At 50.1% G+C, this 137457-nt stretch overlaps 6 protein-coding genes and 2 non-coding genes across 20 annotated transcripts; 3 read left to right on the forward strand and 5 right to left on the reverse strand.

Moving 5' to 3' along the window:
• Positions 1-2772: 2772 nt before the first annotated feature.
• On the reverse strand, positions 2773-18483 carry Hrob (homologous recombination factor with OB-fold). Of its 2 annotated transcripts, none has more exons than XM_052759002.1 (10): positions 18284-18483; positions 16960-17010; positions 11993-13051; positions 9987-10070; positions 8250-8390; positions 7659-7767; positions 7439-7524; positions 6992-7117; positions 5475-5589; positions 2773-3337 (listed from the first exon to the last, which is right to left on the reverse strand). In XM_052759002.1, exons 1-10 carry the CDS (start codon positions 18284-18286, stop codon positions 3249-3251), a joined length of 1863 nt encoding a protein of 620 aa, XP_052614962.1. In that variant the 5' UTR covers positions 18287-18483; the 3' UTR covers positions 2773-3248. The 2 variants fall into 2 exon arrangements, with proteins under 2 accessions (XP_052614962.1, XP_052614961.1); XM_052759001.1 differs by having other exon boundaries at positions 7659-7770.
• A 14867-nt stretch (positions 18484-33350) lies between these two features.
• On the reverse strand, positions 33351-33422 carry Trnaa-cgc (transfer RNA alanine (anticodon CGC)). Its single transcript has one exon. It is a non-coding gene; the product is annotated as a tRNA-Ala (tRNA).
• A 4058-nt stretch (positions 33423-37480) lies between these two features.
• On the reverse strand, positions 37481-37609 carry LOC128123567 (small nucleolar RNA SNORA33). Its single transcript, XR_008222742.1, has one exon. It is a non-coding gene; the product is annotated as a small nucleolar RNA SNORA33 (small nucleolar RNA).
• Positions 37610-38512: 903 nt separating this feature from the next.
• Hdac5 (histone deacetylase 5) lies at positions 38513-76342 on the forward strand. Of its 8 annotated transcripts, XM_052755700.1 has the most exons (28): positions 38513-38646; positions 44865-45075; positions 52204-52275; positions 56638-56754; positions 63373-63632; positions 63728-63872; positions 64048-64162; positions 64672-64802; positions 64957-65103; positions 65195-65322; positions 65641-65772; positions 65963-66185; positions 67879-68090; positions 68330-68608; positions 69247-69412; positions 70109-70242; positions 70560-70680; positions 71039-71088; positions 71249-71356; positions 71726-71781; positions 71909-71996; positions 73001-73120; positions 73363-73460; positions 73622-73740; positions 74136-74269; positions 74532-74616; positions 74742-74907; positions 74994-76342. In XM_052755700.1, exons 5-28 carry the CDS (start codon positions 63402-63404, stop codon positions 75031-75033), a joined length of 3228 nt encoding a protein of 1075 aa, XP_052611660.1. In that variant the 5' UTR covers positions 38513-38646; positions 44865-45075; positions 52204-52275; positions 56638-56754; positions 63373-63401; the 3' UTR covers positions 75034-76342. The 8 variants fall into 8 exon arrangements, with proteins under 8 accessions (XP_052611660.1, XP_052611656.1, XP_052611657.1 ...); XM_052755696.1 differs by lacking the exon at positions 56638-56754 and having other exon boundaries at positions 51987-52275; XM_052755697.1 differs by lacking the exon at positions 56638-56754 and having other exon boundaries at positions 52201-52275.
• Positions 76343-76674: 332 nt separating this feature from the next.
• On the reverse strand, positions 76675-81185 carry G6pc3 (glucose-6-phosphatase catalytic subunit 3). 2 transcript variants are annotated; one of them, XM_052755705.1, is made up of 7 exons: positions 81084-81185; positions 80575-80829; positions 78635-78741; positions 78171-78261; positions 77883-78001; positions 77552-77693; positions 76675-77341 (listed from the first exon to the last, which is right to left on the reverse strand). In XM_052755705.1, the coding sequence occupies exons 2-7, from the start codon at positions 80790-80792 to the stop codon at positions 76978-76980; spliced, it is 1041 nt and encodes a 346-aa protein (XP_052611665.1). In that variant the 5' UTR covers positions 80793-80829; positions 81084-81185; the 3' UTR covers positions 76675-76977. The 2 variants fall into 2 exon arrangements, with proteins under 2 accessions (XP_052611665.1, XP_052611664.1); XM_052755704.1 differs by lacking the exon at positions 81084-81185 and having other exon boundaries at positions 80575-80922.
• Positions 81186-85717: 4532 nt separating this feature from the next.
• Positions 85718-110776, forward strand: Lsm12 (LSM12 homolog). Of its 2 annotated transcripts, none has more exons than XM_052757995.1 (5): positions 85718-85939; positions 87702-87835; positions 106819-106928; positions 108327-108453; positions 110082-110776. In XM_052757995.1, exons 1-5 carry the CDS (start codon positions 85816-85818, stop codon positions 110172-110174), a joined length of 588 nt encoding a protein of 195 aa, XP_052613955.1. In that variant the 5' UTR covers positions 85718-85815; the 3' UTR covers positions 110175-110776. The 2 variants fall into 2 exon arrangements, with proteins under 2 accessions (XP_052613955.1, XP_052613956.1); XM_052757996.1 differs by having other exon boundaries at positions 108327-108441.
• An 11339-nt stretch (positions 110777-122115) lies between these two features.
• On the forward strand, positions 122116-125788 carry Tmem101 (transmembrane protein 101). Of its 2 annotated transcripts, none has more exons than XM_052756384.1 (4): positions 122116-122306; positions 122599-122779; positions 123819-123965; positions 124744-125788. In XM_052756384.1, the coding sequence occupies exons 1-4, from the start codon at positions 122170-122172 to the stop codon at positions 125050-125052; spliced, it is 774 nt and encodes a 257-aa protein (XP_052612344.1). In that variant the 5' UTR covers positions 122116-122169; the 3' UTR covers positions 125053-125788. The 2 variants fall into 2 exon arrangements, with proteins under 2 accessions (XP_052612344.1, XP_052612345.1); XM_052756385.1 differs by having other exon boundaries at positions 122277-122368.
• Positions 125789-128857: 3069 nt separating this feature from the next.
• On the reverse strand, positions 128858-132902 carry Nags (N-acetylglutamate synthase). 2 transcript variants are annotated; one of them, XM_052756852.1, is made up of 7 exons: positions 132360-132901; positions 131583-131857; positions 131275-131488; positions 130794-130974; positions 130338-130509; positions 130053-130235; positions 128858-129399 (listed from the first exon to the last, which is right to left on the reverse strand). In XM_052756852.1, the coding sequence occupies exons 1-7, from the start codon at positions 132762-132764 to the stop codon at positions 129246-129248; spliced, it is 1584 nt and encodes a 527-aa protein (XP_052612812.1). In that variant the 5' UTR covers positions 132765-132901; the 3' UTR covers positions 128858-129245. The 2 variants fall into 2 exon arrangements, with proteins under 2 accessions (XP_052612812.1, XP_052612813.1); XM_052756853.1 differs by lacking the exon at positions 130053-130235 and having other exon boundaries at positions 132360-132902.
• Positions 132903-137457: the final 4555 nt, after the last annotated feature.

Consider the following 137457-nt stretch of genomic DNA (forward strand, 5'->3'; position numbering starts at 1 on the left):
GCCATACAGTATTTTAATTGCCCTGCTGACGGCCTGGCTGAGCACCCACAGCTGAGTTCCCAGGGTTGGGAGTCTGGTAAAGCAAGGAGGGGCCAAGAGGGGCCCAAGTGGTGGGTGTCCCTTGACTCCCTAAGGCATACAACAGTCATAGCCTAACCTCTGCCCTGCCCTCTTGCCTCACAGGCCTGAAAGTGCTGACTATAGCTTTGTCCCTCAGAGACACCAGTGTGTAGGTTTTTTTTTTTTTTTTTTTTTTTTTTTGGTTTTTCGAGACAGGGTTTCTCTGTGTAGCTTTGCGCCTTTCCTGGAACTCGCTTTGGAGACCAGGCTGGCCTCGAACTCACAGAGATCCACCTGGCTCTGCCTCCCAAGTGCTGGGATTAAAGGCGTGCGCCACCACCGCCCGGCTGGTGTGTAGGTTTTAACATTAGCTTCCGAGGCAGAGAAAGGAGGCCTGCCTGGGGGTCCACAGGAGGCCAGATGTTGAACTGGAGGGAACAGTGCCAAGGGATTTGATTTCAGTCTGCCTCCTGGGACTTTAGTCTGGGGAACAAGGAAGCACCCAAGAAACTAAGATCTAAAACAGTTTGAGCTTAGTTGAGACTGGGCAGGGGGAACCAGGGCTTGGAGGTGTCCCAATGAAAACACAAAATAGTCTGGTTGATACCCCCACCTAGATGGCCTGGCCCAGGTCTAAGCTAGAGGCAGAGTGAGCATTAGCAGCAGGCACAAGAGGAGAATGTCTAAGTGCAAGGCACTGGGAACCAGCCCTGGCTGCCCTGGCCTACAGCACAAACGCCTTTTGGACCAAGGCTCCCTGCAGTCAGCAGCTCCCAGCTGCTTACACTCCCTAACCCTGGTGTGGCTGCACACCATTTGACTGCCTTTCAAACGGTACAGAGTAGAGGGAGGGCACACTGTACAGAGGAGAATCCCACCAGACCACTTCCTCAGTTAGTGACCTAGGCTCACAGACAGATACCCTGGTAAGATGGGAGAAGCTGGGCCTGATGGTACAAGACTGCGGTCCTAGCTACTGGGAGGCTGGGGCAGGACTGCCAAGATTAAAGCCGGACCAGGTAACTCAGTGAGCGCCTGCCTCAGAATAAAAAGATAAAAACGACAACGACAAAAACAACAACAAAAAAAAGGAGGGCCTGGGATGGAGCAGAGGTTGAGCACCTGCAAGTGCAAGGCCCTAGGTTCAATTCCCACCACTGCCAACAAAAACCAAGCAAGAATGGTATCTTACTAACAGATTCCCACAGAGACATTGTACAAGATGCTTGACTGTCAGCTGGAGGGATGGCTCAGCAGAGTCCCAGCGCCTACATCAGGGTTTCTACACTATCTTCTGGACTCTGTAGGCATTCACATGCAAATGGCATGTGTGCATGTGTACACACACACACATACACACAAATAAGAATACTAAAAATAGGGGTTGGTGCTGTGGGGAGTTCTGTATGTCAAATATGTTGCTCTGATTGGTTAGTAAATAAACACTGATTGGCCAGTAGCCAGGCAGGAATGATAGGCGGGACAAGCAGAGAAGAGAATTCTGGGAAGTGGAAGGCTGAGTCAGAGAGACACTGCCAGCCGCCACCATGAAAAGCAGCATGTGAAGATGCCGGTAAGCCTCGACCCACGTGGCAAGGTATAGATTTATAGAAATGGATTAGTTTAAGATATAAGAACAGTTAGCAAGAAGCCTGCCACGGCCATACAGTTTGTAAGCAATATAAGTCTCTGTGTTTACTTGGTTGGGTCTGAGCGGCTATGGGACTGGCGGATGACAGAGATTTGTCCTGACTGTGGGCCAGGCAGGAAATCTCTAGCTACAGGTTGGGGATTTAGATGAGTGGTAGAGCGCTTGCCTAGTAAACGCAAGGCCCTGGGTTCAGTCCTCAGCTCCGGAGGGTGGGGGTGGGGTGGGAGAGGGAATACTAAAAATAAATCTAAGCTGGGCATAGTGTACATGGGAGGCAGAGGCAGGTGGATCTCTGTGAGTTCAAGACCAGCCTGGTCTACAGATCTAGTTCCAGGACATCCAGGACCACACAGAGACCCTGTCCTGAAAAACCAACAAATAAATAAATAACCTTTTAAAAAAAAAAAAGCCTGACTGATACTTCTCATACTTCTCAGCATCATTGAGGTCATTCAAACCAAGAGAAGCCTGAGAAGCTACCAAAACCAAGAGGAGCCTAGAGATCCTGAAGCAGGTTCAGAGAGAGACAGAGAGAGAGGGAGGGAGAACAGGAGGGAGGGATGGAATGAGGGAGGGAGGGAGAAGGAGGGGAGAGAGGGGGTAAGGGACAGAAGGAGGAACCCAGCAAACCGGAGAAATAGCTAATGATAACATAGCAATATTGGTTCATTGAGATCAACGGAGCAGGCAGGTGAATCTCTCTGAGTTCGAGGTCAGCCTGGTCACAACCACTAGTAACTCTAGTCCCAAAGGATCTAAGCCCTCTTCTGGCCTCCAAGGGCACTAAGCATATAGTTGGCACATAGACATATATGCAGGCAAAACACCCATACACATGCAATGAAATTAAAAAAAGAAAAAGAGAGGCAGAGAGGGAAGGAGGGAGGGGGGAGAAATTGTATGTGAGTACACACACACACACACACACACACACACACACACACACACAGCACACACAGTCAATGCTCTTTGCTCTGTCTGCCTTGCTGTCCACCTGCCGGCGCTTGACTGCCCCAGCCAGCAGAGAATGGAGGAGTAGGTGTGTCAAGGAAGGTGGCAGATGAGGAGGGGCTACTTTATTTCAGAACCAGGTACAAGAGCCTGTACTCCACCATCCCCCTCGAGGGCTCATTGGCTATAGCCTTAGGTCACCTTTGCTGTGGTTGTGGCTCCTCTGGGCTCCTCGGCTGTCAGGGGACCGAGAAACAAAGAGAAAAGGAAACCAGGTCCAACATCTCTGAAGTTAAGATGAGGTGGGAGGGTCACACTTTTCCTGTCGGCCGGAGGACAATGCTCTACAGGGCTCCCAAGCCAGAGAGGCTGGAGAGCTAGCCTTGCTCCGATGTCCAGTATGCCCATACCAGAGGAAGTTGTCAGGCCACAGCGCACACTGTCTGGTCTGTCACTTGGGGGTTTCAGGGTGGCCATGAGGAGGCATCAGACCATGAGCTTGTCCAGTCTCCAGCTGCACTGGCTTCCTCTCCCCAGGATGTGACCAGATGCACCTAGAGCTTGTCTGGGGGCAGAGACTACCAGCTCAAGGTGCATGTCCTGTCTCGAGGCAGCCCCAACTGGGATCACAGAAGAAGTCCTCGGGGAGCTCACTCAGAAGTCCATCCAGGTCATCTGCAGAGGGAAGTGGATGTGAGGAGACTCTGACAACCACAGAGTTCCACAGAACTCCGATCTGAAGCCTCTGCCCTTTAGGAGAACCTTGACCTGGCTACAGGAGAAAGGTGGCTCCTCTGGGGCAGAAGGCCCATGCCCGTGGGTCTGAGACTGCCATGATGGGCCTTTCCTTGTCTCCCCACAAACATATGCACAGCAAAAGGCAGGACACATCCCTGGGACATTCTAGCAGGAATGGGGGATTCCTCACGCTTCAGTGGCTTCTTTCCTGTCTGTCCAGTGAGGAGCAGGAAGGATCCTGAGGTTTCCTATTGCAACTTTCTTATTAGACGAGGGGTATGATTTAGGAATGGCAGTTTATCAACCTAGGCTCTCAGCTGACGGTGGGAGGGAGCACCCCAATCCAGAGTGCCTGGGTGGACACAAAGAATGAAAGGCACAGCGGAGCACACCTTTAATTCCAGCACTCCAGAGGCAGAGGCAGGCAGATCTCTGAGTTCAAGACCAGTCTGGTCTACATAGCAATTCACAGAGAAACTTTGTCTTGGGGGTGGGGAGAGGAGAGGGGACCATTCCAGGGCTGGCAAGATGGCCAGCAGGTAATTCCAGGACCTATAGAGCAGAGGAGGACTGATTCCCACAAGTTGTCCTCTGACCTTCACGACGTCACAGCATGCCTGGCTTCCCGATAGATAAAATGAAAAGGAAGAGAAAGAAAACGTTCCTGACCAAAGCTGTCTGGTGCTTATGGGAAGCTGGAGATGCTGCTGACGCTGGTAATCCTGAAGTTACATTCACTGCATGCTCATTCTGCCTCAACAACCCTTCTCAAGGCGGCTCAGGGTGGCTGCTGGAATAAAACCCACTTTACTGAGAGACAGGCTCTAAAGAGATGCGGCAACTTGCCCAAAATGAGCTTACTCCTGCTCTACCTGTCGCTATTTCCAGGACTGCATGCCCCCGCACCCCCCCAAGGCAGACTGTAAACTACACCCAGGAGTCCGGCTCCAGGTCTGGCCAGAGCACTCAGTAGCTGCTGCTGGGAGGAAAAGGAGAAGGGAGATTGGGAGCATTCGAAGTTTAATTAAGGTGATGAGCACTGTATTCAGGGCAGGCGGGGCTGTTATTTGCTTACAGCAAGGAAAAAGTTGCCCAATGGGCTGGGCATGGCAGTGCTTGCCTTTAATGCCAGCACTTGGAGGCTAAGGTAAAGGACTGCTGTAAGTTTGAGGCCAGCTAGGACCACATAGAAAACTCTTGTCTCAAAAACCCGAAGTTGCCCTGTGGGCGCTGTGCTGTGAAGGGGGGGATCCGGGTGAAGGCTGGGCTCTCAGGAGACAGCAGGGACTGAGTATCTGTCTTCAGCCCTGTAGAGTGGTACAATACGACATGAGTGCCCTGATACACAGCCAGCTCTCCTCACTTGCTCCGGGACCACCAGGAGCTTCTTCAGACAGCAGTGGGGTCAGCAGCAGACTCAGTGACAAGGAGAGAGCGCAGGACTCCAGACAACACAAGACGACTCCAGCATGAGGGGCCGAGTCTCCCGTGTGGGATCTAAACAAATGGGCTTTGTGGTTTACATATTGGTATACTGGGAATGTGGCTGGGGTGAGACCTCTACCCATAATCCTACTGCCTTCCGGCCAGGCAGGATTGAATTTCTGAAACCGAAAGCTAAGGAAGTGACTGGGACATGAGGGCTCCACCTGAGGGTAGCTCCAGTTGAGCCTCTCAGGTTTGTGTCCCTGGCCACATGGATATGTGACTCCCTGGCATTCCTTCTGGAGCCTCTGAGAGGGAGGTCTGCCTCCATGATCTGCTCATGAGGACCTGAAGTAGGACACAAACTGGGCCATGTACTCAGGGGTTGGTGACGTTCCCTTCGGCAGCTGAAGGTCCTGCCAGCAAACGGGGGAAGCAATGGACCACTTTGTGTGCTTCATACGGCTTCTACCCCACTGTCACAAGAGTGTAACAGCTCTGAACCAGGCCGCAGGCTTGCTGATATCCTCTGACCGCTGGAAAACGCTGCACCAGCCCACAGATGCACAGCGGGAAGTGTGAGGGGCAGCTGCGCAGAAGCGCTCTTGCTGAGTGAGGCCAGAGGATGACGAGGGGGTATGTGCCTTACCTGCCTCTGGGAGCTCTTCCTCAGGAGACACTGCTGAGTTCTGGGCTGTTCTGAGGCCCGGTGTGGGCTCTGCAGCCACATCAGGCTGGAGGTTTCCATGGAAGCTTCCTAGATCCTGAGGACAGTGGATCTGGTTACAAGTGCTCAATGTCCCCAAAACCCCTGGGGTGGGGTTGCCTCTACCCAGATGACCTCAAAGGGAAGGCCTCTCAGAACAAAGATGCGATAAGGGAATGGGGTGGGGGCCGGGATCACCCAGGCCCAAGCTGAGGGAGAGAGATCAAACACCAAACACCTAAAACAGCAGACAACTAAAGCAAAACAGACCTCTAGGCTGATCTTTCCAAATTCTATCAGTGTCTAATGTTTTAGGGATTCTGTATAACCACCACAGAAGGTACAGAAGCCATTTGCCAGTGTGTTGAGGAGTTAGCCTGAGATTAAAAATAAGCTATTATCAAGGCTAGAGAAAATGCTCAGCATTTAAGAGCACACGTTGCTCTTCTAGAGGACCCAGGTTCAATTCCCAGCACCTACACGGTGGTTCACAATCATCTGTAACTCCAGTTCCAGGAGTTCTTCCAGCTTCCACAGGCACCAAGAACACGTAGTACACATAAATATATACAGGCAAACACAACACTCACACATAAAATAAACCAAATAAATCTTTAAAAAAAGAAACAATCAAACAGAAAAACCCTGCACATAACAAAAGGAAAGGCCAAATTTGAAAGAGAAATGAAGGTTCTAGAGGTGGGGTGACTATGAGGGCATAGAAAAGGGTCCACAGAAGAGGAGGAAATGTTAGCAGAAAACCAGAGATGAGGGTCCGCAGTGCCTGGAGGTCATCACGTCAAACACTTGTTCCATAGATAGTGCAAAGCCAGGGAAGGGACAGGGCTTGCCCAAGGTCATAGCAGACATTCTTAGCAGAACTTGGACAAGACCCAGGTCTCCTGCCTTCCTCCAGGCCAGGATCCTAAGGGTGAAGTCAGCAGGATCCAGCCTGGGCAGACCTGCCTGGAGCTGTCTTCAACTCCCACAGACACCAAAGGTTTGCCTCAGTTCCTAAAGGGTGTGCTCCTGCGCGTGCCCAGCAGAGGCAGAGACCAGGAGGGAAGTAAAAGGTCAGCTCACCTGACAGGCCATTTGTACCCTGTTCTCTGTGCGGGCCACCTGGGGCAGAGTCGACCCTCTCTCCTTTTCTGCCACCACCCCCAGGTTCCCTCGCCTGGTTCTCAGGTGACTCCTGACTTCTCAGATGATCAAGTCTGCCCTTAGACATTCAGGGATCACCCGGAAGCCAGCTGCTCTCTAGGTACTGTTACTCAGCCTGATGGCAGGCGGCTGGAACAGTGGCAGCGGCTACTCCTGTTCCCGAAGGCAGGCACCTCTTCACCTCAGTGGAACTGCCCCTTCACACCTTTGCCTCCAGGGATCCAGAAAGGAAGAAATGAAAGAAACCAGGCAGGAAAGCTCTGCCAGTCACCGTCTGTCTATCCTGACCCACTTACCTTGGGCGAGGGCTGAGGTGCCTTGAGGAAGTCCCCATCCCCAGAATCTAGACTGTAAATATGGACCAGGTTGTTGGGTGTCACGTTGAGGTAATGGTTTCTGAGTGAAGGAGAGAACACTCCAATCTGGAATTAGGAAGGGGAGTCAGTGTCGGGGGCAGGGGGCTACTGGACGACCACCAGGAACCAGGTTTCCTTTGGCTTCCTGCCCTCTGCACCAAGCTCACACTCACTCCCGCCTTGGCCTTGGTGCTAACAGAACCACTTACCACCCCCACCACAACTCTCCACCCCCATTTATCCTGATGATAGCCAGAGGCTTGCTCTCAGTTCCAGCAAACCAGGGCCTCGCTTCTCCTGGGTTGGCAATGGAGGGAAGTCAGGCAGCCAGGCGCAAGGACCCCTGGGGCTCCTCCCTGCAGCAGGTCCCTTCTGGAGCTCCCCTACCTGCTTCAGCAACAGCACCGAGCCAGGCTTCAGCTCACTCTGGTGGGTCTCCAGAAGCACCCTGTGAACTGTCCCAAGCATCTCTCCTGCAAAACCCACATGGCCTCCGTCTCAGGGTCAAGGGCACAGCAAAGGGTCTGAGCTCTGGCTGGGAAGGGGGCTGCTCATCTCTTGACCTCAACGGAGGTCATTCATAAGACACCCAGGACTCGCTCCTTACCTGTGGGGTCCTTAAAAACCACGCTGGCATCCACTGTGCTCCGAGTCAGGGACTTGATCATCACTGCCATGTTGGGGACCTTGTTCCGGGGCAGCTGCTTGAGGGCTGCCTGCTTCCAAGGAGACACATTCACTGAGCTGGCCATGCCTGCAGGTAACTCCCCATGGCAACCAGGGGATGTTAACAGCTTTCCTTTAGGGCAGGTCAAGGCAGGTGGTAGGGCACACTTCTGCTCCCTGTAGAGGCCCAAGCCGGCAGGTCCTTCTTTCTCTCTGAGGTGTCTTTCCTTTTGCATCGGTTTTTGCGGCTCACTCCATCATGGCAGGCCACAAGTAGAGATTTACTGACACATGTACCAACATGCATCTGTATATGAGAGACCACCACTCAGGGTGGCAGTGTGCTTAATCCCTATCTCTCAATCTGGTATGCAGAGGATGCACAACACTGTGCTCAGCACTGTGGAGGACAGTGTAAATATACAGCCAAAGGGACTTCAAGCTGCCTTCTGGGGACAGGACTAGGCTAAGAGGGGCAGACAGCCTCTGCCTGAGGTGGAGCAGGCAGCAGTCTCCGTTCCTAGACCCTTACCTTGCGCAGCACCATGACAATACTGTAGGTAGAGAGGAAGCAGGTGGGGTCTCGCTCATCCAGGCCCAGAGCAGATTTCATGGTGAGCCAGGGCCCTCGCCCAAAATCTTCTTCCACCGATCCCTGGGGACTAGCAACATTCTGGTACCACAGAGCAGAGGGGAGCCTGAATTAGTGCATCTACCTTGAGAAAGATCCTTGGCTGAGGCAGAGCAGGGAGAGAAACAGTGAGTTCCTGGGGTGGGGGTGGGGTGGGGGGATGCCTCTTAATTCCCATAAGGAACAGAAAGTGGCATGTGACCTGGCTGCACCCCGCATCCGTCACTAAGCAGCCAGAACAGAATTACAATGAAGCAAAGGCTATCCATCTTACGTTTTTAAAGGTTTATTTATTTTACGGGTATGTATATGGCCTGAGAGTATGCGTGCACACACGTGCACGCTGGTGCTCACAAAGGCCAGAAGAGGACGCTGGATTGTCTGCAGCTGGAGTCACAGGCAGGCATGAGCTACCTGGTGTGGGTGCTGGTGTGGGTGCTGGGAGCAGAGCAAAGGTTCAGTGCAGAAGCACCAAGGCTCTGAACTGCTAAGCATGCCTCAAGCCCCAGACATCTCTCTTACAACTTCCCGGAAGTCTTAGGAGTACAGACTCTGTGTGTATATTCATAGGCTTATAGAGCATCTTGGTTATTTTGATTCTAGTCTTTTTTTTTTTTTTTTTTTTGGTTTTTGGTTTTTCGAGACAGAGTTTCTCTGTGTAGCTTTGCGCCTTTCCTGGAACTCACTTGGTAGCCCAGGCTGGCCTCGAACTCACATGCCTGGCTCTGCCTCCCTAGTGCTGGGACTAAAAGCATGTGCCACCGCTGCCCGGCCCAGTCATATTTTATTGTCCCAAGTTTTGTTTTTAGCTCTCTTGGAATTTACTCTGTAGACCAGGCTGGCCTCAAACTTGGAAACCACCTGCCCCTGCCTCCCAAGCACCACCACTACCTGGCTCTGTTTTTAGTAGATGCCCCTGTTTTTTTGTTTTTGTTTTTGTTTTTTTCAAGACAGGTTTCTCTGTGTAACAAGTAACAACCATGGCTGTCCTGAAACTTTGTAGACCAGGCTGGCCCCAAACTCAGAGATCTGCCTGCTTCAGCCTCCCAAGTGCTGGGATTAAAGGTGTGCACCACCATTCCCAGGATGCCCCTGGTTTTAACCATTAGTTGTCTTATATCAACAATGGCTTTGAATCCAGATGACTACCACCAGGTTTGGATCTGAAGTGGACAGGCAGCCTCGGGGAGCTGCAGCAGCACAAGGCAACACTGAGAGGATGAAAAGCAGAGGTGGGTCTGAAGATAGAGTAAGTCCGTCAGAGCCCCAGGAGGAGGGAAGCTGGGCCTACCTACTGAAAGGAAACCTCCTGGAGACAAGATGAGGGCGGATCTTCCCCAGCTCAGCTCCCAGAAACCCGAGAGGGTTCCCAAGATACCATCTCATACGATTATTACACTCTCCTCCCTAGGGAAGGAGGCAGCCAGGTGGGCCGACAGTTAGTTCTCAGATGGAAGAGAAGGCTGAGTCATGGCAGCAGCACAGGCCTCACTCTGGGTCTGTAAACTGCTGCCTCCCCCAGCTGCTTTGTCCACCTGCCCTTCGGTACAGGCTTAGCAGCATCAACTGAGGCATGCAAGGGTGCCCCTCACTTTCGAATGTCGCCCCACAAGTGGAGATTTACATAGAAGAAGTTACCTCAGTCTGGAGTTTAGCCAGAGCACCATGAGTCGGAGTCTGGGGTGTGGAAACCATGATCTCCTCCAAATTCTTCCCGCTATGCTAAGAGGGGAAGAGAAGGCGAGAGCAAGCTCAGCAGCTGTTATTTACAAGCACAGCATCTTGTCTGGGTTACATAATGAGTTCAGGAAGCCATCAAGGACAATTAGCACATACTACATCGCTCTGAACGCGGTCTCAGGAGCCTCATTGGTAGCTTTAAAAAGACACTTTGGGGATCAGTTTGGGAATGTAAGGAAACTGGAGCTGGTCCAGAAGCAAGGCCTGGCGCTGCCTGAAGGGGGCAGTGACCCAGAGGGGTCTGTGATGAGTTACTGAGCAGCCTTCCCAGAGGCCTTTTCAGGAAAGAGCAGACCACCCTGCTGGGTTTCTCTTGAAGGGCCAGGAAGAACAAGGGACAAGAGGGATTGTGTCAATCCCCATCAGAAAGACACCCACTGCAGCCAGAGCAAAGCTTCCATGCCCGGTTACCCGGCTCTAACTCGAATCTCGACTGAGGGATGCACCACCCCTTACATATAAACTCTGCAGGGCTGCTTCACTTCCAACCCCGGCTTCCTCAGGCTGGCCCCCAACACCAGCCACAGTGAAGTGATTTGTGATCTCTAGAGCACCTGCTCTTCAGCCTGTCTTCCCATCTCTGGACCAACCCCCAGGCACAGTCCCCGCCCTCCCCTTTATCCTCCTGATCATCTACCCAAAGCCAGCGAGCAAGGCCAAGGCAGAGCCAAGGAAAGACCCTTGGTGCAGGATCACTCACCCACCTTCTTCCTCCACCACACCGCAGGTTTATTCTCAGCCCTAAATCAATTGCCCAGGATCTACCTCTGGGCTAACAGAGTGAGAAAAGAGTCCTGTCCAGGGCTAGCAAACAACAGATTCGCAAGCACTATTTCCCAGGTGGATTTGGAAGCACTCTTCCTGCCCACTTTTTTTTCTTTCTTTTAAGGAAAAGTTTAGTTTGGCTTACAGGGGACACTTGATCATGGCAGGGAAGTCACAGTGACAAGAGCCTGAGGCAGCTAGTCACACTACTCACCACCAGGAAGCAGGGGGTGATAAATGCCAGTGCGCAGGCTACTTTCCTTTGTTCAGTCCAGGACCCCAGCCCAGGGGCTCCCCACCTCAATGAATCTAATTCAGGAAACCCCTTATAGTCAAGCCATTCCCACCCGGCAGTGGGGGGGGGGGGGGGGGGCGGGCTGGAACTCAGGGCCTTGTGTCTGCTAGGTAAGTGCTCTACCTCTGAGTCACTCCTTCTTCCCTCCCCACTTCTGACTTTCACAGCTTTGCAAACCTCATTTTTCACATACATATGTGTGTGTGTGCCTGTGCACATATGTGGAGGCCAGAGGACCACCTCAGATATACTCCTAGGGAGACCTGAGGCTGCATTTACCTTGTTTTTCACTTTTTACAATTATTTATTATTTTATTGTATGGCTGTTTTGCTTGCATATATGTGTGTGCCTGGTGCTCATAGAGGTCAGAAAAGGGTGTCAGCTCCCCTGGGATTGGAGTTACAGACAGGACAGCTGTGAACCACCATGAGGAGGCTGGGAATTGAACCCAGGTCCTCTGTAAGAACAACCAGTGCTCCTAACCTCTGAGCCATCTCTCCAGCCCTTACTTTGTTTTTTGAGGCAGGGTCTTTCCCTGTCTTAGAGCTTCTCCAGTAAGCTAGGCTGCTTGGTCAGTGAACCCCAGGAAACTTTTCATTTCCTCGCCAAGAGGGAGGGTTACAGGCATGTGTCTCCATGCCGGTTCTGTGTTGTTTTTCATGTGGGTTCTGCAGCTCATGCTCGAACGGTGTGCAGTGCACCAGATGAGCCATCTCTCCAGGCCCCGCAAACGCTTCCTCCCCCTTCCTCTTGCCTGTCCTCTGGCAGTGAAGACAGTCTAAGACTGGACCACTGTTTCCTTCCTCCCCTGGATCCCAGTGTCCTGGAAAACTGGTCACTCACCTGATGAGGTAGAAGTCCTGCTGGGCCAGGGAAGCGGCGGGTTTTAGCTCGAACGGAGGAGCAGGAGGGCTGCTGGGGTGTCCGGTTGGTAGCAGTGACAAGTTGAACCAGGTGGTTGGTGACTACAGGTGTCTGCAGAGCTGGCTGAGGAACTCTTGGGGTGCTGACAGGAGAGTCAACCGAAGACACTGGGGCTCGGGATGGCAAGGGTCCCCGAGGAAACGCTGCAGAGCTGCAGTGAGGACGTCCAAGTCCAGGAAAACGGGGTGTGCCCTTTGACCAAGCTCTGGGAGACTGAAATGGCTGACCAGGCGAATGATTCTGTGGGCTGTTTTGAATGGGTCTCCCAGCTACTTGGTGAGGCTGAGGTGCAGGAACAGGGGAGTCTCTTTGATGGGAAGTGGAAACTGCTGAGGCAGATGGGAGAGGAAGGCTGCCTGCGGCTCGAGGTCTCAAGGAAGGCCCTGGATTCCTACAGCGGATAATGGGCCCCTTCTGGAAAGATCCACTCAGGTCGGCCACTCTGGCCTTTTTCGCCAGTACTGGCTCCTCATGGTGCTGAGAAGGTAGGATATGGGTGGCTCCACCATCAACTCCAAGTTCTGGCTCCAAGCCATCTCCCTCCAGCTCCATGCTTGCCAAGGCCTTGTCAAAGTCATCTTGGTCGGGTGCCTCAAAGCCACCAAAGCCCTGCTGATGGCTCCCAAAGATAAGGGCCGAGTGTGCGGCTGAGGACCGGGGTCCCGGTGACTCCTGGAGCACTTTCCTTAGAGTTGTTCTCTGCTGATTGCCCATGCTGCTGCTAGAGGCCGAGACAGGTCTTAGGGACACCGCTCCTGAACAAAGTGGATCCCTGACAGTCTGGGGTATGCTGGGAGTAGGGAGACAGAGTCCTGGGCCTGGCCGGCTCGAAGAAGTGGGGTGTGGTGGCAACGGTCTTGAGGATCGTGCCTGCAGAGTCTCCTGTGGTCTGGAAGAAGCAGGTGTCGGGTGCCCGGCATTCCCAGGTGGTACACCAGTGAAGTGGTTCTCTGCATTCTCCACAGCAGATAAGAAGTCCTATAAAGAAACAGAGAAAGCAGGCCTTTTGTCAGGGTTTTGCTTGGTTGGTTTTTTTCGAGACAGGGTTTCTCTCTCTGTGTAGTTTTGGTGCCTGTCCTAGATCTCACTCTGTAGCCCAGGATGGCCTTGAACTCACAGAGTTCACAGAGATCCACCTGGCTCTGCCTCCCAGAGTGCTGGGATCAAAGCCGTGCGCCACCACCGCCCGGCTGTTTGTTTTTGAGACAGTATCTCACATAGCTCAGACTGGCCTTGTAGAACTTGCTATGTAGCTGAGGATGATCTTGAACTCAAGACTCTCTGTCTCCACCTACCCAAGTGAAGGTATTATAGGACAGTGCTACCACATTTGGCAGGGTCTTTGCGTCTGGAAATTTAAAACTGCTTCCAAAAAATAAATAAAAATAGAAAGTCCTCCTTTTACTGTTTAAGCATATAGTACGTGTGTGTGCAGACACACACAAGCAAGAACCCGAGACACGAAAGACAACGATGGCATTTCTCACTGCCTATGATCTTCCAGTGGGCCATCAGGCTTCTGTCAGAAGCGTTCTAAGGCTATAGTTCCAGGTAGTTACTCTTCAGTCTCCAGGAGGAGGCTTACTGGGAAAGCAACAGGAAAAGTAGGCACCCCACAAGGTCACATACTTGTGTGAAGGAGACTGGCTAATGCTCAGTCAGGGCAGTGGAGAGCTACCCGGTTAGCCTGCAGCCTGTCCTTAGTACATTCCCTGCCTCCACCATGCACACTCACACCCACAGTCTTCAGTAAGACAGAGAGCCCCTGGATTCAGCCAAACAGACACAAGTTAAATATAGCTTCTCAGGCAAGTTAAATTAAGTATGGATTGCATTTGGGAAGCAAGGTGAGATTGCCACCTTCAAGAGCAACAGACCTGTTCTGAGGGTGTTTTGAGTCAGAACTGCTGATTAAGTGACAGGAAGGTGCTATCCACCCCCAGCCCCTGCTGCTGCTCTGATTGTCTGGGCTAGAGAGAGGTTTTTACCGCTTTAGATGTTCATCAAGAGTGCCACACTCCAGCCACACCATCTTAGGACCACAGTGACAACAATGATCAGAATGGCAGGATCCTGGTGGTCCCCTTTCTTCCCACAGAGCTGACACTCAGCTGTAACATCATTTGCCTTGGGAAGTGAGAAAGGGACCGGTCTGCCATTTTCAAGGAACGAAAATGTGAACAGTCAGAATCATTCCCCCTAATTCCATTATGACCCTGGCGGCTCTACCGCAGGTGACGACCCAGGAGGGTCATTTCACAGTTCCCCTTCAGCCTCTAATGACATCTCCAACACTGAAGTTAAAGACAGGGACACACCTTGACAAAGCTGGCAGTGTTGGGTGTGATGGTCCACTCTTATAATCCCAGCAATGGAGACTGGAGACGGGAGGATCAGGAGCTCAATGTCCCCCTCAGCGACACAGCAATTTGGGGTCAGCCCAAGCTAACTGAGACTGTCTCATTAAAAACAAAACAGAATGCCGGGCGGTGGTGGCGCGCGCCTTTAATCCCAGCACTCGGGTGGCAGAGGCAGGTGGATCTCTGAGTTTGAGGCCAGTCTGGTCTACAGAGTGAGTTCTAGGACAGCTAGGGCCACACAGTGAGACCCTATCTCAAAAAAAAAAAAAGAAAGAAAGAAAAGAAAAAGGAACTGAATAAGTTTCATACAACAAAAACAACAAACACTTGTAACTTCATTGGGTGTCAGGTGCCAGGCAGGTATTTGCTAGAATCCTCAGTGAATTCTTACAATGGCCTTGTGAGTAGGTATTATGATTATCATATGGATAATCCTCATCTTATGGATGCAGACACTGAGACTTGTTGAGGCTGGAAGAGATGGCTCAGTGGTTAAGAGCACTTACTACTCTTCCAGAGGACCTGAGTTCAGATCTCAGCACTTGTGTTCAGTGGTTCCAACTATCTGTTACTCCAGCTCCAGGGGATCCAAAGCCCTCTTCTGGCTTCCATGGGCATCTACATGAACATGTAGCATACACAGAAAGAGAGAGAGAGAGACAGAGACAGAGACAGACAGAGACAGAGAGATACATAATACATATATACAATTAAAAAAAAAAAAAAGAAAAAGAAGAACCTGAGACTTGGACTGGTCAAGAGCTACAGCTCGAACGCACTTGGGCCCTTATCCCTGCATCATTTGTTTAGGAGACGACTGAGAACCAAAAGGTAGCTCCTGCTGCATGCAACAGTGTGAGCTTTTACCCCCAGCATGCAACCAGGAAGGAGAGGCAGGCAGATCAAGGTAGAAATGTCCAGGTCCTAGTCCTAGATGAAACTATATCCACTGGTTCTGAGCATGAAGACAGTTTACGGAGACTAGTCTGGTTGTCTCGGATTGCACTTTAAAATACCTCTGTAGCCAGGCAGTGTCACATGCCTATAATCCCAGCACTCAAGAGGTTGAGGCAGGATGGTTTCAAATTCAAGTCTTTAGCACACAGAGACCCTGTCTCCAAACAAACAAACAAATAGCAAACCCAGAAATACCTCTTCAGGAAGGGCTGGGGATGGGGCTGGATGGTTTGATCACTAGTACCATGAAAGACTCCTGTTGGAAATGGCCCAAGAAGGCCAGAGAACAAAGAAATTTGCCCTGGTTCACATGGCCAGTAAGTGACTGATGCAAATTCCCCTGCCAGAACTCTCATTTAATTGGCATGGGGTAAAGCTTACACAAGAAGTCCAATATGCTGACTTTGTATCTCATTTAATTTCTTATCTTCTGAGAAGGCTATGTAAGGTAAGACAATGTCCTTCATAGTAGAGAAGAGAGACAGGGGAGGCTAGAAAATAAAGCAATCTGCCATGGTTCACATGCCAGCTGGTGCCCTCAGGTCTCAAGTCATCCAGCTAACTGTGCTGCCTCCTCCCCGACTCTGGCTCTCTATAAACTCTTCCCACTTCAGGTATGCTATTATAAAAGTGAGTGAAATCACCCTCAAGACAGATCCCAGAAAGGTCCTTATAATTAAAGACATGACAGTTACAATTAGGGAGCTAATTGGTTTTTTGTTTTCTTTTCTTGAGACAGGATCTCATGTGGCCCAGAATAGCTTTGAATGCTCTATGCCGCAGAGATGACCTTGAACTTCTGATCTGTTTGCCTCCATCTCTCAAATGCTGGAATTACTCGTTCACTGGTTTTCTTCAGAGCTTGGGGACTGAGGCCAGGGCTTCAAGATGAGCAGGCACCTGCACCCACTTGCCTACACTCCCAGCCCTTTTGTTTTGTTTTCTTTGGTTTTTTTTTTTTCTAGACAGAGTCTCTCTACAGGACCCTGCCTGTCCTGGAACTCACTATGTAGACCAGGCTGGCCTCAAACTCACAGAGATCCTCTTGCCTCTGGCTCCCAAGTGCTAGGATTAAGGCATGCACTACCACACCTGGTTTGTTTTGTTTTTAAGGCAGTTAAATATAGCCCAGTGGTAGTGGCAAAAGCTTTAATCCCAGCATTTGGGAGACAAAGGCAGAGGCATATGATCTCTGTGAGTTGAGGCCAGCCTGGTCTACAGAGCGAGATCCAGGACAACCAGAGCTACACATAGAAACCCTGTCTCGAAAACCAAACAAACGAACAAAAATCCCCAACAAGTTAAATATGTTGTTGTTGCTTAGACAGTCTGCATAGAGCCGAGGCTGGCCTTGGGTTCATGATCTTCCTGCTTCAGCCTCTTGAGTACTGAAACTATGAGCATATAGCACCAGTTTGGTGGTTGCTTATAGTTATTTACATCCCCCAGCCTCTCCCAGATAAAAAGACAAGAGACATATCCACTGACGGGATGGCTCCCAATGTTCTGAACCTGGGTGTTTCCATTGCAGGGCTTCTTTGCAACCTCTGATCACCAACATTTCCCTACCTCATCTTCAAACTCCTCTTCCACAGCAAACAGCTTCCGAAAACTACAGGTCTGAAACGGAAAACAAAGCAATTCAGGCTGGAGGAGAAACATTGCAAGAACATCCTGTGCTCTTCATCTTTCCCCCGCAGCTCTAACAAGGCTATCAAGTGTACTGTTTTTCTGGGTTTTTCTTTTTTTTCTTCGTTTGTTTGTTTTTGGTTTGGCTAGTACTGGAGGAGGAAAGAGAGAAGAAATTCGATTGATTTAGGTAAAGACTTAAAAAAATACTTTTGTGTAAAAAAATATAATCATCTATTTGAATTACTCTTAGAAAGGAGGGATGGGAAAAGAGAGAAGACCGCCCAGGGAAGCAAAGACAGATCTTCAGGGTCGGCACTGGGCACAGGCCACTGAGGTTTTTGTTTTCAGACAGAGGGTCTCAACTAGCCCAAGCTGGCCTTGAATCCATTATGTTGATGAAAGTAATTTTCAACTCTTATAAACATACTTATTTAGTGGGGGGCACCACTGTGTGGGTGTAGAGATCAGAAGACAATTTGCGGGAGTCAGTTCCCTCCTCCCTGTGATCTAGGGATGGAACTCAGGCCATCAGAGGAAATTACTCTTTCCTGCTTAGCCATCTCCCCAGGCCCTGACCTTGAACTTGATCCTTTCTTTTCCAAAGGGATGGGATCACATGCCTGCACCACCTCTGGAAGTCAGGCCTGAGGATTTTGCAACAACATCCCAGGTTTGTCCAACACAAGAAACTACCATAAATCCTAGCATGGAGCCCTGGTTTCTCAGAATCAAGCCAGTGGTTTCTTTCTACACAAGTCCAAAGGCCAAAAGCTAAGTTCCCAAGAGGGTGGGATGTCCCAGTCTTTCTGGCCAGAAGGTTCAGACGAATGTCAAACCCATAGCCAGGGATTTGGTGGAACGGAGGGAGGATGCAAGATGTCCAAGGATCACGAAGGTAGCGGGGGTGGGGGTGGGGGGGGTGGGGCGGGAGAAATGATTCCAAAAGGCAGTGACGTTTGACGACACAGGGACTGATGACTATTTCTCCAAAGAGAGAAAGAAAGTAATTAGAGGAGAAGGAAGGAGGTGTGTGCTTGAGTGTCCGTAGGTCTGTCTGTCGGGGGAGGGTCCTTTCACAAGGTCTCCTGCGCGTGCGTGCCCTTCCGGACTAGAACCCAGGTCTGCAGACTACACCCAGCCCCTCCCAGACAGACCCCATCCTAGCAGATTCACCGAGCACCGAGCCCAAACTTGGAGTCTGGCTGCCCCGCAGGTGGGACCCCCCACCCCCACCCCCGAGACGGCGAGGGCGCGGCATTACCATAGCGACGGCCCAGCTCGGGCGGGTGGCTTGGCCCGGCCGTATCAGACTCAAGGGGTTCACCTCCAAGTCGACCCAGATGTATGTGGCTGACCGTACACCCGAAGCAGGGTCTGAGAGAAGCGCCTTTAAGACCACGCCGAAGCTGAGAGAGGGTCGCCAAGCGATTAAGGGTGTGCGCCCGGGGCGGCATTCGAAGCCGCCGCCATAACAGTGGCCCCGCCCTCTTAAAGGAGAGGCCCCATTTTTTGTCCTGCCGACACAAAGACGTTCTCCCTCCGGCCTTCCGCCTCAGTCTTAAAGGGAAAACTATGGGCTCTCGGTCGCCCCCAAGCGGTCTCTCGAGTCCAGTTGGCTGCCGCGTTGAATTGAGAACGAGGTTGGCTGGCGAGAATCTTGGACAACCAATCTTATTCCCCACTTCTCTTACGCTGAGCACACTAGTGACAGGTGATTTGAGAGTGACTTCATTCTCACCAGAACCCAGCCGACTGTGCAGCCCAGGAGCTCAAACTCACTTTGTAGCTAAAAATAACCTTAACTCCTGATTGTCCTTCCTCTATTTCCCCGTCGTTGGGATTACAGGCACTTGCTGGTTTTATGTGGTCCTGGGGATGGAACCCAGGGCCTCACACTTGCTAGGCAAACGCCTTACTACAGAGCCACACCCCCAGTACTGATGGAACATTTTAGGGAGAGGCTAGCAAGTTACAGCGAGGAGGTTGTGTGTGATTCTAGAGTTGGCAAGGATCCTTCCTGTCTCCCCTCCAAAGTACCTCCATACCCAGTGTTTTCATTTTCCTAACATTGCATCTCAGCTAACAGGAAAGGCAGGGTCTTCTTTCTTTTAGAAAAGGACATTAGTTGGGCATGGAGGTGCATGCATGTAATCTCAGCACTCAGGAAGTTGAGTGAGACGTGAGTTTTCTTGGCCAGCCTTAGCTATGAGACCTTGTCAAGGAAGGAAGGGATGCAAGAAGTGAGGGAGGGGGAGAAGAGAGAGAATCAAGAGGTATGCTAAACTTGTTGTTGTTGTTGTTTGTTTGTTTCTCCAGACAGGGTTTCTCTGTGTAGCCCTGGGTGTCCTGGAACTGGCTCTGTAGACCAGAGAGCCGCCTGCCTCTGCCTCTGAGTGCTGGGATTAAAGGCAAGCGCCACCATGCCCGGTGTATGCTCAACTCTTTTAATAACTGGGTTTGAGAATAGTGGAAACTCAGACCAAAAAGGAATTAATAAGTTCAGAAATGGCAAAATCGGGTGCTGGGGCTTAGGCTGGAAGACCCACCCCAGAGATGCTAGATGGAGTGGGATGAATAGTTGAGTGCAGTGGAAAGGGTTTCCACAATCTCACTTAACCTGTAATGATAACAGTCAAAATTCCTGGAGTGCTATTTATGTTCCAGGTACTGTTTTAGATCAAGGTCTTGGCCAAGCTCACATAGCTAAGAGGAGGTGGAGTTGAGAGACTGTGACCCTAGTAGCAGACTTCAGCATCTACAACTTAACTGCTATGTCATTTTGCTTCTTAGAATTCCAGGGAACTGAGTTTGTAACTCGAGGCTTCAGGGAAGACAATCCCCTGTAATTATGTGCAAAACATCATGCGCTTGCTCACATGTGCCTTGTTCTGAGGAAGAATCCATCTCTTTCGTCATATTTCTATGGGTCAGAAGGCTATTGTGCGCTGAGGAACAGGACACACCCTCTCCCTTGACCTTCAGCCATCTCTAGATGCCTTATATGCTGAGGCCAGGCCTTACCTTACAGTTCCTGCGAGGTCTATTGCAATAACCCCAGGGTAGTCCCCTTGATAACAAGGTTTTGTGTCTATTTTTCTGGCTTCTCTGCAGACTATGTGTGTGTTGTGAATGGAACCCAGAGCCTTGCACGGTCTAGAACAGTGATTTACAATTGAACTACACTCCCAGGCCTATCTTCTTGTTTTGTTTTGTTTTGAGACAAGGTTTCTCTATGTAGCTTTGGAGCCTGTCCTGGATCTCGCTCTGTAGATCAGGCTGGCCTTGAACTCATAGAGATCTACCTCCCTCTACCTCCCAAGTGCTGAGATTAAAGGTGTGTGCTACCACCGCCCGGCACTCAGGCCTATCTTTTTGTTTGTTTGTTTGTTTGTTTTGTTTTGTTTTCAAGACAGGGTTTCTCTGTGTAGCTTTACTTCTTTCCTGGATCTCGCTCTGTAGAACAGGCTGGCCTCGAACTCACAAAGATCCGCCTGCCTCTGCCTCCCGAGTGCTGGAATTAAAGGCGTGCGGCTCAGGCCTATCTTTAACATAGAAAGAACATCCAGATTTTTTTGCTGTAGAAATTCTTTAGGGCTGGGCATATGGCTCAGTGTTGAGTATTTGCATCGCATGTACAAGGCCCAAAATTGTTAATCCCTCTTCATTCACCAGAGGACGGCGCATAAGATTCTCAATGTCGGGCTGGAGAGATGGCTTAGAGGTTAAGAGCACCGACTGCTCTTCCAGAGGTCCTGAGTTCAATTCCCAGCACCCACATGGTGGCTCACAACCATCTGTAATGAGATCTGGCGCCCTCTTCTGTATACATAATAAATAAATAAATCTTAAAAAAAAAAAAAAAGATTCTCAATGTCTCAGTGCTCTGGGACCTGCTTCCTGTCTTTTCCTGTCTCTACCAATCAGCACCCACCCCCGCTAGACCATGCCCATGAGCTCAATGAGCTCATTGCTGCCTCCTTCAAGAAGCCACCCCCAGGATTCGCTTACAAGAAAGGGTTTCTCTGTGTAACCCTGGCTGTCTTGGAATTTGTTCTGTAGACCAGGCTAGCCTCAAACTCACAGAGATCACCTGCCTCTGCCTCCCACGTGCTGGGGTTAAAGGCAGTCAGTCACCACTACCACTCGGCTTCAAATAAGCCATTCCCTCACCACACCCCAGACAAGGTTTCTCTGTGTTAACAGCCTTAGCTGTCCTGGAACTTGCTTTGTTGATCAGGCTGGCCTCGAACTCACAGAGATCCCCTGTCTCTGTCTCCCGAGTATTGCGATTAAAGGCACGGAAGTCATCTTTAACCGCCCAGAGAGACCCATGTTTTCTTGTCCTCACCTCCGCGCATTCCGGACCCACTCCCATTGTAACTGATGGCTACTGTGTGTCCTGTGTTCTCTGTGGGGTCTCCTCCACTCCTTGATGGACTGGGTGCTTCTTTTGGTCAGGTCTGGTTGTTTTCTTTTGGGAGGAGGGGAGAGTTGAAACAGGATCCTAAAATCTGGCCTAGGCTGACCTTGAATTTGCAGCAATCCACCTGCCTCAGCCTCCCCAAGTGCTCGGATTATGTGTGTGTGCCACCATGCCTGGCTTTTGCAGCTTGTTCACCGCTTGTGAACGAGTACTTAGTACGTGGAAGACACTGTACAGCATTTGTTGAATGACGTAATGCCTTTTCCAGAAAAAAAGAACAGATGAGTTGGGCAAGTCCAGGCCCACTTCTACGACTAGCTGCCATTGGTTGTGAAGGAGTTTTACTTAAGAACAAAGGAAAAACATACATATAAACACACACACACACACACACACACACACACACACACACACACACACACACACGGTAAGGAGTGGGGGTTGAAGACCGCTTGCTGCATCTGCTGTGGAGTTAGAAAAATGTGTTTTGGCTTCCTGCTAATTGGCATGTAATCTTCAGTGAGTTCCTTTCCCTCTCAGAACCTGTGTTACTTCATCCATGAAAACAGAGTTCTGCATCTTTGCAGGGTTTCTGTGAGATTAAATGAATTGCTCGGAAGCGGCTAACTTCATCATGCCTGGCATGTTGGCAAAGGCTTGGCAAACATGGCTTCCCTTCCCCCCACTTGAGTTTGCAAGCTTGTGTGGGGAATTGTTATGGGAACCACATGGCTTGGGTTTGTATCTATCCCGGCATGTTTGCGGATGCGTTTCACCCTAATTCATGGTTGTTTTTTTTTTTTTTTTGTTTTTTTTTTTATCATGTGAAGAGTTGTATGCGAACCAGTTTGATGTGTTTATCTGCCTTGTTATGGACAGTGGCAGACTGGAGAGGCAGTGTATACATCCAGAGTTTTGTGTTGTGTTGCTGGGTGGGTGTTGCATGTTAAGTGTGTGTGGAATTCGATGTGTGTTGTGGCCCACATATGGGAGCCAGGGGAAGGACTGCTCTGTGTGTGTGTGGCTGTGTGAGAAGATGGTGGATTCAGTTAATGTGCTCTCCATGTATATAGACCAGCTGTGCAAGAGAACTTTTGATGCCCATGGAAATGTACTCTGTAAAAACCCACTGTCGGTTGGAGTTGCCACTAACCCCTCACGGCTCTTGAGCACTTGAAACGGGGCTAGTTTGACTAAGGAACTGAAGATATAATGGTATTTAATTTTCGTTGTTTTCATGGAAATAGCCACAGGGATATTAGTAGACAGAAATCCCAAGCTTGTTCCCCAACGAACCAGGTGATGCACATCGTCTTCCCACTATCACGATGGGGTCTTGACCTTAGCATGTAAGAAGCCCTGCCGGAGCCCCACCTGCCCGCATATGCGTGTGAGCGCGTGTGAATGCGCGTGTGTAAGACGTACAGAGAGGGCTGCAGCCCCCCCACCCCCTTCAAGTCCCCAGCGGAGCAGTGAATCAGCCTGACAATGCGGTGAGTCATTCATGAACCGCTTTGCAGCCGGCCCAGCAGGCGGGAAGCGAACGTCAGCCAGCCTCGCAGCAGCACTACCCCCACCCTCGGGTGGGATCACTCAACCCCACGCACTGCAGATGTTGGGAAGAAATTGACGCGGGCCAATCGAGGCGCCGGAGCGCCTCTCCTCCGCCCCTCCCTTTGACTTGCAATCCATTCATCCCCTAGCCCCTCTTTCCCTCTCCCTTCGGGTGGTATGTGAGTCATCACGAGATCTCTTTTTTTTCGAGGACAGACGCATCTAACTCAATCCTCTGAGCTCCATCCAACACCCACCTCCCCAGACCGAATTCAGTGGGTCCTCGCAGGCTGGGCCAGGAAGGGAAAGGGGACGCTTGAGGGGGCAAGGCTCCCTTTGGCCTTGAAGCCAACCCAGTCAGGGGTGTGCAAATGAGACGGGGGCTTGGAGTGGACTGCAGCTGGATGGTCCTAGGGACCGGCATCTAGCTTACTTAGGAGGATCATCAGGACGAATGTGGCCGGAAGGAATGAGATGCTTGAAGGATGCTGCCTGGAGCACCTGTGGCTGGTGGGAAGTAAGGCATAGGGGACAGAACTAGTTATGTTCCTCTGTTTCCCTGGGAAGTCCCACATAGTGTCTCTCCATTGCCTGACCGTCTTCAGGACCTAGTGGCCTCTCTCCTTTGCACGTCCTCTTCTCTGCATCTTGCAGCCTCCCCCTCTTGGACTGGACATTACCCGGGGTCTCTGGGACTACTGGGTCAATCGAGGCACAGGAGTCGGCCTTAAAAGAGCAGTTCAGTGATAGAGTGCTTGTCTGACAGCGATGAGGCCCAGGTATACATCCCCATGACTAAACGAAAATAAATAGAGCAGGGGCATCTAGCTCAGTGGTAAACAAATAATTAATTAATTAGTTAAAAAAAAAGAAGGGGGAGATGGGGCTGGAGACAGCTTGGCGGTTAAGAGCACCTGCTGCTCTTGGAGAGGACTGGGGTTCGGTTCTCAGCACCCACGTAGTGGCTCACAACTGTCTGTAATTCCAGTTCTATGGGATCCTCTTCTGACCTTCATGGACATTAGGCTTTCATGTGGTACCCATCCATGCATCCATGCAGACAAAACACACAGATAAAATAAATTAAAAAAACAGAACAAATAATATATGCGGTGCAATACATATTATATACATATACATAATACATAGTAGAGAAAGAGATTAGAAAAGTATGTATCTAATTGTCAATTCTTCTTTCAAGAGTGACTATTTTCCTTTGTACCTTCTTGGCTCCCCTTCCCCAGGAGTTTTATCACAATATGAGTTCATGACTTTTTATAGGAAAAAAATCAACTTATTAAGCATTTGAAAAGCCATCTGTGGGGGCGGTAATAAGAATTAACTGTGAAGGGATGTTTTCTGTGGTGATGAAAATGTTCTAAAACTGGATTGTGGTAATGGTTGTGCAATTCGGTGAACTTACTAAAAACTATTAAATTGTATACTTAAAATGGTAAATTTCATGATATGTACATTATACACGAATTTTAATTTTAATTTTTAATTTATTTTTCATAAATACCTGAGTGAGTTTTTAAAATTATGTGCATGTATATGTGTCTGTGTAAGGGTATGTGTAGAGGTTTCCTTGGTGCCAGGGGCATTGGCTCCCTTGGAGCTGGAGTTACAGGTAGTTGTGAGCCACTGAACGTGAGTGCTGGGAACTGGCAGCAACCAGGTGGAAAGCAAAACTTTCCTTTGAAAGGCTCTGCAACATGTATGATTATTCTCATAGCGACTCTAGAAGGTAGATAGCATGTACTCCATTCTACAGACATGGAGATGGAGGCTCAGAGAAGTTTAATAAACAGTGGGTGACAGTTCAAAGGACAGCCCGGGACCACATAAAGTCTGCCCCAAGATTGAAGGGGCTCCCCTCAAGAGCTGAGATCACCATATCTGTTTCTTCCAGCAATTCACAAGGACCTAGGACTCCCCAAACAAATGTCCTCCATTCATAGAATCTGTAAAGTGTTCCTTCATCCTCAAGCAACAGGGCCCTGGCACATCCACGAACACACATGTGCCCAGCAACAGAGAGAAAGAGCAACAGCTAGCATACACTTTACCTGCACCATTGTGTTTAATCTTTCCAACAGTTCCTCAGGGTGGGCACAATTGTTATTATTATTATTTGTTTTTCTTTCTTTTCTTTTCTTTTTTCTTTTTCTTTTTTTTTTTTGGTTTTTCAAGACAGGGTTTCTCTGTGTAACTTTTGGAGCCTGTCCTGGAATATTATTTGCTTTTCTGAGACAGGGTTTCTCTCTGTAGCCCTGGCTGTCTTGGAACTCACTCTGTAGACTAGGCTGGCCTTGAACTCAAAAATCCACCTCTCTCTCTCTCTCTCTCTCTCTCTCTCTCTCTCTCTCTCTCTCTCTCTCTCATGCTAAGATCAAAGGCGTGTGCCACCATGCCTGACTTGGGCATAGTTTACCATTTTTATTTTTGTTTTTTGAAACAGGGTCTCATGCAACTTGAGCTAGCCTCAAACCCTCAATTTTCCTTCCTCTCACAGTGCTGGGATTAAATCATGTGCTATCATGCCTAGTTTCCCACTTTAAAACCATTTAAAATTTTTATTTTTATTTTCTGTATTTGAATGTTTTGCCTGCTTGAATGTATGTGCACTATATGCATGCAGTTCTTATCGATGCCAGAAGAGGGCGCTGATCCTCTAGAACTAGATTTAACAGTTGTGAGCTGCTATGTATCTGAAGGGAATGGAGTCAAGTTGCTCTGGAAGAATAGCAAGAGCTCTTAACTGCTGAGCTATCTCTCTAGTCCCCTCACCTCCCATCCCCTTTATTTTTTTTAGACAGGGTTTCGCTGTGTAGCCCTGACTGTCTTGGAACTCACTCTGTAAACCAAACTGGCCTCACAGATCTGCCTGCTTCTGCCTCCCTGAGTGTTGGGATTAAAGGCATGTGCCACCAGTGCCCGGCTCCTCCTCCCCTTTTTAAAGGGCAACAGATCAAACCCAGGGTCTTTCCAAAGGCTAGGCTCTACCACTGAACTACACTTCAGGCTCATCCTTACCTTTAGAATGGATTAAAGCTATAGAGAGTTCAGTAACTTGCCAGAAACCCCAAACCTAGGGAGTAAAGCTGTAGGCTCTGACTCCTAGGTATTGGAATCTAGAACCTGCTGAAGCACTGGTTTAATTGGTGGACTCCATTCCCTTGTGGAAGACAGCTGAACAAGAAGAGAGTGATTTCAGCACTGGGCATTCCTGTAATTCTAGCCCTTGGAAGGTGGAGGCAGGAGAATTAGACATCGGAGGCCAGCCTCTGATACACAGAGAGTTTGAGGTCAGCCTGGGTTACACCTGACTCTGAGATGTGGGACTTTGCAGGTGTATTAGACTTTTATAATGTCTCTTTGCTCTTCGGTGAAAGTAGACCAGGATATGCTCCCCATTGGGTTATGGAATGCCTGTGTGGAGGGCTGGCTTTGGACAAGGCCAGAGGTAAATCACAGTCTCTTTTCCAGGCTGCCTCTCCAGTTTTAGCCACACTCACTGACTGGGCATTTACCTGCCACCCTGCAAATGATCTTGGCCTCCACAATGTTTGTGGTACCTGGGTTCCCCATCCACTCTTCCTGCTTTGTGGAATCAACCTGGGAGAGGTTTGGTTGTGAGGACAGATAGCCATCCTCAAGTCTGCTTCCTGTTCCAAGGACCTTACAGAAATAAGGACCCCAGACTGATTGGGTTTACTGCAATTAGTAAGTGAGATATATATATATATATTTGACACCTTATCTCTAAACCTTAGAGTTGATTCAGGATTCTAGCAGCACATCGGTTTGGAAGACTGATCTCAATAGCAGACACCTTGGCAAATGATTTGTTGTTGTTGGAGTTTTTGTTTTAATTGTTTTTTTTTTTTTTTTTTTTTTTTTTTTTTTTTTTTTTTTTTGGTTTTTCGAGACAGGGGTTTCTCTGTGTAGCTTTGCGCCTTTCCTGGAACTCACTTGGTAGCCCAGGCTGGCCTCGAACTCACAGAGATCCGCCTGGCTCTGCCTCCCGAGTGCTGGGATTAAAGGCGTGCGCCACCACCGCCCGGCTTGTTTTAATTGTTAAGACTGGGTCTCACTATGTAGCCTAGGCTGGCCTTGAACTTTTAATTCTCTCTGCCATGCTTGGATTGTAAGCATGTACCTACATGAAAGTTGACTAATCACTTTTGTTTCATTTTTATTTATTTGTTTGTTTGTTTATTTTTCAAGACGGGGTTTCTCTGTGAAACAATCCTGGCTGTCCTAGAACTCACTTTGTAGACCAGGCTGGCTTCTAACTCACAGAGATCCGCCTGAGTCTGCCTCCTGAGTGCTGGGATTAAAGGCGTGCGCCACCACCGCCCAGCTATTTTTTTTTTTTTATTTGTTTGTTTGTTTTTCAAGACAGGGTTTCTCTGTGTAGCTTTGGAGCCTGTCCTGGAACTCGCTCTGTAGACCAGGCTGGCCTCGAACTCACAGAGATCTGCCTGGCTCTGCCTCCCGAGTGCTGGGATTAAAGGCTTGAGTCACCACCTTCAGGCTAATTTATTTGTTTGTATGTGTGTGTGCATGCGTGTGCCAGAGTGCACATTTAGAGATCAGAGGCCAAACTGCAGGAATTAGTTCTCTCCTTTCATCATGTGGGACCTGAAGACATCAGACTTGGTGGGGAATGCCTTGACCCAATAAGCCATTTTACTGGAACTATTTTAAATTTTTTCTTTTTCTTTTGTTCCTTTTTTTTTTTTTTTTGCACTTGGGAGGCAGAAGCAGGAGGATCTCTGAGTTCGAGGTCAGCCTGATCTATAAAGGGAGTTCCAGGACAGCCAGAGCTACACACAGAGAATCCCTGTCTCAAAAAAACAAAAACAGCCGGGCGGTGGTGACGCACACCTTTAATCCCAGCACTCGGGAGGCAGAGGCAGGCGGATCTCTGTGAGTTCGAGGACAGCCTGGGCTACCAAGTGAGTTCCAGGAAAGGAGCAAAGCTACACAGAGAAACCCTGTCTCGAAAAACCAAACAAAAATCTCAGTAGATATTTATGAAAGAGTGCAGAATGAGAGAAGCATTGGACAAGTTTGTTTGCTTGATTCTTTTTTGAGGCAGCATTCTAAATAATAACCAAGCTAGCCTTGATTTTACCATTCTCCTGCCTCAGATTCCCAAGTTCTAAGATTACAATCATGGACAGCCACATCTGACTTGGGGCCAATATTTGTGTGTGAAAAGTCCCTACTTCTCTATAGACCCAGCATAGTGGCACATGCCTTTAATCCCAGTATTCAGGAGACAGAGGCAGGAGGATCTCTGTGAGTTTGAGGCCAGCCTGGTCTACATATCAAACTCTATGACATCCAGGACTACATCTAGAGACTGTAGCTTAAGTTTTCCTGCCTGGCCCACAGTCAGAACAAATCTCTCTCACCTGCCAGTCCCACAGCCTCTCAAACCCGACCAAGTAAACACAGAGACTTATATTGGTTTCAAACTGTATGGCCGTGGTAGGCTTCTTGCTAACTGTTCTTACAGCTTAAATTAATCCATTTCCATAAATCTATACCTTGCCACATGGCTCGTGGCTTACTGGCATCTTCACATGCTGTTTCTCATCGTGGCGGCTGGCAGTGTCTCTCTGACTCAGCCTTCCACTTCCCAGCTTTATTCTCCTCCTTGTCCCGCCTACACTTCCTGCCTAGCCAATGGCCAATCAGTGTTTTATTTAATGACTAATCAGCAACACATTTGCCATACAGAACATCCCACAGCAAGAGACCATGTCTCACCCCACCCCCACCCTCATCCCTGCCAACACACACACACACACACACACACACACACACACACACACACACACACACACACAAGTTCATACATCTCCGTGTTGGATATTCAGACCATTGGGTCTAATTTTTCCGTTGTTTTATGAAGTCAAGATTCCAAAATCTCAGGGTGTAATCCTCTAATCAGCGAGGGGAAACTGAGGGAAGAAAGAGAGGGAAAGGGATTTGCTTGAGCTTCTCTAGTCAGCGGTGACCTTTGTTGTGCAGGGGACATGCCATCTTGTTTCCAGAGGATGGCAAGTTCCTCAAGAAAAGGTACTGTTAGACCCTCTGCCTTCTCCCAGCGATCTTGGGGCACACTCTGCCCTGAGACAATACTCTGTAAGAAACTACAGGCGATGTGGGGGACACACCTGCGTTGTTGAATTCATGTGGCTTGGACTGCTAAGCTGTTAGGAGGGACCCTAGATACTCCAGGAACTTCTTGGTCCCCGTTCCAGGTACCAGCAGGGGATGTTTATTTTTAAACAGATTCCCAGTGTGTTGCAGGAGTCCTGGCGCTGGCTTCCCCCGAGGCGGGCGGCAGCGCTGTCATTGTCATTACTGAGTCATGTAGAGACAGTGGCCTGCCCCCAGTCTCCAGATCAGTGAGGTAGGGGGCAGGAGGCCTGGGGAAGGACACAGGTGTCAAGAGCTAGGTAATGCTGTCAGCAGAGAGTGACGCGCGCACGCGCCACTGGTCAGTCCTTCCTATTTTCTTGTTGGTTTTCAGTTCCAGCTCCAGACTAGAGCTGGCTGGAAGAGCTAGAAACATCCTCAGACACCCACATCATCTATCCAACCGTCACGGCCTCTCCTCCCTGCTTTATTTCTGAGTCTCACTCTTGAGTCCAGGCTGGCCTCAAACTCATGATCCCCCTGCCTCAGCTGGGACTATGCCCTTTTATAGACAAAGAGACTGAGGCCCAGCAGGCCCAGTAATTTACCCAAGACTCTGGTCAAGTATGACTGACTGTGTGTTGAGTGTGGGCCTTCACTCTGCCTCAAACCCAGAGGTGAGGGCCCTCGGGATGAGGAGGAAAGGAAAAGGCCTTGGGTTCCATCTTAGCACTATATAAATTTGGGCATAGTGATGCATTTCTGTAATCCCAGCACTCAGTGAGTAGAGGTCAGAGGATCAGAAGTTCGAGGTCATTTCTGGGATATATGAGATATATCTCTAGCACGTGGGAGGAGCGGTCGGGAGAGTCATCTGGAAGCTCATGGGCTAAGTAGCCTGGAATACGGGGCAAAGTGTCAGAAACGAGAGAGATCCTGCTACAGAAACAGGGTGAAAGGCAAAAACCAGTTCCCAGAAAGTGTCTTCTGATCATCAAACACACACCGTGGCGAATACATACCCACACTTACACGTGCATCACAGGCACACACACACTCTAGCCTAACTTTTTCATCAAATGGATGGATGGATAGATAGTCAAACAGATGGTCCCATTCATATTCCATTGGTGGAGCACACCTTTAATCCTAGTACTCGGGAGGCAGAGGCAGGCAGATCTCTGTGAGTTCGAGGCTAGTTTGGTTTACCGAGTAAGTTCTAGTACAGCCAAGGCTACACAGAGAAACCCTGTCTCGTAAAGTCAAAAAACAAAACAAACAACAACAACAAAAAAACCCAGAGAAGAAAAGAAAAGTGAGAGAAAAAAGGGAGAAAGGAAGCGTCCTCACTCTTGTACGACAGAACCAGAGCTTATTTTCCTGGGGAGATGCAACTCACTAGTCTATTCATCCCAGACAGGAGACCTAAGACATATTTAAAGTACGGATATTACCCAAGTCCTACTTGGTAGGCCAATAACATTTTTGTTTTGTTTTGTTTTGTTTTTGTTTTCTGAGACAGGGTTTCTGTGTACAGTTTTGGTGCCTGTCCTGGATCTCGCTCTGTAGACCTCAAACTCAGAGAGATCCCCCTGGCTCTTCCTCCCGAGTGCTGGGATTAAAGGCGTGCGTCACCGCCACCCGGCAAGCCAATACGTTTTATTGGGGTCACTTACGGGAATATGGGTGAGGGGTCACTTACGGGAATATGGGTGAGGGGTCACTTACTGGAGCAGAAAAGGCTCAAAGACAACCGCATCCCCAAAGCCCACCCCAGCATGGGTGACAGTTCCCAAAGCTGGGAAAGAGAGCTCACTGCACAGCTTGTAGGCGGCTTAACAGGTTGGCAAATGTCCTCCCCAGGTGCCTCAGTTGCTCTAAGTCCCAGTTGGGTTTGAGGCAGAGTGAAGGCCCGCACCCAGCACCCAGTCAGCAGTCATACTTGACCAGAGCCTTGGGTGAAGCTCTCCTCCTCTGAGAGTCTTCTCGGCAGCTGGGCTCTGCTTGCTCAGGCAGGGAGGGGCCTACTGAATCTGGTCAGTTTCAGAGGGCTCTTGAAGCTCCTGTGCAGGATAGACTGTTTTGATCTCAGAGGAAACCATTACACAGTGCTCACCTCCCCAAGAAAGAAACCAAGAGGGAGGGAGCAGGGAAGGTCTCCCAGGTCTGAAAGGACTCCTGCAGGTTAACACAGTGAGACCTACACCAGACCTAGGCTTCCTGGGGGTGGTTTTTATTATACCCTGCAGCTCCTAGTCACGAATAATACTGCATCTGTCTTTCCTTTTCAAACAGGGTCTCCTATAGCCCAGGCTCCCACACTCAGAATGTAGCCAAGAAAATGACCTTGGATTTCTGCTGTTCCTGCTCCCACTTCCCATGCTGAGGATCAGACCCAGGGCTTTGTGCGTATTAGGCAAACACGTCACCAACTGAGCCACATCCTGGCCCCTGACATAAACTTTCTTCCAGCTCCAGAGCTTATTGTAAATAGTCCTGGGACAAGACTGGCCTTAAGGAACCTGAGAGGAAGGTATGTCATAAATTTCAAAGCCTCTGATTGTGCTGGACATTGTCATATCTGCCAACATATCTAATTTTGTACTTACTGAGTGTCCGGACTGAAAGAGACCTCAGAGAACAGAAGCCCAAGTCCTGTTTCCCAGATAAGGAGACGAAGACCCTGAGGGGAAGTTACTTCTAACATCTATCTCAACGTGATTCAAAGGGCCTAAGCTCCCTTACCTCTCCGCCCTCTGGAATCCTGAGTGTGGATCTAAAGATTTTCTAAATTTATTTATTTTATGTGCATTTGTGTTTTGCCTGCACGTATGTCTGTGTGAGGGTGCCGGGTCCCCTGGAACTGCAGTTACAGACAGTTGTGAGTTGCCGTGTGGGTGCTGGAATTGAACCCAGGTCCTCTGGAAGAACAGTCAGTGCTCTTAACTGCTGAGCCATCTCTCCACATCTTTAGAGTCCTGGATCTAAAAAAATTTTTTAACCCAAGAAAAATTCTGGGTGAGAGTTTAAAGATGAGGGCATATCGAAGCTGGTGCCCTGTTTGTTTCCAAGTATTACCAACCTTACAGGCTACAGACCCAGGGCATCTGAGGTGTATGGAGAATGTGGGTGCTGTTAGCCTTCAGTTGGGGAGAAAGATGGCTTTACCTCCTGCCCTACGTCATGGCCAGAACATTTTCTTGACTCCCAATAAGGAGAGTAGCAACTGGAGAGCCCCCAGCAGTGACACTTAGCTGCTCCCCATCCTTCTCCCAGCCCCTGTCCAAAGTCCAGTTGTGCCACCACCTGTCAGGCTCTACATTAAGTGTGTGACTTCCACTGAGACATACTTCCTTCTACCAAGAAGCCAAATTCACCATTGGTTCCCACAATCGGAAGTGCCCCCGTCAGCTGCTGGATTCCATTTGCAGGCTCACTCTACCTGGGAAAACTGCGTGGGTGGTTAAAGAGATGCTCACTCCACTCCGATTTCTATGGTGAATGGTCCTGGCAAGAGTTCCTGCCTACACTGGGGGACTTATAACAGCATATGTGGATCTGTTTTCTGTAAGAACCAGAAAAGAAGCATTTCTGTCTCTCCAGAAGGGAGCAGGCATGGAAGGAATGCTGAGTTACTCAGTGTTGACTTACCTGAGATGGGGAGATCTGAAGGCTTCTCTTCAGTATGGCAAATTCTTTTTTAAAAAAACTTATTATTGTTGTTGTTATTTTTTTAGATGGGTTCTCACTATATAGACCAGGTTGGCCTCGAACTCACAGAGCTCTACCTGCCTCTGCCTCCAAAGTGTTGGGATTGAAGTTATGTGCAGCCACACCCATCTTAAAATCTTTTTCCCCCCCCAGACAGGGTTTCTCTGTGTAGTTTTGGTGCCTGTCCTGGATCTCGCTCTGTAGATCAGGTTGGCCTCAAACTCACAGAGATCTGCCTGGCTCTGCCTCCCAAGTGCTGGGATTAAAGGTGTGTGCCACTGCTGCCTGGCTTAAATTTTCTCTCTCTTTTTTTTTTTTTTTTTTTTTTTTCCCGAGACAGGGTTTCTCTGTGTAGTTTTGCGCCTTTCCTGGAACTCACTTTGTAGACCAGGCTGGCCTCAAACTCACAGAGGTCCCCCTGCCTCTGCCTCCCGAGTGCTGAGATTAAAGGCTTGTGCCACCACCGCCCGGCAGAAACTTGTGGAGATGCCGGGGATCGAACCCGGGGCCTCATACATGCGAAGTATGCGCTCTACCACTGAGCTACATCCCCAACCCCTTAAATTATTTTAAGACAGTTTCATGTAGCATAGGCAGCTTTAAGCCTGCTGTGGGAGGCTAAGTTTGAACTTCTGACCCTCCTGTCATCGCCTCTCAAGTGCTAGGATTAGAGGCACACAGCATCATGCTGGCTATCTTTTTACTTTTTTTTTTTGAGCCGGGGCACTGAAGACTGAACCCAGGGCCTTGTATAAAATAAACATGTGTTCTGCCACTGAGCTTACCCCTTGACCTCCCATATGGCAGATTTGTGTGACTTCTGGGGTCATATGGCTGCTGGGAGCCAGAGGTGATGATCTCAGGAGAGCTCTGCTTTCCCCCAGTCCTGGCTCCCTGTGTGTAGAGACTTGGGTTTGAATCTCAGCGTTGCTTCTATGAACCTTTGGCTATTTGACCTCTGTAGTCGTGGTTCTTTCTTGTGTAGAATGAGATGTGACAGGCGAAGCTGTCCCTTGAGATTATGATTGGCCATCCTCTCTCGCACAAGGTCCTCAACCTGTACTGAGTACTGAGGATTGTGTGAGGTGAGATAATGGATGCTAGAAAGGCAAACGGACATAGGATCTTGTGCATGTCCCCTTCTCCAAACAGCCCATAATCAACTTAGGGAAGCCAAACATAAGCAACTGAGAAATCCCAACCCTCTGCCACGAGACATCTTAAGGGTGCTGGAGAGATGGTTCCGTGGTTTAGAACACTGACTGCTCTTGCAGAGGATCCGGGTTCAATTCCTGGCACTCACACAGTGGCTCACAACCATCTTTAGCTCCAGTTCTGAGAGGACCCTCTTCTGATCTCCAAGGGCACCAGCCATCCACATGGTGCTTTTATATACATGCAGGAAAGGGTTTATTTGGCTTATGCTTCCACACCATTGTTGAAGGAAGTCAGGACAAGAACTCAAACGGGGCAGGAACCTGGAGGCAGGAGCTGATGCGGAGGCCTTGGAGGAGTACTGGCTTGCTCTCCATGGCTTACTCAGTCAGCTCTCGTATAGAACCCAGGACTGCCAGCCCAAAGGTGGCACCATCTACAAGGGTCTGGGCCTTCCCCGATGGATCCCTGATTAAGAAAATGTTTGGCCGGGCGGTGGTGGCGCACGCCTTTAATCCCAGCACTCGGGAGGCAGAGGGGCAGGCGGATCTCTGTGAGTTCGAGGCCAGCCTGGTCTCCAAAGCGAGTACCAGGAAAGGCGCAAAGCTACACAGAGAAACCCTGTCTCGAAAAAAAAAAAAGAAAATGTTCTACAGGCTTGGCTGCAGCTGATCTTGCAGGGGCATATTCTCAGTTGAGGCTTCTTCCTTTCCAATGACTCTAGTTTGTGTCAAGTTGACAATAATACCAGTCATAGCAATGGGTTTGGGTTACAGGAAGAAGACTGGAGGATGCCTGACTCAAAGTGATGTGGGATGTCTGCATTGGAGTGACTTTTCTGCTCGGAGTGTATTGTCCAGTCTGAGGACACTATCTTGGTTTTTTTTTTTTATTGGCCATTCAGTTCTTTATTAGACCATCAGGTGTTTTAGACAGACACAGTATCACAGCTTCACAGAGTTAAACAAATGCAATATAAACAAAAGTAACACACCTTAAAATAATATTCTACAACAGAGAAAGAATAAAAGAAAAAAATCCTGCATTGTTACAGGGTTTTACATAATGTTGAATGCTTTCTATATTCTTGGAGGAGGTCTGGCTGTCTGTCATGGATTCTCGCATGAAGTCTGGTTACTGTGTTGTAACTTGGCTTTTTTTTTTTTAAAAATGCCGAATGCCGTTTATTGAAGGAGGGAGGAGGTCTTAAATACAGGCTTGCAGCACAATAGGAGAATACCGGAGGGCAGAAGTTCGCTATTGTCTTTTCTTTCAGTCAACAGAGTTCATCAAGTCTCTCCAGCACCATTCTAGTAGATGTGCAGATTCTGTATTCAAAACCCTTGTTCTTAGTGCTTGGAGGGTGTAGCTCAGTAGCAGAACTTGTGCTTGGTATGTGTAAGGCCCTGGTTTGATACCTAGCATCCTCCCCACAAAGACTTCTAGTAGAGAAGAGGACAGATTTTGAGTCAATAATTCTGCAAAGAGACACATGTTTACAAATTATTATCAGAGTCAATGAAAGCATATATAACAAGGGGATCTAGTTTAATTAAAAGACAAAGAACGGCCTCTTGCAGGAAGTAATATTTAATTGAACTCTGGCAGATGCACTGGAGGCAAAGAGAAGTGGGGAGGGGCATTCCAGAAATTGAAAATGGAAACAAGTTTGTGCAAAGGCTGGGAAGAGCAAAGTACACATTCTTCAAGAACTGGAGAGAGAAAGGTACAGGGCTGGACTCCAGAAAGCTCAGCTTGGGCCGGGAGGCTGGGTGGGCAGGGAGGCTGGGTAGGCAGGGGTCATGTCATGCTCAAGCTTTGGGATGGTATTTTTCCAAGATCCAGAAGAGGACCAGCTGCAGCAAAATCTCCTGGGTTTGTATTAAAAATGAAGATTTCTGGGCCTCTTTCCCACTCTGAACAACAAGCTTTGGGGGTGGGGTGGGGTTCGAGAATGAACATCTCTGAACAAGTTTCTCTGGCGAGTTGTTATACACATTCCTGGACGAGTGACAAGTTTTAGTGACAAAATCCGAATTGTTTTCAAAACTGTTCTTTAGTAGATTTGCATTCTAAATTGTCACTCTGACTTTTGGAGGAGGCTCAGAGGAAGGCAGGGAAGGATTTAGTTGCCAGGAGGCAGCTACAGTATCTCAGGTAAGATGTCATTTGGCTAAGAACAAGGTGTGAGGATGGAGATGGATGGGCGTGGGACATTCATGAGGTACTTCATAAGAAAAACCTTTACCGTTTATTACAAGGTTCCTCTTTTTTTTTTTCCTTTTGGTTTTTCTAGACAGAATTTCTCTGTGTAGCCCTGGCTGTCCTGGAACTTGCTCTGTAAACCAGGCTGGCCTCGAACTCACAGAGATCCATCTGCCTCTACCTCTGTCTCCCGAGTGCTGGGGTTAAAGGCATGCGCTGCTGCCACCCCACCTCCCCCCCCCCCCCACACCCCCAGCTGAGGACCGAACCCAGGGCCTTGAGCTACCACTGAGCTAAATCCCCAACCCCACAGGGTTCTTTATGTATGTCTTTTACTTTAACACATGGTGTTTTCAGATTTCATGGATACAGAAAAAGACAAGAAAAGTAAACGTTTGGTTTATATTTCCTAGGGTCTTTTTGTGTTTTTTTTTTTTTGAGACAAGGTTTCTCTGTATTTTGGAGCCTCTCCTGGAACTTGATTTGTAGTCCAGACTGGCCTCGAACTCACAGAGATCCACCTGCTTCCGCCTCCTGAGTGCTGGGACTAAAGGCTTGCACCACCACCGCCCGGCTTCCCAGAGTTTTATATGCATATAGACTCAGATACATGAACTTCGTTTGCTTCTGCATATACTACTGGTACTGGAACAAATCAGTATTCTTCTTTGGGTCTTGCTTTGCCCCTCTCATATACATTTTTATTTTTGAGATAGGATCTCATGTAGCTCAGGCTGGTACTGAACTCAAATTCACTGGAGTGGAGAATGATTTTTTTTTTTTTTTTTCAAGACAGGGTTTCTCTGTGTAGCCCTGACTGTCCTGGATCTCGCTCTGTAGATCAGGCTGGCCTCGAACTCACAGACATTGCCTGTCTCTGCCTCCCAAGTGCTGGGATTAAAGGCGTGTGTTACCACTGCCTGGCTGAGGGAATGATCTCTCTCTCTCTCTCTCTCTCTCTCTCTCTCTTTCAGAGAAGTTCTCTCTGTAGCCCTGGCTGTCCTGGAACTTGCAGATATCCTCCTGCTTCTACCTCCCAAGAGCAGACTACAGGCTTTCACCAGCACCCTCTGCTTTAAAATGTGTATGTGAATGTATGTGTGTGTGTAATAAATGAACATGTCAGTATAACCATGTTGTTTTGTTTTTGATGCTGTGTATTGAACACAGGCCTCAGATGCTAAGCACATGTTCCACTTCTAAGCTATGCTCCAAGCTGTAGACCTATATAATAATAATTTTTTTTTGCAATATTGTAGCCATTTTTAGGGATCTTAAAGACAGTCACTTGTCCTTAAGGCTTATTACTTGACAACATTATTGCCAGCTCTTTCTAGATTTTTGAAGAAACATTCAGATAAGCAGATTAACTGCTAGCTTTCTATGTAATTTTATATAATTAATTTCTGTATAATTTAGTGTCTGGATGATAGTTCACTGATGGATGTCCCTTAGATTATTTGCAGATATTTGCAGATAGTTAGGTTTCCAACATCTCATATTACTATAAACAATCTCCGTCTACACTCATTTTGAAGTACAATATTTCCTGAGAATATATTTTTGCTAGGGGAATTGCTAGGTCATTGACAAAACTACGTAAGTTTAATAACGCAGTCATGTCGTGTCCCACTGATGTGTAGTGAGGCTGGCACCAAAGTTGAAGACCAGCAGTCTTTCAGGCTCTTGGTTTGATCCTTTGAGGGCCAGGGATAGTTAGTTACAACCTACGCTGGCTTTCTCCAAAGAGGTTACCAAGGTGCAGCGCTGTGCCGGGGTTAGGCCCGGTGGGTTAGAGACCTGTTCAAGCTAAGCTTCCAGCTTTACTGCCCCTGCAGGGTCTTCCACTTCCCAGGCGGCCCCTAGGTTTCCACCCCGGATACCCTCCCCCTAGCACGGGAAGGGCGTGTTAGGGAAACAGCTCAGGCGGGCAAAGATTGCACCATCCACTGTTTGAAAAGGAAGTCGAAAAAGCGCAGAGGACAAAATCGTAGATCCCACACATCCAGGCCCTGCAGCAGCCGCCGGGATCTGGGTTGCACTCATGTCATTACTTGGCGCAGAGATCGGGTACCTCTCCGCCACCTCCGCCCCAGCCTAACCTTCGGCTGGGCATCGGCCCTTTAAGAAGCTGTCACGGTGGCGCTACGGGCCCCGCCCACCTGGGGGGAGGGCCAACTGGGAGGGGAGGGGTTCTCGGCTGAAGCCCGAAGGGGGGGGGGTCTGGGTCTATTTTTAGCTCGGGGTCGGGTCACGTGACGGGAGTGACGTCTCCGAATGTTGTTGTTGGTGGCGGCGGCGAGCGGAGCCGGAGGAGCAGCCGCAAAGATGGAGGAGCCGTCGAGGAGGCGCTGCCGCTGCTGCTGCCGCCGCTGCTGCCGCCGCCGCCCGCGAAGCCGGAGCTCGAGCCGCAGCGGGTGAGCGCGCCGCACCCGCCGGGACCCTCCCTCCCGCGGCTCCGGGACGCCCAGCGGCGCCCGGTCCTCCCGCCGTCGCTGCCCGCGGGCTCCTTGCGCCCCTGTCCTTCCTCCCGGCGCGCGCGCCGAGCCAGCCCGCACCCCCAGGGAGCGTCGCGGGGCCGGGGAGTGTCGCCTCTGGCTCGACGCGCGCGCCTCTCCCCACCCCTCCCTTGCAGGGCTCCTTCTCTGCAGGTAAGGGAGGGGCCGATCTTCCCGCACCCCGCGCCCCCAAATGGCCCGCAGACCAGCCGGGGATGTCTGATTTGTCTCCTCCCTGGCGGCTCATAATCCGTTGCTACAGCGATTTGAGCCTTGCACCTGGATTCTGGCAGACCCTCTTTTCACTGGACACCCCTTTCTTGTTACTCTGAGGTGAGGGGCGCAGCTCACCCACAGGGCTTCTCCAAGTGACGAAGAACATACCCTTGATTTTATGTCCTTGACGTCCATGCAGGTGGAAGGGGACTGCGGGGCCCACCTTCTCTGTGCTATTTATTATTCTCACCCCTTGCCTGTGAGGCGTTACTGCGTTTATTACCACCCTCTTCTGTCTGACACCCTCGAGCTCGGGGTGGGGTGGGGGGGAAGCTGGGAGATGAATTGGTGATCTTCTTTGGCTAGGGTAGATCCTCCCCACCCCACCCTCGTGCCCAGTTTTCGCCTTGGGTTTGTTTCTCTTGGGGCAGGGGTTCTAATAGTGCCTTGTTAACTTGGGGGAGTCGGCTTCCCCACCCCACCCATCCCTGAGGCCCTCAGGAAGATGAGAACTGGCTGGGTGATAAGTAATTAATCTAGGAGCTGGGGGCGGGGAGTAGGGTGTGCTTCATTTCGGGGAGAAGGTGACCACTTGATGTCCCTGTGTTTGGCCTTCTGAGATGAGCTTTGTCCCTGAAGAGGAAGGGTAGCAGCTGCAGTTGCTTTTGGGGGGTGTGGAAGGGACTCAGCACCCTGACAGTGACCACTGTGCTTCCAGGACCTGGAATTAGCTTTGGATCTTGGGGATGGCAATGGAGAGAAGAGGTTTAGGGTTCAATGGGAGGGGAAGATAGAGCCAGATCTTAGGAACAAAAGGAGCCAGGGGGTGGGAGATTGAGGACTTTGGGCCAGAAGACTGGCTAATCGTGTCACTGGGTCCTGTTGGCTCTCCACTTGGGTTCTAAGGGTGTAGGCAGGGAGGATTCTCAGTCTCTGAAGCCCTATACACTGGGAGCCAGGAGCCCATGCAGGCTGTTGAGATGGGTTTATGGATGAGCCATGTTGGGGGCTGGCTGCTTTCATTCCAGTCCTCCCTTTTCTTTCCCTCCTTAAACAACAAAGCTTGGGGAGAACTTGGTTCTCTTCCTCCTTCTTTCTTTTTTTTTTTTTTTTTTTTTTTTTTTTTTTTTTTTTTTTGGTTTTTCGAGACAGGGTTTCTCTGTGTAGCTTTGCGCCTTTCCTGGTACTCGCTTTGGAGACCAGGCTGGCCTCGAACTCACAGAGATCCACCTGGCTCTGCCTCCCGAGTGCTGGGATTAAAGGCGTGCGCCACCACCGCCCGGCTCCTCCTTCTTTCTTAAGTCTGCCTCTTCTCTCTTTCCTCTCACACTGGATCTGGACGAGGTCCTGTCAAAGCTGAGAGCCTGAATTAACTGAATTAAAGGAGTAGGCTCCTAGCCGCTTGCTTGTGATGCACCAGGGGCCAGAGAGGTCCCAGATGCACGTTCCGTGGGGGCAGGCGTGTAGGAAGTCTTTGCTCTGGGCCAGTCCCTCCTCTTCCTCCGTGTCTCCTCCAAGGGGCATGTAATCTAGAGTAGGGGTAATGGTGTCACGTGCACCACCCACCCCAAGCAGCTGCAGAGATAAGAGCTTTGCTTTCCGTTTCTTAGGGGTGCTATCTTAGCAGTGTGCTGAGGTAGGGGGCCTGAGAATGGGGGTCATTGTTGTTTCTGTATGGCAGAGGAGGGGGATCAGCCTTAGGAGCTGGGGGTAATGCGGTTGGTGCCGAAGTACCAGCTGCTCTTTAATAATTAATTCTTCCTACTCACATCCCTTTGAGGAGGGATGTCTGGAACACGGCATCAGGCTCAGCCAGCCTGCTAGAGGACTCACTCTTGTTGGGGGGGGTGGTGTGAGAAAGAGACAGTGGGGGGGTGGCAGTTCTTGGCACTTCGGAGCACTGTCGCTTGCTCATGAATGAAAACCTGATGCAGCCCCAGGAGGGGGCCCATTGTAGCTGACTTTGGCTAATTAACTTTCTCTCCCTTTCTTCTCCCCCTGCCCACCTCACCCCAGCCCCAGCCCTAGCCCTTTCTTGAATGGGAACCCTGTCTGGTAGTGCTGGGGATGGGATATCATCATTCTGTCTGAGGTTTTAGGGCAAACAGACCCTGTCTAAGGCCCTCTGTCTCCACCTCCCCCACCCCCACCTCCCCAGCCCCCCCCCTTTTTTTTCTTCTAGAAATAGCAGCCTCCTCCATCTGGTTTGTGCAGATGCCTGGAGCTGTGTCTGAGCAGACAAACAGAAATGGGCCGATTGCAAAAATGAATTTGTCAGCCTGGTGCCTTTTTTTTCCCCTCCCCTGTTGCCTTCCCCCTTTGCCTAGTTTGGGGCCTGCGTGGCTTCCATCCTCCTGGTCTTCTGTTGGCTCAGCTTGCCGGGAGGCACGAGGCCGTGGAAGCTCGGGGAGGAGGCTCGGAACAGTTGTCTGCCTGTGGCTGGAGCCAGGAGGAGCCGAGATGAGAAACTGCTGGTGCCTTTGGGTGGGATGTCTGGGCTGTGAGCTTTGCCAGACGGAGTGTGGGGACCAGGGAAGCCCGTCTCGGATGCAAAGGATGTGGCTCAAACTGCTCAGCAGGCCCTGTGCTCTGTGACGCAGGGTGTGGCCCCTGACCTGAGAGTGGCCCTGGGCCAGGAGCCCAAGACTTGGACCTGCCTCTCTCAGGCTCAGAGTTGGCATGTTGGGAGTGGGAGGCATGGTAATTCTGGAGGGGAATTTGCAAGGAGCTGTTTGAGGGACCGGCTCTCCGTAGGAAGGCGGAGTGAACTTGTGGCCCTCAGGACAGGTCACCTTTTTGTGTGCGCTCTACCTCCCACCCTCCGCTAGAGTTTTTATTGCTAGTGGACGGAGTAGGACTGCCTCCCTAGGGTTTCTGTCTTCGCCTTAGCAGAGCTTGTAGGTGGAGCTTCTGCCCTTCCCCGCACCCTTCCTTGCCCCAGTACCTGGGATGGAGGTAGAAGGTAGGTTCGGACCCTGGAGTAGTCTGGAAGAAGGAAGAGTTGACTCTCAGGGTGAGGGGAGCAGGGCCTTGTGGGTGCTGGAGTTGTACACTGGGCTGTCACCCATGCGGTGGGTCGTTCGTCAGCCACACAGCTCCTGGCCCCCAGCTACCCGACAGAGGCCTCCTCTGTAGCAGTAGCGGGCCACATCTCTGCTGAAGAGGCAGAGAGCTCAGACTACCCTCTGTGCCTTGCCCTGTCCTAGACAAAAAGCTAAGCCTGTCCCGATAGGGCTGTGAAGGCTCCTTTGTTTCCCAGGAAACCCTGCTGGTGATTCTTGTTCACTTGGAAGACCTATGAACTGGGTCGATGCCCTTTGTAGGTGGATAGGGCCCCTGGGTCCCAAGCTGTGGGGCACAATAGAACATAACTACATCCTGAACCCACTGTGTGAGTTCAAAGAGCTGTTCCCTTCCACAGAGGTGCTAGGTGAGGATAGGGGTTTAAGGGCTGAGCGTCACCACTTTTGGGCCCTTTGGGATCTATTCATCTTGGGTGTCCTGCTTTGGAGGTTTTTCTCATTAAATACATGAGCTGGGCTACTTGGGCTGCTGGCAGTCGTGGGAATTTCTGAACCTGTGTTCCTCAACCCACGGGAAAGGGTGTGAGCAGGACTGGGCGCCAGCCCTGGTGTGGGCTTGGGCTGAGCTGGCCTGCCCACGCGGGCCCTGCCAGGACACCAACAGCCCCACCTGCTGCATTCCTGAACTTGGTCCCAGACCTGTGCAGGTTCTTTGGTCTTCAGTCTCCATCTTTCAGTCCTGAACCTTGATCTGAATATACCTTTCTATAGCCACAGAATCCTGAGTAGCAGGAAGCAGCAGACCCAGGAACCCCGGGTCTTTACGTGTGTGTGTTCCTGCGGCCCTGCCAAGGAAGGCTTGGGGGCTTCTAGGCTCCAACTAGACTTTGCCCTTGGGAATCTTTGATGAGAATGGAGGGTTTACAGAGATTTAATACCACCAGGAGGTGCGGCTGTCTGAGAGAGAGAGAGCTGATTGCCTGCTTGGGACTGGGGAGCAGAGTTAGGGCTTTAATGTTGGCAGCTCTGATCACTTCCTGACACTTGCTCTCCCAGGGCATTGGAGAGCCTGGCTTCTTTTGGAAGCAAATGAATGAGATCATGTCTGGGTGGATCGAGGGCTGTTTAGGGATTGGTCCAGGTGGGTGCTGCCTAGTGTCTAAGGCTTGAAGACTAACTATGGGGCTAGGGTGTGGACTCTGGCAAACCCACGGTCCTTTACTACAGTCTCCATTACTCCATTGACTTTGGTTACCTTTGGGCTTTTTGGTGCCTTTGTATAAACTGGGAAAAGGTGTCCCTTGTTCTGGTAGATTCAGTGTCAGGCCATTGCTTGACAGGCAGTGCACAGACTGGATTTCATAGTTGCTTCCACAGAGCACAACCTGAACCACACACAAAGCCCTGGGTCGGGGCCCAGAAACTTCAGCACACTTACAGCGAGTGCTGGATCTGTTTGACTTTCCTAATTCATGAAACACACTCTTGTGTCCTGACTCATTGTGGGGTTGGGAAGACAAGAGAGCATGTTTCATTTCCCGAGATAGGTGGCAAAGGTGTAGAACCCAGGGAAAGATGCCTGCCAGCCCTGAGAGCCCAGAACTGCTGGGCTGGGGGTCAGTTCCTCTCTGAGCTGTAAAAATGTTTTTTGTTTGCTTTGTTTTTCAAGATAGAGGTTTTTTTTTTGTTTTTTGTTTTTGGTTTTTTTTCGAGACAGGGTTTCTCTGTGTAGCCTTGGAGCCTGTCCTGGATCTCACTTTGTAGACCAGGTTGGACTCACAAAGATTCGCCTGGCTCTGCCTCCCGAGTGCTGGGATTAAAGGTGTGTGCCACTACCACCCAGCTGAATTTTAAACATTTTATTATTATTATTATTTTGTTTTTGTTTTTTTTTGAGACAAGATTTCTTTGTGAACTAGCTCTGTAGACCAGACTGGCCTTGAACTCACAGAGATACGCCTGGCTCTGCCTCCTGAGTGCTGGGATTGAAGGCATGCGCCACCACTGCCCGGCTTATTATTATTATTATTTTTTTTTTTTTTTTGGTTTTTCGAGACAGGGTTTCTCTGTGTAGCTTTGTGCCTTTCCTGGGACTCACTTGGTAGCCCAGGCTGGCCTCGAACTCACAGAGATCCGCCTGGCTCTGCCTCCCGAGTGCTGGGATTAAAGGCGTGCGCCACCACCGCCCGGCTTATTATTTTTTAATTACATTTATTTGTGTGTGTATATGTATGTGTGTGGGTGTGTGTATGGCATAATGAATACATGGAGGTCAGGGGACAACTTTTATGAGTTGATTTTTCCTTCTACCATGTGGGTAGGATTGAACTCTGGTCATCAGGTTTGACAGCAAGCACCTTTATCTTTACTTGCTGAGTCCTCTTACTGGCCCTGGTGGTTTTTTTTTTTTCTTTAGGCAGGATCTCCTGTACCCTTGGCTAGCATTAAACTTACCTAGTCGAGTTTTACCTTGAACTTGTGATCCTCCCAAGTTCTGGGACAAACGGCATATGCCAAGGTACCCAGTAACTCTCCCTGAGCTTCCGCCAGGGATCCTGGTCAGCTCAGCCTTTCCCATTGCCACAGATCGTGGCCAGAAACTTCCTATACATCGTTGTTGACATCTAGTCCCACATTGGGCACCTTCCAGAGTCTGTAAGGGCTCCGTACCTGGCACTGGACACTGATGCCTGCAGAGACTGATGTAGCCATGTCCTGTTCTGTGGGCATCAGTTAGGAAGAGATGCAATAAGAGTCTGGTCCAGTTCTGTTTGTTTCCTGTTCCCTGGGCAGGTGGCTCTCCCTCTCTTCCCAGGTACAAGCTGACCGACCCAAGGTGTCCCTTGGCTCTCAGAGTCCTGAGTTAGGGACCGCTAACCCTGCTCCGTCTCTCCCCAGGGATGCCGTTCTGAGTGCCTGACTGCCTCACCCCGAAGGATGGCCTTGGATGGGCATTAGAGGCATTGCGGCCCGGGGCTCCTGTCCCATCCGTCTGTCTGTTATCGTCTGTCTCTCTTGACATCACCGCAGCTCCACCCCCTCCCGTCCCAGCCCCCAGCGCCAGCTTCCTGCAGGCCCAGAGCCGGCATGAACTCTCCCAACGAGTCGGGTAAGAGCTGGGAGGTTGGAGAGGAGCCTCTTGGGGCAGATGCAATGGGCTGTGTGGGTTTCCGGCCCAGGCCAGCTGACTGCCAGTGTCTGAGCTGTCAGGGAATGAAGGGGTGAAGAGAGGAAAACATCACCCCATTTCCCCCCCCCCAAAAAAAAAAAAAAAGGACAGAGGCCAACTGTGGTATGAGGCAGACCTGGGAATCTATAGTTCTGGGAGGTCCTGGGTCTCCCTCTGCCCCGATGCCTGCCTTCAACACGAGAGCTTTGGGTACTTGAGATGGTGGTGTGAATCTCTCTGGGTAGCCTGGGACAGTGTTGGAAGCATTTTCCTGGAGACAACTGAATGTTCATGCTACTTCTTGTGGTGGTGGCTTCTTCCCTTGCTAGAGTGAGTCTCTTGTTCCATACCCTTTTCCTGGTGGAGGCCTACAGGGCTCTCTCTCTCTATATATATATATACACCCTTAGGCTTGGGTATCCAGTATGGGGAAAGGAGTGGAGTTATGTGTTGGTAGAGGAGTCTTGGTTCTCTGCTGAGTGCAAACAGATCACCCTCTTCCTTTTGGTGGATTTCTAAGTTGGGGTCTTTGACTCACAGTTCCCATTCCTCTCTGCTAGGACCCTTCTCAATGCTCCCAAGAATAGTCTGTGGGTGGGATTCTAGGTAGCTTTCTGTTTGGGTGCGTCCTGACATGTGTCTGTGAGGATGTGTCTAGATGCCTTGAGCTAGACCCTCAAGAGTTTCCCAGGAGGTCACAGGTCAGTGTGGTCAGAGTAATAACTGCCTTTTGTCCTCAGCTATCTCCTTCTGCAGTCTGAGAAGTTCCTGTCCAACCTTAATCCTTCCCAGCACAGCCTGCCCCGTATCGTTTTCTGCAAGCATGGATAGATGAATATTTTCCCTCCTGGAGAAAGGGAAGTTGAGGGCATTGGATAAAGACTGAACTGTACGAGGAAGGGAGGAATCCAGCCCCCAACTTCATTCCCAGCCACCTGCTTATTGTGTGTGTGGTTCCTCCCGGGGTTGCCCTGTCCTTGCCTTCATTCAACTAAGGGTTGCACCAGGCAGGCTCTAGAGCTCTGGCTTCCTGTCTCATCCTCTTCGGCTGGGTCATGAGAGGGATGGAAGGGGCCCGATGACTGTCCCTCGGTTCCTCAGTTCTGCTCTCTGCACGTCAGTTGTGACTGACAATAAAGCTGCTTCCTTTCTCTGAGCCATCTCCATTCCCTGCTTCACACGGGGGTTGGGAGCTGACCCTTGACCCCGGGCACAGAGGCTGCCCAGGGACAGCTGTCGGTGGCTTGGGAAGGACAAGTTCCCAGCTGGAGGGGCTCGTTCGCTTGGAGTAAGAGGTAGATCATAATCCACCAGGGCCAGTGAGTTACTGGACTGTATTCTAGACATTGATGGTTCAGCTTCTCCTCACAGCCGTACTTCCAGAGCTGGCAGGAGGGTGCTGCAGCTGGAGGTGTGCACCAGTTTGGCAACTTCTGAGCTCTGGCAGGGTAGGCATCCTTGGTGACCTGCCTCCTGCCTGGCTTTCCAGCTGCTCCCAGCAGGGGGAGATGCTGTCTTTTCTGTGTATGGGAGGGAGGGAGAAGAAGGGGGCACACAGGATATAGAACTGTATTTTAGGACCGTTGAGAGGCTTCAAAACAGAGGTCTTCGCACGTGGCAAGAGGTGAACTACTGTGGCCCTTCCCACAGTTTTTCCTGCAGTTCCAGGGCTGGCAACTCCAATGGGCTCCAGCTGCCCTCTGCCATGGAGACTGCCGATCTGCACACAGCTTCTCCTCTTTGAGGGGCTCAGCATCTGTTCTCTGAGTTCAGCTGACATCTGGGTTGGGGCTGCTGATGCCCAGGGCCTGGCAGAAGCTGGGAACTACCTGTCTTGGAATTCCACAGAAATAAAACTACAATTTGTAACCAGAGCACATAGGTGTCCGCTTCCCTGTGGACACCTTGCAGAGCCCACCACACACACCCCTCACCCTCCCACCTCCACTTCCAAGAAAGATTTGGAGCCCCAGGATAGGCACCAGACAGTGATGAGTGTGTCTGATCTCTCCCCACATCTTGGCCTGCTTGCTCCTTTCTTCCAGGGCGTACAGCTGCAGGGTAGGTACAGCAGGGTGCTTTCTCTGTGTCCTCTGGCTCCTCTCACCATGAGAACTTTTTGGTTTGACAAGTCCTTGCTTGGCATCACCAACGAGGCTGGCCTGTGGTGGAGCAAGAAGACAGGAAATGGTCCATCCCTGTCATCCCAGCCCACAAGTCAGCATGCAAGTTCCTGCTGAGGGGTGGCAGATGGATTTGAAGTGATAGGCTTCTGGGCCCACCGCTTCGGGCAGTGGGCACTCAGTTTGTGTACCTCGGGGCTGGGCTTCGTGCCAGCACCTGACCTCATCTACCTCTCTGGCCATCTGAGGAGTCCTGCTTCCCTGAAGAGGCCAGTCTGCTCCTTTCTCTTTCGGCAGAAGTGTGGGCAAAGGGTGAGGCATTCTTTTTGTTGTTTTGTTTTGGTTTTTAGTTTTTTTGAGACAGTGTGTCTCTTTGTAGTCCTGGAACTCTCTCTGTAGACCAGGATGGCCTTGAACTCACAGAGATCCACCTGCCCCTGCCTCCCGAGTGTGCTGGGATTAAAGGCATACACCCACCACCACCACCTCGCTTCCTTTTTTTCTTTCTTTCTTCCTTTTTTTTTTTTTTTTTTTTTTTTTTGTGGTGAGGCATTCTTTATTTTTCTGGAACCAGTTCTGTCTGTACAGTCTCCTCCATGGGGTTAAAAACCGATAGAATCCGTCGCAGCTCTGACTTGGCCCCACTGGCTTGGAGGAGCATCTCTGGGACAGAGGACCTTGACTGCCCTGGTCATAATCTGTACTCAGTGCCATTGCTTAGAGAGGGACAAGAATGTGGCCTGCCATATGATCCTGTCTGGGTGTTTGTTGGTGGGGCCCAGGAGGAGGCATCCAGGTTCCTTATCCCCAGTGTGGGAGGGAGATGAGCTTCATGATAACACCTGTCTGCCCAGCACCTCCTAGCACCCTCTACACTTTCTCTCCTTCCCTTTCCCAGGAGGGAGGATGGCTGCCCCCTCCCTCTGGGGTGACCAGAGAAACTGGGGCATGGGTGTGGGGTGGAGCCAGGCACCTTGGCGTCCTGTCTCCCTGCCTCAGGCTCTGTTTCTGAGCCCCTGGGAGGGCAGGCAGCCAGCCAGAGGAGGAGAGAAAGTGGGTCAGTGCTGGCGTGGGCAGGGGTCTGGGGAAAAGACCCTTGGTCCCCCTTCTCTGCTGAGGTGTCTTGACCGATTGGAACCTGTTCTCTCTTTCTCTGCCTTACTTCATCCTTCCAGATGTTGAAGGCTTAGGAATGGATGGTGAGAGGAGGCAGGGTCAACCCAGAGGGGAAGTAGGAGACGCCAAAGTGGGTGTCCACATTTTTCCTGCAGTTAGTTTTAAATGAGAAGATTCAGCTAGTACCTAACCATGGACCTAGCTCATGGTAGTTCCTGGGCCGTACGGATGGGTCCGAGCATGACCGGGCTCAAAGGAAGAAACTAGAGGTAGTAGGCAGAGTTGATGTTTCCGGGGCATCTCACAGCTCAGGGTCTCAGGGCCAGTCTTGGGCTTTTTGACTACACAGAGCAGGACTTCTCTCCCCCTTCAGTCAGGGCTCCATGCCAGTCTTCGGGCCGAAGAGATGAGAGCTGGAAGAGCTCAGAGAGGCAGCCCTGGGCTCTCCTCTCTGCCCCGGCTTTGGAGGATTTGGAGGCCTAGAGTGCAGCCTTAGAGGGACCGGGCAGAGGTACTGCTGCTGGGGAGGGTAGAGCTGGTTCTCTACCCCAAGCTGGCCTTGAGCTTGCTGGTGCTGGCTATGGATGTGTTTCATGGACCGCATACTTAGTGAGTACTCGGTGAGATTTGTGGGATAGGACTTGGGAGCTGGAGCTAGGAACGGGAACGCGAGCAGAAAGGGCTGGCCAGGTTGAGCTTAAATATATATATATGTATATGTATATATATGTGTGTGTGTGTATATGTATATATATGTGTGTGTGTGTATATGTATATATATGTGTGTGTGTGTATATATGTATGTATATATATATTTATTTATTTTGGAGCTGAGGATTGAACCCAGGGCCTTGTGCTTGCTAGGCAAGCGCTCTACCACTGAGCTAAATCCCCAACCCCATAAGAAAGGAATTTTTTGTTGTTGTTGTTGTTGTTGTTTTGTTTTGCTTTTTCGAGACAGGGTTTCTCTATGTAGCTTTGCACCTTTCCTGGAACTCACTCTGTAGTCCAGGCTGGCCTCGAACTCACAGAGATTCGCCTGCCTCTGCCTCCCGAGTGCTGGGACTAAAGGCGTGCACCACCACCGCCCAGCGAGGTTAAATATTAGGAAGACCTTGTTACATTGTCTTCATCTTGGAAGAAGAAAGATGCCTGTCTTCCCTCCCTCCCCCTGGACCTGTCCCCTCACACTTCCTTGGAGGATTTGGGGACTTGCATTAGAGATAGACATTTCTTCTCCCTAATGCATTGAAGTCATGATGCAGTCAGTCATGATGAAGTCAGCTGGCTGCTGTCCCTAAGCCCACACTTGGGAAAGAAGAGAATCCTCTTTACCAAGTTTGCTAGCTTAAACCTGGAGTCCCAGCTGGGTTTAAGGCTGAGTCAGGAGGAGTTTGAGGCTAGCCTCAGCTACAGAGGGAGACCCTGTCTCCAAATTAAAAACAGAAAGTAAAGAAAGGGAGTCCTCTTTGATCTTTTGACGTCAGGCTAATCTAGGGAGTGAAGGCCTTGCCCTCCAGTTGTCATGGCTGCTGCCCTCCCCTGAGCAGGACTCCCTTGCCTCTCTCCTGTGCCTGGGGCAGGTAGGGTGAGCCAGGACAGGGCTAGCCAGCCCTTCTGGTTGTTCCCAGCGTGGGTGGGTGGAGCCCCAGCTGGGAGGGGCTGCTGCCCCCCGGCTTTCTGGGCTCCCTTGTGTCTGCCGCCCTCAATGGTGGAGCTGGTCTTCTGGTCTTCTTGCGAGGACCCAGTTGGCCAGAATGCAGTTGGGGGAAGGGTGGTACACAGGTGATGTTGTCCAGCACCCAGCTCCTGGTTGCAGTTCTGCTGCCTTTTTCTTCTAGAATCTGCCTGGGCTGTAGCTTCAGACCCCTCCCAGTTTGGTTCCTGGTCCCTACCCCTAGCAGCATCTGCATCTCACCATGCCTGGGAAAGCTTGCCTCTACCACCCTCGTGTATGTGTCGTCCGTCCTACCTGAGGGAGGAGGCCCTTGCTCTCCTGGCAGAAGCTCGGGAGGACGGGCTGCTGTGAGCCACAGCCACTGTGTCCTTGCTTAGACAGCTTCTCCCAGGCTCCTGACAGGAGGGTGAGGTCATCCAGTCCGGAGAGAGGACAGGTGTCCCTGGCTCCGTGCCTGGAGTGGGGGGCAAGGAGGGGCCAGGAGGGGTCCAAAATAGCAACTGTGACGTCAGGAAAGGGGAGGAGGGTACAGACCCAGGAATAACCAGTCTATTAAAAGGCTCCAGTAAGGTCAGGGGGCCAAGTGGGATCTCTTTATCAGTAGGAGGCACAACCTGTGGAGAAGGGGCAGGTCCACAGCGGGGAGTGCTGGCAGGTGGCACCAACTTTGGTGGCACAGTGGCCCCGTGGCCCATGAAGGCCCAAAGAGCTGTGGCTGCTCCACCAGGCCAGGATGCTAACAGTTTTATGACTACCCGGAAGGCCTCCAACCCCAAGGCTTCCTATGTGGGTACTGGAGATCCTTGTCCCTGGGCAGACTCCTGTATTCCTTTGCCTGTCAGGTATGGTGGTCAGAACCCCAGACCTCCATCCCTACCATGTGAGCAGCTCTGTGACTGGGGTGACTTTTGTCTTGCTGTACCTCAGTTTCCCCGTGTTGGCCTCTTTCCGGGAGGTCATGGTTAGCGTAAAGGCAATGGTATTTGTGATGCCCTCAGCATAGCACTCACTGGGTATACTGCCAGGAAAACATTGATTGAGCTGAGAATGGGCAGGTGCTGTCCAGCCCCCTGCTTGGGCTGGGCAAAGCCTGCCCAGAAAGTCTCTCTGCTCCCTGGAAAGAAGCCGACTGCCAGAGGTGGCACTCTAGAATGGGAGAAAGCTGCCACCCTACTGCTATTTAGGGTCTCCCTGATAGTAAGAGTGTAGGGAGGCATCCTCTCGGCTCTGTGGGAAGGGAGAAGTCAAACAGACTCCACAGGCTGTTGGGAGGAGGTGTGAGGTTAGGCCAGGTGGTTGGATGTCTGTCACCCCTCCCTAGGCTTTTTGATTCCTTTCCTCGCTCTGCACTAAAGGGGGAAGGTAGTAGGTCCAGGCTGGCTTCTTGGTGACCAGTGCATTGTTTGCCCACAGCAGTAGCCAGAGCTGATCCCAGATGCTGAGTCCCCTGCCTGCACTCTCCTCCGGTCCAGCCACTGGCCACCCAGGTCTGTGGCCTTGGCCCTGAGTGCAGGCCTTCCCAGTCCCCCCTCCCCCTTGACTGGCGCTTCCTCCTGGGGTGGAACGCGCCTCCCCCTCACCCCCCCATGGGGCCTCCGCCAGGCCTGGGCTCCTGGCAGCCAGCCGGCGGCGGCTCCCTGAGCATGCTCCACCTATTTATAGACAGGGCCCTCCCCCAACTGCTATTTCAGTCTCTTGCCAGCTGCCGGCGGCTCATTCGGGGAGGAGGAGCAGGGAGCCAGGCCCAGAGCTGTCACCGGTGGCGCTGGGAGGGAACACGGAGAGCCTGCCTGCCCACTGAGCTCCCCTTCCTGTCCCCTGAGCACCCAGCCATAGCCCAACTCCTGGAACCTCTGGACAGGCCTTGGTCCATGCTCCTGTAGTAGAGAGCAGGCCTACAGCCTCATTAGCCTCCCTGCCTCTGCTGCCTCCAGAGCGCCCAGGCCGGATGAGGCGCCTCCTTGCCTTGTGGGCCCCAGCGGCAGTGGCCTGAGGGAGTCCTTGAGCAGCCTGCTGGCCCCGCTGACCACCTTCCCCTCACCGGCTTCCGCCTCGGGCGGCCCCTCCCTGGCATGCTGCTGGTGCCCAAGGCACAGGGGCTCGTGGAGATGCTGCAAACCATCTATGAGACCGAGTCCTGTTTCTCAGCAGATGGCATGTCAGGCCGGGAACCATCCTTGGAAATCCTGCCACGGACTCCTTTGCACAGCATCCCTGTGGCAGGTAAGTGGCTCTGTGTCCCCACCTGCCCTCAGCTCTTGGGCATCCTTCTACGTGGATTGAGCATCTGCTGTGAGTCTTGCCCCATTGGGGTCTTGCTTCAGCCTTTCTTGAGAGTTTTGTTGAACGTCCGTGGATTGGAAGAGCCGTGCTTCTAGGGCGATCTCCCTTCCCTCCTCCTCCAGGGCTGCCCTTTCACCTTGCCTCCTAGCCAGCCTCTGCTGTCTCCGTCCAGTGCCTCTGCCTTCAGCAGGATCAGCTCAGCGGCTAGGGGCTGGGGCTTCCTAGAGGATTCTGGCCTAGTTGGCACCATGGTCAGAGGGGAGGAAGTGGGTCAGTGACCTGTCTCCAGGCTGCTTGCTCCCCACAATTGAGCAGAAGAAGATGCTGTACCTGGGGTACCTACAGGAATAAGAAATGCCCTAGCTTTTGTGGTTTGGTTTGACCTGGGCAGGATACAGTGACTTTGGCAAGTTTTTGGTCAGGACATTTCTGAGAATGGCCACTTAGGGAGGAGGTTCACTGGGATAGGGTTGAGCAGAGACTAGCTGCCTGGGATGTTGAAGAATTTTGGCTGCCTTAGTTCCCAGCTTCCTCCTATCTCTTCCACTTCCTGAGGATAGAAAAGTGTTACTTTGACTCCGGTGGGCTTGAAGACACCCTAACCTAAGCTTGAGGAGTCCTAGCTCTGCCACCTTCTCTGGGGGAACTTTTTTGATCCTTGCTGGGGCGTGGAGTCCTCCCCACTACCCCAGAGCTGGCCACTCCTTCTCTCACTCCCAGGAACCTGTTGGCAGCATCAGGCCCTTTTGGTACAGCCTCCCCACCAGGCTGGCACCACAAGATGCTTCCTCCAGGGAGGGGCCTGCTGGACCCATGCCCGCTTGGCCCCTCCTGGCAGTGGCTGGCTTGGTACTTATGTGAGAGAGAGAGAGAATATATGTGTCTGTGTGCTAGAGTCCTTGACTCTGAATATGTGGGTGTGGATCTGAAGGGTCCAATTAGAAGGTGGGAGCTGTATGCCTCTCTGGGTACCTGTGATTTGGCGCTCGGCTGTCCAGGCATAAGGTTGCAGTAGGATAGGAGGGAGGTGTCAGGAGAATGTTTTGGGAAGGTTCGGAAACTCCTTGGAACATGATTTGATGTCTGCTTGGACATGGATAATGATGTCCACTTAGTGTCCTCTTATAGGGCATAGTCGTGGAGACCAGCCCTGCAGTGTGCCCACCAGGCTTCTGGGATGGAGCCCAAAAGGCTGGTTCTTGCCCAGGGCTAATTGAGCTACATACAGCCCCTGTCCTCAGCCCCCAAACCTTGGCCTGTGGGTATTAAGGTGGGCTCTTGGGAGGTGAAGGGAAGTCTGCAGAGCATCGTCTAGGGTGGCTCCTAGCTGTCCACCCGTTTTGCACTGAGCCTCCAGTTGGCCCCAGGTTCCCTCTTATTTACTCCTCCTCTTTGAATTAGACCCCCGAAATCCTGAAAGTTTAGGACCATGTTCTTCTAGCCCTGCATGTACCCCAGCCAATCCCTGTCTCCAGATCTCCAACCTGGCCTTCTGCGCCGTGGCGCAGTCCCTGCTGGCAGGAGGGAGGTGTGAGTCACTGGAGCAGCTCCGGGAGAGGGCTAAGAATGTTGCCCCTGAGCAGCTCTGCTGCTGCTGTGTCTGTGACGCTGCTGGGGACAGATATAGGCCTGGAGCTTGGCTGCCTTTTTTTTTTTTGGACTCTGGAATGTAAATAGACGTTTCAAATAGAAACACTTTAACCTTTGGGTTAAGAAAAAAAAAAAATCCACCCTAGATAAACATGGCCATGAGGGCCCAGAGGCCTGGTGTTTCCCTTCTGTCCCCTTTCCCTTCAGACACTCTCTCCTTCTTCCAATTTCTGGAGCAGCCTCTAGACAAGACACAAAATCCCGAGGCTGAAAAAGCCAGTTTCCAGGGGTGCTGTTTTGGATGGTGTTGCTGGTCTCCCCAGTCCAAGGGATTGGAGAAGAGACCCTTCCAAGATGCTGCCTCTCTGTCCCTTGCAGCAGCACGTCCTGGGAATTCTTATTGGGGGGCAGCTTTTGCTCCCCGTGCTGTGTGGTTGGCTGCCAACACCCAGCACCTAGCACAGTGGGTGGTACCTAGATGAATGAGTGTTGCATGAGGGGGCGGAGGCCCAGCCTTCTGGCAGGATGCCTGGGCACTATTCTGGGGCTTGACCTGGTGGCTGAAGAGAGGCAGCTACGGTGGGCACTGAAGGGTAAGGGAGCTCAAGAGGGACACATGCACCCCGCTCTTCTTGCTTAAGGAAGGGACAAGGGGACAGTTTCTGCTTCCACTGCTGGTGACTAGTGGCCTCTCTTGACAGATGGGTGTCTCTGTCTAGTCACCCTGTCCCTGCCCAGCGCACAGTGGGCATTTCCACTTGGCCCTAGCTTGAGGATCCTGGGATCTTCAACTACTCTGTGGGATTCCCAATGACCCAGAGCTGGGCTCTGATTTCCCTGTCCATTTCTGGTTGAGCTGAGTCCTGGACACTGTGAGAAGCAGTGGCAGAGGAGGCTTCTCTACCCACTGAGGGAGGTATGGATCTGGCGTGTGCCAGGAAGGAATGCTCTGGATGTTGGGAAGTCCCATGGGAAACCGGGGCTTTCCCTGGGCTGTTCTTATTTAGGCTCTTGAGGCCATTCCGAGCATGGCTGTGTGTCAGGAATGTGTAGGTGTGGGGATGCCAGGAAGGTAGGAAGGGCAGGACTTGAATGGAACTAATATTGTAATACACGAGGTGACAAGGATGCCTGGGACTTTCCTCACTGGTCTCTTTTAGGAAGGACGTTAATAACCCACATTCCATAATTGAGAAGGATCAGAGGAGTCAAAGAACTTACCCAGAATCACAGAATAAGTAGGAGCTAAGATTTGAACTCAGGTACTGTCTGTGTGGGGCCACTGTAAATCCACCCAAAAGCTTTTACTCACATTTCTCTAAAAAACGGTCCTTTGTCTGGGTGGGTGTGTCCTTGTACCCGATGTCTGTAGCTTAGCATCCAGAGCATGGGCTAGATTGAACTCCAGTCTGTCCCTTCAGTGGGTGCCCATCTGCAGTCTAGAACCTGAACAACCTTATGTGGTAGGCCTGCCTGTGTGTGCTCCTAGGGAGTAGGGCCCATTCTGGCCCCACTCTTGGGGTGTCTAAGGGTAGTCTTTTTTTTTTTTTTTTTTTTCTGTAAATACTTGGAACCGCTTAGCCAATTATCTCTCTCCCTGCAGGCGCTTTGGCGCCAAGGAAGAAGAGGGTTCCGGAACAGAGTAAAACACCCACCGTACAGACAGCCTCTCCTGCCCCCGTGCTCTCCTGCCTCATCATGTTTTTGAGACCCTCAGCTGTCCCTTCCCCTCTGCACAGCTGCCAGACAGGAAATCAGATTAACCGCGTCCACACACAGCTGTAACAGCTGTCAGAGTGTCTGTCCACAGGCAGGACAGGGAAGTTGTGAGACCGTGGTTCTCTGGCTTTGAATTGCAACAGAATTGCCAAGGGGCTGTGTTCAGACGCAGGTTCTGAGTCTGTAGCGGGGGCTCAGGAGGCAATATTTAAACTCTTCCTCTGGTGGTTCTGATGAGGAGGAGTGAGCTAGAGTCTGGGTTTGGGTTCTCTAGAGTCTGAGTTCTCTCTCCTGTGTCGCGGAAGGCCCTGGTGGGAGGAGGGCCGATGCAGAGGGCGGGTGGCTGTTACCCTAGACAGGCAAATACAATTCCCAGCAGCCTGGCAGTCTGGAGAGAGGATGTTTTGAGATGCCAGGAGCAGGTGTCCAAACTTGAGCAGGGTTGGGGGATTATGGCAAGCCGCCAGGTGGACAGGGTGCCTTGCTGGACACTCATGCCTGGGTTGCGCATGGAGAATGGAGGCAGGCCTGCCCTGGGGCCCCTGCCTCCTCCACTCCCTCCAGGTAGGAGCCAACAGTCCCAGCAACAGCTGCAGGCTTTGTGTGGTTACTGTGTCTTTTAATTGCCCGAAGCTTCTGTGCCCAGGTATTTTGGGGGATGGTGGGGAGGTGAGAATCCTCTTTTCTAGATAGCCTCCTAAAATCAGCGTGGACTCCAGGGATACCTTGTGTCCTCCACCTGGATTCCGCATCCCTATCAGGTCTTCCAGAGTCTCAGCATGCCTCCAGTGTTCCCTCCACTTGTCCTCTCTCTTCAACCTCTGGGCTCCGGCGACCTTCATCTAGGTTGCTGGCTCCTTAGGGCTCCTCGTTGCACCTCTCACTGAATTTGGCAGCAGCCTCCAGGCTCTCCCCTTTTTGCTTTGTAGGGAGCGGGGCAGAGAGAGCCAGGAGAGTCTAGATTAAGCACTGGCTCCTCTGCCTCCTTTTCAGGTGACCTTGGACAAGCCTGTTCCCTCTGTGGCCTCACTTTCCTCTTCCTGCAGCCGGGGGCGTTGAGTTGCCGAGCTCCTGGGCCTTTTCCTTACTGACATTCTGAGGGTCTCTGAGGTCAGTTTCATGTTGCTTCTGCCTTGCTGGAGGAAGGGCTGAGGGTCTCCCAGCACCTTGCCCCAGGAGGATAGAGAAATAGCCTTGGGGAGAGGTGTTACCCATAGTGGGGCACCGTGAAGTTAAGGATGGGAGGATTTCAGACTCCTTAGCGTGGGGGTGGGTGGGTTTGAAAGCAGGGACCAGAGCTTGTGTTCATTATTCCAGGTGATGTTTGGGGGGGATTGTTGGGATCCCACTGCTGAGACCTGAGCTGCAAAAAGCAGGCAGTGAAGCCAGGGAAATGGCCTTGAAGTGCTGGAGTTGAGAGGATGCATCTCCCAGAACCTCGTCTTTTTCGTGGCACCTAGCTGCTGGCCATGCTGCAGGTCATAGGAAGGGCTCTGATGGGACAGGACCACAGAGTGACCTTCAGACAACGTGGATGAGAACTAGGGTTCTCCCGTGGCCGGAGGCTGAGCCTAGCATTCATAGAGCCTAAGTGAGCTGTGAAGTTGCCCTTACATAATTCTTAGCCATTTGTGTGCTTTACTTTTTGTTTAAAAATCAAAACAAAACACCAAACACATTTTAATTTACTTATTTTTGTGTATAATTGTTTTGCCTGCTTTGTATGTCTGTGTGCCATGTGCATGCCTGGTGCCTGAGGAGACCAGAAGAGGGCCTTGGATCTCCCAGGACAGGAATTACAGATGGTTGCGAACCACTGTGTGAGCACCAGGAATTGAACCTGGGTCCTCTAGAAAAGCAGCCAGTGAGTGATCCTAACCAATGAGTGATCTCTCCAGTCCTCCTCCTCTGTGTGTGTGTGTGTGTGTGTGTGTGTGTGTGTGTGTGTGTGTGTGTGTGTGAGAGAGAGAGAGAGACACACACACACACACACACACACACACACACACACACACACACCACAGACAGAGATAGCGAGAATGTCTATGTAGTCCAGGCTGACCTTGAACTTACCTTGTTGCTCAGGGATTCTCCTGCCTCAACCTTCTGCCATCATATTTGACTGTTTTTTTTTTTTTTAAATCATTTTATTTCTTAGACAGGGTCTGATTATGTAGTTCTGTTTGACCTTGTCTACTGTGTAGACAAGGCTGGTTTTGAGCTCACAGAGATGTTTTCGATTTTTTTTTTTTCTGGAGCTGAGGACCGAACCCAGGGCCTTGTGCTTGCTAGGCAAGCGCTCTCCACTGAGCTAAATCCCCAACCCTGTTTTCGATTTTTAAAAATAATTTATTTAAATTTATTTTATGTGCATTGGTATGATGGTGTCAGATCCCCTGGAACTGGAGTTTCAGACAGTTGTGGGCTGCCATGTGGGTGCTGGGAATTGAACCTGGGTCCTCTGGAAGAGCAGCCAGTGCTATTAACCGCTGAGCCATCCCTCCGGTCCCTGTTTTTTGATCTTTTGAGACAGGGTCTGGCATTGTAGCTCAGGTTGACCCCACTCCCACCCTGAGTATTAGGATTAGGGGTGTGCCACCACACCTGGCTATCATGTGAACTTTCGAAACATTTATGATGATGATGATGATGATGCTCATTATTATTTTGGTGCTGGTGATCATACATAGAGCCTCATGTATTAGGCAAGCACTTTATCACTGTGGTACATTTTGAGCCCATAGAAACACTGAGTAGTAGTCTGTAGGCTTTGCTAGATTGCCAAAGCCAACACACACACACACACACACACACACACACACACACACACACACACACACACACACACCAGGAGCCATTAATAATAATAATAATAGCCTAGTTCTTCTGAGATCTTCCAAGGCCTGTGCCAAGCTCCGCAGCATTCTCTTGGGCTTGGCAACCTGGGAGGTAGGTGCTCTGCTGCCATTTTGCAGATGCTTGCATGAAGCATGGGGAGGCGCCTAGAGCCTTTGACGAACGAACGAGTGGAGCAGCCTTGAGTCTGGGCCGCCTCCTCCAAAGCCCTCGCTCTTAACCATTACATGATTGTGTTCGCTTGCATGGCTGGACGAGTTGTATAAATTGCTAGGTGAGAGTCATACCCGGCCTGTACATGTGGCAATGCTGTCTGAATTGTGGTAGAACCTGTTGAGCCTCAGCTGGCCTCTCTAGTCACGTAAGAGCACAGAAATAGATCATGAGAAACCGTCCCTAGTGGGGAGGGGTCATCGGCGTCATGGGCGAGTGTGAAGTGTGCTCCCTGCCTCCTTCCAAATTCTCTCAAGGCCAAGACAGGGACAGGAGCCTTTTTTCCATTCTTCAAGGGATAGACCAGGTAATTAGACATTTCAAGAAGCTGCCGGCTGTTGGCAAAGGAGGCTACCTGGATCCTGATGGGGTGCACCGTCTCCTTGGGTGGGCTTCCCGCCTGTGCTGTCTGAAATGATACCCCACACTGGAGCCAGGCTGAGCATACTTGTGCTTAGGAACATCCTGCCCATGCCAGAAGCCAGGCCACCTGGGTTTGGATCCCTTCTTCTCTTCTGCACGGCCATCTCTCTGTGAAGCTTGACTTCCCAAGTCTGTCACCAGGGGCTGAAAACAGATGGCCTCAAAGGACCCTTTCACCCTGTCCCCTCTAGGCAAAGTGACATCACAGAGTCAAGGATTGTCTGCATAGGCCTTGCTTCTTCAATCCTGAGTGCCATATAGCTTAATGCTCCCTTGTCTTAGATCCCCTCCATGCTAAGTGGCTCCTGGAGAAGGATCTTTCAGTGATAGACACTGAGCCTCTTGGGTCTTCTAGGTGGGTCTGAACCCTGGGGTGACCCAGGGTTCCCCCAGTGAGTAGAAAGCACCTTTCCCTGCTGGTCAGGGTTTGTTTCCCAGGAAGCTGACCTGTGATGTCTCCAAGGGAGGGTGGAGCACGGCTTGCTTGCAGAGTGTTCCAAGCAGGAGCAGGGCTTGTCCTGGGGTAGCTAGATCTGTTTGCTTTGAGCCCTAGTTCCCAAAGGTACTGTCCAAACCTGTTTCTTGTGGTCCAGAGCCCCTTATCCACCTACAGACCGTATCTCTTGGCCTGGGACTTGCTGTTTTAACTTGAAATTTCACGGTTTTGTTGTTATTAGTTGAGCTAGGGTTTTGCTCTGTAGCCCAGGCTGGACTAGAACTCACTGCAGTCTTCCTGCCTCAGCTTTCTGAATGCTGGCACGAGCCACCATGGCTGGCTGTGGTTATTATTTTGTTTTTGAGGCGGGATCTCACTGAGCTACTCAGTCTGGCTTTCACCTCACAATCCCTTGGCCTCAGTCTCCTGCGTATCTAGGATTACAGTGTGCAACCTCCAGTTCACCCCACGTTCTTAGGCTAAGGCCATGCTGGCAGTAGGCACAGAGTTGCCCCATTAGTCCCTCCTTCTGAGGGGCCTAGGCATCTTTTGTGCTATAGAACCTCCTGGGCTGATGGGATTCATGGACAGAAGAGGCCCCCTGGATGAGAAGGAAATATCAGTAGGTGTCAGCTCTGCCCAGTTCTACCCTTGAGCTTTGCTGTTCTGTGCCTTCTGAGCCAGAGCTTGGTATGGCTGGACACGGCCAGCACTGCCCACCCCACTGCTTGGGCTGGGGGCTTCTGCATGGAGGCAGCATGGGTCAGTTTGCTCCTAAGGCTGCCACTCCCTGGAGAGAGTCCGGGTTTGAGTTCTTAGGATAGGTGGCTAGTGCCTATCCCTGGAGCCCTGGCACCTCTTGCCACAGGAAGTTCCTGGCATTGACTCTGTTCTGTTCTATGGAGATCAGCATGAGGCCTGGGGTAGGGTGGAGTAGGTGAAATAAGGACCCGGGGTCTTGCTGTCCCCTGTGATCTTGGCCTTTCAGGGGCCTCTTTGCTCGCCTGAGCTCTCACACAGTCATCTTATTGAGTGGAGCATGCCCCTCTGCCCACCCTCTCCTTTTTCCCAAGGTTCTCCAACCTTCCTAGGTCCACCAGGAGGCAACCAAGAGCCTCTTCCTGTCCTGACACACCCACTTCCCCTTCCAAGTGCTTGGCTTGAGTGGCAGCTGCTGTCACCTGCTCTCGTCTTGCCAAGCTGGCAGAGGGCAGAGATCCTTAAGGGGATGCCAGGCCAGCCAGGCAGACTACATTTGGGGACCCCATTCTCTTTCTTCCCTGGCTTCCATCCTGAAAGGAGCCAGGTTGCCACCTGGCAGAGCCTGGTACCGTTGCATGCTGCCACAAATTAACATTCTCTCCTGATTCCTGCTTGCATGGGCGCAAAGCTGTGTGGTAGAGCCCTCTGCCACCTGCATACCAACGGGGCCGTGGTGCCCACTGCAGCACAGAGCCAGGCTTCTCAGCAGTGCTAGCAGTGGGAGGGTCCCCCTTAGGTGAACCCCTCAGCTTTCTGCCGGGCTCCTGCGAAGGAAGACAGCCCTGCCCACCACTGTTCCAACCTGGGTTATCTGTGGGAGCCAGGATCTTTAGACTCTTACTCTTTCCTGGGCCAATGGGCTAGCGTCTACCTCCAACAGCCCTGGCATTGCAAGGAGCAGTAGGTTGAAGCCGGTCCACTTCTTGGTAGAGTGATCAGTGTTAGGACCAAGACAGCTTTGGGTGGGAACTGATAGCCCTCCAGCCAGCTGAGGCTTTGCTGAATGCTGCAGGGGCTGGGTAGACTAGAGACTGGCCACCAGCTCCTTTGCTGCCCTCCTGCTTTTCACCCTGATGTAGAGCGGATCCTCACCAGAAAGGCCCTAGGAGTTCAGGCACCTTTCATCTGGGTGCTGGGGCAGGGCATGGAATAGTGGGAAAGTGAGAGGGTGCGTGCAGTGGGGGTTGGGGGGGGGTTGTGTGTGTCTGTGTGTGTGACTCCACCCTTATGGCCTCATCTGGCCACTCCTGCAGATGTGGCTCTGGCCTGGTGGCCACAGAGTCGTCAGTGTGGCTGACAGAGAAACCACAGAGGAATGTGCTCAGCTTATGTTGGGCGAAGAGGGGGTACTGAGGGACACCCTGCTCAGGCTCTCCCTCCCCGCCCCACCTCCCACTTCTAGTGGGTCTCCCAGGCATATTAGACATAAGGGTGGTATGGCTTGCTCCAGGCCTGGTGATGCCCTTCCGTACTGTGTACCCTGAGGACATATGTGGGGGGCTCTTTTTAGCCCTTCCCACCACATACCCTTCCCACTCTTGATGTAGGGTCAGGTGTAGGGGGTGTGGGAGTGTGAAGAGGCCTGAATACTGGCAGCCATCAGGATATCAGGGTTGTGTCTTCCCTCTGCCTGGGATGCAGTGGGCCACTTGGCTGGGGGAACATCTTCCTAGCCCCGTGTGGCCTCCCTGGGCTAGAGCGAGGAATGTAGGATTTTCCTTTGGAGAAGTGGAGAGGAGATGAGTTGCTGTTATCTTTCGACTTCCTTCTTCCGGGGCAGTGGTATCCTGCCTTCCCCTTCCTGTTAGCTGCAGGCGGCTTTGTGGGGTGTGGGTTGGGCTTGGGGGCTCCCTGCTGGTGTGGTGTTTGCCTGGTTGCCCTGGCAACCATTGGGCAGTGATGTGGAATGACATTCAGTGACCAGAGGACAGCGCACAGGGATCAGGAGGTCAAGACCCAACCTTCCCATGAGCCAGTTGGAACCTTTCCCATCCCGTGGCCCATTGTCCTGTGTACCTCAGAACCACCCAGTGGATCCCTCTAGCACTGTGCCCTTCCCAGGGGATCCTCCCCTGGTTGGAGACTGAGGTCCTCGCCACAGCTCCAGGCCCCGCCCCCCATCACTCTTCCTGTCTGATTCCCTTTCCTTTCCTGTCTCCTCCCTCCCACCTCCTCCCTGCACACTCCCATTCTCCCCCCAGCACAGCTGCTGTTTGGCTCACTCTATATATAGCGGCATTTTCAGGGTAATTACAATAAAACTGTTGAAAAGAGATAATCCAGCAGAGGAAGCCGGGCTGACTTGTCCCTGGCTGGGTGCAGCCCTTACACCCCCTTTTCCCTGAGGCCTTCTGTTCCCACCCTGCCCCCTCCATGCCTGCCCTCCCCCCCCACCTGCCTCACCTGCCCCAGCTGAGATGAGACTGAGAGCATGCTATCTGGAAGGTCTTCGCAGGCCCAATCTCTGCCTCAGTTTCTCTTCAGGTATAGGCTTAGGTGGGGAGCAGGACAAGGGCCAGTGAGTGAAAGTGTGGGATTTAGATTCATCTCGTGGTTCTTCAGCCACCTGGCTGTGTTGGGTCGAGTTACTCAAAGCTCTCTCTGCCTCGGTTTGCTTCTCTGTGAAAGGGGTAATAATAATAGAATCGAACTCCTGTATCACCGTGCAGTTGAAATGAGCCGTGTGTGTAAAATGCCTGGTATTAACTGTCAGTGACAGTATCGGGTGTTGAGCACTGGCACTCTCCAGCTGCTATTCATCACACTCACGTGTAGATATGTTTTTTCCTCGAACCCAAGGCCTTGTGCATGCCAGGCCAACCCTTCCTGCATCCCTGTTGCAAAGTTTCTTACTGAAGTTCGTGACTTCAGCCTCATTTAGAGAAAGCGGAAGGCAGTGTCCGTGGGTGGAGAGCTTTCTGTCATGCAGGGTCTAGTGGACCTGTCTGGCAGTCTCTTGGGCCCTGGAGCCAGGCTGTCAGGGCTGAGAGCAGGCTGGGACTGGACCCACTGACCACTTGTGTGTCTTGTGCCCACAGTGGAAGTGAAGCCGGTGCTGCCAGGAGCCATGCCCAGCTCCATGGGGGGTGGAGGTGGAGGTAGCCCCAGCCCCGTGGAGCTTCGGGGGGCTCTGGCAGGCCCCATGGACCCTGCGTTACGGGAGCAGCAACTGCAGCAAGAGCTCCTGGTGCTCAAGCAGCGGCAGCAGCTTCAGAAGCAGCTCTTGTTCGCCGAGTTTCAGAAGCAGCACGACCACCTGACGAGGCAGCATGAAGTCCAGCTGCAGAAGCACCTCAAGGTGAGCAGGCGGGGCTCGGGGCCCACCAGAGGCGCAGCGCTGCCCAGGCCTGCCCTCACCACCGGCCTCTGCCCTCCCTCCCGTACCCACTGCAGCAGCAGCAGGAGATGCTGGCGGCTAAGAGGCAGCAGGAGCTGGAGCAGCAGAGGCAGCGGGAGCAGCAGCGGCAAGAGGAGCTGGAGAAGCAGCGGCTGGAGCAGCAGCTGCTCATCCTACGCAACAAGGAGAAGAGCAAAGAGAGTAAGGCCGGTGGGCAGTCCCTGGGCCCTACCACGCCGCAGCCCCAGCCCCGGCCGCAGGCGCAGCCCCAGCCCCGGGCGCCCGGCTCAGCCCCAGCCCCAGCCGCAGCCCCAGCCCCGGCCGCAGGCGCAGCCCCAGCCCCGGGCGCCCGGCTCAGCTGCGTCCCGTTCCGTAGGTGCCATCGCCAGCACCGAGGTAAAGCTGAGGCTCCAGGAATTCCTCTTGTCGAAGTCAAAGGAGCCCACGCCAGGCAGCCTCAACCATTCCCTCCCACAGCACCCCAAATGCTGGTAATGGCTCTGGGGGGCAAGGGTTGGCAGAGGGGCCCTGCTCAGGGGCTGTCTGGTTATAGGATGGCTTGGGGCTCCCTGCCTTGTAACCATTTTGGAGTTCTACAGCCTGTTCTCGCAGGGAAGCTCTCCATCCTGTTTCTCTTCCTCCCTTTCCCAGGATCTGCTTTTTTTTCTCCCTCTGTAATGTACAACCCTAGCTCCGTGAGGGGTAGGGGTGGAGGCAGCCACCCCCAGGTGGCCTTTCCATAGCTCTTCTTTGCTATGCTGTGTGTGGTGGTACATGCCTACAGTTGTAGCACTCAGGAGGTAGAGGCAGAAAGAATAGGGGTTCATATTTGTCCTTGGCTACCTAGCAAGTCTGAGGCCAGCCTGGGCTGTATGAGACCCTCTTTCAAAACATCAAAATATAAAGACAAACCAAAATCTTCCAAATCAAACGACTAGCCTATCGGTGGCAGATCCAGGGGGTAGGTGGTAATCTAGATCTGCTTCCACCCCACCCCCAGGGGAGCCCACCATGCTTCTTTGGACCAGAGTTCCCCTCCCCAGAGCGGCCCTCCTGGGACGCCTCCCTCCTACAAACTGCCTTTGCTTGGGCCCTATGACAGCCGTGATGACTTCCCCCTCCGCAAAACAGGTGCGTGAGCCCTGGCTTCCGGGAAAATGGCTTCTAGGGTAGAGGTGGGCACGTGCAGAGGGCCGTGCTGCTGCCCCGAGTTGACCCCTGGCTGGTGGGCTGGGCTTCAGGTTGGTGTGTAGATCAACCTGAGTCCCAGCTACTTCCTCTCCAGCCTCTGAACCCAACTTAAAAGTCCGTTCGAGGCTAAAGCAGAAGGTGGCGGAGAGGAGAAGCAGTCCCCTCCTGCGTCGAAAGGATGGCACTGTTATTAGTACCTTTAAGAAGAGAGCGGTTGAAATCACAGGCACAGGGCCTGGGGGTAAGGCCTCCTCTCCTGTCCTAATGGTGAAGGTCTGGGAGGAGGGGCGGCGGCTCAGAGCAGGCCCAGGTGACAGCCACTTCTCCTGTAGTGTCGTCGTCGGTGTGTAGCAGTGCCTGTAACAGTGCGCCCGGCTCTGGCCCCAGCTCTCCCAACAGTTCCCACAGCACCATCGCTGAAAACGGCTTCACGGGCTCAGTCCCCAACATCCCCACTGAGGTACAGGACTGGCTGAGGCCGGGGACGGGGTAGGGGGCGCAGAGGTGCTCTTTCTTTTGGAAGGAGGAGTTTGGCTCTCTGGTCTAGCTGAGTGCTCAGCCAAGATGCCTCTGTGTACATTCGGAGGGTTCTTGCCTGGATGTGTTGCCTTGAAAAGAGATTTGTCCCCCGGGCCCCTGTCTCTCTGTCACCCCACTTAGGGCTCAGGGTTGGGGGAGTGAGAGACCATTCAGAGCCCTTGGCCGTGGTCCAGGTTGCCCCCTCTCGGCTGTCTCTCTTTGTCTGCTTTCATGCCTGTCTTTGCTGACTTCTCCCCAGATGCTCCCCCAGCACCGGGCCCTCCCTCTGGACAGCTCCCCAAACCAGTTCAGCCTCTACACATCTCCTTCTCTGCCCAACATCTCCCTAGGGCTGCAGGCCACAGTCACTGTTACCAACTCACACCTCACCGTAAGTACAGGACGTGCGTGCGCATTATCCTAGCTAGGGCCTTTACCTTTCCCAAAGCCCTAAGGGAGCTGAGAGGGCATGGCCTGATCTGGTGGCTGGGCAGAGAGTCCGAGAGGGATGCTGGTCTGAGTTGGCACGACGGGCAGTCTCAGTCTGTGCCTTATCTACCATCATTCTCCAACCTCACCAGGCCTCCCCGAAGCTGTCGACACAGCAGGAGGCTGAGAGGCAGGCCCTTCAGTCCCTGCGGCAGGGCGGCACACTGACTGGCAAGTTCATGAGCACATCGTCCATCCCCGGCTGCCTGCTGGGCGTGGCATTGGAGGGCGACACGAGCCCCCATGGGCATGCCTCCCTGCTGCAGCATGTTTTGCTGCTGGAACAGGCCCGGCAACAGAGCACGCTCATAGCTGGTGAGTAGATGAACGGTGTGTCCGAGAAGGGGTGTTCGGCTCCCCTGGGAACTCAAGTCAGGGCTCTCCCTTAGAGAAGAGTAGCCCGGAATCCTCTCTAGCCCTGCCACAAGCGTTAGCAACATCATTGATTTCTTACTCTGAAAGCATCAGGTACCAGGCACTTGTTTGGTAATTCCTGGCGCTTGAAAGAACCTGCCGCTGTCACCAAGTTCATATTCCATGGCAGAGCTGGCCAGCAGGAATAATGCAGACTGTACTCTGTTTATTTAGTTAGGTGGGTTTTTTGGCTGCGGGGGGGCGGGGGGGGGGGGGCAGGGGCAGGGCTCACTGTGTCATTATGTAGCCCAGGTTGGCCTCAAACTAAGGGCAGTCTCTTTCCTCAGCCTCCAGAGTGCTAGGATTACAGACATATCACACTAAGCTCCAAACCCATACACTTGACTTAAAACTTTCACCATATTTAAAATTTTCAAAGGGCTGAGAAGGTGGCTCACTGGGTCCAGTGATTGCCATGCCGGTGTGGGGGCTCAAGTTCAGATCCCCACTTCTCATGGAAAGCCAGGCACAGTAGCGCAAGTTTGTGTTCCTAGCATCCACATGTGAGAGGGAGACAGACAGGAATTCTTGGATGCTCACAGGCCAGCTGGCCTGGTATACACTGCAGGAAACAGTAAGAATGCCCTGTTAAACACGGCAGAAGGCCAGGACTGACGCCCTAGGCTGTCCCTTGACGTCCATATTTGTGCAATGCTGCACGCACACACATGAACGTGTACACGCATATACACCATGCAAGCGCTATTTTACTCTCTCTCTCTCTCTCTTTCTCCTTTTTTTTGAGACATTGTTTCACTATGTAGCCCTGGCTGGCCTCAAACTCACCGTGTAGACCAGGCTGGCCTCTAACTCAGTGATCTACCTGCATTTTGATGGGATTAAAGGTGGGTGCCACCAAGCCCAGCAATATTTTTTTTTCTTAAAGAAATGGGTGGAATTAATCTAATAATATATATTCTTTTCTTTTTCTTTCTTTCTTTTTTTTTTTTTTTTTTTTTTTGAGACAGGGTTTCTCTGTGTAGCCTTGGCTGTCCTGGAACTCATTCTGTAGACCAGGCTGGCCTCGAAGTCACAGAGACCTCTGCCTCCCAAGTGCTGGGATTAAAGGCGTGTGCTACTATCGCCCGGCTTATATATTTAACTTCTGTCTAGAATATTATTATCATTCCAGTCTTTGTTTCCTGTGAGCCTTGGAATCCCATGTATGTTTCGTACTGGTAGCTCATGTCAATTTAGGCCATGTTTCAGAGGCTCACTCATGCCCATAGCAGTGACACTGGACAGCATTAGACAGTCAGTCCTTAGTACCTGCGGCGTTCTTAGGAACTCTGCTAGAAAGACACATGATCTTGGCCCAGAACTTCTCAGCCTGGCGGGGTCTCCAGAGTCTACCGGCAGGGCGATCTTGTTGAAGTTGGTGAGAACTCACCATTGTTCCTGCCTGTGGTGGGCCCACGACTACTTGTGCACACTCAGGCAAACCAAAGGGAGAGAAAAGTGACCCTAGGAAGGCTTGCTGTTACCAGTGGCTCAGAGCTCACTGTTGAGGTATAGGGAGGAGAGAGAATGGGACTCAGCCTCAGGGACAGGATGGCCCCCCAAATAGTGCTTACTCCCCTTTCCACCTCCATAGTGCCACTCCATGGGCAGTCCCCACTGGTGACGGGTGAACGTGTGGCCACCAGCATGAGGACGGTGGGCAAGCTCCCGAGGCACCGACCTCTGAGCCGCACTCAGTCCTCCCCACTGCCGCAGAGTCCCCAGGCCCTGCAGCAGCTGGTTATGCAGCAGCAGCACCAGCAGTTCCTAGAGAAGCAGAAGCACCAGCAGATGCAGCTGGGCAAGGTACATCCAGACAGCCGATGTCCTGGGCTACCCAGGAGTGAGCCAGGCTGGCAAGACACCTGGGGGCTGGCCCCCGGGGAGCTGAGTGCTCGGAGGAGCCACCTTTGCATTTTCCAATTCACATAGAATTGTGTGGACAGGTGCCTGGCTGGGAGAGGGAGAGAAGGGTAGTAGACCTACTTGGGCTAAAGGTTGCCACAGCCGCACCCACCCCCAGACAGTGTCCTTTCTTCTCCCAGATCCTTACCAAGACTGGGGAGCTGCCAAGGCAGCCCACCACCCACCCTGAGGAGACAGAGGAGGAGCTGACAGAGCAGCAGGAGGCCTTGCTGGGGGAGGGGGCCCTGACCATGCCCCGGGAAGGCTCCACAGAGAGCGAGAGCACCCAGGAAGACCTAGAAGAGGAGGAGGATGAAGAGGAGGATGAGGAAGACTGCATTCACGTCAAGGATGAGGACGTCGAGAGTGGCCCTGATGAGGGCCCCGACTTAGAGGAGTCCAGTGCTAGCTACAAAAAGGTACCTCCCACACACTTGGTCTCCACCGAGTCCCGAGTGGTGAGGTTGCCAGGCCTTGAGCAGCTTTCTAAAGAACGTGAAGGGGAGGAGAGACCAGGAGGGAGTGGGAGGGGCCTCCTGTTTGGTCCCTGAGCTGTGCCTGCCCGCCAGTCTCCCTTTGTGACTGCCCTTGTCTCTCATCTGTGCCAGTGTGCTTGTGCGTGTGTGCCTGCACATGGCCTGTGTGTATCTGCGTTTGTGTCGTCTGCGTCGGCTGGTTGTGCGTTGGTCTCTGCGTGCATGCGTGCATGTGTACACACACGCCCCCACTGTTACTACAGTGTGCCTGGAGCCTAGTGCGCTCCATTCATTGCGGACACAGCCCCAAGCCCTCAGGCCTGACTCATCCCGCCCCCACCCACCCCCGTCCCTCTCAGCCTCTTACCTCAATGCTACTATTTGGAGTGACTCATCACATCCCCCATCTTCCCCATCTTGCAGGAGATGGCAAGGCTGGAGTGTCTCCTGTCCCTGGAGGGAGCAAGTGGGAGGAGGTGGGGGAAGGAGGAGACTTGGGGGCCCTCTGGAGGCTGAAAGGACCCTGTTCTCAGTTCCATCCAGGCGGAGCCTTACACAGGCCTCTTCCTGCTCCTTTCCAGTTGTTCACAGATGCCCAGCAGCTGCAGCCCCTGCAGGTGTACCAGGCACCCCTCAGCCTGGCCACTGTGCCTCATCAGGCCCTGGGCCGCACCCAGTCCTCACCTGCTGCTCCTGGGAGCATGAAGAGCCCCCCAGACCAGCCCACTAAGCACCTCTTCACCACAGGTAAGCCCCACCACTGCTCAATTCCGTCCTTTCGCCGTGCACCAGGGGCTTGGATGGGTAGCATCCATGGTCCTGCATACACGCTGCATGGAAGGGACAGGGGTCTTCATCTCTCCCTGTGTACCACAGCTATTCGTGGGGGCAGCAGCAGCTTCTCTCCATGTAGGAGGGTAGGCAGCCTTGCTCCTACGCCCTGGGGCCGAATTGTCTTCCCCGACTCCCCACCTAGGGCACCTGCTTTTATACCTTCTTCCCACGAGTCCTGGAGCCTTGGGTGGAGAGTCCACTGTGTCTTTTAGTTCTTGCCCTTCTAGCCGCCTGGCCACCTTTTACCCTGTGGGGTTGACAGTGAGGCTTCAGTAGAACCCAGAAGCCTTTTGCCCATGCGGCTACCCCATGCTCGGTTCTGACATGGCACAGACTTGCTGACTCGGTCTCGCCAGTGGGGAACAGTGCATGGGCAGACATGATGGGGGAGAGGAGGAATGCACCATGGGAACGGTAGAGGGGATGCAGAAGACAGAGATCGGGACCCGCAGCAGCCAGGCTGGGTTTGAAGAGAGCAATTTCAGGAGAGGAGAGAGGGTATGTAGGTGAGTGTTGGTGGATAACTAGGCTAGCTAGAGACAGTTATTAGGACAGGGTATGCTGTAGGGTTCAGAACAGTTCTGGCTGACACCGGGGTCTGTGGCCCAGGTGTGGTCTATGACACGTTCATGCTGAAGCACCAGTGCATGTGCGGGAATACACATGTACACCCAGAGCACGCCGGCCGCATCCAGAGCATCTGGTCCCGGCTGCAGGAAACTGGCCTGCTCAGCAAGTGTGAGGTGAGGGAGCACCCTACCTTCAGCCGGGACTTCCGTCTGAGTGATGCCTTCACGCCCCTCCTCGCAAAGCCTGTCCCACACCCTAAGCCCTCCAGTCAGTGCTGAGATCTTCCCGGTTCCATCCCTTGTGGTCTGCTTCCCTCACGGTCCCCAGCTAACCTGGGAAAGAGTCCTGGAGTGGGGTCTCAAGGGCCAAGGCATAGTTATCCAAATCCGTTAGATCCCCTGGAGATTGGCTCTGTGAGCACTGGGCTGTAGTTGTCAAGAGAGTTGAATTTGTCAAACGCTCTCTGGCCCCTCTTGACCTCCTCTGGCAGCGGATCCGGGGTCGCAAAGCCACGCTGGATGAGATCCAGACAGTGCACTCTGAGTACCACACCCTGCTCTATGGGACCAGCCCCCTCAACCGGCAGAAGCTGGACAGCAAGAAGCTGCTTGGTGAGCTGCAGGGCATGGTCACACATGTGTCCTCAGTCTGAGTGTGATGGGGCTGTCATGAAGACCACCACGCCAGAGTAGGCAGCAGTCCTAGTGGGTCACACCCCCCCCCAAGAGAGTGCCATTAGCCTAGATGCAGATTGAACATACTGTAGGGCATCAGGCATAAGGGTGGACTTGATGGTGGTCGGTAGTCTGTGTTTCTTCTCAACCTGCCATGTCCCTACTATTTGCCTCTAGAGATAGGTCATCTTCCCAGAACAGGAGATAGAGGCTTTCAGCTGGCATGGACTGCATAGCCCATGCCAACTGGCACCTGGGACACCTTTCAGAGCATCTCTGTCCCTCTTCCCTGTAGGCCCCATCAGCCAGAAGATGTACGCCATGCTGCCTTGTGGGGGCATTGGGGTGAGTTGGATATGTGGGAATGGGAGTGAACAAGTGGCTCTCCCAGCTCGGCCCCTTCCTCCCTACCCCCATGGCTGCTGGCCTGCTTTCTGGTGCCCACTCCCATTCCTCCCCTCCCCCTGCAGAGGGCACACTGAAGCCCGATCTCCTGCCCCTGCAGGTGGACAGTGACACTGTGTGGAATGAGATGCACTCCTCCAGTGCTGTGCGGATGGCAGTGGGCTGCCTGGTGGAGCTGGCCTTCAAGGTGGCTGCGGGTGAGCTCAAGGTAAGGATGCGTTTGTGGCCTCCGGGCTCCGTGGCTGGTGTTCAGGGGCAGCGTGGACCTCCCTTTATCAGGACATTGTCCTCTTGCAACTTTGAAGTCTTGAGTGCCAGAATGGGGAGAAGCTTGAGGGACAGCCGTGGTTTGAGGGTCATGGGGGGCCAGGTAGGCACCAAAGCCTGAGGCTCTTGCGTGTAAGGGAGGGACAGCTGTTTGCCGGGAGGGCCTGCAGTTGGCATTCATGAAAGTGCAGTTCTGTGTGTGTGTGTGTGTGTGTGTGTGTGTGTATCCCGGCTTGTGCCTCTCTCCTGTGTTTACCCTGTCCCTGGCCACATGGCTTTCCTGACAGTTGCCTTTCTGCTTGTACTTCAGAATGGATTTGCCATCATCCGGCCCCCAGGGCATCATGCCGAGGAGTCCACAGCCATGTGAGTACCACTCTGACCTGACCCTGGCCCCCTGCCGCCAGCCCTCCCTTCCTGTCTTTTACCTGAAACAAACCTCACATCACTGAAGCTGACTTCCCTGCCCTCTCCTCCTCCCCACACCCCTCAGGGGATTCTGCTTCTTCAACTCCGTAGCCATCACAGCTAAACTCCTGCAGCAGAAGTTGAATGTGGGCAAGGTCCTCATCGTGGACTGGGTAGGCAGTGGGCTGGGGTGCCTGGGCAGGGATGGGCAGAGCTGTGCCAGGGAAGGCCTTCAGAAGTGCCTCCACTCACTCCGGGCAGCTCATTCCAACTCCGGATGGCACTAGAGCTGACTCCTTGGCCTCCCATGTTGATAAGTTTAAATCCTTCCTGTTTGATTGGCAGGAGGGTCCTTTCATTCCAGTCGGGTGGTTTCTCCCTGGAGACCTCAGTGTGCTTTTAGCCTCAGTTTACCTTATCATCCCCCAGCAGCCTCGAACACCCAGATGATTTCCTACCCTGAGCAGTAGGGACAGGGATGCTACCACTACTACCAGAAGCCATTTTTCTCCTTGCCCTTACCGTAGGGGCTGCTGTGTGCCAGGAACCTGACACTGTGCTGTTCACAGCCACCCCTAGCAATGCGAAGTAGTCCTCCGTTTGTCTAAGTGAAGACACTGTTTGGGTTACTTAACCAGGATGCCACACCTCTGCTCCTGAGGCTTGGGCGTTCCTCAGCCTTCCGCTGTCATGGTTTGGAAAGTGTACTGTGCTTGAGGAATCACTGGGCAGTTGATTAGCAAGGATACAGTTTTTGAAATCCAATTTTGGTTTAAAAACATGTATTCAGGTATGGTGTATAACTATAATCTCAGCATTCAGGAGGCTGAGGCAGGAGGATTGAGAGTTCAAGGCTAGCCTGGACTACTTAGTGAAACCCTGGCTCAAAGTAAAACCAATTCATTAAATGTTGGATCCTTCTTCAGAATTTATGTGCCTGTGTTAAATTTCTTACCAGCCTGGGTTTCTCTTGCACTTCAGTGAGATGGGTTCTGCAGGGAGATAAACCATATTCATCCCATGGCTCTAGAGCCTGGCCTCAGTGTCACAGCCCCGGAGCTTTTGGTAGGCTCATCTTCAGAGCTGATGGTAGGGTGGGTAGGGAACAGGTGGCATGTTAACCTTTGGATTAGAGCTTAGACTGATTCCCAAAGCACCCTCCACTTATCCTCATCAGGACATTCACCATGGCAACGGCACCCAGCAAGCATTCTACAATGACCCCTCTGTGCTCTACATCTCCCTGCATCGCTATGACAATGGGAACTTCTTTCCGGGCTCTGGGGCTCCTGAAGAGGTACAACTCCTGGGCCTTCATGTGAGCCCTTCTGGGAGGTAGCAGGCCATGGCAGGAAGCCACAGAAGCCCATTCGTGGTGCTGGTCCCTGTGGCATTCGAGGGCTCCCAGTGGGAGGACCACACAGGTCTGACTGCCAGTCGGGCAAAACAGAGGTCAATGGAGGGAGACCTTGGAGGCAGGGGGTGGGGTAGTGTTTGGGATCCAGGGCAGTGGTAGTAACCTCTCCTACCTTATGCCAGGTTGGTGGAGGGCCAGGCGTGGGGTACAATGTTAATGTGGCGTGGACAGGAGGTGTGGATCCCCCCATTGGCGATGTGGAATACCTGACAGCCTTCAGGTGGGGACTGAGAAGGGCCAAAGGAGGGGTGGGACCCAGAGCTGGCAGGGGCAGCAGGCACTCAGTTGGGGTGGTGGAGGGGTATGGCTCCAATGGAGAACAGAGCGTGGCAAGGCTCAGCCTGGCCTCTGCTGGCATTAGCTTGGGCCATCCCTTTACAGGACAGTGGTGATGCCCATTGCTCACGAGTTCTCACCTGACGTCGTCCTAGTCTCCGCTGGGTTTGATGCTGTTGAAGGACATCTGTCTCCACTGGGTGGCTATTCTGTCACCGCCAGATGTGAGCCTACTAGGGGTCTGGGAGGGTGTGGAACACCGAGGCACATGGGACAGGAAATGAGTTGGCACTGCAGGGAGCAAGTCTAAGACTTGCTAGCTCTGCCCACTCTTCTGCCAACCCTGCCCTGGGGGCTATCAGGTAGAAGTGGAGTAGCAAACCAAGTGTCTTCCACTGAGCTTACTGGCCTTGACCTTCCGGAAATGCATCCCACCTTAGCCTGTCCTCCATGAGTTCAGACATTTTACTTCATGGTAGATGTGTTGGGGCTTCAGTCCTCCTGTCACATTTTGTGCTGTCTGTCTCGTTTCTTGTTTGTTTGTTTGTTTGTTTTGTTTTCCTTCTGTCTCTTTGATACAATTTATCATTCATCCTTCTCTCTTGACTCCTGTGCAAAGGTTTTGGCCACCTGACCAGGCAGCTCATGACACTGGCCGGGGGCCGGGTGGTGCTGGCCCTGGAGGGAGGCCACGACTTGACCGCCATCTGTGATGCCTCTGAGGCCTGTGTCTCGGCTCTGCTCAGTGTGGAGGTGAGTGGGAGACAGAGAGGAGGCACAACAGGTCGGAGCTGATGGGTCAGCAGGGATGTCCATTTCCCTGGGTCAGGTGGCCCCATGGGCTCCTTGAGGTTTGCCTAGGTCTGAGAACAGCTGGCCAAGGAAGGCTCTCTGATTAGGGCTTCCTCTCAGAAGCCTGTGCTTGCCAGCACAGGGACGTCGGGGCTGAATGGGGATAGTTGGAGAGCTAGGCATCGCCCCTCATCCCGCTCTAAGACCGCTCTTGTCTCTGCAGCTGCAGCCCTTGGATGAAGCAGTCTTGCAGCAAAAACCCAGCGTCAATGCAGTTACCACACTAGAGAAAGTCATCGAGATCCAGAGTACGTGGGGACAGGCAGAGGGGCTCACACCTCAACCCGCCCGGCATAGGGAACAGGGTACCGGGGCTAGCGGGTCCATCTGGGTCCGTCTGCTCCCCCTGAACCTGCCTGTCCCTCTTACACAGGCAAACACTGGAGCTGTGTACAGAGGTTTGCCACTGGTCTAGGCTGCTCTCTGCGGGAGGCTCAGACAGGTGAAACGGAGGAGGCCGAGACTGTGAGCGCCATGGCCCTGCTTTCCGTGGGGGCTGAGCAGGCCCAGGCTGTTGCCACTCAAGAGCATAGCCCCAGGTAAGCATCTCACCTCCTACCCCCTGCCCTGGCCTAAGGTAGTGAGTGCTCTCTACTCAGTGCCCTCCCTGTGCTTGTCCCCACAGGCCAGCAGAGGAGCCCATGGAGCAGGAGCCAACCCTGTGACACCCTGGCCCCCATTCCTCCGGGCTTCATCATTGTGATTTTGTTTATTTTTTCTATTAAAAACAAAAAGTCACACATTCAACAACGTGTGCTGTGTGGGTCTCTCAGCCTGGCTTCTCCGAGCTACTCCAACCACCATGGTCCCTGCCCCAGCTTTAGCAACCCATTCCTTCTGTAGGGGTTGGGTGCAGCGTCCGTCCGCTTCTCCTCTCTTGTTATCTCACACTCAATTCTCTGTACTCTTTTCTTTTTTACCTTAGACAGGACTCCCAGTGGTACCTCCAATTCTGGAGCTGCCGGAGATGGGGACAGTTAAGTCGGTGCCTTGGCTTCGGCTGGCTTCCGGGGAATGCCTTAATTCCACCTCCATTACTATTTAAGATGCAGAGTGGAGGTGGGGTAGACTTCCACCCTATACTCTCCTCTTCCTCCTCAGCATTCTGCAGGCCCCTCTCCTCTCTGGCCTCAGCACTGCAGGCGTGTGCCCAGATTTCTTATTTTGTACTCCCAGGAGCCCAGAGGGTTCAGGGTGATCTGCAGCTGAGTTAGGAGAGGCCAGGAGGACCTGCATACACAGGCAGGTTCTCCACTTTATTCTGTTGATCTCCCTGCCTTGTGCTGACCCATCGTAGAGGGGAGAATGTGGACTCTGGGTGGGGGCTACAACTTCTTGCAAGCCCCTTTGATGTTCTGGACCAGATTTTCTTGAGCTGCCAGCCTGCTGCAAGGGGGAAGGGTCAAGACTTAATTCCCTCCGGACGGAGCCTTTTTGCTTTGAAGCCTGGAGATGCTCAAGGAGGTGGTTCTCAAATGGACAGGGCCAGAACCCTGTCCAGAAGCCAGGGCGGGGTGGGGGTGGGGCTCTCAGCAGGAGGGGCTTAGGGGCTGTCCGTCTTCTTTTCCAGTAACCCTGTGTCCAGAGGTTGGACCCCTCAGGCTTCCAGTCAATGTGGTCTAGCCTGTAGGAAACCAAAGATGGGAAGTGGCTCCTAGGGGGCCAACTCTTCCTCCCAATACCACACTCTCTCTCCTTCCATCCCCAGGGCCCAGCAATCTGTTTACATATTATCCTGATGGGGGCCTGAGCAGCAGGGCTGAGGGAACTGGGGAGTTATTAGTTTGCTGTGTTTGTGTCTGTCTAGATCTCCTTGCACTGAGCCCAGGGCTCCAGGCCTCTCCTCTCCCTGTGGGCTGGTCTTGTTCTCATGTAAATCCACTCCTGCTGTCTTCCTGGACATGGAGTTTAGCGAAGTACTTTGTATCCTGTCACACTGTGTCCTGTGTAAATAAACTTGTTGGTGGCAGTGCCTTCTGGGAATAATGTCTGTTCTCTGGGTTCCCAAATGGAGTAAAAGTTCTCATTCCTTTCCTAACCAAAATGCTGCCTTTTCTTAAGCCTTGGAGTAGAATTCAATCTGAGAAGTGGGGGGCTAGGGTGGGAGATCTCTGTTCTCCTGGGGGTTGTCCACTGAATTGTTGCTACCCTATCTCAAGAGAGCTCTGCTATGGCCTTGGTAGGGAGGAGAGGTGAGGTCTCAGCTGAGTGCTCAGCCCCTTTTACTTCTGTCTTTGTATAGGGCAGAGGCGCCATTGTTACGTATGCGTCAGTGGAGATGTGAGCATAGGCAAGAAAGGAATCCGGAAGTTTCAAGAGCTTTATTGGGAGCTTCCTGAGCTGTTTGTCAGTGTCAGGAACCCAGCTCCCCATCCCCACCACGCCTGCTGTTGGTTTTGCTTTGTGGGGACCCTGGGGGAAGGCAGGTGACAGCCTCCTTGGGAAACACGTCCTTCTTTAAAGGGGGCTAACACTGCAGGACATGAGACAGAAATGATGTTCAGTGTGATCCGGGCCTGCTTTGGAGCCCAGGGAAAGACTGCCTCTTAGAGTATGGTGGTCAAGGAGTGTTGTCTTTGGGGCAAGAGAATGGCAGGAGGCAAGAGACATCAAGAGGAGCGAATGGGTGGTGCCTCCTGGGCACTGAATGTGTGCACCACCCAGGGCACCAGGGCCAAGACCAGGCAGGGCCAGAGGGTGTATTTCAGGAAGTTGAAGATGTAGAAGAGGCTGATCTGAGGTGGGTGGCCCAGCCATTCCAGGATGACCAGCAGCCCCATCGCCAGCATAAAGCATGCTATCTTCTGACCATTTCCTAGGTGTGCCCGCCGTATCTGGGCATAACAGGGAGAGTGTAGGGCAATGCCAAGACCCAGGGCAGCTCCCGAGTCCCGGCTCAGTGAGGCAAAGGGCCGACTGTCCAAACGCACCCACTCGGGCCGCTCACACCACTTGAAAGCCAGGTTGACGGACCTGTGGGGAAGAAGAGTCTTTGCCAGGAGAGACTGGAATCCAGAGAGCTACTGGCTCTTAGCTGTCTTCCCTTGGGGGCCTGCTCGCATGTATATTGACTCCGTATCTCTGTCTAGGAACAATTCATGTGTCCTTTTACAGCCACAGTGAACCAGAGACCCACCATCTAGGTACAGGGCCCAGCTGCCCAGACTCCAAAGCAGGACTTACCAGGAAAGATCCAGGCCTAATGTAAAGAGAGTCCAATATATGAGGCTGGCACCCAGCATGAGGGCCAGAGCAGTCAACCCATAGAAGCTAAGTTCCCGTTCCATGGGCACCCGGGGGGCCATCAGCCACCCAAGGGCAGCACCTAAAGGGATGCAAAACAGTTTCAAGATGTTTGAGGAGATGATCCACCCCTCACCTGCAATTCATCCCGGCAGGAAAACAAAGACAAAGGGGGGCACCTTGAGTTGGCTCTACAGAAGCTGGGAATGCTGGGAAGTTCCTAGATTAGTCCTCCCACTGCCAAAGACACCCTCTTGTCCCAGTTGCTCACCACTTATAAGGCCCGCCAACACCTGGTGAGGGAAATGTGCCAAGAGGAAGACCCGAGACAGGCCGACAGCCAGTAGGAAGGTGCAATAAGCCAGGCTAGGGATCGCCCTTACCCAGGGGCTAGAGAGAGACAAGAGGCAGAGAGGGGCGTGGCTTTCTTCAGCATCTAAATACTTCCGAGTTTGACCAACGCCCCCAGGTCACCACAGCTCTAGCTCCCAAACTAACACGCTGTGGAGACTTTGGGGGTCCACAATGCTCCTACCGGTGGACAATATCATGGTCATACCTGTGGGACCGAGAGGCCACCTGAGAAGAAATGGCTGTCATTATGGGCCAGAGAGCTGCTCCTGTGACCATGCAATGGCCAGAAGGGCTGCCTGCCGGGAGATCCAGAAGTTCATGGTGAAAAAAAAGAGGTGAAACCCAAGTGTCCCTGGTGACCCCTCATCACATCTGCCTCCCCTGGAGGTGAAGACAGCTTGCCAGTAGCAGCCCATCTCTCCCCCTCAGGACTTTCTCTCAAGGTCATTGTTCTTGGGCTTCTGCCTTGCCACGTCCCTGGCTTTACGCTCTATGAGGTGATCACCTGGCATGAGGCAGGTCACTCAACCTGGTCTTTCCCAGAGTTTGTTTTCTGAATCAGTAACTGAGAGGCTGGGCCTGTTTGGACCATCCTAGCTGAAGTACATGGAAATGTTTATCCTAACCTTAACCACACCAAGAATGGGAGGAAGTTGGAACTTTTCCCACCTGGACCGGCCTCACAAGAAGAGGGGAACTGATGAACCTGGATTGGAGTCTGGCTGGAGTACCCAGACTCGTGCACCCACCAAAAGGGCCTGTGTCCAAACAGAAACCTGGAAGACACAAGGTACAAGACCACACTGACACACACACACACACACAGTGCTAGAAGGACAGAGGGGACACCAGGAATCCGGAAGACCTGCTGGATGCACTCAGAAGGCTACTCCGATTCCAGCTACTGTCTTACCAGGATTCTCTACTTTGGAATACAGAGAAGCACACATTTTCTTTTGAAAGTGATCTGGAGGCCAGAGGTTGTAAGAGAGACTGTGTGTGTACATGTGCTCAGAGACACATGTCCCACTCTTATCCCTCCCACTGCATGGCCAGCTCTTCTTGGGACATGGCCATGACCTCCTTCCCCATCCCTGCTCCCCCTCTCAGGTCCCCGGTTCCAGCCTGGATTACCCACTCCTGAATTATATAGGTGAGTGTTTTGAGTGTAAAATTGGGAGGAGAAAATGTACAGAAGGGTCTGAGAAAGACACCCCCCCCCCCAAAAAAAATTCCAACTCCCTTGGCCTAGTGGGTGCTTGTCTGGCCTCTGGAGAGCCCAACATAGATGAGGTTGCTGTGGCCAGAAAGAGAAAAGGCAGGAGAGCGGGAAGCAAAGAGCTGGGGGTGGGGAAGAGTTCAGAGGAGACTGGCCTTTTCTCACCAAAACCTGAGCCTCACACACATCAAGTGTTGGTCACAAAGCTATAAAACGAATATGGGGTCAGGCATGCTCGTGCATGCCTGTCATCCCAGCACTAGGGAGACAGAGGCAAGAGGACCACCACTCCGGCTTAGATAGTGAGACCTTGTTTCAGTAGAGGAGGAGGAGGACTAGGGTTAGGGGCTTTGTTACTCAGATACTAAGCACTGGGCTCACCCAGACTGAAGGAGGGAAGAGCACAAAGCATATGATGGGGGCCGTTAGGGCAGAAGGAAGTGTTGAGACAACCGCTTTTAGGTTTACAAGTAAGGATGAAGCCCTGTGGAAAAGGGCTGGAGGGAGGGGGACTCCTAGTCTGTTTTTCAGTAAGTCAGTCTAGCCCGTTCAGTGTCTCTTTAAGAACCTCCCTTTCTACTTCAGGGCTGGGGACTGGGCAGAAACAGCTGAGGTGGAGCTGCATGTCCAGTCACTCCCTTCCATACTCTAAAGACAAAACAAACCAACCAAGTGACACAGATAAACCCCAAGGGCTGCAGGAGGCTCAGTAGTATGGGACGCTGGCTTCTTAGAATGAGAAAGCTATACTAGTAACTGCTAGGGAAAGAAGAGAAGTGTTCCCTGCAGGGAGGGCAAGGCTTCCTTTTAGTCGCTAAAGTTTGGTTGGTGCCTTTTAAACTTCACTGGGCACTCTATAACCAGGGGGCCTTGTTAAAATGCAGATCTGGCCTGGAGCCTGAGGTTCTGTATTTCTAGAAGTCTTCAAGCACTGCCTATGCTCTTGAGCCCGAGCCAGGGACCACACCTTCATTTAGAAAGCAACTGCTGCCTAGCACAAGTTAACCGAATGAACCGGTGAATGAAACGGTCAGCTAAGAAAGAAGACTTTCGGCTACCTCAATTATTTAGAATAATTGCTAATAATGGATTTCCTACTACAACTAAATTTGGAGTTTCGGAATCAGTAGGTCTAAGCCGGAGACTTATTTGCAGTTGAACGTGCACGCCCCTTAAGTCATTCCTCTGATTGAGACAGTTCGAGGATGGGCGAAATGCGAGGTCTGCAGTCAAGATATATATATATAAAAACAAAAACAAAAAAACTCAAGGTGAAAACTAGGGCCTAAGGGATAAGGGTGGCACTGACTCTGAGATACATACGTACTCGAGGGAGATCAGGACCTCAAAGGGGTAGGGGGACCAGGATGCCCGAAGGTATCTGTCTCACCACTTGAAGATGAGGTTGAGCCACTCAGTAATGAAGGTGATCCAGAGCACGGAGATGCCCAGGCGGCGAGAGGCGTAGTAGGCCGCGGGGAAGAAGAATATAAAGAGGTTCTTGGGATCGCCCAGAAAGGTGACCCAGAGCCACATGTTCTCTAGCCCGGGGAGCCGGTTCTGCAGCGCTTCGGCCATCGCGATGCCGGCGATCAGCGTGGACTCCATGGTGAGTCAGGGGTCCGTCAGGCTGGAGTCCGTCAGGCTTGTCGGGAGCGGGCGGGAAGGAACCCGGTCAGACACCCCAAGCGGCGGCTACCGGCTGGCCCTCTGGAGCCCACCCTTTCTAGCCCCGGGCCCCGCCCTCCCCGCCAGGGGTCTAAAACAAGCCCCACCCCCGCCCCGCCCCGCCCCCCGCAGTCCCTGGCACGCGCCAGTTGGGCTTGTGGCGGGTACTGTTTCCTACGACCGACGCTCTTCCCCGGCCTTCCTCTCTACTGGACAGCGGAGGGGACAAACCTTTGCGAAGGCGTTTCCTCGGGGCCCCACGTGGCCGCTGTTGCCAGCACGTGGGCTGCCGGCGTAGCGAAGAAACCCGCTGCTGTTCCGGGTCAGGGAGCAGATGAACCTGGGGACCAGCGGTGTGTCCCGGTTCCTTGTTCTGCTGCTGAGAAGGCGGATGTCTGATCTCCAGGGTCGGGGTACCTTCTGAATCTGACCTCTCTTCTCCAACATCACTACCCACTTCTCTCAACTCTAGATCCTTTGGAGAGACGGAAGTCAAGTTGGAGCTCCTAGAGTTTACCCACACTCTTTATCTACTCTGTCTCTAGCTCAGGATTCTCCCATCCTACTTCATCTTCAACTCGAGGTTGAGGTGTCTTTCCTCAAGAACCCAGGGCTTACATGTGTGTGTTAAGTGCGAGAAACTCGCCTTGCCCTCACCTCTACCACCCTCCTGCCATTCAAAATTCCTCGCTGGGCAGATAAGCCAAGAGGTAGTAATGAGAAGAGGAAGGGCACATGCCTACAGTTTTTGAAATAATTTGGAGGGACACAAAAGAAATCACAACCGTTTTAATGAAAGTCTGCTTAAGGTAGAGGCATGAGCCTGTCGACGCAGCTCTTTGATTTCTTTTTTTTTTTCTGTTTTGTTGGTTTGTTTGTTTTTTTTTTTTCAAGACAGTTTCATTATGTAGCCTTGGCTGTCCTGGAACTCACTCTGTAGACCAGGCTGGCCTCGAACTCACAGAGATCTGCCTGCCTCTGCCTCCTGAGTGCTGGGACTAAAGGTGTACGCCACCATGCCGGGTGCTCTTCAATTTTTAGTGCCTCAAGCTACTTTGGTCTTGAAGTTTTCTGAAGAGTGGATGAGAATGAGGCTGTGAAATTAAGAAGGTGCTGTGGAGGGAAGCTGGATGTAAATCTCAGTCAGTTCGTGACCTTGAAAGTGTTTTTCAGTTGCTTCAAGAAGCCAAAAGTTCATATGGAGTTTATATATTTATTTATTTTTGAGACAGAGCCGGGGCTGTCCTGGAACTCACAAGGTTGGCCTTGAGTTCACAGAGATCCACCTGCCTCTGCTGGGGTTAAGCTTGAGTTTATTTAGTTTTGAGATAAATCTGGCTCAGGCTGGCCTTGAACTCCCAATTCCACAGGAGTGCTGCTGTGATTATAGGCATGGGCCACCACTACCTGCCTTTTTTTTTTTTTTTTTTGCGATAGTGTTTTTCTGTTTAACAGCCCTGGCTGTCCTGGAACTCACTCTGTAGACCAGGTTGGCCTCGAACTCACAGAAATCCGCCTGCCTCTGCCTCCCAAATGCTGGGATTAAAGGCTTGCTCCACCACTGCTGGGCTACTACCCACTGCTTAAGGAGTCTTGGAAATTCTGCTCTGGCTCCAGACTCTAAAGTCACAACTTCATCAATCTATATCAGCACCCTGATTTACAATAGTTTATTTTGAGTTACTAGGAATTCAACTCAAGGCCTGGCACAAAACAGTCAAGTCTTCAACCACTGAACTATATCCTCAAGCCATGCTTTACGACTTTTTTAAAAATTTGTTATTAATTTTTTCATTTATTATTGTTTGTATATATCTGGAGGACAAAGAGTTGGTTTTTCTAGTAAAACCTTTTCACCCACCATGAGGGTGCTGGGAATTGAACTTGGGTCTCTGGAAGATTTAAATTGTGGGGGCTTGAGAGATGGTTCAGCAGTTAAGTGCTTGCTGCTCTTGCTGAGGACTCAGGTTCATTTCCCAGCACTCACATGTGGTTCACAACCATCTGTGACTCCACAGGGGATCTGATACCATCTTCTGACCTCCACAGGGCATGTGGCATGCATACATATATGTGCAGGCAAAATACTTACTCATAAAAGTAAAATAGTGCAGGCTGGTGGCACATGCCTATAATCCCAACACTCGGGAGGCAAAGGCATGCAGAGCTCAGTGAGTTTAAGGCCATCCTGGTTTACAAAGCTAGTTCCAGGACAGCCAAGGCTCTGTTACACAGAGAAAACCTGTCTCCAAAAACCAAAATAAGTAAATAAGATAAAATAAATAAAGTTAATAAACATTTAAAAATGATTTAAATTGTGTCCAGTTCTGAGTAGTGTCATGGAATCTGGATCTATCATGCTCCATCCAGCCTGGGATGTGGATCACCCCTTGGTCTAAGATCCATGCTGTACATGCTATTTAATCCATTAGTCAATTAGACATCTTGATAAGGAGATCAACTTTTTTGGAATCAAAGTACTTGTGTCCAAGTAATTCTTATTTTACTTAATGATGACCCAATGGTGATGTGGTGATTCGGAAATGCCATAGAGAAGCTTCCTTTAAGTGAATGGTGAAAGTCCTGAAAGATACTTTGAAACCGAGAGACTGAACTCATGAAACTTTTATATGATATATTGTTAAAAATAGTTCTATTTTAACTAGAAGTTGTTAAGCTCTTACTGGGCCTAACATAAACTTTGTCATCTGTATGTATGAATAGAAAACAATGTTCTATGTAGACATTCCTACTTTCAGAGTTTCAGGCGTGCACTGGGAAAGGAGGAGACTCATTATGTCATACAAAGTGGAGTCAGGGCTGAGGATGTAGTGGTGGTAGAAGGTCCTGGGTTCAACCCCAGCACTCCTCTCCTGGAGAAGTGGAGTTATCCATGACTTACTATAGGGCCAGAACAGAAAGACACAACACTCCTCTGAGAAAAGCATAAGCATGGAGGAGAATTTTTATGGCTATTAAAATGATTGTACCAGCCGGACAGTGGTGGTGCACGCCTTTAATCCCAGCACTCGGGAGGCAGAGCCAGGCGGATCTCTGTGAGTTCGAGGCCAGTCTGGGCTACAGAGTGAGTTCCAGGACAGGCTACAAAACTACACAGAGAAACCCTGTCTCGGAAAACCAAAAAAAAAAAAAAAAAAAAAAAAAAAAAAAGATTGTACCAATGCTGCCAACACAAGGAAGTTTTTGCCTGTTGGAGCACAAGGAAACACTTTTGAACTTTGTTCAGGCTCACTAGTAGTGCCAAAGCTGGCCCGCTGCCTCCCTCTAAGCTAGAGAAAGGTCAACCGGTTTCTCATAGTTTTATATTATGGGTTGGGTGGATGAAGGATGGCAGTTGGTGGTGAGAGGTTTAAAAGTGCATCCGGCCGGGCGGTGGTGGTGGTGGTGGTGGTGACGCACGCCTTTAATCCCAGCACTCGGGAGGCAGAGGCAGACGGATCTCTGTGAGTTCGAGGCCAGCCTGGTCTACAAAGCTAGTTCCAGGAAAGGCGCAAAGCTACACAGAGAAACCCTGACTCAAAAAACAAAATAAAGAAATAAATAAACAAATAAACCAAATAAATAAATAAAAATAGTAATAATAAAAAATAAATAAATAAAAGTGTATCTGCCCAGGCTGGCCTCGAACTCGTGATCCTCCTGCCTCCTCTTCCTTCAGCAAATCCTACTGACGTGTGCCACCACAACTGGCACTTGAAAAACCAAAAAAAAAGTGCATCTGCGTGGTCTGGTCTACAGAGTGAATTCCAGGACAGCCAGAGCCGCTAAACAGAGAAACCTTGTCTTGAAAAACAAACAAAAAAATGCATCTGCACAGTTCCTTCTTCACAAGGTTAGTAAACCATTGTATGTAAGACGGATATTATTGGGGGGAGGGGCAGACCCCTTCCAAAGCCCTTTGTCATTGTGACTCTTCCTTGCTCCGGTCTTTCCTTCTCTCTTTTTTATTTTTCCTGGTTTTTAGTGGTGCTGAGACTTGAACCCAAGGCCTTGAGAATGGGTGTGTGCTCTGTGACTGAGCTACATTCCAGAGCTGTTCCTCCTTTTTACCTGGCTTTCTGGGAGAGAGGGCATGCAGAGAGACAGAAGTGCTCTGGGTCCCAAAGGTGATAGGTGATCCTGGGGTAACTTATTTATTTAGCTCCTGTATGACAGGCATGCATGCATTATCTCACTTAAGCCTCCGAGTTGCCTTATGAGGCAAGTGTTACTATCTAATATAGGCCAGTAGTCAAGAGCATCTTTGTTGGAGTCAAAACCATGGCTTTACCGGTTTTATGACTCTTCCAAGTTCAAGATTTCATTTCTTCACCTGTAAAATGAAGATATTGATTCCTGCCCTGCGGGGCAGTTGAAGCTCAATAAGTGGTATTTAGATCCCACTGAAGAAACATAATCAAGTTTGCTAATTTGTTTAAGGTCACATTATTTGGTAAATGGCCTCAGATTCTAGTTTGCCTAACTTTACAGCTAATGTTTTTGCATAATTACTTTGTAATTAGTTGTAATCATTTTGAGTGAGTTAAGTCCTCTGAGCTTCTAGTTCTTCGTATGCAATTGAGGAGACTATTTTATAGAGTTCATTCATTAAACGTTTTTGTGCAAGGTGTGGGCTTAAGCAGAGATTCCAGTTGCCTCTCTTTTCTCCATTTCGTTCCACGTAGGGTTATTTATGCTTTACGTCTACTTACTTCCTTAACTTTCAAAAGAACCCTGCAAGCACTTAACCAAGCAGACCGGCGGCCACACATTTCCACGGTCCTCACGTTCCCCTTTATTTCCTGTTCCCTCTTCCACCTAGGCTCCCGCCCCACCCAGCACCAGACCACGCCCCGGCGCATGACGTCAGCACGCCCCGTGCGTCGCGGCGCGGCGCTTGCTGGGGGCCCGGCTTTCGCCCGCTGCTGCCGCCGCCGCCGCCGGCCGCGGCTGCTCTCCCAAGATGGCGGCTCCTCCGGGCGAGTATTTCAGCGTTGGGAGCCAGGTGTCGTGCCGGACGTGCCAGGAGCAGCGGCTGCAGGGCGAGGTGGTAGCCTTCGACTACCAGTCCAAAATGCTGGCTCTAAGTATCCTTCTCTGCGTGGACCCCCGAGGCCGGGCCGGCGTGTAGGTGCGGTGGTGGGGGGCGGGGGGACGGCGGCGGCAGCTAGGGCCCTCTCGGCCTAGGGGCGACCGGCTACCGCGTCGCCCCGGGCGCATGCGCACGGCCCTGAGTTCCCCTCCCCCTCCCGCGGGCCTTTCGGTCCACTTGGGGGACCCTTGTCTCCCACCCCTTGTGAGAGCTGGGCCCTTGCCGAGGGTTGGTGGGTGGAGCGGGGCTTGACACGCGGGTGGGTTTTCGGGAGGGAACGGTGTGTTAAGGGGACTCAGTGATTAAGGGAGGGGGGAGTGGTGGGAAGGGGGCTGGGGAGTGGAGCCCGGATGGAGTTGGGGAGGGATAAAATGTTATGGGAAGGGGTGTGTAGGGTCAGGAGCTGCTAGTAGGGCAAGGGTATGGACTTTAGGAGTGGGCTGTCTGCTGAGGAGATTTGGTTCAAGAAAGGGCGGTGGGATGGTGACCAAATGGCCCTTGCCACTTTTGGGGTAGGAAGTGCAGGACAGATTTTGTATTCTGAACTGGTGGCTAATTTTGTTAGAGTCGTGTATGCTTGGTGTCATTGTGTGTGTGGGGTGTGTGTGCTGATTGTGAGGTGCTCAGTCATTTGAAAATTGCTGTTTAGGGGGTGTTGGAATTGGAATCCTGGTCCAGAGAGGACTTGCCACGTTTTTCGGGGGTTTATGTATGACAGTGTGGGCTCCTGTTCAGTTCAATACATGGAAGTCCTCCGTTTTCCATAGTAATGCCCTCCTTTTTTAAAGTACCAATGTTAAACTGCATGGAGGAGGTGGCCCTACTCCCTTGGGGTGAAAGTGATTTCTGAATTACTCCTGCAAACTCACTGCTGGAAAACAAAACACTTCCTGGTTGGAATAAATGTACCACTACTTCCCCCTTTATTTGAGCTACAGGTGGGCTTACTTGAGTTACCACTTACTTATTTTTAGGAGAAGGTAGCCTCTGTCTTTAAAATGAAGTTTCTTACAGAAGTCTGCTGCCTTTTAATTAATTTAATGATGAGTTGTCGATTTCTGGCTCAGAAAGATTTCTTCATAAATGAATTGCAAGAACAGTCCTTTTATCTTGTGTTATTTTAAAAACAAGAGATCATACTTGGCCTAAAACCTCTTTCTTCGGTGGCTTAGTTGGGAGAGTCTTAAAAGGAAGACTTACTCTCCTTTTACCAGGCACACAGAAGGATCTCAGTAAATGGTTGGGAAATGGATGGATGGATGAATGAACTAGGTGTCATTTTGGGTAGTTTCCTTCCCAAATAGTGTACTTTTTGCCTCTGAAAAATGGGAAATTTTAAGTGGGGAACAGAAACTGAAGAAAGAAGAGCATGGAATCTAAGCGAGTAAGAAGCGCTCTGTAGATACAGGGAGACACTGAGTATTAACTTAGACCTGAAAGCACTGACCCTTTGTGGCTCTAAGTGCAAGACAAACAGCATACACAGCATTAAAACTGCGTTTCTCTCCATCAAACCCATAGAGAGAAAGTGACAGAAACCCTTTCAAGGCTTTCAGTTTCTGTCTGTACATGACTTTGAAAAGCTTGAGATCTTTTGGTTATGTGTTTGGGCAGAAGCAAGGTAATGGGGGAGATTTTGAAGAGAGCAAGGACTTCTTTGGGGCTTGCTTGTCTTCTATCAGTCTGCATTTTTTGCTATACTCCTTGTGCGATGATGTGCCTTTGTCCTATTTTCCTTAACTTTATTTTCTCACCAGAATGTCCCTCTTCCAGTGGAAAGCCCAACCATGCAGACATCTTGCTTATAAATTTACAGTATGTTTCAGAAGTGGAAATAATTAATGATCGAACAGAAACCCCTCCTCCCCTAGCTTCACTCAATGTTAGTAAGGTAAGGATTCCAAGAACAATTCTGTCTAAAATTTTGGGAAAGGGGTCTCTTTGACTTTTGGTGATATATACATTGCTTATTCTGTTTTTTTCTTGGGTGGGGCAGGGACTGCTTTCTCTTTTTTCCTTTTTGAGACAGGTTCTCATATATCCCATGCTAACCTTGAACTTAATATATAGCCAAGGATGACTTTGAACTTCAGATTTTCCTGACTTTGCCTCCTAAGTGCTGGGATTATAGACATGTTTTACCATAAGTAGTGTCTGTGATGATGGGGATCAAACACAGGTCCTCCTGCATGCTACATAAGCACTTCACCAGCTGAGCTCTTTCCCCAGCCTTCCTTTGGTTTATATGAGACAGGGTCTTATGTAGCCTAGGCTGGCCTTGAACTTGTTATGTAGACTTAGTAATAATGATTTGAAACTCAGATATTTCTGACTATGCCTCTTAAGTGCTAAAATTATGAGTGAGCATCATTATACCTGGCTTGGTATCTTTTCTAATGTATATTTGTATAATTTTTTCCCCTTTATTTCTGAATATCTTTGTTGCACCCTAAGAAATATCTTTGGTGGTGCATGCCTGCAATCTTAGCACTTGGGAGGTAGACACAGGAGGTTCAGAAGTGGAAGGTCATCCTCAGCTACCGAATGAGTTTGAGGCCAGCCTGGAATACATGAGACCTTGTCACAAAGGGAAAAAATACATGTATCTTGAAAGTTGGGCATGGTTGTAATCCTTGCATGCAGGATGCAGAGGCAAGAGGATTACAGCAAATTCAAGGCCAGTCTGGTTTACATAGCAAATTCTAGATTGGAACAGTATACAAATAATAATAGTACATTCAAATAATAATAATAATTTATTTATTTATTGACTTGTTTATTCATTATTTTGAGACAGGGTTTCACTGTGTATCGCTGGTTGGCTTGAAACTTGTTAATATAGAGCAAGCTGGCCCTGTACTCACAGAGATCCACCTGCCTCTGCCTCTCAAGTGTTTGGATTAAAGGCGTGCGTCATCATGTCCAGCCTATTCTGTGTATGTGTGTGCCGTATGTGTTGAAGTGACTGAAGAGGCCAGGAGAGGGCGTCAGATCCCCTGGAATTGGAGTGACAGCAGCTGTGAGCCATCTGATGCAGGTGCTTGCATCCTCTGGAAGAACATCAAATGCTCTTAACCACGAAAGCATCTCTCCAGCCCTTACCTAGCCTAATCTTAATACTCAGATAGAGTTGAGAGCTTGCCTTTGCCTTTATAAAGGGGACTCGGGTGAATAGAGGTTGTCGTGGGACTTCTTCCTCTTTCACTTCTTCGTTTACTTATTGAGACAGGGTCTAATTGAACTGGCACTCGCTGATTCAGCCAGAGTGGCTGGCTAGAGAACTCTAGGGTTCTGTTTGTCTTTCCTCCTCAGAGCAGAGAGTCCAAAGCTATGTCAGCCAGCCTTTTACTTGGGTCCTAGGAATTGAAATTATGGTCTCTTGTTTGTGTACCAAGCACGTCAACTGATCCATCTTCCCTCTTTCCCCTTCACCCTCCCCGTTTTTTCTTTTTCTTTTTTTTGGTTTCTTGAGACTGGGTTTCTCTATGTAGACCAGGCTGGCCTTGAACTCACAGAGATCTGACTGCCTCTGCCTCCTGAGTGCTGGGATTAAAGGCATGCACCACCACCACCACCACCACCACCACCACTGCCCGGCTCTCATCCTTTTTTAGACCTAGAGTCCATATGTTAATTTTTGGTGGTGGTGGAGTTTGTACGGGGTATTGCCCACTGACCTGGAGTTATGTGATATGGGTATTTGTACAATGGGTGAAGATTTAGGAGTGTTTCAGACTTTAACAAGATTCATGACTTAAAAATTTTAAAGCCAGCCGGGCGGTGGTGGCGCACGCCTTTAATCCCAGCACTAGGGAGGCAGAGCCAGGCGGATCTCTGTGAGTTCGAGGCCAGCCTGGGCTACCAAGTGAGTTCCAGGAAAGGCACAAAGCTACACAGAGAAACCCTGTCTCGAAAAACCAAAAAAAAAAAAAAAAAAAATTTTAAAGCCATAACACAGATGTGGTGGCTCACACCTTTAATCCCAGCGCTTGGGAGGCAGAGGTAGATGGATCTCTGTGAATTTGAGGTCAGCTTGGTCTACAAAGTGAGTTCTAGGACAGCCAGGACTACACAGAAAAACCTGGTCTTAAAACAAACAAAAGCCCTTATAAAACAAAAAAAAAACCAGAAACAAACAAAACAAAACAAAAAAACCTTTGAAAGACATTGCATTGGGCTTTTTTTTTGTCTTCATATTTAATTTTGAGGTTTGACACCTCTCAGATGTTGAAGATATTTTAATCTTGCATGTCCATGTTGATTTATGGGAACCCCAAGTCACATCTTTTGACTCCTCAGTTAGTCAAACAAAATGTTGATCAGGAGTGATACCCACCCATCTCGCCTTGCCAGAGCCTGTCCTGTCTCCTCCACTTGGAATGCTCTTCTTCCAGAATATATGGGAACTTAACTATCAGGACTAAATAAAGCTGCACCTGTTCAAGGAGCCTCTGATCAGTCGGCCTAAAGCAGTCTGTCTGCCCTGGTCCTTCTCGAGATAGCTTGTCCTTCTCACCTAACAGCTTAGAGTACAGGCGGACATTTTTTGAGCGTAAAGGAGGTACTTTTGTTTAACAGTTGGACATCAGGTACAGAGTGATGTGTCCTAGGTAAACTGTGCCCCAAAGTTACTTATATGTAGCCTTTTTGTAATTAGAGTTTTATGTTACTTACTGTCAAATATTTGTTTTGTCAAATTTTGTTAGGTTCACTTTTATTTTTTTTTTTTTGAAGCAATACTGGTGATTTTTTTATTTTAGTACCAGGTTCTTGTGTGTTAGCCAAGCACTCTACCATTGAGTACACTTAGGTTCACCATTGGGTGTATTGCACAGAGTAGGTGCTTAATGGACGACTTGTTGGGGGAGTTATGACCAGTTTAGTAGCAGCTGTCTGGGATTGGCTTGGTGTGGAAGTTTTTCCTGTAGAGGAGTCGTGTGATAATGTGTGTTCTCTTACCTCCCTCTCGAGGGAATGGCGTGTTTGCTGCAGTTCAGCACAGCAGGGAAACGCCTGGACACCTGGACAGCTGCAGCAGCGCAGTAGAGGGTAGTGGGTGGAGTTCCGAGAGTGAGGGCTGGAGTTCTCTTGTCAGATTCCAGGGAAATGCCGCTTTTCCCTTTTTCTTTTTTTTTTTTTAAGTCATGGTTAAGGACGGGTTTGGAAGGGTCTTAGGTTTCATCTCAAGGATAGTTACATTCTGGCTGTCCCAGTTTTTGAAGCTTGTAGATGTTTAAAACCCTGGCTTAGTCAGATGCTTCCTATCAGAATATTGGAGCTCTTTGGGTGGCCTTCTGTTATAGCACATGAAATTTTAAAAGATTTGAATGAAGTGATTTATTCCCAGGGTGTTAGATCTGCAGCTGTTACTTTCTGTATTTATGAAATATCTCTCCCCTGGACCTTAGTAAATCGTAATGATTATCAGAAAGGAGATGATTTTTCTCAAAAGATACTAAAGAATAAAAAGATAAAAGAGATTCCCGTCCTTATGACCAAGTACCACCATTTAGAAGGATGGGAGTGTGTGGTACTATTATGTGGGAACTTCTGAGAAACAAATCTTTGAGCACATAAACATACGTGCACCATTACACGGAAGAATTTTTTTGGTATTTAACCTTAAATTGTAGCAGCTCTTGTTTAGGTTAGTTTGTGGATTAGCTTTGCTTTTAGTTTTGGCTTTCTGCTATTCAGTGTTTTGAGTTTTTTTTTTTTTTTTTTTTAATTTATTTTGATCTTTTGAGATGGGAATTCATGGGTCCCAGGTTGTCCTCAAGCTCACTCTAGCTCAGGATGACCTTGAACTTCTGAGCTTTAACCTCCCAAGTGCTGAGATTGTAGGCATGCGTCACCACTAGACTTTGCTGGTTAGTCTTAATTATTTACCAGCATTGTTAAAACCGGTTGTTTACCCACTTTTATAAAAAAGCAGCAAGAATTTCTAGCTTGGGGAGCACCAGAACTCTTTTTTTTTTTTGAGACAGAGTTTCTCTGTGTAGCCTTGGCTGTCCTGGAACTCGCTCTATAGACCAGGCTGGCCTTGAACTCTCAGAGGTCTGCCTGCCTCTGCCTTTCAAGTACTGGGATTAAAGGCGAGCGCCACCACTGCTGGGCTAGAACTCTTTCTTAGACCTGTACAGTTGGCTTGCCTATTTTGGAGAAGATATGCTGGGAAGAGAAGTCAGGAACTGAAATTAGTTGAGGGGTTTGGTTGTCTCTGAACTCATTTCATTTGAGGTGTTTATGAATGAATGGTCTGCTTTCCTTTCAAACCGACCTTGCAGGGTACTTTGCCTTTCCTCCTTGGAGACTGACTCAGATAGGACTGCCTGCTGGGCTGTTACTCAAAACAGTCTGAGTGGCTGTTACATGTTGCTTGAGTGACATGGAAAGTTCTTGGACTGAGTGTGTAGCTCAGAGGTAGAATGCTTGCCTAGCATGCACAAGGCACTGCTGTTTTTATTTTATTTTATTTTTTGGTTTTTCGGGACAAGGTTTCTCTTTGTTAACAGCCCTAGCTGTCCTGGAACTCACTTTGTAGACCAGGCTGGCCTCGAACTCAACAGAGATCCTGAGTTCTGTCACCTCCTTCTGTCTCCCGAGTGCTGGGATTAAAGGTGTGTGCCACCACTGCCTGGCTTGTTTTTATTTTATTTTATTTTTTATTTTTTTGAGACAGGGTATCCCTGTGTAGCTTTGGAGCCTGTCCTGGAACTCGCTCTGTAGACCAGGCTGGCCTCAGACTCACAGAGATCCACCTGTCTCTGCCTCTCGAGTGCTGGGTTTAAAGGCGTGCACTACCACTGCCTGGCTTTTAGTTTATTTTTTGAGCCAGAGTCTCACTGTATTGTCTGGTTGGCCTGGAGCTTGCAATGTAGATCAAGCCTTGAATTCATAGAGCTCCTCCTACCTCTGTCTCTCAAGCTGAATGTATGCTACCACACTCCGAAATACACTGATTTTGATCCCCACTATCGCGCCTTCCCCAAATTTGTCTCATTTCTAAGAGCACGGGCTTGGAGTTTCCTGATGTTAGAGGGTTGTTTAGCATGTGGAAGGAACTAATGTTCTCTGAGAAGCTGGAAGAAAGCTGGTGCAGTGCAGGGCCTCAGGAATTTATAGTCTGGGAAGCAGAGTGTTGTTTTGCACTTAACAACTTCAGTGGGAGATCCTCTGGTATGCTGGCTCATCTTGCTGATGTAGTAAGTTCTCTCTACCTAAGTCAGCCTGTTGATGTAAACCAGATAGCTGTTTGCACAAACCCAGCAGGAAATGGAAGAGGTGAACTTTCAAAGGAAATACTTAATAATAGCTCAATTAGAGAAGGTATAAACTAACGACTTCGGGAAATGAGCCAGTTTGCTTTAGATTAGCAGGTCACTAGACCTTCCGTCTACGTCTAGCCTTAGCAGTGGGATAGAAGAGGAAGTTTTGAGATGACAGTGGAATTGTAGAAGGTAGAAGTCTTGAATGTCCTTGGGGGTTGGGGGGGAATGGAGTTTGAATTTAGGGCCCAGAGAATGCTGGGCAAGTGCTGGACTGCTGAGTGACTCCTCTTTGAATGTAATTTTATCTTCTCTGTGGTAATATTGTACCCTGTTACAGTGTTCAGAATTTCCTGATAGAATCTTTCAAATAAAAGTACAAGAACATACCAAAGCCAGTTGTAAATGAGGTCCAGATTATTCACCATTGTAGCTCATTATTGTTTTCTCTGTTTTTTTGTATTGTTGAGACAGGCTTTCTCTGTGTACTGGCTATCCTGGAACTTGTTCTGTAGACCAGGCTGGTCTCAAATTCAGAGGTCTGCCTGCCTCTGCTCCAGATTATAGGTGTGTACCACTACTGCCTAGTTTTTTTTTTTTTTTAAATGGCAGGATTTCATGTAATCCAGATTGGCCTCCAACCCACTATATAGTTGAGGGTGACTCTCAAACTGGTCCTCAAGCCGAGCAGTGGTGGAGCATGCCTTTAATCCCAGCACTCGGGAGGCAGAGGCAGGTGGATCTCTGGGTTTGAGGCCAGCCTGGTCTACAGATTGAGTTCCAGGACAGGCTCCAAAGCTACACAGAGAAACCCTGTCTTACGCGCACGCGCGCGCGCGCGCGCGCGCGCGCGCGCACACACACACACACACACACACCAAAAAAAAGAAAAGAAAACAAACTTCTGGTCCTCCAGCCTCTATCTTCCAAGTGCTAGCATTTCAGGTATATGCCACCCTGCCTGATTTAGGGGTGCTGGAGAATCAAATCTACAGCTTCATGCATGCTACATCTCTAGCCTTCTCATCCACCTCCCTCTTGGTACAGTTTCCGGTGTAGCCTAAGATGGTCTGGCCTGGAATTCATAATCTTCCTGGCTCATCCTCTTGAGTGATAAGATTATAGGTATACACCGCAGCACCAGGTTTGGTCTCCCAAAGTGGATGTTGGGACCAAGGAAAGGGAACTGTGTGTCAAAGGGAAGATGGCTGAGAGCACTGATGTTATTGTCATTCAGTTAGAGATCGAGGATTATCCAAGAGGAAGAGTATTGAGTTTGTACTGGCTACCACAAACACTGCATAAAGGATAGAGACTTTTTCCTTTGGTGACTAGAGCTAGCAGGGATTTTTGGACAGTGTTATCATCACTCGACATAGTTCATCCAACAGTCACCCGAGCACTGGAGGTCAGAGTGCACACTAGAGAACCTAGGCAGCTGTGCTTTTCCACAAGCCTGCGGAATTCTTGAGAAACTTGACCTAGCCAAGGCCAGCGTATGTGTTTATGTCAGGTGTCCAACCTTTTGACATTGTGATATGACATCATCTCCATATGTGTTGGGGCCACTTTCTATCTGTCCTGGGACACGTGCAACCCATGGGCTACAGATTGTACATGCCTGGAAATTTAATGTATCCAGTGCATTACATTTGATGTAAATCTCTTAACATCTTTGCGTGTTAGAAAATACTTTCTACAGATGTTACAGACGCAGGAAAAAGAAACAAATGGGAAATGGAAATCCATGGGTAATAGAGAAGTTACGTATTCACCTCCCTGACTGGTTTGTCAGCCTTTTCAGCTCTGTTTCGGACCCGTTTTCATGACTAATCATCAGTGAGTGACCAAGAGAACCAGAAGAGAAGAGTTTCAGATTGCTTATCAGCCCCGGTGATGGTGTGGAATGAATAAACGTAGAATCTGGAGCTAGATCTGATGGTGGGGGCAAAGCTGAGAATATGGAAAATACAGATTTTTAAAAAAGAAACTTTAAGTATGTTATCACAATGAAGGGCAAATTGTCTTAATTTTTATTTGAATTTTTACCAGCTTCACAGCTAAGATTCAACATAATCTTAGAATTTTCTGGTGGTTTGATGGTTAAATTCCCAAGTTTGAGTAAATTCCTGGGTGGTTGATAGTTACTAGATTGTGACCTATTTGTGAACCTAGCCCATTAGCAGTTCCCTTTAGTATATCTTTTTAATTATATAGTCTATTTTTATTTTATGGTCATTGGTGTTTTGCCTGTATGTATGTCTGTGTGAGGTGTCAGAAACCCTGGAACTGGAGTTACAGACAGGTGTGAGCTGCTATGTGGGTGCTGGGAATTGAACCCTGAACTTCTGGAAGAGCAGCCAGTGCTCTTAACCGCTGAGCCATCTCTCCAGCCCTGCCCCTTTACTATATCTTGACACTAATGTGTTAAGGTATGGTGTTAATACCAAGGAGAGTCACAGGTAATGTCCCTGGTCACCCTCTGTTTAGTTAGGAGTATTTTGTTGTTGTTGTTTTTGTTTTTTCGAGACAGGGTTTCTCTGTATCTTTGCGCCTTTCCTGGAACTCACTCTGTAGCCCAGGCTGGCCTCGAACTCACAGAGATCCTCCTGCCTCTGCCTCCCGAGTGCTGGGATTAAAGGCGTGCACCACCACCGCCCCAGCATGAGTGTGTATTTTTTTTTTTTTAAAGATTTATTTTATTTATTATGTATACAGCATGTATGACTGCAGGCCAGAAGAGGGCACCAGATCTCATGACAGATGGTTGTGAGCCACCATGTGGTTGCTGGGAATTGAACTCAGGACCTCTGGAAGAGCAGCCGGTGCTCTTAACCTCTGAGCCATCTCTCCAGCCCCCGAGTGTGTATTTTTATGCCAGTGTTTGGGATCAAGTCCATGGGCCTTCCACATATGACGCAAGCACACACATGCACACCCATCTCTTTGTATGTGTGTTTGGTCTATGTGGGAAGGGATATAACTTTCCTGGCTCCTAGAGGCCATAATTTTTAGAGGAGTATTCAGGGTTGTAGTCCTAGGTGTGAGTCTACCAATAGGCTATGTACCTGGTTCTGGGAGATGCTGTCATGGGTATATCTTGAGATGCAGTTGGGAAGTGGAGAGGAACAGTTCTGTGCTGCTGAATGGCAAGGGGCATGTTAAGTGTCAAGCAGGTAGAGACTGACTGCCATTTAAGAAACACTGGTTTAGCCCGGCTGTGGCAGCACACACCTTTAATCTCAGCATTTGGGATTAAAGCAGGTGGATCTCTGAGTTTGAGGCCAGCCTGGTCTACAGAGAGAGTTCCAGGACAGTCCAGGCTACACAGAGAAACCCTGTCTTGAAAAACAAAAGAAAAAACGAACCACTGGTTCTTTGAAGGTCAGTTTTTTGTCATTCAGACTTTAGAGTCACCCTGACAGAAGGGTGGTAGAGGAGCCATTGCTCCAGACGAGAGCTTGGAACTCAGCCTGGCCTACAGTGCATGGCAGCCAGCTAACTCCATGGCCCTCCTTAGGCCATTAATTACCAAGGGGCCTTCTCAGCATCATAGGGTGTGACGAAGAACCACTGTCCACAGGAAAAGACAAATTGTGAGCCACTGTGATTGACAGAGTTGGGCCATAAAGTATTGCAGTCACCTCTCTGACCCAGCGGTGGTAGTTCAAAGGATGGATTTTATGGCGGCTCCAGTGGTGGTATTGCTTCCAGTGTTGAGAGGGTGTTCTGTTGGCTTAGGTTTCTGGCAAAGAACAGGTGATGTAGTTCATCCTAGCACTAGAATTTCTAGGCTAGCTTAGGGAAATGCCAGAAATTGCTCTGGAGATGGAAAGTGAAAGGATCCACATACTATACCAAAAGTATGGCGCGGTAGAATGTGGAATGCTTGAAGAACTGTGTTCTTCTTTTTAGGTGGGGACACGAGTCTCTTATAAAGCCCGAGGCATCCTCCAGCTCGCTGTCCTGCTGCCTCAGCCTCCCAGGTGCTGGGATTAGATGTGTGTGCCTTGCTCTGAAGAACTGCTAAGGAATTGAGTGACTATATAAATCATTTAACTGCTGGGACCTGTTAGCTTTGTGATTGGTTCTGTCCACCTTCTCTCTTGTTCTTCCTCCTTTTCAGGTACCGGGAAATGTCAGGAAGATTAGGACATTTATCTTGCCCTGAGGAATCTCACATTTGTTGGGAGTATTGAGGGACGGTAGCATTTTTGAGAGGTATTCTGGAAATTGAATCCAGGCCTTTGAACATGCTAAGCGCGCTGTCCCTCTCAGGTACATTAACTTGGTGAGATCCATGGTAACAAGAATGAGTGGGAATAACAGCATAGGAAAGGGGGCAACGCTCATTTTCCCGTAAAGGGCCAGACAGTCACTCTCGTAGGCTTTGTGGACCATCCTATATTAAATACTAGTCAGTGTTCCCTTTGTAGACTCCTGTCAGATGGCTGTGATTGTGCTCCAGTAAAATTTATCTCAGGTGGGTAGTTGGCTGGATTTGGCTCCTAGTTGTGATTCATGGACCCTTGGCATAATGAGCTTCTTAGTAGAGGCTCCTCATATGTGACCTTAGCAAACAAACGACATTGCTCAACTTGTCTATCTTGTCTGTCACTGAGCTAAACAGGAGGCATTGGAGAAGGACTGTTAAAAGCCGGTGTCTGTTTTCTGGGGGAGGAAGCACAGAACACTGGCTCGGGACCCGTGGCTGTCCTGCGTTAGCTGTCTACGGCCAGGATTACAGCTGTGCACCACCAAGTCGGTTTGGATGTGTGAACCTAGCCACTGGAGTGGTCCTTTTTTAAATAACATATTGTATATCTCAAGCATGCAATAAGACGTGTAAGAAAAGGGGAAGGGAGAAGCAGTGAGCTCATTGGCTAAAGGAAGGACTGGATTAGATAGCTTTTTTAGAAATAGCCCACAAGCCGGCTTCTCTGCTCGTAATGTTAAAATAATGTCTACTATCTGTCCGGTGCTCTGGAGCTCACCTGCTGTCCTGACCTCCTCACAGAGCTTGAATGGTCACATTGTGAGATGGCTGTGTTTGAGCAGACGGTCTCTGAGAGAAATGGTTGAGGTCAGTTTCAGCTTGCATTCCAGTTGGGTTTCTCTCTCTGACAGACACAGGGTAGGTTTTCGACAACAAACCATGGTTTCAGAATCTTAGGACTCAGAAATTACTGTCAATACTCAGGAGCTGCAGTGGTTTCTTACATCTTTGAATGTTTTATGATATAATTACAGATGACAAAAACTGTTGGCTTTGCTGACATGGTGTTTTTGTTTTAAACTAATTAAAGATAAAATTCTGCCTGTAATGTATATTGACTGACTGAAATCTGATTGCCTATCCTGTGATTGCAGTCTGCATTTTACAGTATCCTCTAGCAACTTGGATTTGTAGTGTTTTCATTACAGTGAAGGAAGCACTTAATGCAACTGAACGTTACGCCTTGCTCTGGTCTTGGAGCTTCAAGAAAGAACTGGTGGTTCTGAGGGACGTACCTGTTCTTATCAGCTGAAAGAAATGGCTTTCTGTCACAGACTCTGTGTCTTTGAATGCTTCTTCACAGACATGTTGTTCATTTTAAAGAAAGCGGGTTATTGAGTGCCCTGCAGAGGGAAGTGTTGTCAGCAGCCTTACTCAGGGGTTTCAGCAAGGTCTTGTTTTGTAGACCTGGCTGACTGTGAAGTCATGGAAGTTCTCTTGGATTCCAGAAAAGAGGCTTGTAGGCAACTGGATCTTTTTTTTTTTTTTTTTTTTTTGGTTTTTTGAGACAGGGTTTCTCTGTGTAGCTTTGCGCCTTTTCCTGGATCTCACTCTGTAGACCAGGCTGGCCTCGAACTCACAGAGATCCGCCTGCCTCTGCCTCCCGAGTGCTGGGATTAAAGGTGTGCGCCACCACCTCCTGGTGGCAACTGGATCTTACAAGAACAACCTTACCCCCATTTATTACTTTTTCTAAGTGGACTGCTGTGTTTGTAGGGCTTTTCTTGGCATCATCTTGGACTCTGTAAAATTTTTTTTTGTTTTATTAATTTGTTGTTTGACATTTTCATTTATGTATACAGTATTCTATTCTCACTCCAACCTCTGTCTTCTCATTCCTGTAGTTTGGGACTATTGATGGCGTCTGGTGAGTTCATCATTTGATACACAACTGAAGGCAATTTTACTGTCCCTCCCCAGAATCCATTAGTTTAGTAGTTCAGCTAAAAGGATTATAGAGGGGAGGGCAGTGGTGGCACACGCCTTTAATCCCAGCACTTGGGAGGCTGAGCTAGGCGGATCTCTGTGAGTTCAAGGCCAGCCTGGTCTACCAAAACCAAAACAAAACAAACAACAACAACAAAGAGGATTATAGATACGTTTTGTTTGTTCTCGAGACAGGGTTTCTCTGTGTAACAGCCATGGCTGACCCTAGAACTTGCTCTGTAGACCAGGCCAGACTGGCTTTGAACTCACAGAGACTTGCCTCCTTCTGCCTTCTGAGTGCTGGGATTAAAGGCGTGTACCACTGCCCGCTGAGACACCTTATTTTTAAGATTGGATCACTTCGTTGCCCAGTGCATCCTGGCTCTTAATATGATTCACAGCCTTTTTTTAAGTAGTGAGGTTAATTGCACTCAACTCTAGTTCCTCTTTTCATAATTTTTGTTTGTTTGTCTGGATAGGGTTTCTCTGTGTAACATCCTTGACTCTCCTAGAACTCACTCTGTAGACCAGACTGGCTTCAAACTCACAAAGATCTACCTGTCTCTGCCTCCTGAGTGCTACGGCTACAGGTGTGCTCTACCACAGACAAGCAGAATATTTTATTTTTGTTTTGTTTTTTGAGATAGGGTTTCTCTGTGTACATTACTGACTGTCCTAGGACTCACTTTGTAGATAGACCAGGCTGGCCTTGAACTCACAGAGATCTACCTGCCTCTGCCTCCCAAGTGCTGAGATTAAAGGTGTGTGCCACGTCTGCCTGGCTAGAATATTTTTTTTTTAAAGATTTATTTATTTATTATGTGTACAATGTTCTGCCTGCATGTACACCTGCAGACCAGAAGAGGGCACCAGATCTCATTATTGATGGTTGTGAGCCACCATGTGGTTGCTGGGAATTGAACTCAGGAAGAAGAGCCAGTGCTCTTAACCTCTGAGCCATCTCTCCAGCCCATGGCTAGAATATTTTATCTTTACTAATATTGTGTGTATGGCATTTGTGTATGTGATTGTAGGTATAGAGTCAGAGTACAACTTTTGGGGCATTTCCTTCCATCATGGATTTCAGGGATCAAGCTCAGGTCATCAGGTTTTCGCAGCGAGCACTTTGATTCTCTTAGCCATCTTGCTGGTACCTAAATATCTTATGTATTCAAATTTATAACTGTTTTCAATAGTAATTTAGACTTTAAAAAACTTTGCATTTTAGGAATTTATTTCATATTTTAGGGGGTGTGTGCATGTGTGGAGGTGAAAGGGGTCAGTTTTCTGCTCCTACCATGTTGATCCTGGAGATTGAAACTCTAGCCAGCCTTGGATTTCACTCTCTTGTTTGGTTGGTTTTTGAGACAAATCTTACTCTGTAGCCAAGCTTACACTGCTGCCTTCGCTTTCCAAGTGCTGGGATTGCAAGTGTGCTTAGACTTCACGCTTTTTCTTCCTTTGTTTTCCTTTTTATCTGTTTTAAAGTTTAGGTAGATTTCATTTTTCTTTTTAAAGTAAGTCTGTGCTTATTTATTTATTTGTTTATTTTTAGTTTTTTTTTTTTTTTTAAAGAATTATTTATTATGTATACAGAAGAGGGTGCCAGATCTCATTACAGATGGTTGTGAGCCACCATGTGGTTGCTGGGAATTGAACTCAGGACCTCTGGACAAGTAGTCAGTGCTCTTAACCTCTGAGCCATCTCTCCAGACCTATTTTTTGTTTTTGGTTTTTTTTTTTTTTTTTTTTTTTTTTTTTGGTTTTTTGAGACAGGGTTTCTCTGTGTAGCTTTGCGCCTTTCCTGGAACTCGCTTTGGAGACCAGGCTGGCCTCGAACTCACAGAGATCCGCCTGACTCTGCCTCCCGAGTGCTGGGATTAAAGGCGTGCTCCACCACCGCCCGGCTATTTTTAGTTTTTTGAGACAGAGTTTCTCTGTGTAGTTTTGGTGCGTGTCCTGGATCTTGCTCATGTAGACCAGGCTGGCTTCGAACTCACAGAGGTCTGCCTGGCATGTTTTTTTTATTTGTACGCATGTATTTGGAGCATTCAGTACTTATGTGGACGTGGGAGGACAACTCGAGGGAGTTGCTCTGTTCCTCCACACAGTTCGTCAACGGGGTGACAAGGGCTTTTACCCACTGAGCGCTCTGGCTCACTAGCCCTGAGGTAAGTCTTGCTGGTGAAACCGCTAGGTAGAATACAGTGGTCAAGAGCACGTGCTCGGGGCAGTGGGTTTGTGTCATTGGCAGAGCTTTCTACCAGCATGTGTGACGACGCCCTCAGCCTGTCTCCAGCACCGGAAAAAATAGAATGTTCTGGAACCAGCCTGCCCAGGTTCAAATCTAGACCCTAATTTGGTAATTTGGGTCAATTTTCTTGTCATCTGTGCCTTCGTTTTTTCCATCTATGAAATAGAAGTAGTTTTAGTCCCTATTTCATAGGGTTATTTGGGTATTAAGTCTTTTATTATGTCTTGGTGCATAGCCTGGCACCAACTCTCATCAGAGTTAGATCTTAGAGTTTTAGTGTTCACCGCCAGGTACTTTGGCTCTACCATTCCCATTCGATTCAGCATTATGTATTCTGGGACACAACTTCACACGGGGAACTGTAGTTTTTAGTTTCCAGCTGTCCAGGATTGTAAGGAGATCTTCTTCTCCCCTCCCTCCTTCCTTTTTTCCTTCCGTCCTTCTCTCCCTCCCTCCCTCCCTCCGTCCCTCTTGATTGCTTGCACTCATTTTAAATAGATGGGTCTTGCCATGTTGCCCAGCCTGGCCTTGGACTCTTAGGCTCAAGTGACACCACTTCAACCTTCCTCCCACGAAGCTGGGGTCCACAGGTACATGTCACTACACCTGGCCCAGAGTCGTAGTTACTGGAACTGTCGGCTGGGAAACAGTGATGTGGAAGTACTGGTATTTGGAAGGTGTCTTTGAGAGCTTGCTTGTTGCTAGCTAAGACTGAGGATTTTCCAGAGGGTTTAGTAGTGCAGTTCTGTAATCCGCACCACTCAAGCAAGCAGGAGGCTTGCAAGTTCTAGGCCAGCCTGAGGATGTGTACTGAAACCCTGCATCCTGAGGGCTTCCGAGGGGCTGGAGGGTGGCTTAGTGGTCAACATTGGCTGCTCCTCTAGAGGACCTAGGTTCATTCCCAGTACCTACATGGCAGCTCACAGTTGCCTGGAATTTCAGTCTCAGGGGATCTGACACCCTCAACTGGCCTCTGAGCACTGGGCATGCTTCTTGTACACAAACATAAACATGCAGGCAAAATACCCATACACATAAAAATCAGTTAAATTTGCCTGAATGGTGACGCACACCTGTAATCCCCGCACTCAGGAGGCAGAGGCAGGCAGATTTCTGTGAATCCAAGGCCAGCCTGGGCTACAGAGCAAGTTCCAGGAGAGTTGAGGCTACACAGAGAAACCCTGTCTTGAAAAACCAAAAATCAAAAACAAAACAAAAACAAAAAAACAATTAAATTTAAGGGGGGGTGGGGGTCCTAAGAACATGCTTCAGATCTGAAAGAGCCAGGAGTAAGGTTTCTTAGGATGATAGTTGTTCTTGGCTACTCTGGTCTGCCCTTTGTCCACACCAGGCTTGCAGGCAACAGCAGCCATTTCAGACAGCAGCTGTATTGCTTCCTAACCCTTCTGCAAGGGCAGCTGCTTCCAAGACCCAAATACAGAGGGAAGGCAAGCTGAGAGTGGCGTGGTGAAGTCAGTAGGTCACGCTAGCAGGTTGGTTTCTTCCTGGGCTCTGCTCCTCTTGTCCCTTCAGCTGTCTCAGTCTGTTAAATGTTTGCAGTAGGAAGGAATCCCTCTGGAGTCCCCACAGCACCTGTGCTTTCTTGGCTGTGTGGAAATAAGATGGCTCAGCTGGCTACAGATGAAGTACATACTGCTTTGGTTTTCTTTACAGTCTTCCTTTTCCTCACATGTCACTGAGCACACAAAGGACTGTGTTCTGGTGTTGATTACATCACTCGGCTCGGAGCTAGTTAGCATAAATATTTTAATTTTTTACATGTTTTGTGTGTAGATGTGTGCACATGTGCATGCATGTGAAAGTCAGAGGACATTTGGCAGGAGCTGGTTCTCTTTCCACCTTGTGGGTTTTGGGGATTGAACTCAGGTCACTGGGGGTGGCAGCAAGCACTTTTGACCTACTGAGCCGTCTTGCCAGCCCAGAGCCACTTACTATTGATGTGCTTTGTTTGGTATCACATGCTCATCTGTTTTTTTCCCTTTGCCCACATCAAGATGCTACTTATAAAGTAGCCTCAGAAGGAAGCTCTGGTTTGTAGAAGTTACTTTGTTTTAGTGGGAATGATACACAGTGAAGGGGGTGGGGGAGGGGGGACCAAGTACAGGTGGTCAGGTGCATGGTTTGAGTTAAGCCTCATACTATTAGTGACAGGTACTTGTGGGTTTATGCATTGAGTTTGCCTGAACCTGGTGTGCTTTTTTTTTTTTTTTTTTTGGTTTTTCGAGACAGGGTTTCTCTGTGTAGCTTTGCGCCTCTCCTGGAACTCACTTGGTAGTCCAGGCTGGCCTCGAACTCACAGAGATCCGCCTGGCTCTGCCTCCCGAGTGCTGGGATTAAAGGCGTGCGCCACCACCGCCCGGCCTGGTGTGCTTTTAAACTTGAGCGCTTTTTATTTTTTGAGGTGCTGACTGGTTAGTGCTTGTTTTGATTGGTAGCAAAGCCAGCAGCTAGCATTGATATTAAGCTAGGGTAGATGATAGTCAATGAATTTTTTTTTAATGTACTAAAAACCCTATCAAGCCCAAGAGAGGCATTTGGCACCTTTGACCCTGGGGATAGCTATTATTAGTTCTCTCTGGTCTTCAGTCAAGGACCTTAAGTTTGCTAATTTGGAATAACTGGAGCGTATCATCAGTTTACAATAGCACGGGCATATGCAGGTTCATTGGTAAACAGTGGAGGTGAGAGAGTGACGGGCATTTGCTTTACAGAAGAAGACTGACCCGTGTTCTGTGTGAGTTTACTCACACAGATAAAGAGAAGATCAAGGCGATGTCTGTCTTTCTCTGACTCACAGTTTTGAGGAGAGGAGACACATGTTCATTGTATTTGTGGGAATAGTCTCTTCTCGCTCTTTTTTAAAATGTTTTATTTATTTTATGTGCATTGGTGTTTTGCCTGCATGTGTGTCTGTGTGAGGGTACCAGATTCCCTGGAGTTACAGACAGTTGTGAGCTGCCATGTGCATGCTGGGAATTGAACCTGGGTCATCTTGAAGAGCAGTGAGTGCTCTGAACCACTGAGCCATCTCTCCAGCCTGGGAACCAATCTTTTTATGCCTGATTAGTTCTGAATTTTTAGTTTGTTTTCAAGACAGGGTTTCTCTGTCTCTGTCTCTCTGTCTCTCTCTTTTCTGACACAGAGTTTCTCTGTGTAGCCCTGACTGTCCTGGAACTTACTCTGTAGATCAAGCTGGCCTCGAACTCACAGAGATCTGCCTGCCTCTGCCTCTCGAATGCTGGGATTAAAGGCATTCACTACTATGCCTGGCTTGGTTGGGTTTTTTTGAGAGAGGATCTCACAGATCTATCCCAGGCTACCCTGGAACTTGCTGTATTGCTAGAATGACCTTGGGCTTTTCATCCTACTGCCATTACAGGCCTTTGTCACCATTCCCTAGTTCCTGCAATGCTGTGCACCAACCTAGTGCCTCATATTTGCCGGGCAAGCACTAGACCAACTATACTGTAGCCTCAGCCTTGTTGGGGCCTCTGTGAGAGAAACTGACCCCACTGTACAACTTTGTGCTGAAGGCAAATTCCTAGTCTTTTTTAGATTGACTTGAAAACACAGCTTGTAAACTGATGGCTGGAGGTGCCTAGAGCTTAGTTGCAGGTCCTATAGGGTAGAGTAGTTGAGTCCATTGTCCAGGAGATGAAGCATAGCTCAGTGAAGGAGCTCTTGCCTGGCCATCAGCAGCTCCCAGAGGTGCCACTGCCCTCTGGTTTATCCTTCTTTCTTTGGAGACTTCATTTTCTGAGACATTGTTTGGAAAGCAAGACTCAAGGAAACCCCTCGTGGTTGGTTACCAGGGTTTTCTTGGTTCCTGAAAAAGCACTGCTTGTTGCTTAAAATACACACCAGCAGTTCTCTTTCCATAGAAACTCAGTGTTTCCAAGTACCAAGGCTTTCTCACTTCAGCTGGGATTGCCTTGCTCAGAGTACATTGATTCCTCTGTGTAGTTGTAGCCTGATGGGGCCAGAAGAGCAGCCAGGCCTGCAAGATTAATTAATACACTGCCGCCGTATTTGTGTCTGTCCATATCTGAAGACCAGGTGAGCTCTGGCTTCAGATCACAGGAGAGGGTCGTCATGCTTTCTGCTTTTCTCTGGAGAGGCTAAAATGACAGCATGAGTGGGCCGGCCCGTCTGTGTTCACTAAGTATTTATGAGTGCTGTGTGTGTGTGTGTGTGTGTGTGTGTGTGTGTGTGTGTTGGTGCATGTGTATTTAGTGTGCTGCAGCTTCATTATGTCTGTGTTCATGGAACTGAAAAATCTTTTAGATCATTCTCTTGCTGTTTTTCTTAACTGCCTTGTAGTACACATTTGTTTTGTCTCCTCAATTTTTCCAGCAAGCACTAGTATAAAGTGCGGGACAATACAGGTTGACCCACCCTTGCCAGAAGGATTCTGAACATTTTAGTAGACCACCAGATTTTACTAGACTTTCCTTTTATCAGTTTGTGATTGATCCACCAGGGGGCAGTGAAGGAGCAGGCACGAGGCCATTCCTTTTTCTGAGGGCAGATTGGGCACGGGCTGTCCTCAGCTCAGGTGAAGGTAGATCAGGTGTGCTTTAGACTTGGCTGTTAGGTGAGCATATGGTGCTGGACAGGCTGAGCCTTGATTGACAAGATCAGTGCCTCAATTCTTTGTCTGTGAAGGTGGCACATTTGTTTCTACAGCGGAGGTTTCAGCACAGTAGTGGATGAATGTACTTTATCTTCTTTAAATAGACATATATGCACTGTGTTTATCTCCAGCCATCATTTCCCATAGCCATCCCCACCCTGTCATACTACATGTCACCATGTCCTTTTCACTGGAGCTGTCTCCTGTTTACAGGGTGGTGGTCTCTTTTCATGTGCCCTTCAGGCTGAATCTCTTAGGTAGCACAGTACATGTCTGGCACATAGGAGGCGTCAGGAAAAAAGGAAAAGAGGGTGTTTGCAGGGAACTGCACACAGTAACTGTTTAGATTCTGTATTTGGGGGTTGGTTGTTTTACTGGATTTCTAATCACATTGACTCGAGCAGTCTTTTCTGACCTGCTTCCTTAGTTTGCAGGTCCTGAGTTGGAAAGAGTGAAGGTGAATGCTTTACTGAGTCTTTCCTCTCCCTCACCCTAGCTTGCCAGCAAAGCACGGACGGAGAAGGAGGAGAAGCTGAGCCAGGCCTATGCAATCAGCGCTGGCGTCTCCCTGGAGGGCCAGCAGCTCTTCCAGACCATTCACAAGACGTGAGTTGTGGGAGCATAGGGGTTCCTTTTCCTATAGCTGATACTGGCTGGCTGTTTGTCTGATGAAAGGCTTCTGGGTGGTTGTCTTCCTGAAAGTGTACCAGGGAAGCTGGGTGGCATATTGGCAGCACACTGGCATCCAGAGATACAGCACTTGGAGCTCCCTTTGCACAGTAGAATAGTGTGGTCCTAATGAGTCCTTTGAGTTTCTTGTCTGTAGAAGTTTGTTTGGGTTGGATTGTCTTGTAAGGGGCCCTGGTAATAGTAACCCGTGATGTAGAGCTCCTGTTTAGCTTCTTGTTTGTTGTTGTTGCTGTCCCTTCCTCTAAAGCCTGTGGTTGTATTAAGGGAAGTTGGATCACTTTCCCTAGTTGTGCCTTGGGACAAACACAGGGAGTTAGGAAGAACAGAAGGCTACCTTCTTACCTCCTCCTGAAACACATATTGTCACAGCAGAAGTCAAACTCTCTACTAGCTTCCCTAACTGCTGAAAACCTGGAACATTTGACACCCACCTCAACCCCCCTGCAGCCTTCTGTTACCCTGTTTAGCCACCCAGGGTCTGGTGCACAGATGGCAGCTGGCAGTAGAGCTGTCTGGGCCCGGGTGTATCTGAGCATTTCCAGGTATGTGAAGGAACTCGTAGAGTAGTATCAGCTGCCCTGGGATTCCCCCATGTGTGAACTCAAATGGAGTTTCCTGTGTGGCAGGTGTCTGGCTGTCTGGTAATTGAGTGGGGCCAGTTGGAATGCAGCTTGCAGGGTTGAGGGTAGGGGCTGGGTGGAGGCAAAGTACAGACCTCTGTACTTCTAGAAGTGGTATTTCTCCCTAGGCCAGGGGTGGGTGGGTCTGCCCCTTGTATACGTGTCACATGTTGACCAGTTCCATAGCTGTTTATGATGTGACCCTGGATAGAAAGCCAAGCGTCTGCCACTCCCATGCCTCTCCAGGCCACTACGCCAGATCTAGCGGCCTAGGTCTGCTTGTTCATTTGTAATTTGGCTTGAACTTCTGAGGCTGCCACCAAATGTTCTGTGGTTCTCCAAGCCCCTGATGGTCCAGACTAACAGTTCTGGCTCTCCGTAGGAGACTACATTAGTGTCATTGCTTTCCTGTCCAGCAATGCCGGGAGGATGTTTGTTAGCTTCTCTCTGGCTGAGTAGTGAGCTGGGAACTTGAGGTCAGCCTACTGAAAGTAGGGTTTTTTTCATTATTTTTATTTTCAAGACCTGTAGCCCAGGCTGGCCTCAAACTCAAAAATCCACCTGCCTCTGCCTCCTGAGTGCTGGGATTAAAGATGTGCACCACCATGCCTGTCTCTAAAGTTAGTTCTTCACTAGATGGGAGGTATGGGATGTCCCCAGGATGTCACATTCACTTATATTCTTCTCCTTCCAGCATTAAAGACTGTAAATGGCAAGAAAAAAACATTGTAGTCATGGAAGAAGTTGTTATCACACCCCCATATCAAGTGGAAAATTGTAAAGGCAAAGAGGGGAGCGCACTGAGCCATGTACGAAAAATAGTAAGTACAGGAGCTGTGGGGCTCTCAAGAGAGTAGGGTTCCTTGTCCTCACCAGAGCGGGACATTTGTGCTCCTGCAGTAATGATGTTGCCTGGAAGTCCTGCCTCTGCCCCTCTGTGGCTGTGTCTTGAACGATGTGGGGATAGGAACATTGGTGGTGTGGGATAGAGTAAGCAGTCAGCCCTGGGTCTTTCACCACCTGACTATAGAATTAGACCATTCAATGGGATAGGCTTTGAGCTGTTCCTCTCAGCTCCAGTGGGTTGGGTTTGGTTTGGTTTTTAAAGACAGGGTTTCTCTGTGTTTCCCTGGGTGTCCTGGATCTTGCTCTGTAGACCAGACTGGCCTTGAACTCACAGAAATCTGCCTGCCTCTGCTTTCTAAGTGCTGGGATTAAAGACATGCATCACCACCCACCCAGGTTCTTTGGTTTTTTTTTTTTTTTTTTTTTTTTTTTTGGAGACAGGGTTTCTCTGTGTAGCTTTGGAGCCTTTCCTGGGACTTACTCTGTAGACTAGGCTGGCCTCGAACTCACAGAGATCTGCCTTGCTCTGCCTTCCGGGTGTTGGGATTAAAGGTATGCGCCACCAATGCCCGGCTGCTAGGCAGGTTCTTAACTGTAGGTTCGCTGGGTAATGGTGCTACACACCTTTAATCCCAGCCATAGGGAGGCTGAGGCAACAGATCTCTGAGTTTGAGGCCAGCCTGGTCTACAGTGAGTTCCAGGACACCCAGGGCAACACAGAGAAACCCTGTCTCCAAAAAAAAAAGTGTAGGTTCTACCTTACTTTCTAAAGTATAACAGTTGTAGAAAAAGCAAAAATCCAGCTGGGTGATGGTGTGTGTGTGTGAATGTGTCTGTGTACCATGTGCATGTGTGGCTCTGATAGAGGTCAAAAGAAGGCATTGGATCATCTGGAACTGGAGGAATGGCTGGCTTTGAGTTGCCATGTAGATGCTGGGAATTGAACCTACATCCTATGCAAAAACAAATGTTCTTAATTGCTGAACCATCCCTCAGGCCCACACTGTTGTGGATCTATAAAGTATAACAGGACTGATTTTCCTCTCCATTAGCTTTTTATTCTGCATTTATGTCAGAAAGAAGGAGCTGAAGAGACGGCTCAGCAGTTAAGAGCACTTGCTGCTCTTCTAGAGGACCTGAGTTCTGTTCTCAGCATTTATGTAAGGGAGCTCACAACTGTTTGTATTCTAAATTCCAGTAGATCCAAGACCTATGGCACCAGCACTCTCCACTCAGTGTGCACATACATCCCCACATGCACACACACAACTACACATAATTAAAAATAAAAACAAAATCTAACATTGTTAGAAAGGAAAGAGGAATTTTGGTAGTAATAATCAACCCTTACTTTATTATGTGTTAGTTTATAGCTACAATATTAAGCCAGTTTTAGCTCAGCTGCCACAGTGTGGCTGAAATAAGAGGGTCCTGCCAGCCTACCTTGCAGGTGAGGAGGCCAGTAGGCAGCAGCAAGGCCAAAGCCAACTGCATAGCTCATGGGCTAGACAGCCAGGCCTGGGCATGTGAAGCTGGCTTAGATTGTGCAGGAAGAGACCTTCCCCCTTCTCCATTTCTGACTCGGCTGCTTGGTCTCTTGCAGGTTGAAAAACATTTTAGAGATGTGGAAAGCCAAAAGATACTGCAGCGTTCACAAGCTCAACAACCACAGAAGGAGGCTGCCCTGTCATCCTGAGTCCACAAACATGGAGGACTCTTCCAGCATCCAGCCACAGAGATGGTGGTGGTGGCTTCGGCGGAGGCAGGCCGGGGGAGGGAAGGGATCCTATATTTCCTGCTGACTCTTATGAAAGAGCCAGTGTTTCAAAAAAACCTAGACTTGAACAAACACCCAACAAAAAAAGAACAAGAGAATAATTTAAAAGTTGAATCATTACTTGACTAACGGACTTCGGCCCACCATGTCCTTTTCACAGCCCCTTCTGGAACAGTCATCTTGTTAGTTTTATTTTTGCAAATTCCTTCCCACCGCCCTTCACCTGTGACTTTCCTGTCCTAGTCTGTTCTGCCATTCTGTTTTTCTAAGTGGATATACTTGCCTTCCGAATGATTGAAAGAAACTTTTACATCTTTTCTTCCAAAATAAAAGTAACAAGCTGACTGTGATTCTGAAGTTGAGACCAGAGCAGAAGACAGAGGTCTCACTTTACATTTTTCATTTTTTTTCTTGACTTTTTTTTTTCTTTTTTTTTTGCACAGGGCATGGCTTGAATTAGTTTTATTTTTCTTAACTTTAAATATATATATGGAAATATATATTAAAATGTTCTCTAAGTATTTTCTGCTTCTTGCAGGTCTCTTTTTACTAGATCATGGCCACTCTTCCCACCTCATCCCTCTGAAAACAAAAATATGTTGTCCTTTCTCCCACCCGGAGCCCGACGATTAACTTGACTTAGTTCACAGTGAGGCCCTCCTGCAGCCCTGCAGAGCCAGTGTGCAGACGGGATTTGACCTGAGGGTCCCGAGGGCTTTCTGGTCTTTGACTGTGTGTACCTGTCTCACATTTGGTCCCAGCCGCAGGACTCCCTCTGCCTTTGTCTTCATGGTACTAGACAACTCTCACTGTCCACTGGGAGTCGGCCGCCCCTTCCCTGTGCCTCTGCAGGAGGACTGGCTGGCATGGCACATCTCAGCTCTTCTCCACTGGGCTGATTTTCTCTTCTAAGAAACCTGGACTCGATCTCCCTGACCTTCTTAAGTCTGTGTCCAGAGCCCAGGAAAAGCTTGAATAACCTCTAGTTTCTCTCCTCCCATCCTCCTCCTCTTCTGCCCCCCCTACCCCCGAAATCTTACAAGCTAATAACAGTTTGTATGTGCTCAGCCAATGGGCAGAAAACCTGGAAAGAATTTCTGGACTTGAACCCCCCAGTTTGCCTGGTTTGACTAACCTGCTGAGAGCCGAAACTGGTACTTGTTGCCCCTGCACCTCCAGGGCAGTCTCATGGGGCAGAGTGCCACCACCTGAATATCAGGCACTGAGTGGGACGTGGGTGATGCTCATGTGACTGGCTAGAGCTTTGGGGGTAGGGTGGGGCTAATTTTTTTTGGCCATGATCTCTTTTCCCTTTTTTTTTCTTTTAATTAAATAAATGGATCAAAATTAAATAATTCAAGCCCTGCCTTCAAAATGGAAAAAACTTTTTTTTTTTTTTTTTTTTTTTTTAGTATTGTTTAGCAAAAACAATAAACCCAAATTTTTTTAACCATCATTCATGTCTCAGGTTTGTGCGTACTTTAGTGTCCCCAAATGAAGGGTCTGAAATGTAGAGGGGGGTGTGCCTGCTGAGTTCATCCTCTCTTTAGATTGCCTGCTTTTCTCTTTCCCCACTCTTCTTACCCTGAGAAGTCATCCAGAAGTACAGTGCAAGTACAGTGTGCTATAAGGAGGGATCCAGGCTGGTGAGGTGCCCAGGAAAGGGCCCTTGGTGCACAAGCCTGGTAACCCAGGTTGGAATCCTGGAACCTACATAAAAGGGAAGGAGACCCAACTCCATAAAATTGTCTTCCGGCCTCCACATGCATTCTATGGCATATACACTCATGGTCACATACAAGTTCAAAAAGGGGAGGGACCCAGGGTTCTGTGTGTGTGTGTGTGTGTATAGTAGTAGTAGTCATAGAGCGTTATTTCATTTTAAGTGGCTTGATAGAGCGGCTGAGAAGAGAACTCATTCATCACTTGCTGTTGGCCAGATTCAAAGAACAACCTTTAATTCATGCAGAATTGTAGACCTTAGCGAAGAGACCTTGTCAGAGTCTTGCAGTTGGGTTCAAGTCCTTACTCTTTGTTTTTGTTTTTGTTTTCGAGACAGGGTTTCTCCATGTAGTTTTGGTGCCTGTCCTGGATCTCGCTTTGTAGACCAGGCTGGCCTTGAACTAAAAGAGATCCGACTGGCTCTGCCTCCCTAGTGCTGGGATTAAAGGTGTGCACCACCGCCACCCAGCTTCAAGTCCTTGCTCTTTTTCTTTGTAATTTGAGAGACATAGCACCTGCCTGTGACCATTTCCCCAGCTCTGAACATGGAAAATACCCATCTAGAATTGGCATAAAGGATTAGTAGGGTATTTAAGTGTTGGATACTTAGAAGATGTTCCTGATATCAATAGTCCTAGAATGTTTAAATTGAGAGATGAGATTTAATTCAGTGCTTATTAAGTCTAACTCTTAACTTCCATTCAGAATCAGATATGGTAATGTACCCCTAATCCAGCAGTTGACAGGCTGAGACAAGATCATGAGTTCAGGGCCAGCCTGAGCTATATGGTGAGACCCTATTGCAAAAAAAGGGGGTAGGGGTGGTGGAAAAGAGTTACCCTGTGTGAGTCCTAGGGGCCAAACCCAGGTCTTCTGTGAAAGAAGCAGGCACTCGTCTCCAGCCCTGTGAAAGGTCGTTTTGAGGAAGGTTAGTAAGTGACGTGTTGGGGCAGGTGATCCCTGCCCTCAGTCCCTCAGATTTCTTCCCTTTGAAGTCCCTGTGAAAAGAATTGGATTAGTAGCTGAAAAATTATTTTTTCCCCCTCAAGAATGAATTCCATCTAGGCCAGTGACTTGTCCACAGTGCCCCAGCTGCCTGTGATGGCGGAACTGGAGCCGTCCCCAAGCCTTGGTTAGTTCCGTGGGCTCCTAGTGTACTGTGAAGTTCCAGACCGACGCTCTGCACTGTTTATTTGCTAGGTTTGGGAAGCAGTGCGGAGTAGATGCAAGAGTAGGTGCCCTGTAGGTGGAAACGACACCGAGCTACCCAAGAATAAGGTGCAGAGGACTTCGTCTTTGATGAAGTGTGCACAGGCAGCTGCACTGTGTCTCCTTGGCGTTGGGCATTTCTTTCCTCCCCACGTGGACCTTGACCCCAGCATCTGATGATCTGCCTTTACACACATGGTGGTGTCATTGCTATTTAGTGGCCAGCATGGGACAGGCTTCCTGTGGGGGGTTGACACTGAATCTATGCTGCTTGAGTCTGGCCATCTGATTTGTTTGTTTTCAAGTTTGGGAACTTGCTCCAGCATTGACTGTTAGTTCAATGGCACCACCCTAGGAACCAGTGATTGAGGGGAACGTCTCCTTGGTGCTTTAAATTTTAAGATTTATTTTTGAGAGTGTGTGTATCTGCCCAATGAGGCCTGAAGATGGTGGCAGATCCCCTGGAGCTGGAGGGGAGTTATAGGTGTTTGTGAGCCACTCTGGGTGGGTACTGAGAACTGACTTGGATCCTCTGAAAGGGGGGAGCAAGTGCTCTAACCACTGAGCCATCTTTCTAGTCCCTCGACACTTAGGTTTTTGTGTTTTCACTTTGTGTGTGTGTATGTGTGTGTGAGTGATGGCGAATGTGGGGATTAGAGGATAGCTTGCAAGAATTGGTTCTCTTCATACTGTAGATCTTGGGGCTAGAACCCAGGTCATCGGGCTTGGGAATGGTCACCTTTATGTCCTGAGCCATAATACTGGCATCTTCATGGCATTTTTAACCCATAACACTTTAAAATAATTTTTAAAAATTTATATTTGGTTGTGGGTGTGAACCTGCCATTGTGCAGATGTGGAGGTCAGGGAATGAGTGTGTCCCAAGATCAAATTCAGGTCGTCGGGCTTGGTGGCGAGAGCCTTCGCTTGGTGAACCCTCCGACCAGTCCTTTCCCGCTCCCTAACTGTTGAAATCTGTTCTTGGGCTGGCAGAATGACTCAGCAGAGGAGGTACTTGGTGCAAATCTGGCATCCCGAGTGTGAGCCCTGGAACCCATGTGAAGGTGGGAAGAGAGACCCAATTCCATGAGGTTGTCCTCTGACTCTCATGTGCTAGGCATGCATGCCCATGCACATGACACTTAAAAATGTTTCCCTACCACATGCTGGCATTTCATTTGCATACAACTAATCCATTGCCTTCCTTGGAACACAACTTCCTTGGTAAGGAAGAAATGGCATAGAGGATATGGAGAGAGACTTTTTAAAGAAAAATTCTCTAGGGATCACTTTCCATTTCAACTACCAAGGATGATGTGTTATGCAGGAAGCTAGTTGGATGGGGTGAGTGCTAGGTCAGAGGTGGGGGCAGGTGTAGCGGTTGGTCACCTGGAGGGTGGCTGCATCTGCATGATGGGTTCACCTTCCCACCTCTGCACAAGGTCACTGGCAGCTGAGTTTCCCCCCACAGACACTTGAAATCAGCCAAGTGGTGGTGGCGCTCACCTTTAATCCCAGCACTAGAGGCAGGTGTATCTCTGAGTTCAAGGCCAGCCTGGTCTAAGAGTGAATTCCAGGACAGCCAGAGCCATAAAGAGAAACCATGCCTTCAAAAACCACCCCCCCCCCAAAAAAAAAAAGAAGAGAGAGAGAATGAAAGTTGAAATCAACACAGAGTGCTGCCTAAACTCTGGGAATTTCATAAAATGATCAATAATAAATAGCATGAAGTACCTTACAGATGAAAAAGGGGTACAGTGGACTGCTGAGTGTGTTGTGAACTAAACTCACTCTAAAAAAAGCCTTACATGGAAAAAAAAAGCTTATACTGGAACATTAAGAAGGCAAGTATGGTCGCAGTCCGTACACTCGGGAGGCAGAGCCAGGTGGATCTCTGTGAGTTCCAGGCCAGCCTGGGCTACAGAGTGAGATCCAGGACAGGCACCAAAACTACACAGAGAAACCGTGTCTCGAAAAACAAGACCAAAAAAAAAAAAAAGGGCAAGTATTTTCTCACCTATTTCCTCAAAATATTAAAACCTACTGTATTCTTTGCCATACAGATCATTTTCTAGAGTCAAAGTCACCTTCCTGTTTATTGCATGTGTTTTTTTTTTTTCTTCTTTTTTTTTTTTTTGGTTTTCCGAGACAGGGTTTTTCTGTGTAGCTTTGCACCTTTCCTGGATCTCGCTCTGTAGACTAGGCTGGCCTCAAACTCACAGAGATCCGCCTGGCTCTGCCTCCCGAGTGCTGGGATTAAAGGCGTGCACCTCCACCACCACCTGGCCTGCTCATTGAGTTTTTGAAGATGTAGCCTACTTCACTGTTGAACTTGCTAACTGGCCCTCCTTCCCTAGCCACAGAGCCCATTACTGAGTCAGTGGTGCGCTCTGCATTTGTTGGCACCTTACAATTGTTGTTTATGAAATGTTTGGAGTTAATCTTACAATATTGTGCTTAAGAGGCAGCTATGAAGCCATCCTTGATAGTTGAAATGCAAAGTGATCCATATATACATACACATACATATATTCCATATATATGTATAAATATATATTTCACACACATATATAAATAAAAAACAGGATCTCTTCATGTAGTCCTAGCTGGTCTCAGACTCACAGATACTCTCCTGTCTCCACCTTTGCCTCTGTCTCTGCCTCCCTAGTGCTGGAATCAGGAGTGTGCCACCACATCCAGCCCACCCCCCCCCCCTTTTATTTTTTTTTAAGATCGTCTCTTACACTATAGCCTTGGCCAGCCTGGAGCTCACTAGCCCATGTTGACCTCAAACTCAGGGTAATCTTCCTGCTTCAGCCTCCTTAGTAGGGGAATATAGCTGTGAACCTCCACATCCATTGTTTTCCTTGTTCTTTTTTGTTTCATGTTTTTTGAGATAGGGTTTACTCTGTGTAACAGCCCTGGCTGTTCTGGAACTCACTCTGTAGACCAGGCTGGCCTGGAACTCACAGAGATCTACCTGCCTCTGCCTCCCCAGTGCTGGGATTAAAGGCGTGTGCCACCACCAGGCTCTGAATTGGATTTTTTTTAAAAGGCAGGGTGTCATGTAGCTCAGGCTGGCCTTGTACTTACCATGCATAGCAGAATAACCTTGACCCTCTGATCTCCTACCTCTACCTCAAGGGTTGGGATTACAGGTTTGCACTGCCATGCTCAATTTATGTAGTATTGGGTTTAAACTCAGAATCCTGTGCCTGATAGAGAATCAATCACTCTACCAATTGAGCTACATCTTCAGCCCTTTGTAGCAGGAATCTTAGAGAGTCTTATTAATAAAATCAAACCCGGGGCCAGTTATTGGGGTGAACACTGGATGGTCAGAGAGACAGCACAAGCCACAGCTAACCTCACCTGACCGACTTCTCAGCTGATCTTGTTTCCTCAGACCAGAAGCCTCTGTGTCCTCATGTCCGAATGGCTCTCAGCTGAACTGTGCTGCTCCAAAGCCTGAAAGCTTAACCAGCCAAATGCTGCAAGTTTCTGATCCTCACGCCTTATATACCCTTCTGCTTTCTACCACCACTCCCTGGGATTAAAGGCTCGCTTTCTGGGATTAAAGGTGTGTGTCACCATGCCTGGCCGTTTCCAATGTGGCCTTGAACTCACAGAGATCCAGAGGGATTTCTACCTCTGGAGTGCTGGGATTAAAGGTGTGAGTGCCACCATTTTCTAGCCTTTGTATCTAGTGGCTGTTCTGTCTCTGACCCCAGATAAGTTTATTAGGGTGCACAATATTTTGGGGAACACAATACCACCACAGCCCTTGTTTTGTGAAAGGGTCATACTCTGTAGCCTGGATTGACTTTAAACTCATGGAGATTCTCTTGCCTCAGACTCCCAAGTGTTGGGATTATAGGCACCATGAGTCACCACGCCAAGCTTAAAATGAACCTTGCCAGCAATCTGGGTAAGTTAAAATTGTTGAGGATGGAGAATGGGTCCATGTTGGAGACCCAGAAAATGGTGAGGGGTCCTGTGGTGGTTGCTTTTCTTCCCTAACATCACTACACTTCTCCAGGAGGGATTGGGATGAGGGCCTCAGCATGTATTCCCCAATGCCATCTTCAGATGGATCTCAGTGGACAAGGGTGGGCCAGGTGCCACAGTGACCACACCATAATGGCGGGATTAGCCTTTCTGTGCAATTTAACAGCAGTCTGCACTTCCCAAGCCTCTGCTGTCTAGCAGACTATGGGAGTCTCCTCCTGCTCTGCCTCCCTTCCATGATCATTGTGAATCTGGTTCCTGGAGCTGAGCCACAGTAACTTCAGCCATCTGCCACTTGGCATTTCCACTACCCCTGGGGACTGGGTGCTGCTGTTTTTTCACAGTATCCTATGGAGTCTGGCTAATGAGATTCTGGGGGACCCGAACTTCCTGGAGCTGCTGGACCTCTCCACAACTGACTGGCCCACCTGCCTTCAGACTTTTCAGCTGCCCTGAGCTCTCTGCTCTGGATCCTTTTCACAATCCGCTCACCACCCTGGACCTTGGCACCCAGTAGCACTGGGAGAGCTTGAGACAGCTTGGCCTGTGCCACAACCAGCTGCCTAAATTGGGCAGCAACAGGCTCAGGCCTCTTCCACCTATACCGGTTCTTGGAACTAATTGCAGTAGGAATTACCCTGACCATCATCACTTCAGGCCTGAAAGTCCCCTCTGGCTGGGAGCAGCTACAGCACACTGGAAGCCAAGGCCTTTGTGGTCTTGTGGTCAATAGCTCGTCTCTTTGGTTATCTTGTTACAGCACCTTAAATATAATGTGGCAGACACATGGCTTCTACTGGTCAGCTTCCCTTTTTATCATCTGCAGTGAGCCTTTGGGAAGCTGAGTCATGTGAGGTGCTTGACATGCACTGGACCCGTATGGCTTTTGAGGGCATGCTGAGCAGTGTGGAGGCATGGTTCTGCCTGACTATAACAGCCACTGTTTTGGGCATCATAAGCACCATACTGACCTCTGTGATTATGGCTGTGGTCATGGCCAAATGCAGGTTTTCCCAGGGACTTGGTGGAACCAGGGAAGAGCTGAGGAACTTCTGGCGAGGTGAGTGAGGCTGTGGAAGGAGATGTGAGAGGAAAAAAAGTTCCTTAGATGTCTGTGGGGCTCAACTGTGTCAGGATGGGGCTAGAAGGAGGTGGGCTGATGCTGAACTCATTCTCCAGACATGCTGCCCATCCATCCCCTTCCCTGACCTAGCACTGTGCTAACACCTGGCCCAACCCTAGAGACTAGGAGTTAGTCTATGGAGGAAGAAGGCTGAGTGGAATGCGTTATTGGAGAAAACTTCCTGAATACCAGTCTTTCCTCTCACGAATGTTGATGGCTTCTGCTGAAGGGAACTGTCTTAGGGTTTTATTGCTGTGAAGAGACACCATGATCACGGCACCTTTTTAAAAAAAAGAAGATTTATTTATTATGTATAAAAAAGAGGGTGCCAGATCTCATACAGATGGTTGTGAGCCACCATGTGGGTGCTGGGAATTGAACTCAGGACCTCTGGAAGAGCAGTTGGTGCTCTTAACCTCTGAGCCATCTCTCCAGCCCCAATCATGGCAACTTTTATAAAGGAAAGCATTTAGTTGGGGTCTGGCTTATAGTTTCAGAGGTTTAGTCCATTGTCATCATGGTGGGACATGGCAGCATGCAGGCAGATGTGGTCTGGAGAAGGAGCTGCGAGTTCTACATCTGGATCTGCAGGCAGCAGAATTGAAAGTGATACTAGTCCTGGCTTGAGTATCTGAGACCTCAAAGCCCATCCCTACAGTGACACACTCCCTATGGACCAAGCATTCAAACATGTCTAAGGTGACCATTCCCATTCAAACCACACAGGGACTCTGTTGAAATTGATTGCTAGGGCTGTGATGGGAGAGTGGGCCTCTACTTATGGAGACAGGACAGGTGAGCTTTTAGAATTATTCTATGGACATAAATAATCCCAGCTCTGCCAGGCTTGGTCAAGTGAATGCCTTTAACCCCAGCATTTGGGAGGGAGAGGCAGGTGGATTTGTATGAGTTTAATGTTAGCTTGGTCTACATAGTGAGTTCCAGGCAAGCCAAGGTTATATAGTGAAACCCTGTCTCAAAAAAAAAAAAAATTCATCTGGGCAGTGGTGGTGTACACCTTCAATCCCAGTGCACTGGGTAACAGAAGCAGGTGAATCTCTTGAGTTTGAGGCCAGTCTGATCTACAGAGCAAATTCCAGGATGCACAGGGCTACACAGAGAAACCCTGTCTTGAAAAACTGAAAAAAGGGGGTCTGTAGAGATGGTTCAGGGGTTAAGAGCACTAGCTGCTCTTCCAGAGGTCCTGAGTTCAATTCCAACTACGACATGGTGGCTCATAACCATGTATAAGAGATCTGGTGCCCTCTTCTGGCATGCAGGTGTACATGCAGAGCACTCATACACACACACACACACACACACACACACACACACACACACACACAATTAAATCCAAGTGCTGTTCCTCCTTAATGCCTCAGGGCTATGGATCTTGCCTTACTTGAATCAGTGGTGGTGGAAGAGACTAGGGAAGTAAAATCAGTTGCAAAGTGGTCTGTTCTATGGGCTTGTGTTATGGTGAGGAAAATGAGTCATGAGGCTGCCACTGAGGGATAGAGGTAGACAAAAATAACTTTTTTTTTTCAGAGACAGAGTTCCTCTGTGTAACATTCTGGCTTTCCTGGAACTCAATTTGTAGACCAGGCTGGCCTCTAACTCACTGAGATCCACCTGCCTCTGCCTCCACCTCCCGAGTGTTGGGATTAAAGGCCTGCAACACCACTTCCCGGCTTTGACAAAAATAACCTTTAACTTGGACTTTTTTTCATTTTCCTTTTCTATTATCCATGCCTAATTTGTATCCACATAATCCCATTCCCTCTCTCATTCTTTGATGGGTGTGTCTGTCTGTCTGTCTGTATCTATCTATCTATCTATCTATCTATCTATCTATCTATCTATCTCCTTATGTATATACACATGTATATCTATATACATATATATTTCCTTACATTCTTTCTGATATACCTAGTCTTTGTTTAAAAAAATGAAATGTAGCAGGGTGGTGATGGTGCATACCTTTAATTCCGGCACTTGAGAAGCAGAGGTAGATGAATTTCTGTGAGGCCAGTCTGGTCTATAAACTGAGTTCCAGGACAGCTAGTGCTGTTACATGGAGAAACTGTCTCAAAAAGCCAATAAATAAACAAATAAAGAGGAGGAGGAAAAAGAGGAAGAAGGAGGAGGAGGAGGAGCAGCAGGAGGAGGCCATGGTGACTTTATTGTAGCACCCAAGAGGCAGAGGAAAGTAGATTTCTGTGAGTTTGAAGGTCTTCATAGCAAGTTCCAGCCAGCCAGGCTACATAGTAAAATCCTGTCTTAAAAGACAAAGGAAGAAAAGAAAAAAAGTGAAAAGGCTTTTTTGTCCACCTTTCACTCACCAGATAACTGGAAGGTTTTTTTTTTTTTTTTTTTTTTTTAATCCTCATGGTCAGAAATACTGTTTGGACATGAGTTCCTTCCAGCGAATTGAAATCAGATCCCAAATAAATGACCCATTGGCACTGGAGTGCTTACAGGGTCTTAACTTCAATATTAGAGGGTGAATTAATCTGTTAAATTATGTATGGTATGTGTGCCTCAAAATATAGGTGGGGGCAGCTTTGTGGCGGCAACTACATACTGTCGGAATCTTTGCTTTCATTGGTATTTGCTGAACACTGACTACAAGACAGTGACAACATTGCATGTTCATTTATCTGTGTAGCACATATTTCCTGAATGTATATTTGGCCCTGAGACTATAAATAAACTACATGCTTATAGTCGTTGTACTCCTGGAATTCATGTTCACGTGTGTGTGTGTGTGTGTGTGTGTTTATTGATAACTGAGTTGCAAATACATAATTGCCTCTGCTAAAGTGAGTAAAAGGGAAAGTAGCTGCCAGGCATGGTGAGGCATATTCACAGTCTCTGTACCCTTGAGGTGCAGGCAGGAGGCCGACAATTTAGGGCATATCCTGATCTACATAGGAAATCATGTGAACAATAAAATCAGCCCTCTGGCCGGGCAATGGTGGCGCACGCCTTTAATTCCAGCACTTGGGAGGCAGAGCCAGGCGGATCTCTGTTAGTTTGAGGCCAGCCCGGTCTACAGAGCGAGATCCAGGACAGGCACCAAAACTACACAGAGAAACCAACCCTGTCTCGAAACAAAACAAAAATCAGCCCTCAATCTCCTCTCAATAGATGTTTGGAGAATACGTAATAGGGGAGGTGGGAGCCACTTGAAGGACGCTGAAGTTAGGCTGATGGCTGTTTGAGCGAGAGTGGGAATATCACAGCTGGGAAAAACGGACTGATTATGATGCAGTAAATGTGTAGGCCTCCCTCTTCTCTCAGGAGACACAGACATCCAAGACCCAACAGGTGACTTAGAGCCAAGAGGACTCCTTACTTTAAAACTCCAGCAAAAGCCAAGGAATTCTCTCTGGGGCCCGTGTGGATATATTACACCTTTTATTGGACTCTTCTTATGTGCTAAGACCACCTTCCAGAAACGGTGAGGTAGAACGTTATTATCCCCATTTCACAGATGAGTCTTTGTTTAGATGACGCAGGATTGGTTTTCCGGTTAGAGTACAGGTCTGGTTACGTCTAGACTTGTTTGCTTCCATACATCAAGCTGCGATCCAGAATTTTTGGTGTTCCGACCCTATGTTCCTTGCTAATATCCCATTTTCAAAGTACAAAGAGGAACTCTGAGCCATAGGCAGAGTTTGGAAAGGTTGAACGCCTTCTTCTAGAACACGTTTTTCCAGCCGGAACTAGAGAGCGAGAGCTTTGTTTCCCTACGAAGAGAAACAGTAAGGGACCGGAAGTTGCTTGTATTATCCTCCGTCCTCGTCTCCCAAACCCGGGTGAGGCCATAGCGGACTGCCCTTTCTCAAGATGGCTTCGAAGATTGGTTCGAGACGCTGGATGCTGCAGCTGATCATGCAGCTGGGTTCGGTGCTGCTCACGCGCTGCCCCTTTTGGGGCTGCTTCAGCCAGCTCATGTTGTACGCTGAAAGGGCCGAGGCGCGCCGGTGAGCGCGCCCACGAAGCCGTCGAATGCGGTGGGGGGCGGTACGGCCTGTCCCAGGAACTGGTGCGGTGATGTTGGGGGAAGTTGGGGCCCAGAAGTTGGGACATTTGGACTGGGTGGAATTGGTACTCAGACAGGTTGGGAAATGTTCTGGTCCCACACTATGACCAGAGCTGATGCGGTGGCCCCAGCAGTGAGAAGGGTCTCGTTTCTGGGGAGCAGTGGAGCTTGTGGGAACTTAGACTTACTCAACGTTCATTCTGTCCTCATTGCTCCCTACCTTCGATTCACAGGAAGCCCGACATCCCAGTGCCTTACCTGTATTTCGACATGGGAGCAGCTGTGTTGTGTGCTAGTTTCATGTCCTTCGGAGTGAAGCGGCGCTGGTTTGCGTTGGGCGCCGCGCTCCAGCTAGCCATTAGCACCTACGCCGCTTACATCGGGGGCTATGTCCATTACGGGGACTGGTTAAAGGTGAGCACATAAACTCTAGAAGAGATTTAGCCGTGGGGGAAGGAACTACAGAGTCCTGGGGCACTTGGTGGGCACGTGTGGTACTCCCAAACATGAAGCCCGGGAAGACGGAGGCACGAGATTTGTAGCAGTTGTGTAGCGGTTATTACAGAGCACAGACGTGGCAGACCCATAGAGACCTCACAGACCTCCCTTGTCAGACCTCCCTTGTTGAGTGTGAAATGGAGTTCCAGAGATGAGAAATGGACTTTCTCCGAAATCATGCCACAGTGTACTGATGGGACCTGTAACCCAGAGTTACCTGATTCCCAGAATCCTTTAAACCACTACTTTATTAATCCCAGACTCATAAAGCAAAAGAGACCTTGGAGAGTACCTGGCCTACTCATCAGGTTTTATGAAATGTAGTTAATATTAGTGCAGAATTTGTGTCTGCAAACGCAGAAGCAGTACTGGCCACTGTAAGCCTGAAGGTAAGGTGGTACGGAGGCAGTACCTTCAAAGACTGGACTGTTAGTCCAGTAGGGGAGGCAGATGTGTGAACAGCTCTGGGACGATGGGTCTAGTTTGTTTGTTTTCAAAAAAGGGTTTCTCTGTGTAGCCCTGGCTCTTCTGGAACTTGCTCTGTAGACCTCCCTGGTCTCGAACTCACACAGATCTGCCTCTGCCTCCTGAGTGCCGGGATTAAAGGTGTGCGCCACCACTGCCTGGCTGGCTATTCTTATTTTAGTTGGTATAGAGTCTATACTACATAGAGGCAAGAACCCTGGGGTGGAGTCGGCAACATGTGGCGTCTGGGTCCTGCCACTTCCTTTCTGTCGGACCCTGGACAGTTTCCTTACCCCCTCTCAGCCCTCAGTTTCTACCTTGTAAAGAGAATTTCTCTCTCGGCAGTACCTGTCCACTACACGTGGGGTCGGTAAGAGGGTTCATCAGGTAGAATGGGGTGTGTAGAAGGGACCGGTCCCGTGCTCTGGACAACCAAGAGAAATGTGATGATTGCAGTTCTTGACTGGGGCCCCTCTTTCCCTGGCCTTAGGTTCGCATGTACTCGCGCACAGTCGCCATCATCGGCGGCTTTCTGGTGCTGGCCAGTGGGGCTGGGGAGCTGTACCGCCGGAAACCCCGAAGCCGTTCTCTGCAGTCCACTGGCCAGGTGTTCCTGGGCATCTACCTCATTTGTGTGGTAGGTTGGGGTTCGATTGACTGGACGCACCTACGTGGGGGGTGAAATGTGTGCTTAAGCCTGGCAGAATCCTGGCAGTTGGGCGGAGCAAGGCCTTGAAGGTAATCTCTGGTGGTTCCTAGAGATTGCCCTGGACAGCTTCCGGTTCTCAGGGGCCCTCCAAATACCCGATTCCTGGCTGAGGGTCCCTCCTTCCAACGTTATTGCCACCAGCTAGATAAGGAGTTTGAATTGACCATTCAGTCCCAATCCTGAGAATCCAGCAAACAAGATGTGGTGATTTTTTTTTTGCATTGCTTCAGCCTCCAGAGGACTGAGAGAGAGGACAAAGGACAGGTGTGGTGCAACTCAGCCCTAGAGTTGCCACTCTGCCACCTAGAGCTGATGGGGCTACGTAGGGTAGTCAGGTAGTCCTTCCCGGCGCTTGGGAAGGCCAGTGTAGATGAGGACGCAGATAGGGCTTCGAGCACTTGACCTCATCCCAGGAACCAGGAATCATATCCCACGTGCAGAGTTCTGTGTGGGCTTCCATGGTGTGTATGTTCAAAAGTGGGAGTCTCCATCTGTCTGTGGAGACACACTTCCTCCTTTCAGAAGCTCCCAGGGGAGTAGAGATCAGTCTTACCTCCTGGGCCCTATAATCAGAGAGGGAGACAGGCCATACTTTCAGAGGGTCCCGATCCCGAGAGGGAACTTCGAGGCTCCCTTCATAGGGGCTGACTTGTGGGTACCACCTCAGGGAGGCCCTCATCAGTCTCAAAGGATGCTGTGTCTTTAGGCCTACTCGCTGCAGCACAGCAAGGAAGACCGCCTGGCGTACCTGAACCATCTTCCAGGAGGGGAGCTGATGATCCAGATGTTCTTCGTGCTTTACGGGGTCCTGGCCCTGGCCTTCCTGTCAGGTTACTACGTGACCCTGGCGGCCCAGATCCTGGCTGTGTTGTTGCCTCTGGTCATGCTGCTCATCGATGGCAACGTTTCCTATTGGCACAACACTCGACGTGTCGAGTTCTGGAACCAGATGAAGCTACTTGGCGAGAGTGTGGGGATCTTCGGGGCTGCTGTCATCTTGGCTACTGATGGCTGAGTTCCCCAGGGAGAGGCTGATTTGGGCACAGGGGGCCACCGAGGGCCACCTTACCTTCTTCCTTGCTGGTCCAGTTGCTGTTTATTTATGCTTCTTGGTTTGTTTGTTTACCTTTTTTTTTTTTAAATAGTTAAGGTTTCTTCTTCAAGTTTGTGGCTCAGACCTTGGGAAGATGGAAACCCTCATGCTAATGCCTTGTAGGGTTGTTGTTTTCTTCTTACCTGTTTTAGGGGAGAGCTGGGGCCAGCTGCCCCTCCCCCATGTGTCCAAGGAGGGAGGAGTCCCTGAGGAAGGAGTAAAGGCAGAGCTGGGGTACAGGTATTAGGAGTAGGGGACAGAGGAAGATTGGGAAGTGAGCAAATGTGAAAAGTCCTTTTGGAACTTGGCAGATGCAGCTAAACTAAACAGTGCTTTTCAGACTAGGTGTCTGTGTGTATCCACAAGTTTGTCTTCACACTTGTAGAGGGAGCCCTGCAAGGAAGGGCTGAGTGACTGGTGCTACAGAAGTCCCATGGGCTCTTTGGGGGTCTGCTGGGGCAGGAACAATCTAAGGTGTCTGACCCCTTCTGTAGAGTTCAGAGCTGGCCCCAGTGTGCTCTGGGATGTGCAGGGTGGAGCAGGTCTGCCAGGCTGCTGCCACTTCATCTGTTCTCAGCTCCTTAGTTGGCTGGATAGGTGGAGCACCCTCCTAAACGCCAGACCACACAGTCCTCCAACAATAAACATTTGATACAGACATTTGCCTTTGCTTCTGTCTTCCCCATTAGACACTTTGCCATTGACTGGGATTTGAGGTTTCTTGAAAGATCATCTTTGGTTAAGCCCAATCTGGTCCTCCTCTGATTCCCCACTACCCCTAGTTCTGAGAGTTCCCATAGTTCTTTAACTATTTAAACAAACAAATAAACAACAACAAAAAAGCACTTGCTGGGGGTTGTGGTGGCGCACGCCTTTAATCCCAGCACTTGGGAAGTAGAGGCAGGTGGATCTCTGTGAGTTCGAGGCCAGCCTGGGCTACAGAGTGAGTTCCAGGACAGGCTCCAAAGCTACACAGAGAAACCCTGTCTCCAAAAACCAAAAAAAAAAAAAAAAAAAAAAAAATTATATATACATATATATATGTATATATAATTTTTTACAGAACACTGTATACATTATATATACATATATACACATATATAATATACATTATATATACATATGTATATATGTATATGTATATAATGTATACAGTGTTCTGCCTGCATGTATGCCTGCAGGCCAGAAGAGGGCACCAGATCTCATTACAGATGGTTGTGAGCCACCATGTGGTTGCTGGGAGTTGAACTCAGTACCTCTAGAAGAGCAGCCAGAGCTCTTAACCTCTGAGCCATCTCTCCAGCCCTCTTTGTTGTTTTTTGAGACATAGTTTCTCTGTGTAGCCCTGGCTGTCCTGGAACTCACTCTGTAGACCAGGTTGTCCTTAAACTTAGAGATCCACCTGCCTCTGCCTCCCAATGCCAGGATTAAAGGTAAGTGCCACCACATCTGGCATTAATTTCGTTTTTGAGACAGCATCTCACTGTGTAACTTAGCCTGGTCAAGCTGCTGTTCCTCCTGCCTCTACTTCCTGGATGCTGAGGTTACAGGCATGTCTCTATGTCCAGCTTGGTTTATGCTTTTGATTTCCCTTCCGTCCTTTTCTAGCCTGTCTTTCCTTCTTTGCCCATTTGGGGCAGCTCTTTTGAAGAAATCTTTGGTTAGGGCAGCTAGAAAGAGAGAACTAATGTCATATGACAATGAGGACATGGGGGATTCAGAGAAAGTAAGCAGCTTGCCTCAAATCCAGCTGGAGCTAGATGGCTGGTCAGGTCTGTGGAATGTCCAAACCCGGATGTGTCCTTGTTACACATAATCCCTAAGGGAAGACAGGCTGCTCTTGGGCCTTGGGCCTGTCATAGCTCCTGGTGTGCCACGGTGGTCTTATGGAGACACCGAGTGTATTAAAAAGTATTTGAACAAGGGCTGGAGATGTAGCTTAGTTGGTAGCCCTGGGTTTAATTCCCATCCAGTGGGAATAAACATCCCTGTGGTCTCAGCACTTCCGAAAGTGAAGGCAAGAAGATAAATTCAAGGTCATCAGCTACATAATGAATTTCAAGCCAGCCCGGGCTAAACTGCCTCAAGAAATGGGGTGTGTGTGTGTAGTGTAGAGGTAGGCTGGAGAGATGACTCAGTGGTTAAGAGCACTTACTATTCAGTCATGAGGACTAGAGTTCAGATCCCAGCACTCACATCAGATGACTCATGAATGCCTGTAATTCCAGCTCCAAGACATCTAATACTCTGCCCTCCATAGGTGCATGCGTAAACACACACATAGACATAAATGAAATATTTTTTTTAATGTGTATGGGTATTTTGCCTGCATGGACATCTTTGCACTATGTTTATGCCTGGTGCCCATGGAGGTCAGGAAAGGGCATCACTCTAGGGGACTGGAGTTATAGACAATTGTGGGCCACCATGTTGTTACTGGGAATAAAATCTGGGTCCTATGGAAGAGTAGCCAGTGCTCTTAACCACTGGGCCATTTCTCCAGCTCCCATAATAAAAATCTTTCTTTTTTCTTTTTGGCTTTTCAAGACAGGGTTTCTCTGTGTAACAGTCCTGGCTGTCCTGGAACTCACTCTGTAGACCAGGCTGACCTCAAACTCACTGAGATCCACCTGCCTCTGCCTCCCAAGTGCTGGGATTAAAGGCATGTGCCACCACCACCTGGCTAAAAAGAAATCTTAAGAAAATGTTTAGGTCTCAGAGCACTCACGCCCCTTCAGGGAATCAGTTTGGTTTCTAGCATCCATGTCAGGTGGCTCACAACCATTTGGAACTTCAGCTCCAGGGTATCTTATGTCCTCTTCTTGCCTCTGTGAGTACCTGCAGGAAACACACACACACACACACACACACACACACACACACACACACACACACACACAATTTGAAAAAAAATTTTCAAAAAACATTGAGGGCTGGAGAGATGGCTCAGAGGTTAAGAGCACTAACTGTTCTTCCAGAGGTCTCGAGTTCAATTCCCAGCAACCACGTGGTGGCTCACAACCATCTGTAATGAGATCTGGTGCCCTCTTATGGTGTGCAGGCAAACATGAAGTCAAAACACTGTATACATAATAAATAAATCTTAAAAAACAAACAAACAAAAAAAACATTGAATGAAAAACCTTTGGGCTCTGGCTTCTTGCCCAGCCCAGGTGTTTTGGTTTTATAAAGATGACAGATGATCTGTAATGGGACAAGAAGAATGGCTAAGTCTGGGCTTTTAAACCAAGGCCATCCTGTGATTTCTCTGGGTTTTTAAAGGTAAATATGCCATTGCTGTTAGCTGTGATTTTGCCTTTATGGGAAAGGAGCTTTGTGGGGCAGGGGCAGGGGTGTTCCCCACAGTGACAGTCAACTGTTTGGTTTGTGGAGAATGTTTCCTGACCTAGGAGTGGAAGAACCCCTTTAGGGGTTGCTGGTCCCTAAGTGAGGAGACATGGGCATGTTTACGCTCAGTGCCTTCCAGCTCCATCCAGGTTCCTTTGGTCCCTGGCCTTCAAGCACCTGTGCCCAGAGGGCCATTATCTTTAAAAAGAAATCTTAAAACATCAACTGGGGTGTAGCTTAGTAGTAGAGCACTTGCCTAGAATGTCCCAGGCCCTAGGTGACATCCCTAATATTGAAGAAAAGATCTCCCCATATCCTGAAATCCTTACTGTAATTTAAGTTTTCTTGGTTTGTTTTTGAGACAAGTGTGACTCAGACAAGCGTTTGCATTTTAATCAAGGCCTCCTGAAGAATTGCAAGACCCAAAGGAAGTAAAATGAGTGGTAGATCAGGCAGGCTTAGATGCTGTGTAAGACGAAGGAGCCTCAAGACAACAGAGGCCATGGAAACTGGCCTGCCCTTCCGGTTACCTGAAGTAGAGCCCTGGAAGTCAATCCCAGCCCCATTCCAAGGCTGATGTCGAAGGCCATCTGCTTGTGGATTTGGAGCAGGGTCTTTGGCGTCACTCTTTCTGTGTTTGTCCTGTTCCAGTGCCTCAGCAGACAAGGTGCAGCTTCCTCCCCTCTGCTGCCTGGGGTCACCCCCAGCAGGCACGGCTTTTGGTCCACCCTGGCTATCCCAGGATTTACAGGGCCCGTGATGGTGGGTCAGCTGCCTGGGTCAGAAGCTGGCTTACAGAAAGAGTCCGGCAGCCCCTTGGCATGGTTGACTAGTTCATAGGAATCCCGGATGTCAGCCAGGCCAAACCAGAAGAAGATCCACTGCTTGTTGGAGAAGCTGCCATCGCAATGCTTGAAGTACCTGGGTGTGGAGGCAAAGGGTTCAGCTCTTAGGACAAGGGTGTGCTCACTGCTCACTCTGTTTTCAGGATATTTATCTACTACATGACACCCCACTAGGACCAGTTGTTATTTTTATCCTAAGGAGAGCGGCCAGAGCATCTCATGAAGCCTATATTGCCATTTCCCTAAAGAGCAGCTGAGGCTTGGAGATCTTAGGTGACTTGCTAGGACCTCATAGCTCAGGAAGGTGAGAGCAGGGGCATCCCCAGCTCACCCCACTGTCCACCCCACTGCCTCATGTAGCAAAGGAGCTGGTACTTTGTTATTTTCTAGTGCCCACAGAGGAGAGCAGTGGGGGCTGAGGATGTGGCTGCTGAATGAAAGAGGAAGGTGTCCCTCAGGGACTGAGCCTAGAGTCAGGAGCTTGGCCAACTGAGTCCAAGGAGAGCTGGAAGGGTCAGGATTGATCAGAATCCTAGTTAAATGCCATTCGCTTTAAAGAAAGAGCAGAAATGTAGGGCTGAAGCATGTCACTAGGCGACCTTGACCTTAGAGGAGACTTTTCCCTGAAGAAGGGAGCTAGTGAAAGGAGGGATGGATGCCCAGCTGTGCTGCCGGCGAAGGCTCGGGCATGGTTGGCTGGGGCTCCTGGAGGAGAAGGGCAAGGCCTACCAGGGATTGATGGGGTTGGTGACCCTGGAGCGCCAGAACAACGTTTGCAGGTCCCTCCGAAGGCACTCCCACAGCATCTGGCCGGAACCTTGGCCCTGGCGGCTGGAGCTCACCACGAATTTGTCCAGATACGGGGTGCCCCCTAGTACAGGCTCCACTGTCAGAATGGCTGCCGCGTTGTACCTGGCGCAGCGGGAGAGAGGCAGGCTGGGACTTCCCCTTGGCCTGAAGCTGCCCTGCCTAGGACCTCAGGCAGGCCCTGCCCTCTGGGGCCCAGAGGCTCACCCCTCAGAGACATAGATGGAGTGCAGCCGAGGACGCAGCGACTCCAGATAGTCGTCCCGGAGCTTCTTGCCAAAGCTGGCGTTGACTAGGTTCACTAGGCGGCCCTGGTCAAGGCTGTTCAGGTTGCTCACTCGCAGCATCCGCTCAGCGTTCTTAAACAGGGTGCCACAGCCTGGGGAGATTGGACAGTTAGTTGGGCCAGAGTCAGATCCACCACTAGATGCGCCTTCCACCCATCTCCCCAGTTCAAGTTTCTTCCTCCAGTCCCCACCGACTGGGTTCTCTCAACCCCCCCCCTCCCCCCAGGTTTCCACAGCATCGGGAAGCCATTGGTGCAGCCTCTCCCTACAGTCTCCAGCCTGGCTGGGAAAACTGCCACTCCCGCTGGCCGGCAGCCAGGCCTGGTGGATGCTCACCCTGGGGACTCAGCCCAGCCCACCTTCTTGCAGCCCTCACCCTTGTTACTAAAGAGCTCCGTGAGCAGCGTGCTGGCAGCGGTGATGGCAGCAGAGGAGTAATGTGGCAGGCGGCTGAGCACGTCCACGATGAGCCGAATCTGCTGCCGTTCTTTGATGCTCAGCCACTCGGCGTTGGTAACAAGGTCAAGGTCAGCGGGCAGGTTCACGTTGCTCAGGATCTAAGTTCCGGGGAGAAGATGAGCCTCCAGCATCAGATACACGCCCATACCAAACTAGGCCCTGTCCTGTGGACCTCTCTTTGACCACTTAACCTTTACTTCCTCCCGGAGTCCTCTACCTGGAAAGGCTCAGATCTAGCCACCAAGGACCAATGCCCCCCTCCCATCTTCTGTTAACCCTTCCTACTCTTTTGGCTTGAGAGTAACCGTGGCCTGCCATGGAGTCATGCTGAGGACTCAGGACAGGGGACTGATTCAGTCTTGCCTTATGTCATGAGGTGGCATGGGAGAGGGGCACACCTTCTGACTGTTATCCCGCAGGCCTCCTGAATTATTGAGGAAGATGATTTTGGTGGGTTGCAGGGCTTTGGCCAGAGACGCAGTCACCTCCAGCGAGTCAAGAAGCACTGAACGGCGCGCAGCCGTCTCCCCAATGGGGCACAGGATGGGGATGCTGTTGGACTCCAGGCACCACTGCAACAGGTCTGTCTCCACCGAGACGATGCCGCCGTAGCTGTGGGCCAGATATGGTGCTCGAGAGGGACCAGAGCAGAGCCAGCAGAGTGGCCCGCTCTGAGGATGCCGGGGTGGGCTGGGCTGACACTAACCTGGCATGAGGGGCGGGCTCCGCAGCGCTCAGCACTGATCCACCACCAAAGAAGGGCACAGCAGTAGCCGCGTTATGCCGTAGCTCATTTACCAGCGCCTTGCAGCTCTGAGCAAGCTGTGCCTTGGCTTCCCAGAAGGAAAGACAACCCGAAGGTGCCGTGGGGGCCGGCAGCCCCAGGACCACCAGCGGCTTCATATCCATGCGTTGCAGGAAGGCCAGGGCGAAAGCCAGGCTGGACACCGCCTGGGGGCACTGGAACACCTCCTCATCCACCTGTACCAGGGCAGGCGTTCAGGGACACGATACTGGCTCTAAGGGGCTTGTTCCTACTCGGACCTTAGGACCCTCAGTAGACCCTCACTCTACCAAGGTGCCTTCAGGCCCCACTTTTGGCCAACTGCTCCGCCCTTTGCCCGTTGGGTCTTGGCCACCCCCTTATCTAGCATTAGTGTTCCTCCCTCGGCTCCTCCCAGCGGCCTTGGACTCTGGGACACCTTGGGGGGAGGGGTGATGAGACAGCTCTGCCCACTGAACCCCTAACTGCGTCCGTGGTGAGGGGCCTTTCTCAGATATCTCCGCTGGAGTACTGGGCTTCCCATCCTCGTAGCAGCACCCAGGCGCAGTTTCTGCAGCCTCCCGGCTTTCCCACACCCCCAGCACTAACTCAGCGCCCCTGCGCTGAGGGGTTCGCAGCTTGGCATGCCGAGACTGACGACATGTTATTGAACAGCCTTCACCACCTTGTTGTGACACGGCGACACAGGAATCGGCTTACCTCCATGACGGCAAAAGGCTTGTCCACCGAGTGGTAGCAGGTCTGGAATTGCGTGAGCCAGTGGCGTGCCTCCCCTGGGCTGGCACCACACTGGTTCAGGAAGGCCTGGATGTCCCGCTGCACCAGCGATCTGCCGGCGGGAGGCGCAGGGGATTCGAGAGGAGTTGGAGGCGGTGTCCACGACGGCTCTTCGACGGCAGGAGACTGGACACGACCCTTCGCGCCCTCGGCGTCCTCTGCGCGAGCCCTGGCAGTGCTGAGCCGGCGTCCTGGGCTGGCGCTCTTCGCCCCGCGCCGCCGCGCGCTATCGCTCAGTCTCCGTGAGCCCCCAGGACCTCCGGGGCTGCGCAGCCTTCTGGCCGCTGCAGCCGACCGCAGGGCTGTGGCTACCCATGCTGTCGCCATGACGACAACCAAACCCACTCGCCCCCCCACCCACAGGTGGCGGTCGGTCTGGAGCGCACAGCACTGGGGGGGTTCTTAACTTGCGCCTGAGCTGGGCTGGATCAGACCCGGGGCGGGGCGGAATAGGAGGCCCCGAGTGGCTTCTGGGTGCGCTTGGGGCGGGGCAATTCATCGACCTGAGGGCGGGGCCTCTACAATTCTCGGCCCGTTGGGGCGGGGGGAAGAAACTGGTACCATTAGAGATGGTCACGAGGGTCAGATTTAGAGTGGCGGAGCTCTTTAATCCACTGCCAATGCCGGTTCCAGGAAGTGCTCAGGTGTCCCAGGTGTGTCTTTGTGAATTTGCAGGGTCGTGCAGGCAGGTGACCTGAATTGGACAGAGGAGTCTGGGAAAACGGAACACGGCGTGGTCCTTACTGTAGCCTGTGGATGCAGACAACGTCCTGTTGTCAAGCTGAACGTGGTGGGGCATATTTGTAATCTTAGCTTCTGAGAGACTGGGTCAGGAGGATTGTTGCGAGTTCGAGGCCAGCCTGGTTTACAAAGTGAGTTCCAGGAAAGGCGCAAAGCTACAGAGAGAAACCCTGTCTCAAAAAACAACAAAAAAAACCAAAAACAACAACAACAACAAAAAGGCCTGTTGTCAAGCTGAACGTGGTGGGGCATATTTGTAATCTCAGCTTCTGGGAGGCTGGGGCAGGAGGATTGTTGTGAGTTCTAGGTGAACCTAGGCTACATAGCAGGGCTTTGTTTTAATCAAAAGATAAATACCAGTCCTCGTGAGGCAGAGGCAGGCCTGTATCCACGAGTTCAAGGCCAGCCTGGTCTACATAGCGAGTTTCAGGACAGCCAGGGGACTTTATAGTATAGGGAGACGACCCTGTCTCAAAGAAAAAAAAAGACCCCCCCCCAAAAAAAATGGAAACAAACAGAACCCAGCATGATGGTCACATACCTGTAACCCCAACATTCCTGAAGTGGAATCAGGAGGATCAGAGTCAAGGTCATCCTTGACTTTGTAAGCAGTTCAAGGCCAGCCTGGGCTAATAAAACCCTGCTTTCTGTTTGTTTTTGTTTTTGTGTTTTGAGAGAGTTTCTCTGTATAGCTCTGGCTGTCCTGGAGCTTACTCTGTAGAACAGGCTGGCCTTGAACTCAAAGAGATCTGCCCGCTTCTGCCTCCTCAAGTGCTGGGATTAAAGGCATGTACTACCATCACTTGGCCTAAATCTTGTCTGAGCTCATGATCAGGTTAGCCAGGGTTTGTCAACACCAGCCACCAGGAGCTACCCTGAGGAATACTATCATAACCCCAAAGTGCCGCTTTGTTAATATTAGTGCTTTAGGCTGTTTAAAGCTGAAATCTTTTTATATGAGGATTGTGACTTGAAGGCCAGTGTCACTTGCCAGAAACAGAAAAAAAAAAAAAAAAAGCTTAAGAATAAGGTGAGAACAAAAACCCATTCCTTTCCAGATAGAGTAATGTGGCCTGCTGGCTTGAAAACTTGGAAAGTTAGCTTGTGACAGGGGCTAACAATACTTTAGTACTAGGTGACACCTTCCCAGGCAGAATGCCCGGCTCTGTGAAACCCATTTCTGTCATCTTCATGGTGACCCCAGGAAGAGTATTACTGTCACCCCACTTGTCATTAGGACCTTGAGACACAGATTAGATAAGAGCCAAGGTTACTTGGCTTACCCGCAGGGATGCACATGTCACAGGACAACAGTGTGTCCGTTGTGTGGAAGCACTCCCATGTGCTTCCAGTTAGGCCCGTCCTGTACTGGGTACACTCCATCCAGTCTAGTCCCCCGTTGTCATAGAGGAGGAAATGGGACTCTGTCATAGCAAGGGGACAATGACTTGGCCAAGGTCACACAGCTCAGAGTTGGGACATCATATCTTCCCTAGTGTTTTGTTGTCTCTCTGTGGGCTTATTTTGAAAAAGCGACTTTCTATGTCTACCAGGTTGGCTTGGAACTCACCTCAGCATCCTGAGTGTGGGGCGCCCAGGCTTGTGTCAGCACACCTAGCTCTTAGTGAGGTTTTGTTTCCCAGGCCAGGATCCCAGGAGACCACCTGGAAGAGGAGCAGTGGCCACTTGAGTATTCCCAGCACGCTGGCCTGAGGGGCCCCGTTCTGTGGTGGAGCGTGGGGTAGAATGTGTGAGAGGCTCTGGCATCTTTCCAAATGAGAAAAATTCCAGAGGATGCTGGGTAAGTGTGTGGACCCTTTCCTGGAAACTCTCCCTTCAACACACCCACACACACTGTGCCTGGCCTGGGAGTCTGGAATGGGAGAAGCCATGACCTTTGAGTCCTCCTCATTGGTGTTTTCATTCTCTAACTTAAAAAACTAGGCAGGCAGTGCTGCAAGGCTGGGAAGGCCTGTGTGCGGGGCACGGGCACATGTGCAGGGCATGCACACACACACACACACACACACACAGAGATGCATGCACACACATACACACAGATGCATGCAACACATACACACAGAGATGCATGCACACACAAAGATGCATGCACACACAGATGCATGCACACACAGATGCATGCACACACAGATGCACACACACAGATGCACGCACACACACAGATGCACACACACAGATGCACGCACACACACAGATGCATGCACACACACACACAGATGCACGCGTGCACACACACACACACACACACACACACACACACACACACACAGATGCATGTACACATTCACACTGTGGACTCCCCCAGGACCCTTTTCCTCTCCCCCTGTACCGCCAGGCCACTGCACCCCTTGCCAATCACACTTCTCACAGTCTCCAAAGGAGGGGGACCTACCCTTTGAGCTATGATCATTTTCATCCTAAACTCCCCCCTGAATCAGAGCCCCCAGCCTTCGATATGCTTCCCCGTCCCTACTGGCTCTCCTTCAAGCCCATCTGAGTGCTCATCCTCTGGTCCCTCCCCTCCAAGCATGTCTTCCTCCTCTTCCTTCCGATGTTATTCCTGCCATCCTTGTCTCAGACTGGAGCTCCCTGGAGACAGGGTTGCTGCCTCCCTCCTTGGACTGGGGGCATCCCGAGTGCCTGCCCACCCACCCCTTCGTTCCATTCAGGAAGAGTCACCAGCATCAGTCCCATTGCCCCTGAGCCTGTGGGACAGACAGATACTGGCTGGGCTTCCACCCAGAGGGCTGTGTCCCCAGGCAGCCAATGGGACCCAGGTGTACCCTAGTGAATGATTAACACCAGGCTGATGGACCTGGGGCCACTGTGTCCCCACGGCTTCTTGCTTAGGGAAGGCCAGCCCCCGCATGAACGTAACGAATGCATGGGAACAGTGACCTGACCTTCCCGCCAGGCCTCCCACATGGACTCCTCAGCCCTAGGAGTAGAGGCCTTCCTCCTTCTCCGCTGCCCCCTCCCATCCTTTTAGTTTGGTTGTTTTGAGATGAAGTCACCCCTCCTTCCCTCCCTATCAGTTTGCTCTTTGACACTCTCCACTCTAACCCAGGCTGGCCTGGAATCCCCCACATCGCCCAGGCTGGCTTCAAACTGGTAGCAATCCTCCTGCTTCTGCCTCCCAAGTGCGGGGATAACAGGCCCGACCTCCCAAGTCTGGCTTTGTCCTTCCTTATGATTGAGTAATCCTCCGTTGCTTATAGATTGCTACATCACATGTCTCCCCAAATCCAGTGGCTTAAAGGAAGCTGTGCTCGTGGATGCTGATGTGAGGGATACAGGAAGGCCTCTCCGGCTGCTCTGCTTCACAGTTTTGTGTTGCGGGCAGGATGGCTGGGCAGAATCAGCAAGGACGGATGCTGAGGCCTGGACCTCTGTCTCGCTCATCTGTCTCCTTCTGGGTGGTCTGATTTAGGCTTCCTCACAGCTACATAACGAGTTCAAGGCCAGCCTACACAGGAACCTTGCTCAAAAAATAATGCCTATCTTTTCAAAATTATTTATTTTATTTTATTACATATGTATGTGCGCCTGTGTGCGTATGCCGTGTGTGGGTGTGCCTGTGTGTGTGTTCGTATGTGGAGGAGGCCAGAAACTGATGTTAGGGGTCTTTCTCTATTGCTGTCCACCATATTTTTTATTTTTATTTTTTAAAATTTATTTATTTATTTTTTATTTATTTTTTATTTTTATTTTTTTATTTTTTTTGGTTTTTCGAGACAGTGTTTCTCTGTGTAGCTTTGCGCCTTTCCTGGAACTCACTTGGTAGCCCAGGCTGGCCTCGAACTCACAGAGATCCGCCTGGCTCTGCCTCCCGAGTGCTGGGATTAAAGGCGTGCACCACCACCGCCCGGCCTTTATTTTTTATTTTATTGGCATTGGTGTTTTGCTTACATGTATGTCTGTGAGAGGATGTCAGATCCTGGAGTTACAGACAGTCATAAACTGCCACGTGGATGCTGGGAATTGAACCCGGGTACTCTGGAAAAGTAGTCAGTGATCTTTACCGCTGAGCCATCTCTCTAGCTCCCCATATATTTTGTTTTTAAATTAAAAATTATTGTTATTGTTTGTAGTGTGTGTGTGTGTGTGTGTGTGTGTGTGTGTGTGTGTGTGTATGAGAGAGAGAGAGAGAGAGAGAGAGAGAGAGAGAGAGAGAGAGAGAGAGAGAGAGAGAGAGGTGTGGTTGTGTGGAGGTCAGAGGACAACTTTATGGGGTCAGTTCTCTCTGTCCATCTTTGTA

The sequence above is a fragment of the Peromyscus californicus genome, unplaced genomic scaffold, assembly GCF_007827085.1.
Source record: "Peromyscus californicus insignis strain IS unplaced genomic scaffold, ASM782708v3 Scaffold_3__1_contigs__length_106647218, whole genome shotgun sequence".
Taxonomy (NCBI): Eukaryota; Metazoa; Chordata; class Mammalia; order Rodentia; family Cricetidae; genus Peromyscus; species Peromyscus californicus.

What these genes read in the sequence shown, in the direction of transcription:
- Hrob (XM_052759001.1), bottom strand. An exon ending in TTGTCATGGTGCTGCGCAAG is followed by an intron (nt 7,771 to 8,249) that starts GTAAGGGTCTAG and finishes TCTCCTTGGAAG; the next exon opens with CAGGCAGCCCTCAAGCAGCT. An exon ending in GGAAGAGCTCCCAGAGGCAG is followed by an intron (nt 3,338 to 5,474) that starts GTAAGGCACATA and finishes TTCCCTCTGCAG; the next exon opens with ATGACCTGGATGGACTTCTG.
- Hdac5 (XM_052755696.1), top strand. Translation starts at nt 52,125, where the DNA reads ATGCTGCTGGTGCCCAAGGCACAGGGGCTCGTGGAGATGCTGCAAACC. An exon ending in ACAGAGCACGCTCATAGCTG is followed by an intron (nt 66,186 to 67,878) that starts GTGAGTAGATGA and finishes CCACCTCCATAG; the next exon opens with TGCCACTCCATGGGCAGTCC. An exon ending in CCAGTGCTAGCTACAAAAAG is followed by an intron (nt 68,609 to 69,246) that starts GTACCTCCCACA and finishes GCTCCTTTCCAG; the next exon opens with TTGTTCACAGATGCCCAGCA.
- G6pc3 (XM_052755705.1), bottom strand. Translation starts at nt 80,792, where the DNA reads ATGGAGTCCACGCTGATCGCCGGCATCGCGATGGCCGAAGCGCTGCAG. An exon ending in CTCAACCTCATCTTCAAGTG is followed by an intron (nt 78,742 to 80,574) that starts GTGAGACAGATA and finishes TGTGTCTTCCAG; the next exon opens with GTTTCTGTTTGGACACAGGC. An exon ending in GTGGCCTCTCGGTCCCACAG is followed by an intron (nt 78,002 to 78,170) that starts GTATGACCATGA and finishes GTCTCTCTCTAG; the next exon opens with CCCCTGGGTAAGGGCGATCC.
- Lsm12 (XM_052757995.1), top strand. Translation starts at nt 85,816, where the DNA reads ATGGCGGCTCCTCCGGGCGAGTATTTCAGCGTTGGGAGCCAGGTGTCG. An exon ending in CTTCACTCAATGTTAGTAAG is followed by an intron (nt 87,836 to 106,818) that starts GTAAGGATTCCA and finishes CCCTCACCCTAG; the next exon opens with CTTGCCAGCAAAGCACGGAC. An exon ending in TTCCAGACCATTCACAAGAC is followed by an intron (nt 106,929 to 108,326) that starts GTGAGTTGTGGG and finishes TTCTCCTTCCAG; the next exon opens with CATTAAAGACTGTAAATGGC.
- Tmem101 (XM_052756384.1), top strand. Translation starts at nt 122,170, where the DNA reads ATGGCTTCGAAGATTGGTTCGAGACGCTGGATGCTGCAGCTGATCATG. An exon ending in GAAAGGGCCGAGGCGCGCCG is followed by an intron (nt 122,307 to 122,598) that starts GTGAGCGCGCCC and finishes TTCGATTCACAG; the next exon opens with GAAGCCCGACATCCCAGTGC. An exon ending in ATTACGGGGACTGGTTAAAG is followed by an intron (nt 122,780 to 123,818) that starts GTGAGCACATAA and finishes CCCTGGCCTTAG; the next exon opens with GTTCGCATGTACTCGCGCAC.
- Nags (XM_052756852.1), bottom strand. Translation starts at nt 132,764, where the DNA reads ATGGCGACAGCATGGGTAGCCACAGCCCTGCGGTCGGCTGCAGCGGCC. An exon ending in AGCCTTTTGCCGTCATGGAG is followed by an intron (nt 131,858 to 132,359) that starts GTAAGCCGATTC and finishes GCCCTGGTACAG; the next exon opens with GTGGATGAGGAGGTGTTCCA. An exon ending in TGCGGGATAACAGTCAGAAG is followed by an intron (nt 130,975 to 131,274) that starts GTGTGCCCCTCT and finishes CCCGGAACTTAG; the next exon opens with ATCCTGAGCAACGTGAACCT.